This window comes from Cuculus canorus, chromosome 2, assembly GCF_017976375.1.
Source record: "Cuculus canorus isolate bCucCan1 chromosome 2, bCucCan1.pri, whole genome shotgun sequence".
NCBI lineage: Eukaryota > Metazoa > Chordata > Aves > Cuculiformes > Cuculidae > Cuculus > Cuculus canorus.
In genome coordinates this window covers 12,679,459-12,823,637 of record NC_071402.1, presented here as the reverse complement: position 1 = coordinate 12,823,637, position 144,179 = coordinate 12,679,459, and the positions used below count along the sequence as shown (strand labels likewise).

At 40.1% G+C, this 144,179-nt stretch overlaps 1 long non-coding RNA gene across 1 annotated transcript; it reads right to left on the bottom strand.

The window, feature by feature from the left end:
* Positions 1-39,830: 39,830 nt before the first annotated feature.
* LOC128851424 (uncharacterized) lies at positions 39,831-125,697 on the bottom strand. The gene is made up of 3 exons (XR_008448802.1): positions 125,596-125,697; positions 124,181-124,219; positions 39,831-39,924 (listed from the first exon to the last, which is right to left on the bottom strand). It is a non-coding gene; the product is annotated as an uncharacterized LOC128851424 (long non-coding RNA).
* Between the last annotated feature and the right edge of the window lie 18,482 nt (positions 125,698-144,179).

The following is a 144,179-nucleotide window of genomic DNA, read 5'->3' as shown; positions in this document are numbered from 1 at the left end:
TTTCTCTGTAAGGTCCTTAGCTTCTTGAATGAAGAATGAAGAGAAAATGCTGAGATTTGGTTTTATATTAATGTGTTGTCAAACCTTTCCTTAATGTAAATCTCAGAATAAAATAATTCTGTGCTATGCTTTGACACAATGACTCAGTGTTAATCTGGAGAATATGATAGCGATCTACAGTTGGAAACATTATGGAAAATAGCTCTCAGAAGAGGTCTGCTTACACCTTGACATACATTGCTTTTTCTTGGCTTTCTCTCTTCAGCTGATTTATTCTTTCTTTGAATTTTAATCTGTTGTTTCAGTGACTTTTCTTTCATACTGAATTAAATCTGTGAAACTGTTGAGCAAGTGGTGCAGAAACTGGCAACACCATGGATGATGAAATCTGAATCCAGCACTGCCTGCGGAACAGTCTGTTTGCTTTGTGCTTGATTCCCACTGATGTCCAGATGATGGTGCTACTTGTCTTGCTAAGAAATTCTTGTCCGAGTAAGAACTGCAGAAACTCTGTAGAATCATGGCATTGTAGCCTCAGTGTAGTCTTTTTGTCAAAACCAGCCAGCATGGTAATTCCCAGAAATTTAAAGTGAATCATGGCAAATATTTACATGTGACTCTTCTGATTGGTTATAGATGAATTTTAGGGGTTTTGGTGGGGAAATTTGCTTTAGGAATAAAAATCAAATGGAAACATGTCATTATAGTGGAAATTTTGATTCAATATAATTTTCTCTTTCCAGCAGGCCAACACCCTCATGAGAATTTGTTTCCTATAATATTCTACATCTCTTCTTGTGGCAAGGAATAGCACCATCACAGGGCAGCCTGGTCCAGATGAACCTGGTCTTGACAACAATGTGGTCTTGAAATCTGCTATTTTTTAGTGTAGGATGGGGCAATGTCAAATTAGCTAATACGTGTTATAGGAGTTTTAGGGTTTTGTTTTCAATGGAAACTTATTTCTTTCAAAAAAAAAAATTGGTAAAAACTGAAATTGTAACAGCTTTGACAACTTATTTAGATTCTCCTTCACATTGATTGCATCTGTGGAGTGAGGAAACAAGCAAGCCAGCTTTGACATCCCCCTGGAGTCTATCGGCAAATGATGTTAAGAAGAAAAATGGAAAAGATATTTTCCTGACTCCCCTTGAAATTGGGACATCAACTGTTGTTAAACATAAACAAAATCCATGACTAAAAAGCAGTCTGGACACACAAGTTGCTTAAAATCTTCGTGTTTACAAGGGATAGCTCAAACCTAACCTTCTGTCTGCTCCACCAGACTTGTGAATATGCTGCATTTGGAAGTGATGTAAAATGGAATGGATGGATATTTCAACACGTCCATTGCTACTGAGAAACCTCTCCATGCCAGAAGTGCCTTTACCAGAGGAAGCTTTTTGCCCATGGGATCTATCGGAACAGGATCCCTACAGCTGCTGAGCTGCTGTGGAGAGCAGGAGTGTGGGATGCCAGTGGTTTTCCCCTCCCTCTTGCCTGACTTGAAAGCCTTGTGTTTCAGCAGGGTAACTTTGGACTCAGTAATTAACCTTAGAATTCTTGTGCCTTAAATGCTATTAGCTGGAAACTTGGTGACTGCATTTTGTATTCCTTTCTTTCACCCTCATATTGTTTTCCTGGAAAGCAGTAGGAACAACTGAGCTTTACTTGAGCTGTGATGAGATCAGAGGTGAACACAGCTGTGGTGTCCCCTTAACTCCTCCACACCTGCTCTGTCCCTGCACATAGTTATCTCTTTTCCTCCAATTTCAGGAACATGTGTAAATAATTAACTTACAATTTATACAAGCTTATCACACCATATCCCAACAGATGGAGAAACCCATTAAGTTGATTTGTTCAGGCAGCCACATGCGAGAAACAGACACAGAAAAAACCAAGGAAATGAGAAGTTACTACTCTTAACAGTATTCAGCTGATCTCATAGCTGCTATTGTTGCATGTGACATTACAGCCCACTTACTGTAATCTTAACTTTGATCCACCCAGCCCTTGCACCATACTCTTTCCCCTATCAAATACCTGTTGTGAAAGTTCATTTCAACTGCAACAGCGTGATGCAGTTGCAGCAGGTATCCGAATCGCACATCTAGTCTTGCTCTCAGTAGGTGTTTTGGAAGCACTTCTAGGGATCATGGCTGATCTGCTTGACATCTGACCTTGTGAACTCACACACAAACCTTGCCCCTAATAGTAGTGATAGGCATGAGACAAAGGTATTTTAATAGTGGGAAATGCTCTAGCATTGTGGAGTGAAAAGAAAAGGTTATGTAAAATATGGGTGTCACTTAGGTTAGGAAGAGCCACCAACAAGAATAGAAAAAAAGTATGTTTAATTTTTTCAAGCCAACCTGCAAACAGAAGCTCTTGCAGGAGTAACAGAGATATTGAAGCTGGGACTTTGATGAAAGCAAACTGATTTTTTATTGTGTGTGACAGAAGCAATGGCCAGATGATTTGTGTGCTGTGCTAGGCACAGTTCTTATGCAGTATTAACATTTCCCTTCATTTCATTTGCTGAGGGAAATAGGTGCCTCACTCAGGTAGTCTAGTCAATGACACGTAAATCTGAAACCTGTCTCCTTTGCTTGACAGTGAATGGAAGAATAATGCAACACTCCGAAACTGAGAAATTCTTGCTTTTCAGCAAAAGAATACTATGGAACTGGGCATCTACTACTTTTCTGTGGAAATTGTACCAGGACTTCACAGCAGTAATATGTAGAGATGCCCAATAGCTTTTCACTTGCTGACTTCGGTATCAGTTACAAATTAGCCACAGCAGATTGCAGCTCCCATGAATTTCTTCTGCCTTTCAGAGTGGGCTGCATAAGCTGCTTTGACTCTCAGTTATTGCAGCTAAGCTGCTCTATAATGTTTCTGGGTATCCAGCACGCACATAAGTGCTGAGGGGAACGGTGTTGTTTGCCTTCACTCTGGCCTTTGAATCAAACCTGGGGATCTTATAAATGACCAGTGTCACTGCCCTGTGATTGCATCAAGTTCTGAGATGCTTATTTTGCATAACGAGCTTTGTATCTCTGTTTCTTGGGGAAAGCTGAATTTGTGAATATCTGTCTTACAGGGAAATCTGTGTTTCTATACTCAGCAATTTTCTGGGTTTGAGTGTTTATTACTAGGACTGGCTTTTCTGAGCTCTGTTTCCTAGTAGGCCATGTAGTTGGACTCCCCCCTAGAAGGCCTAAATATCCTGGCAGGAGATCCAATGAGACTCTGAAAGCACTTTCAGTGTGTACATGTGGGCAGTATGTGAAGGCTGTGGTTGTTTTCTGACACAGGAAAGCTGCTTGTCAAAGTCTTTGCTTTGTTCAGTGGTGCTGTTGCTAACTAAAAGTCAAGTTAGTGAGTGCGTTTCACTGCTTCAGTGATACCTTATGTATTCATAAACAGTCTTTTGTTGGGATTTTGAAGCTCTCCACAATTTTATCCTCTAGACTACACTCTCTTTTGGTCTCTCCAGGGTTTTTCCTGAGGGTTTTCACTCTGACCACCTATGAGAAACACTTATGCACTCTTTACTTCTTTTCTTTCTGGCATCACTTTGAGGGATATGTAAATCTTAAGCATTTGTAGCTAGATGATCATCTGATACCTCAATCCTAATTCACCCAAAGATTTGCTGGTTCCAGTACCTGTTTCTACTTCCATAATTCCACAGCTTTTGTGCTTGCTTGGCCTAGATTTGCTTACATGTCCTCCACACTACATTGCTGATATGAAAGCTTCCCTCCAGTAGTTTCTATTCTGCTGCTGAAACTCTACTTTGACATTCAAAGGCCATATGAAGGGAAGTGAAAATATTTTTTGCCCCATTCTCTGCTGCTTCTCAGCCGCAGCTGTTCAGTTTTCACTCCTCCATCCCAGCACACAGCTCTTCAGGTGGCATAGAATCATAGAATAGTTAGGGCTGGAAGGGACCTTAAAGATCATCTAGTTCCAACCTTCCTGCCATGGGCAGGGACATCCCACTAGATCAGGCATCCTTGAAACCTCAAAAATCCCTTTTCCCCCCTCCTCTGCCTTTGAAAATAGTAGTCTGGAGTTTTCTGGCTTGCCTTTTGCTGAATCCTGTGCCACAGTGCAAATGTTAGACAAGTGTCTGAGGGACAACTCTTAGTGGGCAACTCTCCATGGGATAACTCTCTGCAGGGACAAAACTCCGTGGGGAGACATTAGAGTTAGGCTTAGGTTTAGGGTAAGGTTTAGAGTTAGGATTAGTTTTACGGTCAGGCTTGGGGTTAGAGATGGGATGAGAGGTAACCCCACATAGAGGTGTCCAGTTGGAGAGTTAACCCAGTGGAGAGTGGGCCATAGAGAGTTGTCCTAGACTGTCCTCCCCAGCAGAGCCATGTCTGCCTGCAGTGCTGCCTGCAACCCTGTCTGCAGGGGTGAAAGCACCATTGATGCCCGGGTACATGTTTAATACCAGAACAGTGTGAGAATGGGCTTGGCCTGGTTGGAGTGCAATAGCCTTGATTTAGCTTTACGAGGAAGAGCTGTGTTATTTGCTAGTAATTAGTTTGCTAAGTGCCGTGCTGAAACACCACTGAAATACCAGTTGCTGCTGGGCATCTCTGCTCTGATTTTGTCTGTCAGGATTGTAATGAGGTGATTCACTGTGTGCTGGACCGTGCTCAGCCTTCCTTCCCAGTGAGACCTGCCTTAGTGGCTCATTTGTTCCATGCCTGTTTTTTGCTGCTAGTGTTTGAGTGACTTTGTCATTACTCTGTGCAACTGGGACAGTCACTTTATTGAGATGTATTCCAGGCAATATTTTCAATATAAATATTTATGGGTAGAATCCTCAAATATTATCTAGGAGTAAAAATCTTGCTGAATATCAGTGTGATGCATATTCCTGCAAGAATATTGGGAAACGCAGCTCCTTACATTAACAATGATGAAAACCTGGCTATTGCTGTGGTTTGAGTAGATGGCAGGTTAGTATGACTTTCCTGTAGAAAAACCTTTAGCCTCAACTCAAGCTGTATGCTCGTATGCTGTATTTAGCTGAGAATAAAGTAGATTTTTGAATTCTAAATTGTGAAGTTGCAAAGTAGCATTTAGAAAGGAAAAATGTATTATTATTCTTGGCTTTTATTCAGTGCAAAACCCTACTGCTTTTGAGATTTTTCCAAAGCTTTCTTTTTAGTGCAAGATATTACTACTTTTTTAAGCCTTTAAGCTTTCTTTTCAAATGGTCTCATGATTGTCGTTCTAACTAAGTATTATAAAGAAGTGATGGTTGCTCATGGGTCTGCATCTACAGCAGAAGTCTGGGAAGTTTGGAAAAGGAGAAGAGAGAGAGAGGAAAATTATTTTTCCTCGTTTAAATGATAAAATGTCCATTAATAAGAATGTATTGTAGAATGGTCATTTATAGAATTATAATTCTAATCTTTCAAAGGATTCCCATCATTGCTGATGTTGCAGCTGGTGCAATTATAGTTGTCATAAACATCTTGCTGGAGAGTTTGATTTAATTATATGAAGACTATTTGTAAGGTCAATGCTGTGGTACAGAACTTAGGTTCTTCAGACACTCATTCAGATCATAGTTTTGTTTATGAAGACTGGCCCTGACCAGTCTTCATATCTTATATGGACTGACTTCTGTGCTGCATCAGTGTTAGAGAGAGCACTCACTGATTAGAAATAATAAATCTCAGATCCATTTTTTTTTTCTCTGAAACAGTGGCTTGCTTGCATTTTGGCATGTTTTTTTGTTTACCCAATGGGTAAAACCTCCTGTCATGCAATGGGGATGCTGGGCTGGAGGTGGGAGCATCATGTTGTAGAGTTGTCACGTGTGATAATACTCAAGTAGTTGGCATATCCCCAGTGCTGCCTCCTTCCTGCACTGTGACCCTGTTGTGCTCATTGCAGTTGCTTATTGGATCTAGGTCACAAGCTGAATTTCGTGGGGAAAAGTTGCTATGGCACTGTTTTGTTCATGCATAAAGCAAAGGTAAAGCATTTGGTAGATGTGAGCTCTGTGTATCTTAAATCCTAGTGGATGAGATTTTAGCAGAACTCAGTAGGCCTGGGCACAATTTTGTTCTTTGAGATTTTCCCTATGTCCTGTAACTCCTTTACAACACAACACATTCCCCTGTTAGTGTTGGTTTTGATTAACCGCTTCTAGATACTAACAAAGACATTGCATCAGACTGACCTCACATACCTGGAAATTCTAACCCCTTTTCAGTTATCTTTCTCTTTGTAGGGGCTTCCTGTGACAGAACTCGTTACTTAGGCCAATCTAGAATAATTCTTTCCAGAATGATTTTGCATTACACCAAAATGCAGGAACCAGAGTGAAAGGTTTGCAAGGAACAAGTTGTACTAGACAAGCTCAATTTTCTTTTCTTTTCTTTTCTTTTCCAATATAATTATAAAATTTGGTGGTACTTGGAGAAGAACAGGCAGGATTGCTGATGTGTCAATACGGTGTATATGTCTTAGAGACAAACTGAAGCAGAGTGCAGAGGAAAGAAAGGGATCTTGTGAAGGGACACAAGACATGTGGACACTGAAGGGAAGGACATACTGTGGTGAATTTGCTTTGTGTCATATCTCAACCACATGCACTGTGCAGTGTTAATGGAGGGATTCAAACATCTCCTTTTGCATCTCATCTGTTCTCCATTTCTCCAGCAGAAAATCCCTGTGAAAGCCACCTAGTCCCTCTAACAACGAACATTTTTGTATATCTAGGTGTAACAATTACTCTTGCTAGGTAAGGACTGTTATCTGCAAGGTATTTCCCACTTACTCCTGCATAAAATGACATCTTGTTTTAGATGTTTCAATCACCTGGACTTCTGGCACTTCCCTCAGGAAACAATTCCAATCTTGGACTAAAGAAAGCATCTGTAGTATTTCTTCAATAATCAGAAAAAAATTGCCTTCTCTAAGCCAGGTAATGGTGCTGTAGGAAAGGGCTTGGAATGGAGAAGAATAAAGGGTGAGATGAGAGAAATAAAAAGAGTATGAGGGAAGAACTATTGACAACTAGACATAAGGAGGAATTTCTCTAGATATAAGGAGGAATTTCTTCATAATGAGGGTGGCAAGGCACTGGAATAGGTTGCCCAGGGAGGTTGTGAATGCCCCAACCCTGGAGGTGTTCAAGGCCAGGTTGGATGTGGCCTTGGGCAGCCTAATCTAGTGGGATGTTTCCCTGCCCATGACAGAAGGATTGGAACTCGGTGATCTTTAAGGTCCTTTCTGAACCAAACTGTTCTATGATTGGATGATTCTATGATTCTGAGATTCTATGATTCTGTGACAGCTGGCTGGACATCTGACTCTGGTGAAACAAAACATTTAATCTTTGTTGCTCTTGTCCTCTCTCTACTTTTCACAGCAGTTGGAGGGAACAAGACAGTCTACATTTAAAAATAAGAAATCAAAACTTTACTAATGTTTTTTCCTGGTGCTGAAGAACTTTAAATTGTGAGGGTAGAAAAGGGAAACGCCTTAATACCCAGGGCTGGCATTTTTGAAGATACTTAAAGAACCTTGGTGCTGAGCCTAAAGCCCTGGCAGAGTGAAGTGATAAGCTACATAAGCTCATTTTCAAAATTTTCTCCTTGAAGAGCATATTAAAGCAGAGGTGGAAAGCAAAAGGCAGACAGAAAGGTACAGATATTCCTATACTGATTAGAACTGAATTTGGCAGAAGCAATAGTGACTTGTTTGTTCAGCAGCTTTCTCTGTGACCTGCATGGTTTTGCCAGGGCCCCACTGGGCAAGCACACAAGGAAAAGAAAGTCTCAAGAGGCTTGCTTAAATATCTTATACATTGTATTAAATTTTGCCTGAAAAGCTTTTTTTTTTTTTTTTTTTTCCTCCCCTGGGGTTGGAGGGCTTAAGATATGGTTCAAAAGAACATGTGGGACTTAGCCAAGAAGCTGTCGCTGAAATTAATGGCAGAGTTCGGCTAAACCCTTTGTACCATTTGGAAAATAGCCATGAATACTGTTAGGCTTGCCCCATGGTAAGAACCTCTTGCTTTCCAATGAGTTTTCCTTCCCAATGGACTTTTAGATTTACCCTAAAGGATAAACATACCCCATAGTGCTATTCAGTATTGCCTGCATATGACAGGCAGGAAAGAGAATGAAACAGCCTCAAGAAATAAGAAGTACTACGACCTTCTGCATAAAATGAAACTGGAGCAGTGTATGTCTCATAAATGCTGGTCCTGCTCTTCAATTTAGACACATCAGTGTCTAAACTTAGATTTCAGAATGGTGATGGTGATTGATTTGTAGCTCAGGACTGGGAGCTGCTGCTGTTTCTATTCAGGGAGCGTAGAAATTTTCAGAGATGTTTAAAAGATCAGCCAGGAAAATAGCTGTTTGAAAACAATATAATGTGGCTCTAAAATCCAGGTAATACTGTTGCTTTGCTCTGCTTTTGCTGGCATGCCCAGAACAGCTGTGTTTGATAGCTCCCCACAGGCAGGATGGCTTTGAAAGTCAAGTAGTGTGGTTAAATAGTGTTAGCCCTCCTGGCTGTGGCTGCTTTGTCTGGGATTGTGGGGAATATGAGAGTTCCTCGGGGAGCTGGGGAACTATGGGCATAGACTAGACTTGGGGAGGAGGACTTGGGAGCACTCTCGAATGTGTCTGCTAGCTTTTGTGGCACTGCTTTGGTATATGTTTCTGATTTTGAACTAAAGTCCTACTACTGTGTAATGAAAAGTCTCTGTGTGTGGGTGTAGTATCTATGCATACATTGCTCTGGAAACCAAGTATCTTGAACAGAAGCAACCGATTCTTGATCCATGGCCCTGTAGCTATGGGTTCTTCATCGGTATGCATTCCCCAGATTGTAGGACTGTGAGTCAGGACAATCGGGAGGGCCCACGCTTGGCCTTGACCCAAAGCATGAGACATTTGTCACTGTACTTGCACTGGGAAAGAGGAATGGATCTAGAGCTGGAGCTGGGCAGTTGTAGGTGGCAGGAACTTCTCTGTGGTCGAGCACAGGGACCTCACTCCTCTTTCTTGCTTTCACACTCCAGACATTGTTAGTTAGCAGAGAACACGAGGACTTGATGGGCTACATGCTGTCGTTTGGGCCAAGGAGCAAGACTGCATCCAGGTCCTACAAACAGTTGAGAGAAGACATATACACTGGAAAGGGGTGTGAGCCTGGAGGTTGTTGTAAGTCTAACTTGTTAATAGATATATTGTGTACAATCTATCCAGGCTTCAGGCTCTGTTGCAGAAAAGGCTACAGTCTCCTTCCTGGATTCTTGAGGGATGATTGCCTGCATGGTCCAAAATCTACCTACTTTCTTAGAATGCTCTGAAATTTGATAGGACTTACATGGGGCAGCACAGGGTTATTCTTCCACTTAAGAAGAATACTTAAGCAACAAGCAAGGACACCCTCAGACATAGCCTTCTTCTCCCCATGCTTGTCCCTTCTTTTTTTTTTTTTGTCTTCAACTTAATCATTCGACTCGGTGATCCAGTGGGTCCTTTCCAACCTAGTGATTCTATGATTCTTTCTCCATATCCTCATTCCCTACCCCAAAAGACAAATGAAGGGAACCTGCTGCAGTTTTTAGATTCTTTCCTCTTTATGTATAGCCAGACTTTTGGCTTAAATGTCTGTCCTGAAGGAAAACAACAAGGAGTTTCTAGCCTGGCTGCTCTTGCATGAACTGAGAGGACTCTGCCTGTGTTAGCATTGCTGTTGTCGACTTAAAGCCAGTGTGGGCAGAAGTCTAGGAGGAGGAAATAAGAATCCTGTTGTGCTTCTCTCTCACTAAGACTATTTTTTCATGTTTGTCTTTTTTGATTGCATTCTGTGGGAAGTCCAGAAAGCCTGAAAGTTGTTTTCAAAAAGAAAGAGGCTAAAGGCTCCTGACAAAGGAAGGATGAAAATTTGGATGGATCAAGAAAGCAAAACAGTGGAGGTGATTACAGTGAGGGAGCTCTGGTTAGTCTCTTAGGCATTTTTCTCTAGCTGTAAGCTAAAGGGGAGGAGATGGGAAGAGGACGAATGACAAAGAAAGGCCCTGAAAAAGTTTGAACCTGTTTCCTTTTCTTTCCTTTGGATAAAATAAAATTCAGACTTTTTAAAGACTGCCTCTACCACCCTCCTTGTTTCTCTTATAAACAGGAGTCTAGGGGTCTGATCGGAGTTGTGTGAGACAGGGTTCACCTCCATGTGGTACCTGAGAAGAGAAAAGGGTGATGGTGGGTAAGATTTCCTTTTTCCTCCATAACGTGCCAGGAGGTAGGTGATGCCAGAGAGTTTCTGACCCTTTGTGCCAGAGAAGGGCTGCTCTTCTTTGGGGACAGCTGATGGTAGCAGATCTGCCAAGTACCTGCAAGGCTCCCAGCCTGGTATGAGAGTTGGAGTGATGTAGCCTTAGACTGATATCTGGCTGTATTCTTCTTGTGGGGCATTCTTTAATGGGCCACTTCTCATTCACCACTGCAACCAAACTGTTAGCTAAAGCAGCTGTTAGTTGAAGGACAAAACCATTCTTCCCTAAACGGTGGGGTCATCTGGTCCAATCTCACGCCTTTTTTACAAAGCCAGTGCCACAATAACTCTAACTTGGTCATGAGAAAACAAAGCCCAAAGGGCCACACCATGGAGATCTTAATGTTTTTGGGGCTTTGGGCAACCTGCTTTAGTGGGATGTCGCTGTCCATGGCAGGGAGTTGGAACTAGATGACCTTTGGAGTCCCTTCCAACCCTAACTAGTCTATGATTCTATGATTCTGTGATTTTTATTTTTATGTGTTATGTCCATGTATCCTGTACTTAGCAGAATATGTTGCCACCTACTACAGAAATGATGGGCTGCTGCTTTTTCTCCAAAGAACTGGCTTTCGCCACAGAAGAAAGCCATCCACTGAAGATTTGCAATCTCTTGGTCTGGGTAAATATGGGGCCACTGGATGCTCTCTCCCTTTCCTATTGTTAGATCCCTTTTAGATCCCTGCTCTGTATTTCTGCCACAGATGCTGGTATCTCTTAAAAGATTTCTCAACGTACTTGGAGATTAAACAAAAGGATGTGACCAGCTTAGATCTTCCTGGCTCTGACAACCTGGACTTTTTGCTTGTCTTGTTTGCATCCTAATTCTTGATGGTTTCACCCTTTGCATGGGCAGGTGGGAACATCCACTGACCCTTACTGGTGGAAGTCTTTTCTAACTCAATATACATTTCCCACAGTATCCTGATGATTCAGACTTCTTTCAGGTCAGGGCTGTGCTTGCAAAACTTCACACATTGTTCCATGCAGCAGGACAGCCTCTCCCTCTGGATATTATGCTTCAGTGTTTTACAGTGTATATTATTCTACAGCAAATGCGTGTGGGCTGTGTCACAGTATTAACAACGTCAGTGTTTGTTTTTAACCAGGCAGACCAAGTGCCACCTTCAGAACCAGCCCCGTGTCAAGGCAAAGTGTGGGGCTGAATGTTTATTTTCTTTATCGATTAGCTCCATTCTTTTTGCATTCCAGACAAACAGCATCCTCACTGTTCTCTGACTCAAAGCAATATATCCTCTTAGCATGTAGCATGCCAAAATTAACCCCTGGGCAACAAAGTGACACAAAACAAAGGGTTTCTTGTTAAACAAAAATCTATTTATGCAGGATCAAACATCCAGACATGGAAAAATAAATTTCTGTGTATGTCAATGATTGTGTAATCCTCCTTTGAAGCTACCATAATGAACCTATAAAGATGAATACATTTTTTTGTGTAAAAAAATTATCTATCCTTGAAACAGATGATTATGTAATCAAGAGAAGAGGTACAAGTAGAGCCAGTTGTTCAGCAGATGAAAGTCAGTGTAATTCCTTTCAAAAGTTCTGGTTATGAAAAGTTCTTGTGAACTTCATGAGGGGCCAACAAGGCCAAGTGCAAAGTTGGGGCAATTTACAGTTTCAATATAGGCTAGGGGATGATGATATGATTGAGATCAGCTCTGCAGAGAAGGACTTGAGGGGGGGATCATTAATGAGAAGCTCGGCATGAGCTGGCAATGTGTGCTTGAAGCCCAGAAGGCCAACCGTATCCTGGGCTGCATCAAAAGAACTGTGGCCAGCAGGTTGAGGGAGGTGATTCTGACCATCTACTGCACTCTTGTGAGACCTCACCTGGAGTATTGTGTCCAGTTCTGGAATTGTAAACATAAGAAGGATATGGAGCTGTTGGAGCAGGTCCAGAGGAGGGCACAAGGATGATTGGAGGGCACAAGGATGATTGGAGGGCTAGAGTGTCTCCCATGTAAGGACAGGCTGAGAGAGTTTGGGTTGTTCAGCCTGGAGAAGGCTCTGAGACCTTATAGTGACCTCTAAGTAAAGTACCTGAAGGGGGCCTACAAGAAAGCAGGGGAGGGTCTTTTTACAAAAGTATGCAGTGAAAGGACTAGGGGCAATGGGTATGAACTGGAGAGGGACAGATTTAAACTAGACATAAGGAGGAATTTCTTCATGATGAGAGTGGTGACACTGGAACAGGTTGTCCAGGGAAGCTGTGGATGCCCCATCCCTGGAGGTGTTCAAGGCCAGGTTGGATGGGGCGTTGGGCAGCCTGGTCTAGTGGGAGGTGTCCCTGCCCATGGCAGGGTGATCGGAACTGGATGATCTTTAAGGTCCCTTGCAACTCAAACCATTCAATGATTCTATGATTCTATGATTCTATGATTCTATGGCTGCACGCACTGTGAATCTAGCTTAGAGTTCTGTAAACTTTACACACTGTTCCAGTTTGAAGAATGCGATTCTTTACAACCAGGCCTGACTTTCTTCATTTTATTAGAAGGTTGTCTGTCTTGGAAATAATGGGGTGAACTTTGATACACTTAGGTGTTGCCTCATACACAGACTTTTAATCTGCAAACTGAAAGGAGATTATTTTTATGTTTTTCTCCTGTTAAAATGCTGGCAGAGCATCAGTGATCAGTAGAACCAGCAGAATTTGCTCTCCCTGCCTTTCTCATTGCCTCAAGCTGAAAAGTCCTGCTGTGTTACGTTTTATACACTGCTCAATAAGACCTTGAAGTGCAGCTCCTCACCACAATGTTAAGAAAGTTTCTCTCTCCACTTGTTTTTTGTTTTCCTGTGCCTTGTTCTGCTCATGAGGTCTGCTTTTTTTAAATCAAACTGCCATTCTGGAATGGCATTTCCATTCTGGAAAAGGATCTGTCTTTCTAATCTGCCTGTTGGCAGGTCATGTCTCCTGCCCATTGCATTAGTTAGGTGTTCTCTGAGTGTTCAGAACTCTTTAAGAATTACATGAACACAATCATAAGTCTGAAGAGAAGAAGTCCTGTCTTGGAAAAGAAGCAGTAATTTGTATATTGCTATTTTGTACCAGAAAATGGAAAGAAAGTGTATATGTGACCCTGTCTTGGTGGATTAAATCCTTTTCATCTCTAGTTTCACTTAGTCTGTGACAAACACATGTGGTGACATATGAGCACAGTATGGGTATATTACCTCTGTGTTCTTCTGCAAGGCCTCTCCTTTAAGCTCTCTCTCTGGACCATGTTCTCTTGAGCACAGAGAGTGTGGGAGAAAAGGAAGAAGGCCTGTTCAAGTCCGTCCTGTGTGTCAGTACTGTCTCATCTCCTCTCTCACTAATTGAACTTGAAATGGCGGGTGAGAAAAGGCTGAGGGTATTAGATTAGGGTGTCTCACACTTCAGTGAGCTGCCTTGATCTGAAAGGGAGTGAAAAGGCAGTGGGACTTATGTACAGAGATGATGAACCTGATATGGAAGTATCTTTTTGGTGTTTTGCAGGTCACGCCACAGACAAGTCTAAAAAATGAGTTGATCTTCATGATGAGTTTTCTTCATGGTGAAGGAACCTTTAAGAAAGAGTTTTTGAGAGATGTGTTGAGAGGCCCAGGAACATGCTCAGTAAATTAAATATTGACAGCTCTGTTCATTTCTTGACTTGACTTATTCTGTGCAGCGCTTAGTGATGTGCCAAGTTAGGATCTGCTGTGCTTAGTGCTGTATAGGTCATGGAAAATGGAAAATTTAAAATTGCCTTTGTAAATACCTTGAAATTGTAATGAGTAAGGAGCAAATGTGCCTATAGTTTTGGGGGCAAGGAGTTTTGCTCTGAGGGAATAAAGAAGAAGGAAGAACAGCTTTAACTGTAAAAATGAATTGATAAGATATGCCAATGGGGTGAATGGTGGGAATTAATTTCAAAAGACAGAAGGTGTGCTGGGACAGAGGTTTATGAAGTGGTAAAAATTCAGCAGGATGCACTCACTACTGCTAATTTGACGCTAGTGGCAAACAGCTTTTGGTTATAGAAGTTAAGCATCTTCTCCAGTCCCAGAGGTGGAGGGGTTATTTAGGAGTTGTAGGCTGGAGTGAGATGTGCAGATAACACTGCACTCAGTGGCATATCTGGCATTTATGAGATTTTCACACTGGAGGAAGCAGTTCTTCAGTGATGCTTGGTGAGAATTTCAGCTCTTGGGGTTGCTGCAGAGCTTAAAGCATCTTGTGAAAGATAATTGCACAGTGTGAAGGGAAGGAAGAAGTTCTGAGCAGATGGAGAGACCAAAGCACAATGGGGGGGAAGATATTTCCCTGGAAAAAGAAGGGTGACGTGTGAGAAATCTTTGTAGTTATCTTGTGAGAACTGGAATAGGAAGAAGCTATGTGATCAGGGAGGGAAATTAGCCTGTGACAAGGCCTCTGAATGTATAGCAAGAAAAGGCTCTAAAGAAGAAAAGACAAGGCTATAAAGAAGAAAAGACAATGGGGATCTTTGGAAGACAACAGGCTGATGTCTTGTTGGAAGAGAGAAGTTCCTATGTATAGTCTCTGAATAGGTAAGAGCCATTGCTTAGGGGGATGTGAAATGGAAAGCCAGATAATTTGAGTTTCATCACTGGTTCCACTACAGTCCTGGTGCGAGCCTCTGGGGATTTTGGAACACAGGCTCTCTGTGGTTTGAGTGAACTATAAAAGGGTCACATTTGAAGGAGTTAGCAATACTGATACATGACCTCGCAGTCTCCTTACTGTGAGGAAGAAGAGTCTAATGAGTTCACGTATCTGTTTGACATGCTGCTATTGGTTTGTCCAGTGTAATTCCTCTTGCTCTTGTATTACCTCTGTTGGTTTTGCCTGGTCATTTAGATTTGTTTTGTTCCCCCAGGCTTCAGTACTGTTGTATGCATTGTTTTCTGTCAGCAGCTGGTTTTGCCAGAAAGCTGATCCTAAAATTGAACACCATTATCCTTTCAGGAAAGGGTCAGGAGTGGTAAGTCAGATACAATATGTGCATTTAAAGGCTATGGTAGTATGTGACAAAACTTCTTGACTAAGTTGAATCAGAAGAAACAAAGGTGAGAGGCTAGAATCTGGCATTTCTCCCATGCCAAGAGACAAGCTAACAAGTTGCAGGTGGTCACAGCAGGAGCATAGGAAGAACATGATTATGATGGGATGTGGAGACAGCTTGTGTGCACTTGCACGTTTCACCTGCTTATTTTTCCCAGCAGTTCTTAAAATATTTTACGCAGCTTGCTGTATTTGTTCAGGTAGAGTGCAAATTGGGAATTATCAGAGTGCAAAGTCCATTTTGATCGCTTGACTGAGCTTTACCCTCCTACTGTCCTTTTTCTTACAACTTGGTCTAATAATCCTAGGGGATGCTGGCCTTGCTGCAGTAATCCTTTCTCAGGACAGACAAACTGAGGTTACTCATGAGGGTATTCAGTGAAGATCATTGACTCGGAGAGTGGTCCCTTTGAATTGCAATTGCTCCTAACCTCTGGCTTGCTTCTGCTCAGCAGAGAAAAAAAGAGTTTTTCAAATGAGAAACGACCTGGCAACTAAGTCTTTTATATTAGAGGGCACTTGTTGCCCATTGGAGCTAGTCACCGGAGGAAGAGGGATGGGTCTCCGCATTGGGCAGAATCTTTTCTGTATGGTCTGTTGGATATTCTAAGAGGGGAGGGAGACATCTCCTTCAGCCCACATACAGATATCCAGAAGCGTGAAATGGAGGAAAGAAATTATGTCTTGAATGAAAATGGATCCTTGAGGGCTTAACAGAGCTTAAGCCTCAAAGTACTTGTTCTGCCAAGGAAAGTGCAACAACATGCATGTAATTCCTGCGCAAAGTCTTCTGGTTTGCTTATGCAGAACAAGAAGCAGCTTGTATCACATATTCCTGCTTATAAAACTGATGACATTTCATCTTAAAATGTTGTTTGCTGGTTTTGGGTGGGAGAAGGGAGTGTTACTCCAGTGTTACTCCTGTAAGTAACACAGGAGTTACTGCCAGTGTTACTCCTGTGAGTTCTGCGCTTCTAGAGCGATTGCATTCCCAGACTGATGTGAAGTTGGAAATTAATTAAATTGTGGAGGAGCCTGAGAGAGACTGCTGGACTACAGTTCCTGACTTGGAGGGAAGGGTCCTCATCAAGGTGCAATGAGCAGACAGGAGGAGGGAGAAGACATTCATGGCACTAACTCTCTGCATCCACTCTCAGTTGCTCATACTTCATACCCAAGAAATGGATTGACTGTGCCACAGAGTAAGAATTTGCTTGGATCTGGCAGGGCTCAGCACTTTACCAGTCCGGAAATGCTATTTGTCGTAGAATCATAGAATCATTAGGTTGGAAAAGACCTTAGAGATCATCACCTCCAACCTTACCTGTCTACTACTAATTCATGTCCCCAAGCACCTCATCTACCCCCTTTTTAAAAACCTCCAGGGATGGTGACTGAACCACTGCCCTGGGCAGCCTGTTGCAGTCCTTGATAACCCTTTTAAGGGTTATGTGATGAAAGTTTTCCTAATATCCAATCTAAACTTCTCCTGATGCAGCTTGACACCATTCCCTGTTGTCCTGTCCCCTGTCACTTGCAAGAAGAGACCAAGACCACGTCTCTGCAACCTTCTTTTAGGTAGCTGTAGAGAGCAATAAGGTCTTCCTCAGAATCCTCCAGGCTAAACAACCCCAGCTCCCTCAGTCGTTCCTCGTAAGACTTGTTCTCCAGACCCTTCACCAGCTTCGTTGCTCTTCTTTGGACACACTCCAGGACCTCAATGTCCTTCTTGTACTTAGGGGCCCAAAACTGAGCATAGTATTTGAGGTGTGGCTTCACCAGTGCAGAGTACAGGGTGAGAATCACTTCCCTAGTCCTGCTGGTCACGCTGTTTCTGATACAAACCAAGATGCTGTTGGCCTTCTTGGCCACCTGAGCACATTGCTGGCTCATGTTCAGTCAGCTGTCGACCAACACCCCCAGGTCCTTCTCTGCCAGGCAGCTTTCAAGCCACACTTCCCAAGCCTGTAGCGCTGCATGAGGTTGTTGTGTCGCAAGTGCAGGATGCTGCACTTGGCCTTGTTAAACCTCATCCCACTGGCCTCAACCCACGGATCCAGCCTGTCCAGATCTCTTTGCAGAGCCTCCTTACCCTCCAGCAGATTGACACTTCCGCCCAGTTTAGTGTCATCCACAAACATGCTAAGGGTGCATTCGATCCTCTCATCCAGGTTGTTGATAAAGATATTCAACAGGACTGGACCCAGCACTGAGCACTGGCAAACACCACTTGTGACCACCCTCCAGCTGGAGTTAACTGCATTTACCACAACTCTTTGGGCCTGGCCATCAAGACAGTTTTTAACTCAGCAGAGAATACTTCTGTCCAAGCTGGTGGCAGCCTGTTTCTCAAGTAGGATACTGTGAGATACTGTGTCAAAGGCTTTACTTAAGTCCAAGTACACTATATCTATAGCCTTCCTTCACCCACAGCCTTTCCCCCAGCTCAGCTTCCAACACATCACCAAGACTAATAAACACATCTTTCTGGCTTCAGTTCAGTTTTTTCTGCATCATATTCCTAGAAGAGGAGTGCAGCTACAGCCACTCTTCATGTAATAATGATTTTAGCTGGATTTTATCATTACTAGCATTGCAGAATCTGAAGTGATTTGCCCCACAAGCTGTGCCTTTGCACCTGCTCCCCAGCTCTTGTCTTGGAAAGCCTCTTGGTTGCTGTGTGCTGCTGCACAGGCAAGGAGTGAGCTTTCAGGTTGGCCTGCAGCATATTCCTCACAGCTGAACACCAGGGGTGTTCTGTAGAGAGGCTCTATCCACTCAGCTGCAACCAGCAGGACCAAATGAATTGATGAAGCCTAGTAAAACTGATCCTTTGTGGGAATGTTACTAGATTTCCTAACTTCTTTTAAAATACCCAATATTCGCACTATCTAGGATACTCCAGCACACTCCATGACCATGAATTACAAAATGATGTTCTGCAGGTCTGAACTGCAACACCAGCTTAGTCAGGGTATCAGCCTAGACAAAACTTCAGCCCTGTAAAAGTGACTAAGATACAAAGCATCCATAATTTCCACCACTCAGGTTTGTGGCTGACCTGCACTTCAGAAAATGAAACCAGCTTGTGTTAAAGAAGCAAAACAAAAAAATCTTGAACAGCTTTCAAAATATCTTCACATTAATCTCTTTGCATGCAGTTTCTTCAGAAGCTAATGAGATTAATATCCTGAAGGAGTGTTGTGATAATTCATAGTGGAAATACTCTGAGATTTGTATGTGGAAAATGCCAGAGAAATGGCCAGTTGTGTAATTTTTCTAAAACAAAGAAAGGGGGAAGGAAATTGCGTGCAACTGTGCCTGAATAAGGTTGGGAAATAATCATTCAATATGTAACGATTGAGCTGTCTGCAAGATATGGTGTAAAAAAGCTTATTAGGAACACATTTCAAAAGACCTCTCGTCTGAATTACTTTGCAATATAAAGAACATGATAAGTTGTTAAAGAAAAGAATATTCTGCACAGGCTTCTCTAATTATGCTTGACTGTAAGTTTTAACTGAGAAAGGAGCTCCATCTGCTTCAACAATGAGATTTATGATACAGTGGATTGGCATCCTCTTAGTGCCTCAGAACAGTGAAATGCAGTAGCATATGTAAATACTTCCTAATTATACACAGCAATGGGAATTCACAGATGAGTAACACCACCATGTTCCAAAGACCTGCTACCTAAACATTCTCCTTGAAACAGTGTTGTATTATCGTGGATTCTGGTAGTTTTTAGGATGGATTGTTAAGATTTTATTACCTATATTGGGTTTCAGGCATGGGTAGGCTCGAGCTTGCTCTTACAGGAGGATATATTGCAGATGATGGCATGAAGTACTGAACTGCACTGCAGAATACGGCTGCTGCTCTATTGCTTCAAAAGCAATGTTTGCGTTGTGGTGATGGAAATAAGAATTTACACAGATGCAATAGTGCTCTGCTTAGAAAAAGACTCCAGTTTAATGGGACCATTTCTTTTTCCTATAAGAGGATGAAATACCAATGAGTTTTGCACTCAGTTGACTGTTAGATACTATGGAGATAATTAGGGGTGAGTGCACAATTTGAGTTAATATCAGTGAGTCTGCGCAGCCAGTTCATCCTGCAGTGAATAGGAAAGAGTGGAACTGGAATTCAGAAGGTAAATCCTTCTGAATAAAAGCCATCTCAGCAACCTCAGCTTCAGGGACTGTTATCATTTAGTCTGATTAAATCTATCATTTGAGTAATTGTGCTGTAAAAGTATAGTTGAATGTAAAGCATTTGAATTGTTGAAAATCTATAAATCTGAAGGATTTGGGAAATCCTGGACATTAGAAGAGTTATAAAAGGTCAGCGTTATTTTTCAGCAACAACACAGCAGTGACTTTGTCAGACCAACTTGTTAATTCTTGTTTTGCAAAGAGATGGCCCTGTTGGCTAAGTAGAGAGGAGGCAAACTCCATTCCCTCTCCCTGTCCCCCACCCTTTATCTTTTGAAGAAAAGTAAAGTAAGGGGATGAGTTTAGGACTTCAGTGATCTGGAAATACTGAAAAAAATCTTTAATAAACTTACCTAAAATAACAACCAATAGAGGATTCTTTGTTCTTAAGTGCAATAAGAAAGCTTTGGCATGATGATATGACATAGCACTGCAGTGGACTTGCTAGAGGACGTGTGGTCATCTAGGAGTATTTTAGGAATAGGTTTGCATAATCAGGGCCTTGATCCACTGGCTGAGAGGAAGGTGTTTTCAAAACTGAAAACACCTTCCTGACAATCTTGTTGGTGACAACAATAAATACCATCAGTTCTCATTGTTAAGTCCTGAGGATGTGAGAAAGACAAACTAGGAGAACCATAAGCACAACTACACAGATACAAATCCTGCCTCATGTCATTGTCATTGGCTGGTAACAAATGCTTAGAGCAAGTAAAACAACTTTATTCAAGGAGTTTCTGCCTCTGGCTTGTTTGATGGATTCTCTCTGAATTTTTCTCATCCCTACTTGAAATTGATTTTGAACCACTGTATCCTGTAGTAATGAGTTGTATAATTTAATTATTGCTTTGTTGTGTTTCTAGGGGTGGACAACTTCTTTTCATTTGTGTTCAGCTTATCAACTGGTAACTTCATTAGCTGGTTCTAAATTTTGCGTTGTATGAAACAGTGGATAGTCATTCCTCCTTTCTCCTCCTCAGAGCAGCTGTGATGGTACAGATGTGTATTCTACTTTCTTCACAGTTGTTTCTTTCCTAAGTTGAGGAATTTGAGTCTAATTGATCTTCGCATGGAGCAGCATACTGAGAGTAAGTCAGATTCTATGGCTGCTGAGAGGAAACTCAGGCTATTTGCTTCATTTGTTCTCTCAAAGTGGGAAGGCAATTCATTGTTATCAAATATTGCTACCCCATGAGCAATTCAAGTTATTTCATAATGCATTGTGTGTTTACAGATTTTTAATTAGCACAGCTTGTATTTTCAGGAGTTAATTCACCTACTTACAGTGAAGTGCCCTGAGTCTTACCTGGGAAAAATCATCCCTGGCCCAACGTTGAACATGAGCTTATCTCCAAAACTTGCACTAGCAACAGTGACTACTGCAATATAAGTAAGAAGGGTTATGCAGTCCTAATATATCTTTCCCAGAGGTTACTATATTGTTCCCATAGTGTTCAGAGGATGCATTATAGTGCTTCCTTTTTACTGTCTTGGAAGCTACTGTTGAATATAAGTAAACCAAGGATAAATGTTGAATCTCAATGCTAGTCAGCAAATCAATAGCATAAGAAAGAAAAGGCCTGTATTTTAGATAGTGCCTTCAGTTCAGGGGGATCTGCTTCTGCTTCTCAAGTTTATTATTTTCCTGAAATGAGAAGTGATTGGTTTGGTACTTTGTTGTTGGATAAAAGTGACCTTTGATTTACAATGTTGGCACAACAAGACCAGGCAGAAAATCACAGTCATATCTGAAGTCACTTCACTGAAACAGGGCAACATAAAAAGAGGCAAGTCTTTCAGTATTACCTTGTTTTCTTCCTTTCAGAACAGAAAGGACAGTCTCAGGTATTTCTTTCTTCTTGGATTTCATGGGTGTTATTAAACACAGTGTAGCATCCCTCTGTGGAGATCAGATTTTGTTAAAGCTGATTTGCCTTTGGCCATTTAACACAACATTGTTGCTTGGCTTTCACTTGTTAAAGATATTCTTTTTAGTCTCTCTTATCTAATAGAAGTGACATGCTAATGGAGAAGTTTCTTCTTGAAGTTTGATTATGAAATGCAAAGCATTTGATTTAGGTTAATAAATGATCAAAGATTAACTATATCTTAAAATATTCCGAGGAATTCAAGTGTGATTGGAGGCATCTGAAGTTAGCCCCTCTTAGGAGGCTCACTTTGCCCTGGTTCTTTTTATATAGAGGGTCCTGAATTGCCCTCTACTGCAGTTGAATTTCAGAAATCCATTTGAATTACATTCTGGAGGAACCTGCATCTCTGCATTGACTAGATAAGGAGCTTAATAAGTAATTACCTCTCCTTAAATACCCAAACAACTGTGAATGCTCTCTGTCTCTGATTGACTCCAGTGACAAGGTAATTTTTTTCCCCGGGCAAGGAAATGAACACTAAGTTGGTCAAAGTCAGAGAACATATAGCCTTGGAGGATGAAGTAGCCTTCTCAGGCTCCTGTGAAGTCCCTTCAGTTCAGGTTTGATCAATATCAATGTGAGAAAGTTCTGTGAAATATAGATGGAGACCAGCAACCAGACATCATGGATGAGTGAACCTGTTGCTCTGCATGATCAAGAACACGTGGGTTTTAGATTAAACCTTCTACCTCAGGGGCCATTTTCATACTAACAAATAATACTTGTATCTGGTTTTTGGTACTAATATCCTGTGTCCATGCTACTAAATGCCTGTGGTCTCCAAAATAGAATAGGAACATCCAAACTGTGCTTTGGGGAAGGTCCTGGGTCTCCGTCAGATCATGAGCTATGCATGGGAATTGTTTGGAAGAGTGTTAGCTGGCTCTGGCAGAACCATCCTGAGGACATACCTCAAAATTTAACACTGCTATGATTGAGTCCTGGTTCCATACCCAGAAGTTCTGGTCCAAGCCTTGCTTGTTGCCATTCACTTGGGATTTCTTGCACTAACATTACCTTTCTGTACTCAGCTGTTGGTATGAGAGAGAGAAGTATTAGAGCTGAAAGGCTTTAGGTTGAAAGGCTTTAGGTTCAACAGCCTTAGCTTGTCACTGTTCTGATACTTCCACACCATGTTTTATTTGCGGGTGATACTTTTTCAGCTGGGGAAAAAGGGTGTGAAATGGTCTCTGAATGTATGTCTGAATGCATCTCTGATTTTAGTGGACTAAATGATAAACGTGAACCTTTAGGCATTAATCAGAGAATTTGATAAAACAGTACAAACATGATTAGAGATTTAGCAGTTCACTAATCCAATAGGGTACTTCCAAATCTTGGGAACATGCTTTTACTTGGAGGTTTAATTCGGATTTTCCTTTGGCACATAGCTGTAGTGGTTATGTACAGCAATAGGAAGAAGGATAAAGGCTCAGAGTTCATTCCTCCTTGTTTCCTGTCCTGTGTATTCCTGTTTCCATGAGCCATCACTGTGTACCCAACAGAGATATTGATCTTTTGTAATGTCAGTGGCAGAACTTCTCTGCTTTCCCTCTCACTTCTGGGAATGGTACCTCCTCTTAACATGAAATGTAACCCCTCACATTCGATTACAGCAGTGGTAGGAAGTGTGTGATCAAACATTTACATGACTCTACCTCTTGGTTACATAAAAGAAAATGAATGTAATTTTCGCCTACCTACTTTCATCTTTTTATGAGTGGAACTGCTTATAAGCCAAATAAGCCAGAAGGCAAACTGTAACATATTAAGGTGAGAGAGAAAAAGGAAAACAACCTCAATATTTTCAGAGTAATGTGTTAAATTTGAATATATTTAAAACTTAGTGATACATATAATTAGTGCTGGTTTCCATGGTTACGAAGTCAAAGATACAGAAGTTGCAGCTCCGTTTCTTGTCACTGAAAACTCTACTTAAATCAGAAATGGAATGGATCCAGGTGGCAAATATTCATATGCTGGAATTGGCTTCACCCATCTTGTGTCCAATCTGTTAGTTAAACTCAAGTAAGTTAAAATTACTCAAGATTTGTGGTTTCTGAATAGTGTATTTGTTAAGTAAGAGCATCGCCACCACTGAAGGGGAGCAAGGAACCATTTTGTGTCTCTAAAATGGCCCCAATGAGAGAGATCCTTGAGTTCAGATTTAGCACCAGTATATTTGGCTGTTTCTTCATCTTTATATCATTGTATCATTATATCATTATTCAAGGCCAGGTTGGATGGGGCCTTGGGCAGCCTGATTTAACGGGATGTCCCTGCCCATGGCAAGGGAGTTGGAGCTGGATGATCTTTAAGGTCCCTTCCAACCCTAACTATTCTATGATTCTATGATTGTCAAATAACTTGAAATAACCAGCGACAGGAAGGTTCCCAGAGAGAGATAGGACCCCTTGGGCCTGTGGCTCATTTAGGGCAGGGCCATGTCTTATTGGGGGATTCCTCTTTCAGTTGTTGTTACTTATCTCTTGCTGATCTGTTGGGACCTTCTTAATTTCAGGAGTAAATATTTCTCATTGCTTGTGACCAGCAAATATGAAAGGATTATGGGGCTGGGCACTGGTCCACAACCACCCATTTTGTTTGATTGTTTGTGTGTTCTTTGGATGTTTTGGGTGGCATCAACCAGCACTTCTCCAGACAGATGTCAGGCACAGTTCAGGGAATAACATATCTGGGAGAATATATGGAGTATGCTCACCCACGCTCTGAGTTTGAGAAGCTCATGTAGATGGTAGGGGAAGTCTTCCTGGACAGGCACACAGCCCAGCCACTAGTAAAATGCTCACTCTTGGATAATTCATCTGCTATGAGTTTCTCCCAACACACAATTCTGTTCTGGTGTTAAAGGTGGACTGATGTTTTGCAGGCTGTAGTTCCTGGTCACTTCCCTGCCTCCTTTGCTCTGCCTCCTTTCAACATATTTTTCTCTGTTTTCCGCTTTCCAGTGCCTCATCCAACTTTTTATCCTCAACACTTATGTTTCAAAAATGTTCAAACTCTCCTGGCACAAATGGGAAGGATCATCTATTTCTTCAAAAGATTCTTCCTTTAGGTAGCCTGTTGTTAACTCATAGTCTAATTTTCTTTTTTACCTTTCTCTTACTCTCTGTATTTGGAGCAACCAAGCTACTCAATTGTATGCCATCATCAACACATATTCCCTTTCTGCTTGTTTTACTCTGCTGATATGTCTTTTCTTAAATTGGCAGATGGCTCTTCAGGGACAGGCATGGTTGTTCCCCCTGTATTTGTAATGCATCAAGCACAGTGGAGATCGGTTGGAGTCTGGAGTTTTGAACACAATTATGGTACCTGCAAAACAAATGTCTTAATTTTGATCTTCCAGCCATGTTAATTTGTTGTATGAAAGGGGCATGTGTGTAAATTTCTTATTTATTTCAAGGACAAGATTGCAAATCTGAGCAAAAATAGAAATTTCTGTATTATGGGAAAGGGTGCAGGTTCACAGCTTTTTACAAACTGGTGTAAAACTCACGTACTCTGACATTTCTATTAGATTGGAAATTTTGTATATATTTCATACTTGCAAGATTCTGTTTCAACAAAATAAATGCCTTTTAATTCTTACTGGAATGTTATTACTGGATTTACTTTATAATAGAAAGATCCAAAGAAGAAAATTCAGTTAAAAGTAGGCATTACAATTTGAAGTTTAACAGGATTATTTCACCTTCTCAAAATGTTTTTTTTTTTTTTAAATCAGCACTCCCCCACAGAAATCTCAGGATTATAGAAAATAGTATGTTCCAGTACGAGAGTGTCCTGTGGAGAAATCTTCAACCTGCTCTGTTAGGTTCTAAGTCCAGCACACTTCATGTACCCTTACTGCTCTGTTTGTGGGAGAGGACAGCAGCATGTTATCGTCACTAGAAGGATGACAGCAATGGACCATCTCAGAAAGGTGCAGTTTGTTCCACCCCCTGCTAATAGCTACCCACCAAGAATGCCATCACCCATGAATATTTTATTTTAACTTAGATTGTGGATTAATTGTACCAAATCCCAATATTTTATATCTGTTTGATCAGAAACCTGACCAGCTAGAGGACCTCTAAAGTCCCTGTTTGCTCTGCAGACTTGGTAGATGAATCCGTTCTTGACCAAAGAATCCCTAGTCCTGGCAAGTCACAAAGAATCTGGGAAGATGCAGAGAGAGCTTGTTGAATGGAGGATATTTCAAACAAAACAGAATTTTTCAGTACAACTTAAAAAAGCAGAAAAGTTTCTGTCACATCGCAGCCTGCTTCAGTGTGGGACAGACACCTGTCACTAAGGATTTAGTTCTTCATCTTAGAATGGAAAGTAGTTCCTTAGAGTACTCACATAAAAAAAAAAAAAAAAAAAGAAATAAGCAGTTGCAACTTGGCACCAAGAAAATGCAAGTACCCAACTTATTACATGAATATGGGCTCTTTATTTATAACATCTGTTCACGTTTTCTTCTTTAATGTCAGCATGAAAAAGAGAACATACAGTCTTCAGGGAATATGACAAAATGCACAACGACCAGAATTTTTCTTACTTTACATAATGGGCAGAGGTTAAAGAAAAATAGCTTTGAACTTGCATAATTCCAGTTTTTTTTTTGCATAATTATTAAATAAGTTAGTTCACAAATAACACTTATAATCATACACTGGGCTGGTGTTGCAATTAAAAGTAAACCTTGATTTTCATAATATTTAATTTTGTGATGAATGATCTGTTAGTCCGGTCCCTTGTTTTTGTCCTACTTTCTCTTCATGTAGTTACTTGGATAAAACAAGCACTATATTGTACCATAAGAACTGATAGCAATAGATTTATTGAGATTTATAGACTAAACTCTTTGAAGTCTCAGCAGGCTCCGTGTGTCTTACTTCACAAAACACTTCTGATAAATGTACTGATAATAGTTTAAAGTAAAATGTATATTTGTATTCAGATGAATACTTAATACATATCATGTTATTTTAGCTTACAGAGACCTTTAGTAATGTTTTTTAATCCAGGTGCTCTCTTTGCAAAGAACACCAGCTCATTTGGTGGAGGCAGCTAGGGGAATGCTTTCATGTTGTGTCATTGCTGGGATTAATAGATATCTGAATTTCAGGAACAGGCCGACTGATGGTGCAAATGAGTATTCTTTGGGGGAGTAAATTTTAGGTTTTGCATAGGAAAGGAGCAATCTGGTGTAAAGTACAACACAAGAACAACAAGTAAAATATCTACATTTACTATTTTATTTTTAGAAAAGTCAGAAGTTGTGAACTGGTGAACCTCCATTTTACAACACATCTCCTTCAAAGACAAAATCTTGCTAAAAAATAGTCCTGTGTTGTTTTCTTGAATTGCAAATCAGAAATACGTTAGTGCTTGATGCCTTGCAGAAATAATTACAAGCATTAATTTAGAGCTCATCAATAAGATAAATGAATTTCAAGTCAAGGTGAAACATACAATGGATGAGGGAGAGCTGAGCTTACGTATGTTCCCTGTTGCTTGTTCATGACAAAGAAAAGAGGGGGCAAATCCAGTAAGGGAGCATCCGACAGATAATCTCCCTTTACAAAAGGCAGGTGTGTTCCTCACTGCATTTCTCAGAGCCTGAGCTTTGCTGTTGAGAAGGTGCTGCATCAGCATATATTTAGGTAATGATGCTTTAGAGTTTTGCTTTTTGACTTCAGCAAAATTATACCAATATTGGAAGGCACAGCCAGATAGGGGTTTTTATCATATTTGTATTACACTTCCTTGAAGAAACTAGTTGTAAATATGCTGGGAATAACACTTAGGGAGATATTTTCAAATGGTCCGAATGCAAAATCTGAAAAATAACAGTGGATGCCTTAGAGGCCCATTGTGTAAGCTTTAACATTTTTTTAAATATGATCTCTTTACATCTTCTGGAATGAATTGTGTTTTGTTTGCTGGTTTGTTTTTCCCCAGCTATTATATTCAAGCATCTTAAAACGCATTCATTTCCTTGTATTGAAATGCGAATATTTAGTTTATGTAGCAAAAAATATAACAAAGATATTAAATAGAAATTCATCGGAGGAGACGTTTTGTAGCTAATTATTACTTTTTAAATAGTGAAATCAAAATTATTAGCTGCATTATTTTTTTATTCCTGTCCCATAAAATAAAGTTTCTATATCTGCAAAATCATGCAAGCATTTTTCAAACTTGTAAGTTTTAGCCCAAAGCAGGGATTTTTTTTCACTGATGAGTTCTAAAAATTAGATTTATAATGGAAAACCTGTCACTTGCTTAACTACAGAGGTTCAGAAAACACTATAATTAGCCCAATGACAGCAGCAGATGAGATGAGCCTGGCATCTCAGCCCCTATCTGGGTATTTTGCATCAGTTCTTTTATAACAATGAAATAAAAGGTTTTTTTTTTTTTTTTTTTACCACTGGGTGTTAATTTTCTATTAGAATATTTTTTTTGTCTTCTTTAAAAACATTTTCTGGTTCTTCACCATGTAAGCCTAAGCTATGTAACTCAGATTCCTCTAAGGATTTGAATTTAACCTGCTAAATGCAATGGTGATAAAATGACAGAATAATGACATGTGGAGACTGGCTGGACCCACACTCTCTCAAGTGACAGAAGAGTCTTCCTTTTTGGGTCTGTTTCAGAGCAGCTGCTTTGAAGATGGTTTATACCTTCCTGCTCCCCCCTCCTTGTCCCCGTCTTCTCTTATTCATAGTAGTGGAAAAACGTAAATAATCTTTCAGTTGTTCCTGTATGGAGGTTCCTTAAAAAAATAAATAAATTGAAACGTGGATGCTATTTTTTTCCAGTGGAAATGCTTCAGAACCATTGGAAATGAAAAATACAACTGCAATGTTGAAGTCTTTATGAGGGAGCTGAAGATATTTCATATCTTCATAGTCATAGATACAAGTGCAGTTTTGCCTTGCTGCAATAATTTTTATAGCGTGAGTAGAAGTACAACCTGCTGCCTGAATGGCATTGTTGAAACAAATGGGTACCTGGAGTGATTCAGAATCCACAGGCAAGAAAAAGCAGGAACTGTGAGGGCCTTGGTCTTAGTCGTTAACAGCCAGAACTTAATAAAAGCAAAGATGATTTTTGAATTTACTTGCTCTGATTATTACTTAAAAAAGAACATTGTTTTTCTTGAAGTAGGATTTCTGAGAAAGTTTGTCTTACCTAGACTGGACTTTCTAGCATCCATATGAGCAAGAAAGAACTGCTGTTCATACCAGAGAATGTCTACTACTAGGAGCAGTATCCTTGTTTTGATGGTAGCTCAGATAACCCTTTTGATTGTGGCCTTTGCAAACAAGGAAGTCAGCATCTTGCTCCTTTTACAGTGATCATGGAAAATTAAAGAAAAAAAAAGGAAAATAGCAGCAGAGGGCCTAAAACACTTGCTTGATTTGACATTTTAAATATACTTCTGTAGGAATGATGACAAACTGGGTGATGTTTTCAGAGGACTATGTGGTGCATTTCAAGGTGCATTGGGGTTGGGTTGAAAAGAGAACTGAACCTTTCTACTGTTATCTTCCATATGTTCTGGCAGGGTTGTCACTGAAAGTATGTTCTCAGATCATCTCCAAAACCTATGCACATGCAGTGCTACATGGGAGCTTCCACAGGCCAAACTTTCCTTTCAATTTTGCAGAAAATTAGAGAAAATAGGACTGATGCAAGTCCCTAGCATAAAGATAACTTGGACTGAATGTATATAATCTGAGATTTATGCAGGCAAAGTAGAAAGAGAAGCAGGTTCCCCCAGCATGGAATTTGTCCCTAGGTGAAATAAGAAGTAGGTAAGTCAGAAACTTCAGACTGAATGTGGAGGGTGGAATTGAGTTTTTCTTATTTGTAATTTGAAGATTTGCCACAACACAAAGATGCTTTTAAAAAAATATACTGACTCAAATCCTGTGTGAAGGTCTGTGGTAATTAATCCAATACCTGCTGCGGTGGGACCACAATGAGACTGCCAAAGCAGTCTAGCAATTAAGGCTCTTTGAACAGTGGGAACTCAAATCCAAATGAAATGCTAACGGCCACGTGGAAAAAAAATAACCAGTTGTTCTTAAACTGAGTTAGTCCCCTGTAGCTTGAGGCTGTAAACAGGGAGAGCAGAGAGAGGTCTGGAAGTTTTCTCTGAAGAGGTGGGCAAGGTGACTTTGAAGAAAAGTAGCACTGCTAACATCAATGATAGTGCCTTAATGGGAAGAGATAGCCCCTACTTTGTTTTAGGAAGAAATGGAAGCTGTTTTAGTTTTAGGGATCAAGGTGAGATGCATTGTCTCCTCAACCCACTGCATGCATACTAAAGGCAGAGGAAATGTCCCCTACTTTGTTACAGATTAATGAAAAGGAGGAGTTAAAATAAAGAATTAGAACAGCAAATCATTGTCTCTAAAACCAAGACGACAACTTTTTTTTTCTGTTTAGCCTGAAGGCAGACCATGGACTGCAGCATTTGCTACCACCTTCTGATAACAGAATGAACAGGGGTAAAATAAAAGCTTGGGTTTTTTTTTGATGTGGATTGAAAACTCTACTAGATTTGGTGCTCTAAACTTTCTAAGAATGTCTAGGGAGGTGCATGTTGTCAACAGAGTGGCCAGAGAGCTATTTATTGCCAGGAATACAGTAAAGCTGAAAGATTCCACTTCACCGGGGGCTGGTCTTTTCCACAAACATCTTCTATTTTGTCATGGGACCCAGAGAACTATAGGTCAGCCTGTGACTCAGAAGATTTTGGGTTTGGGTCTGCCCCAAAAAAGGAAGGTTGGTCTAGTCATCAGGTGACTTGTCACCTGAGTATGTTGTTGTTCATCTTAATTTCCTCTCCCAAATTCCTGGTGTTATACAACCAAGCAACCCCAATGCCATGCAGTTTGATGGGGCTGGAAGGCCTTTATCTGAAAAGTGACACTCTAAACTTCAGCTCCCTAAGTTTATAAGCTCCGTCCTTATGACTGATTGAACACTTAATCAATCCATTCATACATCCATCTCTGTCTATCCACCCATCCATCCAATCAACCATCCAACCATCCACCTAAAAGTCTTGTCCAGGAATGTCTTGATCTCATCAAAACTGAGAAGTTCACTGTTTATCTCCCATCTTGGTGCCGTGGGAAGCCATAGACCATTTCCTTATTTCTCAATGTTAGCTGGAAGGCTTCACACTGAAAGTGTTTTCTCAAAAATTGCCCATCGCAGAACACAGACGGTCAAATAGTTAAATGGGGTTAAAATCATTCCTACTGTTGTTTGCTAGAGAAAAGTCAGAGCACTCTTATCTGGCAGGGTAACTCCCTGAGGGGATCCAAACCCACTTATCCTGAGGATGAGGACAGTGCCTAAACAAAGAAGTTATAGGGAACAGATTGAGATGCTCAGATAATGACTCTGGCCAAGGCCAAGGTGCAAAACTGTAACGACATGAATTTTACTGGTTCGTAGTTCTTAACAGGAATGGGGATTACTTGCTACAAAGGCTGTTCTCATGTTTTATCCAGTGATCCTTTAATGCATTGTCCTTAGAGCAAGGTTCTGAAGCCATGTTCCCTCCAGAAAGTAACAGCTCTGGCTGCACTAAACACATGTTGGGAAAAATACTGACTTCCATGAGCAATTTCTAGGCACCTGCTGCCAGCGCTGATGGGAGCTGAAGCATTGGAATGCTTGAGAAAGACTAGTGCTTTGTACCTAGTGTCTCTTAGATACACTGGGTTGTCTTTCTGCTCAGCATATAAGGATTATGCTCCCTTCTAATTGAGCTTGCCTCCCTCTGTGGCCTATGCTAGAAGTCTGAGCTCCTCAGACTTTTGCTTGGGGCAGTGCCTGAAGTGCAAATATTTCCTAGCAGGGCAGTAGCATGTAAGTTGCTTATTTTAACGTAAAAATTCTGACATTTCCTTGGGTGTCTTCTATGGAACAAGTAGTCTGTCGACTACTGTGTTCTATCTTGCTTCTTAGAGCTCAAACTCTCCATTAAGGAAGGGCAACTAACTGCACTCAGCCATTATTGATCCCCATGCAGTGCACGATTATAGTCTGGAGTCCTTAGAGAGCTGTTAAACCCCAAACAGCCCACACCTATGTCTACGACTTGATCTCTCCCCCCCCCCCCCCAAGTCTTGGTGAATTGTGATTAAAATGTCTCTACAGTGAACTTGAAGGATTTCTGCTCTGAAGTTCTATTTAAAGCGCTTTTGCTGTTCACATTTGCTTCAGAGAGAAATAGAAACATTGTCAGCCAGTTCCTTAGACCTGCACCTGTTGCCCTTTCTTTTAAAAGCTGGGGTGTAGTTAAGGAGGCATCAGGATATGCAGCAGATATGACATCTTACCCAAAAGGGGAGGAGCAGAAATACAGCATTTTAAAGGATTTTTCTTTGTGGGGGGTGCAAGCAGAAGTCACTGTGCAGCTTTATTGCTAATCCCACACCTGTGGGAGAGAGAGAGTGGGAGAGTAGAAGCTCTATGGCAGCTTTGTTCACAGATTTAACAATTCCTGCATAAGGTTCTGCAGAGTCTGGATGTTCTAACACAGAGAGCCATGTTTCCATCTGTTCTAGTAAGGGGTAGCCATTGACTCCTTTTAAGCTATTTCTTACCTCTGTTGGATTGGTACCTGAACTGTTGCAGAAAAAGCAACCCATTTTGTCCAGTGATTAAAAATGTTCTTTAACTACTCTAGAAAGTCTGTTTCTACATGAATGCTGCAGTTATTTTTGTTAGCATTTAACAAAGAAATGAAGTCTACGTATAGTCAAATAAGTCATCTGGATAAACATATTCTAAATTAATAAAGCAGTTTTCACTTGGAAAAGGCCTGTAGTGTCAGATATTTCGTCCGTTTGTTCTAACAGCTTGCTTTTGGCTGGGAACTAAAGGAAAAGGGCCTGGGAGGTATAGGAGTTACAGGATCTCAGGAGAAATTACTTAAAGTTAGGACCATAAATGAGGTTAGCAACTTAAAAGACACCTTGAGTTCCTAAATTGAGTGCTTTGGCATTTTTGAAAGCCCCGAAGATCCTGCAGCTACAAATTGGTCTTTAACATCCCAAGACACCCACAGTCCCACTGTGGGTATCCAGCACCACTGAGCTACGGCCCCTTTGGGCTTTCTGATCGGCTACCTCCCTTGTTTCCCTCCTCTGTGATCTTCTGTAGCCTGATCTAGTAGTTGCTATTGGATTAATCTTTATATCAATCTAATCAATTAAGCTACTGGGAAAGAAACAACTCAGGATCTTTGGAGGATGGAGAGATAAGTTTTGATTGTACAGGCCTTATGAGTTTTAAAAGACCCAGATTTGAAACCCTGCTCAGAAACTCAACCCTGGGTCTTCTGCTGTTGGCAAAGGAGAACTACTGAGGCTTTCATGACAAATATTGCTTGCTGAAGGTATTCTCTTAAATAATTCATTATCCCCCCGGGGCATGGTCTTGAGTCATCTTTTCCTGGCCATTTACTTTTCCTTCCTCTCTGGTCCAGAGAATAAGTTTCTGATAAACTTTAATAGCTTCAGCGGAGCTTTAGAAATCTTTGCTTGCAAATGCTTAATAGACTAGTGATAAGAGACTCCTTTGGGTCCAATGTTGTTTCCAACCTGGGCATAGCAAAGATTTGTTTACAAGTCTCTCATTGCCATAGTACAGGGTTCTAAACTATTAAGGAAATTCGAGTAGGTTTTCGTAGCATGTGTTTCCACAAGGTACATCTGCTTTGAAGGTAATTGGGAGACTGGCCTGCAGGAAAGTTAGGCAAAGATGCTGTCTGGACTACATTCTTGAGATAAATCTCTGAACACATCACATCATTGGTTTAGTCCAGAGGTTCATAAGGGCCTTGAGGTATTTACTGCTAGACAGATCTGAAGATCTGAGTGGCTGTGCTCTGTCAGAGTGAAAAGCAGATCTAGAACAGGGTGTTTCGGGTTCTGAAACTGCTCTGGGTGTTGTGTTTATAAGCCTAAGAAGTAAAGGTGCTTTTCTAAACAATATATTCCTCATATCACGAAGACAAAAGGCCTTTTCTACTACCAGCTTATTATCTGCTCTTGTAAAAAGCTATTGTGTTTTATGATGTCATATTGACAGAGATAAATTTAATTAATAAAATGGAAAGACCTGAAGGAATCCTGATTGCCATATACTGAGGCAAAATCAGGGTGTGATCCCACTCCTTCCTGTACTCATCAGTGCTTTCATGCTGTTACACCTGATTTATGGCTGTATGAATGAGAAGCAAACCAGATCCTCTGCAAGACTCTTCACCTTCTCTGGAGCAAAATCTCAGGAGGTGGTTTTTGTTTTTTTTTTTTTCTTCCCTAAATGTGCACAGAATGGTAGAAATCCCAGAACAAGTCAACTGCACCCTTTGACCCTTTGATCTGTGGCTGGATAGAGCAACCTCTGTGTGTGTGTGAGTGTCAAAGCAGTTATTTACTGGAGGAATACAGTGTGATATCAGGTGGAAAACCACGCCCAAATGCCTGGCATCAGGTTCTGCTCACACGAGCCAATGATGCTATTAAAAAAAAAAAGAAACAGAAAATTATTTATGAATTAATTTTTGAGAAAGTGAGCCCTTGGGATATGAGCCCTTGGGCAAGAATGTATTCCTGCTTTGGCTCTTAGTTGTTATTATCTGGTAGAAATGTAACAGAAATTGCTATGATGGCATCCTTTGGACTCTTTGCCTGAGGCTTGTGGTTTATTGTCTTTTGAAAAAGGTGAGGAGATCAGATAGACTTATTGCTGTAAGTTTATTAAGTTGTTGTTTATCATGATAGAAAGAATATAACTCATCAGCAAGGCAAAATTCTTTCTTAAATGTCTTGAAGACATGCTGCAGATGGTAGTTTCCCCAGTGCACATACAAATTTTAGCCAAGTTTCAATGTTGTCAGTATCCATACTTTGTTTCTTATAGGTACTCATCCTTTTCCTCAGGCTTCTCAGACTCTTCGCTGTTGACGGATTCTTTGAGCATAATCAGATACTGGAAAACTCACAGGGCCTTTTGCAGCTTTTCATTATGTTTTCTTTTGCAGAAGCAAAGCCAAGGATTTGTGGTTTTGTTAGGTCTTGCAATAAGTTTAAAATCATAGAATCTCAGAATCACAGAATAGCTTGGGTTGGAAGAGACCTTAAAGTCACTTAGCTCCAACATCCATGCCATGGACAGGGACACCTCCAACTAGACTGGGTTGCTCAAAACCTCATTCAACCTGGCTTGAATATGTCTGGCGATGGGGCATTCACAGCTTCTCTGGGCAATGCGTTCCTGTTCCTCACCACCCTATTAGCATAGAATTTCTTCTTTCTATCTAATTTAAATCTACCCTCTTTCACTTTAGAGCTATTCCCCCTTGTCCTGTCACTACATGGCCTTGTAAAATGTCACTCTCCAGCTTTCTTGTAGGCCCCCCTTTCTGTACCAGAATGTGGCTATAAGGTCTCTCCAGAGGCTTCATTTCATCAGGTTGAACAACGCCAACTCTTTCAGCCTGTCTTCATAGGAAAGTTTCTTCAGCCCTCTGATCATTTTTATGGCCCTCCTCTGGACTTGCTTGTTAGGAATGGTTGGACTCGATGATCCAGTGGGTCCTTTCCAACCTGGTGATTCTGTGATTCTGTGCTCCAACAGGACTATGTCCTTCTTATGTGGGCACCCCAGAGCTGCACACGGCACCTCAAGTGGGTTTTCACAACAGTGGAGTAGAAGGAAAGAATCTCCTCCCTTGACCTTCTGGCCATGCTTCTTTTGATGCAGCCTAGGATATCACTGGCTGTCTGGTCTGCAAGCACACATTGCCAGGTCATGTTGAACTTCTTATCCACCAGCACCCTAAAGTCTTTCTCCTCAGGCTTGCTCTTAATCTAGTCTTCTCTTAGGCTGCAATTGTGCTTGGGGTGGTCCTCAACCAGGTGCAGGACCCAGCACTTCACCTTGTTGAACATTATGAGGTTCTTACTTAAATTGGGCCCCCCATAAAGCTGGCTCTACTGGCTGGAGTAGCTGGTATTCCTTTGTGCTGCTCCTTAGGTGCTCTCCTGCTGACCTGTGATCCTTCTCTGGGCTTTGGGCACCTATTGCTAGCACTGGCATCAAACTAGTAAGAGTAAAATGGTTTGATGTTCTCCTCCCCCAGCAGCTTTAGTATAAAGCCCTTTTCACCAGCCTGGCAAGCCTATGACTGAAAATGCCCTTCCTCTTCTCCAACAGATAGATCCCATCAGCCCCCAAAAGATGAGGTTCCTTAAAGTGAGTCCCATGATCTAAGTAGTCAAATCCCTGCCTGTGACACCAGTAAAAGTAAATTAGGTTGTTTAAGAAAGCTGTTACAGCTGGCTTCTTATCAAAATATACCAAACATTTTGCACAATATGACTACAGTTTTATATACTAAATTCTTAATATGAAATAGCTTTGCTAGATAGCAATAAAGAATTCATTTTATTGCTTCTTTTTGATTTACTTCCCTACTCAGCAGGAAAAGCATCTATTTCCCTTCTAACTCAGCATATCACAAGCATTCTGAGGATATGGTTATGGAGTTCAACATAAATATGAATCTTTGACTAAGTGCAAGCTCTGGGTATTGAAGAACTGGCTGAACCCTGTTCCTGGCACTGAGAGCAGTCACACCATGTGCAGATACTAGAGAATTAGGCTTAGAGTCTTCTATGTTTTAAATCAGATCTTGGAAAGCTACAACAGAAATGCAGGGGCAATGTTGAGAATTCAGAATTTTTGAAATCAAGTTGATTTTAGTCAGATAGATTAGGGGTCAAGGAATAAAAAAACAATAGTGAAAATTAAGCTTTCCTCCTGTTCACCTACCTGTAGGACATGTCTAAGACCTCTGCTTTTCTGCATCCCTTTTCAAGTGCATGCTGCCCATTTGAACAGTGCATTTGGATTCTATACTATGAAGATCAGGAAATGAGCACAAAAAGAGTTTTTCCTAATCAGGCATAAAAACATGGCCCATTGATATTTCTGGAAAGTGCCTGCAAGTCTGAACAGTTTACAGCTTCTTTCAGCCATTGCTGTTTCAGAGAACACTCTTAGGAAAGCTAATTATTAAATTTTTTAGAATAGTTCCATAAGATACACAGATAGTCCTTCAGACTAGCTTTCCACTGATCTGGGACACGTGGTTTGAAATACAAGGTATTACAAGTTACAGATGGATGGAGTAACTCATAATCTCATATTCTTCCTCTAATTTAGAGAAGAAGGATGTCTCTGTGGTGTGACCCTGGATAGTTGATTGGATTTCAGTTCTCCATTGCAGTACAGAGTCAATATGGTCACTTGGGAAATTTCTGTACAACAGTGGGTATCACACAGCCTTGACATACACCAGATGCTCTATTTGAGACTTACATGCTGCGTTCACAGACTTTAAAGTTCTGTTAATTTATATCATCCAGAACACAGGATTTGCATTTCCCCTCGTCACCTTCTTGCTCATGCATTGTTTCATCTCCTCTGCTTATTCTGATTTTGTTTATAAGCCTGAATGTGCCAGCCCAGCTCATCACACTGAGCCTGGACAAGCAACACTTGCTTGAGTCTGATACTGCAACAATTATGTCAAGTCTCAGTCTGGCCTGTAAAATGGAATGCTGTGCTCAAACTTATTAAAACAGAGTGAGCTACAAGAAAGAGCCATTAACTGAGATAGATGCAGCATCGATCTTTTCTCCCCTGATTTTATGTAGTTTGTCTTGTTTTATCTTCAAGGAAACTGGATCAGATTTTAACAACAAGAACAACAACAAGTCCAGATCTTTACTCTTTTCTCCAAAAAGGACACTGGTTACCATCTTTAGTATAATTTAAAAACTTTCAGGAGTGTACTTACTTTACAAGGCTACTCTTCAGCCAAAGAAAAATGAGTTATCTGTGAATGCTTTACATTCCAAGTGTAGTTAACAAACTCTTTGAGAAATATTGGTAAAGATTTCTAATAATGGCTGTTGCTTTAAAGTCCTTGCACTCTAAATATTGAATCTTGTTCAATTTTTTAGTTCTATAAAGTAACAGGGTCACATTTATATTTTTCAGTCCCTGATAAAAATAGCACAGTACTGTTCAAGCTTGGGATATCACATACTCATCGCATTGGTGGCTGGGCCCTGCTTTGTTGATGTACTTGAACCATACAGATGGGGCTATTCATTTCAGTGAAACAAGCAATGTTTGGCCCTGGTAATGAAATGAACATCAGTTAGGTATATGAGACCTGGTCAAATAGATTTATCTTACTGTTTTACTTCTTATTATTACTACCACATCATATTTAATAGCTTCAAACATTTGAAAAAATAAACAGTAATATACTGGCCGTAAAGGATAAATGGATAATGCTTTAATTATCTGGTGTCATAAAGCCAAGTCTTCAATTATCATGTATGAGCATCTTTGGTTCATTTCTAACTACTGTGAATCTTATCCAATAATCACATATTCTGACAACTTGTCAAGTTTATCTGACATATCCTATGACCTGATGGGTCTTGTGTCTAATCTAAGAGTAATGTTATCATAAATTAATACATTTTTCTGCCAGAGAGTCCCTTCTGATTACCTAGCATGACCCCTTGCATTTCACAGGCTGTGGCTTGTCAAACACTCATAACTGTTTCAAGTCCATCTTTTTGTGGCATCTTCTAAGCCTCCGCTTTTTAAGTCTTCTGTTGAGAATCACAGGATGGATCATCTAAACCTTGTGTTTGTGAGGTAGCTTCATTGCAGTCACTTTCAGTTCACACTTACAATTTAATTACAAAAAAGAGCTCTATGTTAGTTTTGGATACTCTTTATTAACATACTCGTAAGTAACTTTGTTTTTCAAATTCTTCTTCAATTCATGGTGATCTAAATCTCTTCATGAGCTGGTGCAAAGTGACTGCTGTCAGTGTTTTATGGAAACTAATGTCTTCACACAGACGAACGAAAAAAAAAACCCCAGAATTCAGTCTCTGAAAGGTTTTTCTGCTTGATGGTTTCCTTTTTATTTTCCCTGCCATAATAGTGTCTAACTGATAAAATCCAAATCAGAATAAGTGCTAGGAGGAGATGAAGGAGTTTAGCTCTGACCCTTGGTAATTTTTTCAAGCTGCTTCTGAAGGAATATTGCAGACAAGAAAAGCATTTACTTAGAAATTTCAGGGATCGAACTGAGCATCTGCTCAAACTTTGCAGGTGAGGAGATATTTTGCGGTCATCCAGGAAGGAACATGAATAAGACCTGGTTCCAGCTGAGTTTACTTGCCTAAAGTGGTGCCATAGTGTGAGGTGCTGACATGGCCCACCCTTTGCAAAATGACCTGGAAAACAAGATACTCTGGGATGACTCTGTCAACCTAGTCTGCTCCTTAAGCCCAGTTTAAAGCAAACAGCAGCTCCAGCAGCTGTGGTATTGGTAAAACTTGCTGATGCATGAGAGACAAGAGATTTTTGGGGGGAAGGGGGAGATGATCTGCCCAAGGAAAAGGTAAGGAAGAGTCATTTTCTCTTTTTAGTCAGCAATTTATTTTAAAACTTCTCATCTGACACTGGAGCTTCTGATTAGACAGCACCTCATATGTAGTTTTGAAAGAATCCCCAAGGTGGCCCATGGTCTTCAAATGGCCACAATAAACATGAGAACAGAATTGGTTTACCTTCTGCTGTTTATACCACTTGCTTACCAGTCTGGGATGGTACTTTCTGAGCAATCATAGCCAGCTCAAAAAAACAGATGTCTGGTGGGGTTATGTCCCCTCCCTTGGATACCCAACACCCTGTGAGTGTTATTTACTGCCAAATAATTTCATGCGGGGAGGTGGATCTAACCAGGCTCCATGACTTTGAAAGCTGTAAGAGTTAAACAAAGGCAATGCCTAGCTGAATAATCATAGATTGGCTGCTAGCAAATTACCAGAGGAATTACTTTGTACACATGGTATTGCTGTATGTGTTTTCACAGTTCAGGCAGAAGGAGGAGGCACAGGGTGTGGAACAGGGAATCACTCAGACTTCAGAGAAAAGCTGCCACTTAGTGTTCAGGATGAAATTCTGGGGTCAGTTTGCCATCAGCAGAATGGTAGGGGGTAATACATAGCAGGTTGTCTTGGTCACTCATGTGATCGCGCCTGCTGAAAAAAGTATGACAAGGAACATCTTCTATGTGGTGAAGTTTGCTCCAAGGAAAGAGGATCTGGTGCTCATGATGAGCTGTCATGAAACTTTCCAACTCTTTTCTTGCTCTGCTTTCATTCAAACTCATCTTTCAGCTTCTGTGCAGGAGTGAGCTCAGCTGGGGCAGCTGCATCTGCAAAATAAACAAATCTCAGGAAGATATCAGAGAAAAAAAGAGAAAATTACTATGTGCTTTTCAGTTACCAATCAGCTGAGCAGCCACAGAGAGAGATACATCCCTCATCTTGCAAATTGTTGAACACTCCTTGCTCCTGGTGTTCATCCCTTTTTCTAGGAAGAGGACAGGGCTTGCTTGTCTCTGTCTCTGCACTTGGGCCAGGACAGTCTTTTTCTCCCAGCAGTTCTTAGAAGCATAGTAATCTCTGCATCCCCTGCTCCTGTTCTTTCTCTGGGGAAGAATGGAACATTCCTTAGATTTTTGGTTGGGTCCCTTTCTTGCCTCCAACACATCACCAGAGATATTATTTGAAGTTATAGAGAAAAAACAGTTGAATTTCTCCCTTAAAATGTACTGGTTTTCAGCAAGTGTCAAGCAGCTGACAAACTTGTTCCAGGAGAAGAAACACCTTTCTCCAAACTCTGTGAGTGTCCATGTAACCTTCAGGAGACATGTCTGAATGCATGACTCTGTCCTGTATTACTTGGACAGCTGATTCTGTGTGGCAGCACACACATGGCCTTATTTCCTTCCCTTCCTTCAGTTTCAGGAATAAAGGTAACTTCTCACCTTCAACATATGCATTATTTAGATCCTTTGCCAAGCCCTGCTCTGTCTGGTAATTTTTCAATAAATTTTGTTTTTACTGTTTCTGTTCATCTCCTATTGTTGTCGGAAAACTGCTCTGATATTTAAGCTTTCATTGGTTCATTAATCCAGTCATTTGAGGTATTGACTTGGGAGTACTCAGTACTTCTAACCATGCATTTAGTTCCTCTTGGACTGACCAGGACTAACTAGTAAATGGGGAAAGGCAGTGTTTTTTTAGGAGAGCCTGTTGTTGCGATGAATGCGGCATGCTTCTGAGGTTGGGACTATGTTGTTCTCGTATTTCTGGCTTTCATGTTGCTTGCAGAATGACACTCCCAGGGCCATTAATTTCCCTGGAAGAGGCTGTAAGGGTGAGAATTCTTTTCTCTGATTTAGCCCACACAATACTGCATGCTGCTTCTAAATGGAAAGAAGAAAGACATGCACCACCTCCTCCTTTGGATGTATTCACTCCCTCTGGTTTTCACATTTCCAGTTTGCAAGGGATAGTTTTGTGCTAAATGAAGCTTTGCCTCCTCCTTCACCATTGTCACTTTTCATCTACAGGAGCATTGATGAAGGCAGTGTAACTTTTATGGGACAGAGAAAGGAGAAATCTGCAGAGCCTTCATAGATAAATAATGTACTGTGAAAGATGCTACTGTCTTGCAATTTGTCCCAGAGCCAGGAAGAATTTTTTTCACTGCTATTCACAGATTTAGTTTCAGACTTTGGTTTAGCAGCTGGATGTGAGGTGAGATCTTTGCTTCATCATCTGAGTTTTCACCTCTGTGGTCTCATAAGAGATTCTGAACACAGTTGGATGCCACAGTTACACTGTAGACTTCTGAGGACTGTAATGAAGCAGAAGAGTATTCCTTTGTTGGTGGGAGCTTTATCTAATGTAAATATGTGAAAATATGATCTTTAAAGTTAGCTATTTCTTGCTTGCAGCATCCTGTTGATTACAACTTAACTCAGAAGCAAACGTTTTTTGAGTGAAAGTTTATATTAAAACCCAAGAATGAATATCTTCAGGCCAAGTATCTGTAGAACACAGCAAAAAGCAGTACTGTTACAAGTAAATTTTGATTTGTTTTGAAACATTTTGTCCTCCTGTATCAAAGGAGGCATTCGATTATGCTTATGACACCCCTATGGACAGTGAGCTCATTCACAGGGTCTTTCGTTTTCTGCAGCTGTAGAGATCTCAAGAACTGAGATCTCCCTAACGTCCTCCCCACCTCTGGGGATCTGCTTCTTGACATTGCACGCTGAGGAGATGGACCTTGCTGAGTTCTTATCTTCAACCCATCTGCCTCTCTCAGGTGCTTGTACGCTTTCGTGTGTGCATTCTTACAAGCTTCCCCTCTGCATACGGTAAGTACAGTCTCATACCCCTCAGATATAGGTCCCTGGGGACAGGAGAAGCTGAGATGTCCTGTTGAAAATGGAGCAGAAAAGGTCATGACTGAGGCTCCATTCACTCCTTTGTCTCTGTCCACGTGATGCGAGTGATTTAAGACTTGCAAATACTGCAGCTATAGAGAGGACAGCTGAGGCCAAGGTCAGTTAGGGGCTGGGGTTGAGAATGATGTATAGAATCACACTTTATTTTCTGAATCTCCACTGTTCTGTGGGGATTTTGTTTTGTTTTGCCAAAACCCCACTGAAGAGGGCAACATTTCAGTTATCTTGATATTTCCTATAACTCAATTAATATAATACCATGTCTTTCCCAGCACAGACTGTGCTCCTGTAGCTCTGGAACCTCCAGCCTGTCTATAACATCCTCTCTTACATGCCTATATTGCACTACATTTTTTTTTTTTAACCTTGCCTGAAAGCATAGTTCATACTAAACCTCTGTATAGAGAACATGACTTACTCAAGAACACTGGTCCTTTAATACTGATAATGAAGTCTGCTACTTAAAATAGAATGCCATGCCAAGACAATTTGTGATTTCTAATGACTAACTACTCCCGGGCAAGTGCCGTGTGGGGACAGGGAATGGGAGTTTCGGTCAGTTCGTCATACATTGTTTCTGTTGCTCCTTCCTCTGCACATTCTTCCCCTGCTCTAGAGTGGGCTTTCTCTCATGGGAGACAGTTCTCCATGAACTTCTTCAATGAGTCTTTCCCACAGGCTGCAGTTCCTCTAGAACTGCTCCAGCGTGGGTCCCTTCCCCAAGGTGCAGTCCTTCTGGAATGGGCTGCTCCAGCACGGGTCCCACAGGGTCAGAGCCTCCTTTGGGTGCATCCACCTGCTCGGTGTGCAGTCCTCCATGGGCTACAGGTGGATCTCTGCTCCACAGTTAACCTCCATGGGCTGCAGGGGAACAGCCAGCCTCACCGCAGCCTTCACCACAGGCTGCAGGGGAATCTCTGCTCCCATACCTGCAGCAACTCCTTCCCCTCCTTCTTCACTGAACTTGATGTCTGCAGAGTTGTTTCTCTGGCATATTCTTACTCCTCTCTTCAGCTGCACTTGTGCGGGGTTTTCACCCCTATCTTAAACATGTTCTCACAGAGGCACTACCACCACTGCTGATGGGCTCAGCCTTGGCCAGCAGCAGGTTTGTGTTGGAGCTGGCTGGCATTGGCTCTATTTGACATGGGAGAAGCTTCTAGCAGCTTCTCACAGAATCCACCCCTGTAGCCTCCCCGCTACCAAAATATAGTCACACAAACCCAATACACAAGTTTGCTTTCACTTTCTGGCTTTCATTTGTTCTTATAATCTGAAGTGGGATCAGATGTCAGGAATGTTTGGAAGGTAGAAACTTTTGCTGTTGCATAGTTATTTGTATTATGTGACTTCTCCTCGTCTCCTGCATGCAATATTTTGGAAAATTCAAGAAATTGAAAATGACTACATTGAACTTCAGGATAGAAAAGTCCTGCTGTGGATCATTTTGCATGTTGTCTAAATATTCTGACTTTTTTTTTTATGTCACTTTTTATGTCTTTTAATTGCAAACCCCTGCTAATGAGGATTATTAACAGAAACACATCCTAGACTTCAATCTCCAAAAGCAAGGATGATACTGAAGTAATACTGGTCTGTAATTTAGGATTTGTGAGGCATCATCATGAGTAGTATCCTCCAAGTATTTGCATGATGGGATTGGTGCAAGTAAACAGACATATTTAGCTAAGAAACAGATTTGTTTCTGGTTAATTGTAGCAATGAACAGATGTATGTTAGAGAAAGAGGTAGTGGGTAGGTGACTCTTTATAATGCTGGAAATGTGCTTGGCTAATTGTGCAGCCACCTGTGGTTGTGCAGATGGCAATATCTGTACTGCATCTGTAATGTTCACCAAAGTCCTCCTATCCCTGGCAGAAGCAGTTGTAGCTTTCTCGAGCAGAACAGGAACAGCTTGAGCTGGTCTCACTTCTGGATTCAGAATTACCAGTCACCATCACTTTAAACTAGCTCTAACATATCACACCATACTTCAAGTCTTGCAGTGTCTTTGTAGATGTAACAGGCAACAGCAAAGGAACAGCTGAAATATTTAAACCAGAAGAAGCTGCTGAACCCAAATGAACAGAACTGACGCAGTATGGAGTAGTCAGTACTGACTGTGACATGAGACGTTTTGAGTCCTTTGTGTTTTCTCCTATCTTATGTATTTAGAAGAATGTGGAGGTTTATTAGATTTTATTTCAGAGGTAAGGAAAATCTATGTGATTTTATTTTGTAGGTTCCCTATTTTATACTTTTAAAGCCTTGATAGTTTTTGTCTTCTGCCAAAAAGCAGCATCATTCATAGCCATGTGACTGGCATCAGCTGACTCTGAACATACAAGCATATTGGATTACTTGATTTGATCTAGAAATGTGATTTTAATTTCTCTTGAATTCAGTGCTGATCTTTTTTTATTTTCAAAGGAAACAAGCCTATGTGATTAGAGCTTTAACTGAGTGATGCTTAAAATGTGCACCTTTTCCAAGTCCCATGTTTGCCTCCTCAGCTTCATTCTCTGCACTAACCCTTCAGCTGCAATTCTTTGCTTGTTATTTGTTTTCTAGGAAAACACAGGACACAAGCTGTTGGTGTGACAATGTTAGCCTGTTTTGTAATGCAAGGTAATGTTGAAATGCTGAACTGTGAGGAAGGCCACTTGGATGCTGGCAATATGAGCTACAGGGCAATCTCTGGAAGGACAGGACATGTAGTTGGTCCTTCACCCTTTGATGCATGGCAAATATTTGGATGGTGTAGAAATGCAGTTTAGAATTTCTTCTCTTCACCTTATGTGTAAGGGGTACTTCTAGGAGGTGACTATCATGTCCATATTGATCTTCAGAACAACAACACGTCAGAAAAAGGGACATGAAGATAGCTGGGAGATAGCGTGTGTGCCATATGGGGACAAGCTAAGGGACCTGGTGTTGTTCACCATGAAGAAATTAAGTCTTTGAGGGGAGCTAACAGAAGACCCTTGCTACCTGTGTGGACGTTATCGAGAAGATGAAGCCAGACTCTTCACAGTGATTCATGATGGGAAGATGAGAGACAAGAGACGTAGGTTGAAACAGGAAAGGTTGATGCTTGTTATAAAGGAGAAACTGTTTCCCCATGAAGGCAGTCAAGCAGTGGAGCAGGTTGTCCATAGATGATGTGTAGCCTCTCTGCTTGGAGGATTTCAAGAACTAACTGATAAATCCGTGATAACCTCATCTGATCTTAAAGCTAACCCTGGTTTGAGCTAAAACTCGGACTAGGGAACCCCTAAGGTGCCTTTCAGCCTGAATTATTTTATGGTTATGTGGTACTGTGAAATTTTTCCCTGGCACATTTTTTTTGAGTGAATTATGAATTTTGAGGCAGGACAATTTTGAGGTCTTAGCACAGGGAAAAAGGAAGTCACAGAAGAGCCACTATGGCTTCCTATTTTATGTCTGCAGTTTACAGGGCTTGCAGAACATAGACTTTTGATAGGTTCCCAGCCACAATAAAAATCACATGAATATAATTACTGAGGATTTATGAGAACACAGGACTGGAAGGGAGTGTAGGAGTTTCCTACCTTTGACCTCTGTTATTGAAGGCGACCATGACATATCTTGCCTTGTTAGAAAAATATCCTCTTATTTTAAAATCAGTTAACGTTTTACTGTTGATACAGCTGTGGCAAGACTGTTCCAGAATCTCTACTTTCCATTTGTTGGAAAACTTCTAATTTATAGCTTAAATTTATTCATGACCTGCTTTTGCAGGATGCCACTCTCCAGCCTTGTAGTTCCCCTTCTCGCAAGAGCGGTTTCTAATTTTGCTAGATGTTTACCTACAAGGGTGGGTTCCTCTGCTAATCTCTGTTGTCACAAATTTAATATGTAGTGCTTTACAGAAGTCGAGATGGATGAAAACTACTGTGTTTTCTCTAAGAAATCAGTTATTGGAAACCTTAGGCACAATATGCCCTTCCTTATTTTCTGAAACCCCAATGCTGTTGGAGTCAAACCCAGGTGCTGCTGAGTTGTACACAGCACAACAGAGAGAAGAAAAGCAAGAACAAATATTCCTGTAAACAATTAAAACAACGGGAGTGAATTCTCCAGGTACCTTGCACTTTCCTAACTTGGGCTATGTCCAAGATAAACTGTTATTTGCAAGAAAATAATGATCCAGGGATGATGGTACTGGAACTTTAAGCTTTACCATTTTTTCTAAAGTATAACAAAAGAAATAAGGCTTCCAATAAAACAAATCATATCTCCCAAAGGCAGTGGTGTCTATTCTGTGTGGTACTTGTTCCTGTTGTAGCTTCACATTGATCTCTGCCAAGTAGTCCTAAAGTTTGCTTTAATGGTCAGATCAGGTGGAGAAGATGGTCAGCTGTGCAAAGCAACAGTTCCAGGGGCAGAATGGGAAAAGCTTACACAGAAGTTGAGACCTTACTTTATCCTTAGCTCACGTACAAACTGACATGATAATATTGAGCTTATCTGGCTACTGTGGTTAAGTTCCTGTTAGGTACACAATCAGTGATTTCTGAGAAGTGTTAGTGAAGTTTTAGAGATGTCTTTAGCTCTAAAGAATCCTTTGACCTTTGATTTACTTTTTGACTGAATATTTCCCCCATCCACTGCAAATGCCTGAAAGAAGGCTGGATTCTCCCTTTATTGCAAAATACCACTGGAGTTAGTCAGAACCTGTGCCAGTTTGAGACTACATGCATATGCTTAACGCTGCTTTCAGAATTGCTGCAGGTTTTTTTTCCCAGCAAAATCCAACACCACTGAGAGAAGTAAATTTTCCCCTGCATTTGTTGTTGTTGTAGAACAGAGAACCTTGGATATTTTTACTTCCAGGAAAATGTGTTTTTTTGATACAAACCTGGACATATAATTGGAAATATTTTCCTGGAAAACCTAAATTTTCATTTATAAACAAGAAAATTTCAACAAAAAATGCAATAGCAACTCTGCACCCCCTCTATTCTCTGGAATAACCAGCAGTTATGAGGTTATGGAGGGCATGGAAGGCCAGGTTGTATGGGGCTTTAAGCAATCTGATCTGCTGGAAGTTGTCCCCGCACATGGCAGGGGGTTTGGAACGGATGATGTTTAAGGTCCCTTCTAATCCAAACCATTCTATGATTCTGGGGAGGAAGGAAGAGAAGGGCTGGATGGAGGCTTGTCCCTTTGACTGCCTCTGTGTACTGTGCATTGTGCATGTTGTGTGATGTGGTTGTGGCCACACAGCTCAGAGACAAATGCCACCGTTCCCAGGATGTTGAATAGCTTCTACCATGACACAGAGGTGAAGGAGGTGCTGCCTTGCCTGTGTCCTACTACATGTTTGGGTGATGATGTTGTATGGGGTAGTGGGGATAGTAGTGGTGGGTCTGCAACCCCCTGCAAGCCCCAAAGATCCTACCAATGAGGATGCAGTTGATTCAGGACTTTATGCTGGTGACTTCAGAGTAGCTACCATGATGTGACAACCACAACAAAACACTTGTGTGGGCTGTACTCCGTGTTTCTAATAGGAATAGAACTGAAAATTATGATGCCTTAAAATTTTGCTGTTTTTTTTTCTCCGGGAGCCATCTTTAACTAAAGTTTAATGAGCTCCCACCAGTAGGCACAAGTAGGAGTAAAACACTCACACAGCCCACTATACCAATTAGTTTGAACAAGGTGACAATGAGGGCATTTTTCATTAAGATTTTCATGAAAACACTTCAGATATGTTTTCTCACAGATTCTGAGATAAGATAATCAAATTGTGCAATGGAAAATAAATCTGAGAGTCTATAATCTATACAGCATTTGGTGTCCTCTTTGTTTTCTAGCAAAATAATGGGTTTTAGGGTTGTTAATATCAAAATAGTGGCCTTGGTGGATTGGTAACAAAATTATTCTGTGCTTGAAGGGGCAGAAAAAATCCTCTTTAGGAAGGAGTTTCTTTTGCACTTAGCTAAGTAGTGTTACAGAATGTTAAAGTAGTGATTAGTGTTTAAACCTTAAACTGACATTAACAAAAATAAAAAAAAAAAACAAACACATACATGGTGTATATGTTGTAGGAAGCTATTTAAAAACTGAAGTAGAAGATCTAGCCAACAACAATGATGATTTTTTAAATGTCACCCTACATAAATATTTGAATGTGTTTATGAAAACATGCATGTGTCTGTGGGTGTGTGTGACAAAGAGAGAGCACTTCCTAAAAACAAAACTTTTGAATGATGAGGAATCTCTAGGAGTTGTATGTTCTTATGTGTAAACAGCAAGTGTAAACCTGGTTTCTAAAGAAAAAGCCAGGATGCTTGCAGTATGCACAAGTTGCATCCCATTTATATACATTTTGATGGCACATAGATTGTAAATATTCTTTTTCATGCTCTATTACCAGTCTCATTTTATGTCTTAGTCTGGCAGGCTAGTCTTAATATCACAGTATGTATGTACTAGTATCACAGAAGTTATATTATCAGGCAATTTGGTGCAATAGGAGAAGAGCTGTACAATGAAACACTGGATGCCAAAGACCTGCTATTCACCCTATATGTTCTTCAAAGTGCAGAGGTTATTTCGGACTAGTTCCCACCTGTTTCCATGGTCTGCATGTCCATAGGGAGCTGGAGAACATTGGGTGCACTCTTAAAGCACACCTTCCACTTTAGTTTCATCAGTAACCCAGTTTATCTGCTCTATGACAAATCTACGTTGTAGTGAAAACAAAGAAATCGGACTGACCTGGAGATTCATTACATGAACTATCTTCTGATTAAAACTAAAATGTTCACACAAACTCACACTTTGAAGCGTCTATTCAGGTTCATTCAAGCCCCACAGAAATTAATGCCTAGGTCTTTGCAGGATCCAGTGTCTGCCAAAAGAAGACCAGTCCTTTCTACTAATACTCATTTACTTGTTTTTCAGTAGTAAATATGATATCTCCATACCGCATTACTAAAAGTTGCACTGGTAAAATACTTTATGATTAGTAAAAGTGAAGGGCCCATTGCAATCACTTGGATAAAACATGAATGTAAATATTCTGTCTAATTAAGCTCATGATCTTATTCACAATAAGACAGAAATAATTTTTGAGCTGTAGACTACTGAAGCCCAATTTTGGAATGGATTTGCTTCATTCAGGTGAGTGACTTGGTAACTGAGTCATACTAACTTTTTTTTTAATCTTTCATCTGTCTTTGCATCTTTTTAATCTCATCCTTTATGACCATCATTTCTAGGACTCTTGTTGTGGATGCATAACTGACTGCGTTTGATAATAAAAATTAGCTGAGAGGTTTAAGAGCTGTTAGAGTGGATCTGTGAATATTCCTCCTGTTTCTTTTGAGCTTTCTTGTTTTTTAAAACTTTTAGGAACACAGTGTTCAGTGATGAGTCCATTACTTACGTAAGTGTGGTTGAATTTGATTGGTGGGTTTCTAAATCCTCCATGTTATAGAAAAACTGGCTAAACACAGTGTGCCTGTTTCTTCTCATGGCTTTGCTTTATGATTAACCCATGTATAATTGAAAATAGTGTTCACCTGCATTCACCTATTTTTAACTTGTACTGGTATTACTTTGACATCAAGCCTTTGACTCGTAAAAAAAAAAAAGGTAAAACTGCTGGGTTGAGATAAAGACGCTTTAATGGTACAGCAAAAGAGAAAACAAAATCAACAATAATAAAAGAAAATGCAAAGAGCATAATGCACAGTGCAATTGCACCACCTGGAAACCAATGCCTCACCTGCTTCTGAGCAGTAGATCCCTCTGTTCATGTACTGAGCATGACGTCACATGGTATTGAATACTCCTTTGGACAGTTTGGGTCAGCTGTCCTGGGTGTTTTGCCTCCTAACTTTTTGTGCACTCCCTGCCTTCTTGTTGTCAGGCCAATATGAGAAACTAAACAAAACGGACTGTCTCCCAGCTGAACCCAGGACAACAGAGCTTTTGAAACTCTGATTACGTTATGACTCACGTAACCACAGAATGGTTGAGACTGGAAGGCACCTCTGGAGGTTATCTGGTGTAACCCCTCCCGCTCAAGCAGAGCCACACAGAGCTGGTTGCCCAAGGCTATGTTTAGAAGGCTTTTAAATATCTATGAAGAGGAAAACTGCACTATCTCTCTGGGTAACTTGTCCAATGTTCAGTCACCCTCACGGTATAAAGGTGTTTGCTGATGTACAGAGGTAAGCTCCCTTTCCTCCTGAAAACATGTGGGACTTTTCCCATAATTGCATCTTGCATGCACTTCCTTGCTTATGTGCAAATGTTTGAGGCGAACCCTCACTGAAGCCCTGTTTTGTTGATTTTTATCTTCTTTTTTTCACATCACCTCAGGCCCTTTACTTGTCAGCCCTGTCTGTCACTCCCTCACAGGGCTGCTGGGAACTCTTTCTTTCCCCTGTTATTTCTAGTTTAGAGCTGTTCTTACTGGATCAGGCATCCTGCTGGCAAAGAGCTCTATGCCCCAACTAGTGAGGTGGATCCCATCTTTCACAAGCAGATAATGGTCCTCAAACAGAGTTCCAAGGCAGCAGAAGTCAAAACTCTTTGCCAACATCAGCTATGCAAACATTTGTTGACGCGTAATATCAGTCCCTGTTCTTCACACTCTTTCTCTTACTGGCAGGATCAAGGAAAACATCAGGAATCCCATCCCCCTGACTATTGTTCCCACAGCTCTGTAGTCAGGTTAGACTACTGTTAGTGCCTTTGTAGAAGAAAAACAGGGTTGGACAAATTCTGAGAGTCTTTCCACAATATCTCAGATCCCAGTTTTGGCAAGTAGCAAATTGCTCTAGATGACAGGTCAGCTCAGCAGATGGGCCCTCTGTCCCCTACAGCAGAGATTTACCTACAGTATCACTTGCCACTCTCACCTGGTGCTCCTGAATGTCTCTAGATCCGTTGGCCCACATATTTCACCTGAAATCACAGCTGACTCCTCCTTAGTTATGAAGGACATGAACTTTGAGCCTTCAGGTGGTGGAGCAGAAGCCTTCCTCTTGATGTCAGAAGTCACCAGCTTTCAGCCTTCATCTACCTCAGAGTTTGCACTTACTGTCCTGTTAGGGATAGACTCTACCAGTGTCTGCTGCGAATTTTGGGTCTGGGGCTCCTGAAGCCACAAGGTCTCTGAGATGATCCTGTCTACCTCTCTCATAATTTCTGATGCTGACTCTTTCCCCTAGCTCCTCCACTTGGTGGCACAGCTCTGCAACACCACCACACTGGGAAAGACCATTTCTCCTAGCCTTAGGGAGAGGTGTCAGGCACTCCTCGCAGCCAAAAGCTTCCAGGGCTGTGTCCACTACCCAAAGCTCTGTCTAGGTTGGCACCTCCACCATGGTATTTGTCAGCTTTAATACATCTTGGACATATATTTAAAATAAAATAACTTGTGTTCACTAAGTTTGCCTGGTATATACTTCATGCATTTGTTGGCAGAGTATACACTACTGCAAAAGTAATTGTATGCCAGCAACGATTCCAAAAGAAAATATAAATGAAATAAACCAAAATATGGGTAAAATGAGTTAAATATAGTTATTTCACTCCAATCTGTTTTTACAGGCAGTTATTTCCTTCTTTAACTGGCAGAGATCATGAAAGGATTCTCCTTGTTGTGTTAGCATTGTACCTGAATTTTGATGTTTACTTCAGGACCTGTACACCAAAAAAGAGTATTCAGCTGCACAAGCCCAAACCTTTCTGACTTGTTGTGAGAACTCAGTGTCTTGAGTGCTTGGAAACCCTTTCACACAGATATGTTGCTTCCTCTTTGCTTGAACAGCACCAGTAAGAACCAAGGAATACGTAGATTTTAGCAGCCCATTGCATGTTCTTACGTTTTGCCACTAAGTCAATAAGTGGGGTGGTTTTAGTTGTGTCTTGTGTCAAGCTTAGTGCATAAAGAGTCAATTTCACAACTCATGCTGACTAAGCCTTTGCCAAAGTCCGTCTCTGCCTGATCTCACTATTCCAGCAAAGAAAGAAGAATCCTGTCTGTGGTACTGACATCTTCACTGACAATAAAATGAAGCCACAGTTGAGATTTCAGATTCTTATTCAGGTGCTGACTGCATGGTTGACTGCTGTTCTACTATCCATTCCTCTCACTATAACTTGAGACCTAAAAATTACCAGGCTGGGGGTGAAATTTCTCTCTTGCTTTTGTTAGATCGCATAAAAGGCCTAAAATTTGAAATCCAGCTGAGACTGCTTTTAGAGTTCCCTTACAACTCTGGATTTGGAATAGATGAATCTTAGGAGAGGGAAAAATTCTCCAGAGGGCAGCTCTTGCAGGTTGCTACAACTGAGACAAATCTTGAGGGATGCTGATGGTATATTAGAAGACTTCTGAGTATCTAGAGTAACTCCTGCAGAGATGGCCCAATGCTCTCTACAGTCTTCACTTCTCTGGGGCTGTAAAATTCATGTTTTTTACCTCTAAGAGGTCTTTCGCAAGAGATGAAGAGAACTGACAGTGGGTGACATAATTTTTATTTCTGCTGGCATGTGCCTTCCTTCTGCACATGAAAGGACACACGAGCTTGACTGTAGATACACAGTACATCCAAGCACATGTAGAAGCAAGGGGTTTTGCAGAAAGATGTCAGACTGTAAGAGATTCCTTTGGAAGACAAGTACAGAAGATTAAAGAAAGCAAGAACAAGCCTAACTCTGGGCTTCTGCATATGAGGAAATAAGAATTATCTGTTCATACTGCATTTAGGATAATTATGCCATGATCCTTGTTGGAAACTGTCAGTTCTACTGGGGTGTGAACAATGACTCTTCCATATACCTATATACCTGTTGTCTGGCAACAGATTCCAGCTCTTCATTTCAGTAACAGCCTTACCAATATTTTCAGTTCAGGATGATCTTTCAGTGAATACCATGTTCTTTCTCTGACTGATCAAGGACAGGAAGTTGCCTTATCCAGGACATCTTTGGCAGAGCTTCTAATTTTCTCCAGTTACCAGTAAGTACAGTGAAAGTACAGTAAATAAAATGAAATCAAGACGGACCAAATCGACAGACAACAGTGGAGGCTCCTTTCTCTTTTCTTGTGTTACAACATGCTTCAGAAGTAATGACTATGGAAATAGTTAAACAAAAAAGGGACTATGATAAAGAAATCTATTCTAACTGTTTTTCTTTCTTTCAAGAATTCAAGGCAAGATAATTGTTTTATCTTCAGTGTCCAAACATAGGACTGAAGCCAAAAAGATTTGGCAATCAGGAAAGGGTCTTCCAGTTCTGCTATGGTAATTTAAAATCTTATTTTAAATAAAAAGGTGATTTGTCTTTTTCCTGTTTTTTTGATTTGATGGATTTTCCTTTTTCCTTTCATGGTTGTAATTTATGTGATGGCCTGTTCCCTAACTTCACAACTCACTGATACGGATTAGTTGATGTGGTGAAATGAATACCAAGTCATGTTAAAAAAGTTGCATTGGGGATGAAACTATGGGAAATAACTTTTGGGAATAATGCTGTATCACAAAGAGATGAGGAGGAAAGTGTTTTTAACACAGAGAATGACTGTGAGTTGTCCTCTCTGGCATTTCCTTTGCCTTACAGCTCTGCTACTTCAAGCGTCAGCATTTCTGCAGTTAAACACATCTCACCATTTTATGGCATCTTCTAGTTGCACATCTTCAAGCATGTTTACAGATAATGCATGGTTTCAAAGATATGAGGCTCTGGATGATAAATGATAATCACCTGCCTTGGGTGCATTTTCTGTAGAAACGTAAAGGCAGTGAGAATGACTTTGTTCTTTTTCCAACATTGTCGTCAATAACATCGGCCAGATTTGTCCAATGAGAAATTAAGGGGGAGAATCTGCTTTAGAAAAAGTGTTTAAAAGGCAAGAAGAGAAGATTCGTTGGGTGAAAAATAGAGGTGGAGAAATAGACATGTGAACAGCCAAGATTCTGGACACTTTTGTACCATTTGGATTGTGGGTGACGCTTGCTGAGAAAGAAGATAACTGGTGAATTTCTGACCGTAGTATGAACATAAACGGTAGCTTGATGAAAGAGAATGGGAGGGTTTCAGATTAAGTGGCAATAATATAGTGTGTGAACAGACTGTAGAGAGCCTTTGAAGTCTCCACTACCTGCCCATGGCTGCAGATTCCTGCAGATTTCCCAGGCCATGCCCTGTTGTTACCAAAGGAAGGTCCTATGCCAGAGAAAGTAGGAGGGAGAGGAGAGGTTTTGAATGTGTGGTTTAACCCTGGACAACAGACAATTTTTTTATTTTTTAAGTATCACTTAATAAGACCTAAAGATTTTCAGGGAAGCCTTATACTAAATTAACAGTAATATGATAAATGTAACTGTTTATTCTCTAGTCTCACTGTTCCTTGGGTTGGGGCTGGCCCAATGTTTCTGGCTAGTGACACAGTGTTTGTCTTTCATCTGGTCTCCTTAGCAAACAACTGTGCTTTCCCCCTTTGCTTCCTGGAAAGCTGATTGATGCTCCTTTCTGCATGCACTTCAGGATTGCAACCACCTGGAGGTAGGAAGTGAGGAGCTTGCTTCAAAGAGCTTATCAATTCCCTTTTGAATGTCTACAAAAATGAAAACACATTTTCACCAGATCTCTTGGATAGCTTTCTTATTTTTCTCTGGCCCATTAAGTTAGACCAGGGAATGTTCTAAAATCCTAGTAAGTATGCAATAGTTATGCCAGGGTACAGATCCTTCATAATTTTTCTAATATTAGTATATATCACTGTTAATGAGCTATAGGTTCTGTTCAGTGTTCTTCTCCTTTGCCTGCTATTCCATGAAGAGTTGTAAGCAAATGAAAAAACGCAAAACATGTTGGATGTGGTTATTGTTATTTTTTTTCATGGAGTCTGTCCCACTTGACCTTAGAAACTCAAAACCCCAATATACTGGCTGAAGGATACTTGCTTCTTGAACAAATAATGTCTGGAGATACTTATTAAAGAGTTATGATAAATCTTCCCCATCCATTAGAAAATTTTCATAAAAAGCAGAATCAAAATCTCTGAATAAATGCATTTTAAAAGTAATTATTCACTGCTAAATATTTGTGTGCACGTGCACATACATGCTTGCACACACACACACTACAAAAGCAGCTCATTGCATTAAGAAATAAATTACTATTTCTAATTACTTTCTACTAGTGAATTACTTCTAATTATTACATTGAGTAATAAATTACTACTTCTAATTATGCTGTGGGTACAGTCAAAGTAGTTTGAAATGCAATTTGCATGGTTGTTTACATCACAAGCATATTTGAGTAATTGTGCTCCCTTAATTATATAGAATGGTCGATGTTAAATAACATAACACGTTTTGCAGCTTCATCTGCAGTGTCATTTGTTTACCATTTGTTGTGGCTGGGTTTCAGAGAATTGGGGAATAGACACTTTGTGTCACCAGGGAATAGCTATTTTTATTTGAAGCCTACAAGCACTGCTGAGTATCTATGATTTGACAGGCATTTCTGGGATTGTGTACTGTGTTTTTAAACTTAAATTGCAGCTCTAGCTTCTCAGCCTAAGCAAATCTGAACCACTTGGAGACACTGACCAAATCCTGTTGCCCTTAATCAGTCTCATTTCCTACTCCCCAGACTTTCTGACATCATCTGTCAGCACATGGATCTTCAGTAGCTCTGGTGCAGGAAGGGGGTACTCTCACCTCAGCTTAATTTTTTCACCCAATTCACGTGAACATCTTTAATGATCCATACAATTTCTGTCCAGAAAGAAGCCCATTAGGAGCTTACTGCAGGTAGGATTGCAGCCAGGAATTCCCAGCAAAAGCTGTATTAGCTTTCCAGATAGTGTCTGTGGGTTTGGTGCATATCCCTCAGCTCTCCAGGACCTTCTGAACTTGGGTGTTATAGATCTTAATTTCTTCCTCTGTATAAGTTCACAGGAGTGTGCTGGAACTTAGTACTTACAGAACTTCGCCTTTTCCTGTCATGCATACATATTTTCTGTTGTCCCCGATTTTCTGTCTCAATTTATAACAATACTCCACAATATTAGAATTGATTGTAGGGGTACAGAAATGTGTCCCAGCTGAGGTGGACAGTCTACCATCAAGCAAATGCAAAAAAGCCAGGAAAAAATAAACTACACAGACTGAAAAATAATATTGCTTGTTATTTACAATATTTTTATAAATTATTTACAATATATTTATAAATATTGTTATTTACAATATTTTCCCTCTCTGATGTCCTCAGAGAGGGAAAGAATACATGAAATTTTGGACAGTAAGAAAAAAATGCTGTTAAACATACTTTTTCAAAGTTTTATGTGAGGCGCTAGTGGGATGTAAAGTTAAAGAGCTGGGAAGTTCACTTACCAACTACGTACACAATAGATTTGGAAGAGTGAGTTTTGCTAGCTGAGGAATATCCTTGGGGCTGGTAAAAGCAACCCCCAGCTGACACAAGGGTTTATTGTTCCAGGTAGATTCAGTAGTATAATGTGAAATGATTTTGGGGTAAACCACTATGGCTGCTTTGGTGGGAAGGCAGCTTTAAAGCAGAAAACAGCACTGAAGTGAGGATTGCTAGAAAATGAACTATAGATCCCCCACTTCACATGATATAAAAACTGGCATGTGCTGAGGATTGTGAGAGGGCTGACACTGTCAAACATCATGTTTGATAACTTTGGGGAGTGAAACTAAAGCCTTCATCTTAAAGGAATCACCTCAACAGTCAAAGATCAAATTCAAGTATTAAGAAGATTTGTTGTCTTTTCTTGCCTCTGAGAGGAGCTGTTTCTGACTTTCCTAGGGTTGGTGAGCATTCAGAACATGATTTTCCCTGAAAATGGCTCTAATCTTAGAGCCAGACTCTTAGAGCCACAGAGTATGCAAGACTGGGTTCTGCGTGGGCTCTTTGCTTAGTTTGTAGCACTGTAACAGCGCTGTAATGGAGAAAGAAGTGAAATGATATTAACAACCTGCCTTGCTAAATTACTGTTTTGTTCTGCCTTTTATACCCCATGGGACTCAAATTCTAATCAAGGTGTTTGACTCTGTTTCCCAGGAAGCCAGGATGGAGAGTAAAGTAGTTGGTTATAAGATTGTGACGATTGTACTCCCAAGTGGGGAATGGAGAGCTGTAATTCTGCTAATTATCATAACTAATTAGCTGCATTCAGAAATGAAAAATCAGAAGGGCTAGATCATCAACTCCAATTGTTAATAATGGGTTATTGAATTGCAGTACATGAGACCAGAGGGACTGCTATTACCACCAGTGATGAGCCCAAGATGTGTTCTCAACACCATGAAATAATTCAGCCCTAGATTTTCAGAGTGCTTTTATGGAGTGAAAGTACTCGCCATTCCTGGAGTGCAGAAAGACCATGGACTCAGCCATCAAACCTGGACCTCAGAAAAGAGTACAGGCACTCGTGCATGGAGAGAGTTCTCTCTGCCCCCAGCATGAGCTCTGCTGGCTCCAGGGGATTCAGACAAGCTATGCATCTGGCCCTGTCTCCTAGCATCTTCCTGGGAGTGAGGATATGTTTCTGCAGGACAGAGCTGTGCTGTGAGTTAGGAATGGGCAAACTGGAAGTGATCTTGGTGTAAATCTGGGCCTGAATTAATTAGCCCAGCTGATTAGCTTCTTTGGATCATTATGCTGCACTGGCTGTTACCAAATCTGGTGTATGAACTGTGCAGGTATGCCCATTAGGCCAAATTCTTAGAGTCATTTTAAGTACCTCCTGTTGTTGAGCAGCATGAGATGAATGCCTAAAAAGGGAAAATCAGGAGATACAAAAAAAGCAGGACACAGTCCCATCTGTGAGCTCCCCGAAATCTGAAACAGTAGAAAAGTATACATGCTATATTTTGATAGAATAACCACTTGGATTCAAGTGGCAATCTGAGCTGAGACAATCCCATTTTGGCTTGAATAATTTTAGTATGGCTCTACTTGAGATAAACTAAAATCTTATTAGCCCAGCTGTGAATGCTAATGTGGCCATTTCAAGAGAAATTCCAGCTCAAGGGAAAGGTCTTTTAATGAGATCCACACAACACAGCTGGACTTGATGGTGAGAGGGGTTTGAGAATAGGAACTTCTGACTGATATATCCAGTATTTGTCTCGGTTATTGACAGGACATCTCTAATTATGTCATGTTATATGTGGATTTCAGAAGAGTACTGGAAGATTTTAAGGTATCACAGATGTCATGATTGAGAGGTAGCTTAGCAAACTACATACCTTTTACATCTACCTGTTCAAGAGCAAGAAAGTTCCACTGTCACAGGGATGCACTTCAATGGGAGAACATAGAGAATGGTAAGAGGCTGTAGCACTCTGAAAACCTTTTTTGCTGAGGTTGGCCATAATTCTGATTTCACATTAATAATTTGTTATAAGGTAGAACAGAGGTTCACACAACAGTTATTTTAAAAATCCAAATATATGCTTTTTCCGTGGTTTTATTTGTGGAATATTTGACTACTGTTGATGATGGATCACTCATTAATCAAAACAATATGGCTATGAACCGCCCCCGGACTAAGGTTTAATCTCTGGAACATTAGGAAAAATGAGTAGTCATTGTAATTAAGTAAATGGAGTTTCATAAGTTATTATGTTGACCTGAGATTATAATGAGGCATACTTAGATCCCTCAGAGCTTTATCCTAAAATTTCTCACTGGCTGGTGTGTCTGCACTCACTGCTGTTAAGATCTACTCTGTTTTCTCTTTCTGCCATTCTCATCCTTACTCTACCATTGCCTAGAATTGAATTATGGTGTTGCATAATTCCTAGCCTCATGGTGTGCTGAAATAGGGGCCATATGTGTAACTATACTTTTACATAAAAAGACAGTGTTAGAAGTGTCAGCCAGGCCTTTAATGTCATTTCCTTAATCCTGAGCAGCTGTTGTTGGAGATACAGGGTTAGAGAACAAAAATGATGCACTTCAAACACAGTCCCGTGCTCTGTGCCAGAATAGCCCTTGGTTGTCACTACAGAGTGATCAGACCCATGCTGCAGGAATCATTCAAGCTTCAGACTGGTAATCACTGGGCATTCCGTGATTTCTCAGTAGAGCGCAGCAGGTGTAACTGAGTAGGAGGATGCTCCAGGGTTGTGCCGTACTGGCATTTGTGAATTGAGTGTGAGATTTGAGCACCTTCAGTCTCACAATGAATTTACTGGTGGCCCAAGGCCTGGTCCAAGACACCTGATTTTGGTTGGAAAAAGAGGTAAAGAGAATAAAAGCAGGAAGCGTAAGGATTTAGAAATCTGTGCTTGGATCTATGCGGCAGTTACCATTGCTACCACTGCAGCAGGAATCTCGCACTGGGCTGTGCTGTGCTTGTTTATTACTGCACCCTGTTAATGTGGCACCTGCTGTGCTTGTTTATTACTGCACCCTGTTAATGTGGCACCTTTCAGCAGTGACTTTTGAAAAAAAGATGCACAGGTAATATTCATCTTATTTGGGCCACAGGAAATGATGAAAAGGGCGAAATTCAACAATTACCATAAGCATGAGCACAACCTATATTCAGTATCAAATACTTGGAATTATTGGAATTTACTAAGTTGTTTAAGTTTGCAAAAATATTACATAGGTCATGTTTGCCTGAGGTCTCTTGGCCATACAGGGACTCTGCTTTTCCACCCTGGAAATGCTTCTGCCAGCCATTCCACATTAAAAACAGAGACATTAAGAACTAATTTAACATATGTAGCCTGACAACCTCCATGTCTTACCTACGGATGTGTCTGGATGAGAAATCTTTCTTCCTGACTGATAGAAAATCATAGGATCATGGAATCATAGAATCACTAGGTTGTGAGGGACCCACTGGGTCATCGATTCCAACCATTCCTAACACTCCCTAAACCATGCCCCTCAGCACCTCATCCACCTGTCCCTTGAATACCTCCAGGGAAGGTGACTCAACCACCTCCCTGGGCAGCCTGCTCCAATGCCCAGTGACCCTTTCCGTGAAATTTTTTTTCCTGATGTCCAGCCTGAACCTCCCCTGGCAGAGCTTGAGGCCATTCCCTCTTGTCCTGTCTGTCCCCTGTCACTTGGGAGAAAAGGCCAGCTCCCTCCTCTCTACAACCTCCTTTCAGGTAGTTGTAGAGAGCAATAAGGTCTCCCCTCAGCCTCCTCCAGGCTAAACAACCCCAGCTCTCTCAGCCGCTTCTCATAAGACTTGTTCTCCAGCCCCCTCACCAGCTTTGTTGCTCTTCTCTGGACACGCTCCAGAGCCTCAACATCCTTCTTGTGGTGAGGGGCCCAGAACTGAACACAGTACTCAAGGTGCGGTCTCACCAGTGCCAAGTACAGAGAGAGAATAACCTCCCTGGACCTGCTGGTCACACTGTTTCTGATACAAGCCAAGATGCCATGGGCCTTCTTGGCCACCTGGGCACGTTGCTGGCTCATGTTCAGTCAACTGCCAACCAACACCCCCAGGTCCTTCTCCTCTAGGCAGCTTTCTAGCCAGACTTTCCTTAGTCTGTAGCACTGCATAGGGTTATTGTGCCCCAAGTGGAGGACCCGGCATTTGGCCTTGTTAAACCTCATGCCATTGGTCTCGGCCCAGCCGTACAGCCTGTTCAGGTCCCTTTGCAGAGCCTCCCTACCCTCAGCTTAGTGTCATTTGCAAACTTGCTAAGGGTGCACTCAATGCCTTCATCCAGGTCATTGATAAAGACATTGAACAGGGCTGGAACCAGTACCGAGCCCCGGGGAGCCCCACTTGTAACTGGCCTCCAGCTGGAGTTAACTCCATTGACCACCACTCTCTGGGCCCAGCTCCTTCAACTCAGGAGAGTGTGTGCCTGTCCAGGCCAGAGGCTGACAGTTTCTGAAGCAGAATGCTGTGAGAAACTGTGTCAAAGGCTTTAGTGAAGTCCGAGAAGACTGCATCCACAGCCTTTCCCTCACCCAGTAGTTGAGTCACTTTGTCATAGAAGGTGAAAATATCCTAGTGTGTCACACTATACTGTGCTCATATACGTCTTTGGTGTTTTACAGAGATGTGAGGCTCTATAGAGGGTGAAGCTGTTGTTATAGAGTTGAATTCTACTTAGAATCCCTTCTAAGTTCAAAAGATCAATGAAGTTCACCCTCTTGATCCTTAGAGTTGCCAGGTTTTGGTCCCTACAGGGGAACTGCAATGGTTCAGTAAGATACCTCTGTTAGGTTTTGTAAAGGTGAAATCCTGACCCTCTGGATCCAAAGGCAGTGAGAGAGCTCTGATGCTACCCATGATGCCTGCAGGCCACCTGCAAATAGGAACCCTTCTGACAGCCTCAAGTCTATTTCACCTTGAACCCAAAACTGTGCCAGCCTGGGGCCCTGCAATGGGACAAGTGTGCTGAGAAAAGAGATAAGGTGCTCTGTGGGATCTGGGGAGAAGTAAAGCAGGAATTCTTGGATGATGGGACTATGAGGCACTTCCTCAGCTGAGCCTACTCTCTGCCATCTTGCTCTCCCCCACTCACCCTACAAGCCCAACATGTTTGGTCAGGATTTGCAACTAAATGCAAGAGGGGTGACTGTGAGGGTCCGGCTAAGTGTATTCCTCGCTGAGGGGATTGCCTGGCCTTCCACAAAACACGCCCATACTGTCCTCCGTGATGCAGATGTGAAGCTGGCTGGAATATTTCTTTCATGGCACACAGGAAAGGTCACATCGCTCCTGTTTTGTTTCATCCTGTCCAGCTGCATATTGCATTGTGGTATGTGTTGAACAGTGTGGTGCTGTGACCTGTGTTGGTCTTCTTAAGCAAGTATCCCTGCATGGAATGCAAGCATGTGCTAGGAAGAGAGAAACCAGGGTCATGGCTCTAGCAGACAGCAGTAGAAGTAAGAGCAAAGAAGTGTTAAAGATTTGAGGATGTCACTGTTAAAATACAGAAGAAAAAGCTGATGCCTGCACAGGAAAGCAAAATCAGCCAGCAACTGGGAGGAAGCTGGCAAAGTTGTGTTTCTGCTGGTGGTGTTTGTGCTAGTCCTGGGTAACCATCTGCTGAGCTGTCAGACCTGACTTGTTTTTTTTTTTTTTGTTTGAATTTTATATTATTTGTTTTTCTGTTCTTTTGAAATTACTTTACAGAAGGAAATAAAATCATCTTGCTGCTTCAAAAGAAAAACATCTGAAAAATAATTTGGGCTGCACATGGCTATCATCCTTCCAGGGGTCCTGGCTGCCCAGCATGAATGCGGCTGCAGCACAACCCCTTGACCTCCCTCCCTATCTATGACTGTCTGCCAAGCTCAAATTAAAGGATCCAGGGACCAACAAGCTGTGTCTATTCTTGTATTTCCCTGGATCCTGGTATGTTTTGGATCTTCTCTATGTGGATCAGCAAGCTTCTGTTACTCTGACTTCATTACTTTTGCATGGACTGCTATTGTTTCTTTTTAAAGGTGTTTCTGTCTTGCTGTTTGCAAGGATATAATCAAACCCTCATATTTAATGTGAAGCATCCTACTGTTTACTTTGGTTGATATGAATGTGCCACCACATCACAAGCATGGAAAGACAGAAGCAACTTAGTGAGCCAGTTTTGAACTTAAAAAGCTGCATCTGATAAAAGTAGGAGGGCAGAGGCAGAAAGGTTGGTGTGGAAAAATCCTGTAAATAGATCAGGTAGTACGGATAGCCCACAGAGATCCTATTGCTTTCATGGGGTGATGAAACTGGCAGGTACACAAGATGTAGAAGAATCAAACACTGCGTCGTCTCGAAGAGCAGAAACCTTTCCTAAGCAATTTCTCTCTGGATGCTGTTAACAAGTTTTGTCATATTTGTTAGCTCAATACGATTTTAGCAGGTATCTGTCAGTCACCACCCCGTGCCTTGGAAATACAGCTGTATTGCAACTGCTGTGGTGCTTTGCAGGTTAGCAGCTGGGCATTAATCACACACAGAGAATTAATGCAACAAAATAGAAGTCAATTTTGTCCAATGTGAAAAGAAAGAATGCAAGATTAAATAATATAATTCAAAAGCACAGCCCACACGTTCCCTACTTGAGCTGCTAATAATGGTTCAAATGACTGAAACTGAAGTAATTATTAAAATGTAATTAGTTTACACTGTTGGCACATTGTGTTTGTTTTTGGCACCTCTCTTGGCTTGAAGCATTTTCAGCACACCAGTCATACAAAAGCCTGGCGTTATTAAGACATGGAGCTGATACTCTGGGAACCTGGGTTCGTCTCTGCCTATATGATAAAATTCCTGTGTGACTTTGATCGGTCTTATCAATTCTCTGTACCTCACTTCCTTGTCAGTAGAAGAGATATGAGACAGAAATACATCCTTTGTCTGGCTGCTTGCTTTATCTAAACTAAAAGCCCTCTAGGTTACGGATTGTTTTTTAATGTGTTCATACAGTGCAAGATAATGAGGCCTTGATCTTGTTTGGACAACAGAGTGCAAACTGCTAGACCACTGTGTTGATATATCAATCCAGAGAGAATTTTTTTCATGCTGCTCCTTGCATGATAGAGGAAGAATTTTGAAATAGTTTTTAACTATTAACACTGATATTATGATGTGAGGTATTCCTTAGAAGAGGAATAAAAGAGTGGGAGGAGGCTTTTAGATGCCTACCAGAAAATTTCTTAATGATCTTTGTGAGGAAATAGTGCCTTGGAATACAATAACAAAAAGCTCATTGTTTTCCCACTGCATTACATTTGTATTACATTAAGATCCAGAACTGAAGGAAAGGAGTTGAAAACATCTCCCCTGAAGACTGTGATTGATGCATGCAGCTGTTTTGACACAGATACCATTTGCAGTTCACTTGGGCACATTTTGGTCCCTGTGCAAAGACAGTGCACAGCCATTCCACCTACAGCAGTCACCCAGCAGCCTTGCTTTAGGGAAAGGGCTTACAGTGCGTGCTTCAGTGTCCTGGATTTCAGCAGGGCTTTAAGCACATGCCCGAAGTTAGCAGTGTGGTTAAGCTTCCTTCCTGGACAAAGGCAGTTTCACTGTCCTGAGTTTTATATAGTGTTTGGCTTCCCTTTTAATGAGAGGCACAGCGATGCTCTGCTGGTCCAGTTATGGCAAAGGCCTTGCTCTATGTCTACACAGTCAGCTGCAACCCTGGCAGCACTTATAATAGTTAAGAAAGTGGGGTTGGAGTGGCACTTTGAGCAAAAACCTTGTCTATGCCCAGTTTGCTTAATTACTAAATCCCTCTCCAGCATAATTTTAATATGCACCAGCTAGCAGTTCCCAGACAGTACCTGTGCACACTTTGGGGAGTTGCCGATACCAGGAAGATTTCCAAAAGACAGCTGTGACAAGGCTGCAACACATTTGGCTCCCTCTATGCTGTGTCATCTTCCAGTTTTATCCTACCAGTGTTTCGCATCCTCAACACACTTCCATATGCCCTAACACCACACTGGCATGTCCATAGCTGCATGACATGTAAGCATTGCTTTGGGCGGTAACACAGCTGCCTGATATTTCAGAAACTCAGGAAAAAATGAGAACAGAGCACAAATGTTATGAAATCTTAAAAGCTTTTCATTTTAAGATACAATATCTACACAGATAGCATAAAATTATCCTTCACTGTATTTTCCTTGTGGTGTAGAGAGAACATATAACCTGCATGACCATTTGATGTGCATCTTTCCAAACTGTGGGTTTCCAGCCTTATAGTTCTTCTTGTGTATTCTAGTACTGAAGTGGTATGAAATCTGGTGCAAATTAGCAGTCATCTGTTACTTTTATTGTAGATGGAACTACTTCAAACTTTTAGAATGCTTTTTTTTTTTTTAAAGAAAATTTGCTTTAAGAAAAATGAGGGTGCTTGCACGAGAAATCTCATTTTTTGCTGTATTATTTTTGACAAAGGCCAAACATAAAAACTTTCATTTAATTACAATTCCATCCTATTGGAAGGAAGTCAGCTTTCTGAAATAGAACTTAATTTATTTCTTGAAAATCAGTCATGCTACATTTTAAACACAAATGTTTTATTTGAAGTTTCCCATGAAATTTAAATAGGATTTTGGTTGTTCTACTAAGCATTGCTCAGACTGTTTTACTTTGTTATGAATATTTACTCAGCATTGTACATATAAAGCTACTTAAAATTATCACCTGCCTGAAACAAAATCTAATAATTCGTTCAACACTGAGAAAATCTAATGATTAAATAGTGATGATGAATTAATGACATAATAGTAGTAGTAATTTGACAATAATTTAATCTTTAACAGAGCCATGAAAAAATATAGTTATGTTAAAAAAAGAATTGTTGATTTGTTTCCCTCAAGGAGCATAAAAAATATCATCACTAGTTGAAATACACAGCTGACACCAGCCCTACTACTACAACTTGTCTTGAATTTGCAGAGCAAAGTTTTATTGCAAGCCAGGACGCTAAGACTTGAAGACAGGATACCTCCTCAGTATGTATAGTGGGGGAGAGGGGAAATATGTGGTCTTTAGTGTCTGTTGAAGAATATCCACCAAGAAGCATACTGGGGAGGATGAATATGTACCCTAGAGAGGTGCCCCTCTTCTGACCAATTCCATTAGCTGGTTGAGGCCTCTCTCTACCTGCATCCCTGCCAGTCCCTATGCCAAGTCCCTGCTTTTCCACACTGTGTCCTTAATTCAGGGCTGAAAAAAAGTGTCCATGAGTCAGACTTAAGTGCTGGAGTGCACTGAATCCTTTACACAAAAACCTGACTGACTGCAGAAATGGATGTACCTTTTCCATGTTCCTTCCCGAAATGTGTCTTGGGAATGAGGCACATACCCTTCCTCCCAAACAGGGACACCAGTAAGCTTTAATGGAACTCCAGAATTCAGAGTCCAGGAATTTAGAATTTAGCAGGGAAGCAAAAGTACCTTGAATGTGAATGTGGAGCAAGTGACAAATTTCAGTCAGTTTTGCTACAAAGAATGAGCAATTTAGAGTCTATGATGCAGTGTCATCTACATCTTAATACAGGTAATACCAAAGGAGATATTTAGGGCTAATCTAATTTACCTTATTTCTACTGAAATGCTATATAATAATTTCACCTGCTTTTAGCTACAGCTTGCATATAGATGGCCTTGTTTTTAACGCAGTACAATGAGTGTTCCAATAGTGTTTCTAATGAATCAAAATTTGCATGCTAGCATGATCTATAAATAAGAGGCACAGTCCAACAGCAGAACCCTGAAATGATTAGTAATTCTGGAGAGTAAACAGTTGCTGAATGCTAACATAAAACTAAATGCTCTTTAAGCCATAACATTTAGTGAAGAATCCAAGTCACAAAATAAATATTCCACCTCCAATGTTTGTAAAAGGTTTTTTTTTTGGATGTAGGATCTTGGCCGGAGACAACATAAAAGAAAAAAAAGCAGTTTAAAAAGATTGATTTCAGCTTCAGTTCTGGGCAGCCTTTTGAATTCAGAGACATTAAGTACAATTGTTCCATAAAGTACATAATTTTCACAATCAAGCCTATTTTCTTCCAGAGAGTAAAATGGCACTCTGGTAGTGGACTAGTAGAAAGTGCAAGAGAGGGAATCTTTGCCTGACAAGTGGCTGGAAGATATAGTCTCAGGATTCAAATAAACATGTGAACCTGTTTCTCCTGTGCCTTTTTTTTCATAAGGTCACTCTTCCACAAACACTAGAAGATCATCAGCCACTTCTGAATTTCAGCTGTATATCAAAGCTATGCCTGAGGTCATTCATGAAATCCACAAAAGAAGACTAAGGAAAAAATATAAAAAACAAACCCAGGCTCATATTTTATCAGGCCACTGATGGCTGCACTCTACCTTTGGTTGTACTTTCACCTGATACAATCTCATCTCACCTATGTCTTAACTCAAGCAGAGGAAGAGTCCTATTTTTTCAACTGCACTCTTTTCAGATGGAAGTTAGGCTATTTAATTAGTGTTCACTTAAAAAATCAGGTTTCTTAAATTATTCATTGGCCTGGGCGATACAGGGCAAGGTTAGCAGAGCCTCAGGTATTCTCTAACTTTTGTTGGAGAAGTTCTTCTAAAAAGCAGCAGAAAAATAGCAGCTCTACTCTTTATGAAAACATAAAGGTGGCTAACAGAGAAAGCTTTGCTAAATTCAGATTTATGTAATATATATAAAAGTTTAGGATACTCTGATACTCTATCACAGTGGAAGGTGGCTGCATTGCTCTTTTATATAACACCAAGACAGAGCAGATCTGCTTTGACTTACTGTGAGTGGTCAGGTAGGATTCCCTCTGCCTCCTGTTTACAAAATTTCTGCCTTCCTCAGATTGTCACATGAAATCTTAACAATATTCACTCAGGGTTTGCCTCTGGGACACAGAGAAGCTGAAGTGTTAATTGTGAAGATCTGTTCCCCCCCAGTTTGCTTAAGGTTGGATTTGGGAAAAGAGAAGAAATAATGGAAAACTGTTCACTACCAATGCCATTTTTTAGATTCTTATGGGCACTTTAAAATTAAATGTTAGATGTCAGAAAGTTATCAGACACTAGGGTGATGTGGGCTGGTGGATATTCTTCCTGTGTCTTCAGCTATGTCTGCTAGGTAAAAATGTCTCTAAAGTAGCTGCTTATTTTGCATTTATTGCAAAGTGTTAATCCAAGATTTTAGATAGCAGAAGCTCATTGCCTTTATCTATTAGTGAGCCAGAGGATGAGACAAAATGAATAAGACTATATTTGTATTTTGCTCTGCACCACTCCTATGTCAATATAAGATTATTTTCCTAAACTTCAGTTTTGTGTGCAATCGATTACTCTTGTCCTTGTAGCTAAATTGTAACTATGTAAAAATCATCTAAACTTTTAATGTTCCCTGAATTAGGGAAGGAGCACACAGATAGAAATTATGAATATATGCAAAACCACAAGTTAGTGGAGATGAACTTCCTGTGAGTTATTCAGAATTTGTGAATCTGTCATGGGACACAGAAGACAGAAGAAGCAAGCTAAATCTTATATTGAAGAACTAGATGTCTATTGAATGAATAGTCATATTGGCAGTTAGGGAAATTGAGGCAAAGGACTTCAAGGGATGACAGTTTAGTTAATGTTTTTTTAGCACCTAGATACCGTGACATGTTCCACAAAAAATAATGCCTTTATTTTCTTTCTTTAAGCTGCCCCGGGTAAAGAAAAATGGACTAAAGAACACAAAGAGTTTGAGGATAGATGTGAGATAGTGCAATTCTTCAAAATCTATTCCCTAGGAGGGGTGTGTCCTTAAAAACCTGCGGAGGCAGAAGCCAACTACACAGTCTAGAGGGGAAAGAAGAAACCAGGAAGTTGGTTGAGGAGTGGGATGTATCTCTCTCTCTGACCTGAAACACCTTCTCTGTTACAGACCCTTAGATGTGATCTTTCGCTTGATGTGAGAGGCCATGATTCTTCCTGCTCATGAGAAAAAACAAAGGATGCTTGTCTTAGACTGCACTGTAACACATCTGAGAATAACTTATACTCTTACATTTGATTTATCTGCTTTGAAGCAGGAAAGCTCTTATTGTGGAAGTCAGATCTAGATAAGACACCTGTATTGAGATAGCTACCTGTAGGTCTCTAAGGTCCTAGATCACCCAGCAGAGACTGACTCAATGCAGTCAGCAAAAATTAAAAGGGGTTGACCTTCAGTCTGTAGAAAATCAGGTGACAGATGCAGATGGCAATTGCAAGTGAAACTTTTTTCCCTAATGGCTGCCTTAAATCCTATGACATAGGGGTGGTTGTGGCCTGTCATAAGGCACCAGCTCTGGCTTAGGCTGGGCAACTATTGGATAGTTTGCCTGGAGGAACAGGGGGCAGAGGAAGAATTTGTCATCTCTAGTGATTAAAGGACATTGGTTGAGAAAGTTAAACATTATGAATTATTGTAGTCAAAGTGACAGGCATTTGTTAACCTTTGTTCTGTTTTATGCTACTGTCAATACCTAGTACTGTAATGGTTTGAAAAGGACTAAGTGTTGTTCTAAATCCCAGTTGAAGGAATAATCAGAGAAGGATTAGTCTCATTTAAGATGGAATACAAAAAAACTCCGCTGTGGTGAGTAGTGTGTAGTAGTTAGTGAATGAAAGAATATGCAAAAGAAGTTCTTGCATGCTGCACTTCAGGCATGAATCATATCACTATAGCACATACTCAGAAGGTTGATTTTCCAGGAATACAAAGATTTTTTTTTCTTTCACTAGATGATTTTGAGAAGGGACAGGATGACTCGGGGATCTGTAATTTTTGTAAGGTAACATTTTGTTGTAATGCCGTATAATGAATAAAACACTGGATTTAGCTTGATGAATATAAATGAAAAGATATAATTTCTTTATGCTTGAGATTAAATGATTATATGTGACAGTTCCCCACCTTTTGCCCCTTCTTGTTTTCACAACTGTTCTTCTGTATTACAGCATGCTAAATTGAATTTCAGCAATGGGCAAACTACGATTCATTCAATCCACAGCCTTCTGTGCCTCTCTGGCTTTTTTATCTGAGAGCTTTATCAGCCAAACAATCAGTGCTTTTTATATCTCACAGCTGAACCAGGTGAGATCTATTCTAAGTGACTGAGAGAGAATTTTATCAATCAAGATGTACAAAAGCCAGTGGTGCAATCAATAAAGGGACAATTTTCCCTTGGATAACAACTGCTCCTACTCATCTTTCAGTATGGTTAGCCTTAAAAGGCTGAAAGGATTATCTCTAAATGGGTTGGTATGAACAAAAATTATTATGAAGGAGACTGTAAGGCATGTCCTGTGCTTTGCCTCCCTTGTGTTACAACATTCTCTTTATGCCAAAGGAACACTCACTGAGCATTGAGGATTTGTGGCGTTTCCCCAGGCTGCCATCTCCAATCCCAGTAAAATCTTGCTGTCTGCCTGAGTCCACTGGAGTCAAATGGCAAGAGAAAACCTAGGAGACATGCTGTTAGCGAGCAGTTAGGTAACACAGAAATTGTCATAAATGCCAAATCTCAAATAATCAAAACATTTCAGTTACTTATTCTCCATGTCCTAGTGCTCAGAAGCTTTTGAGACTGTGCAGTAAAGTTCCCTCATGGAAGATCCTGTACCTTTGATGGTTCCTTTGGGAGCTGCAGGTGTAAATTTCATGTTGCAGGGAAAACTCAGCATGTGGAAGGACCAGGACATTTTCTGGTTTTACTGTTTTCTGTGTTGTAAGGACCACAAGTCTTGGAAATATGTAATTTCGAAACAGCTCAGGAAATTTTCAGAGATGTCCTTCCACAGCTAACATTCAAACCAGTCACTTTAAGTTTCCTTGAAAGTCATTGCCTTAAGCTTTCTAAAACATATGATGTACTTTTCTATCTGTCCCTGGACTGAGCTGAATTAAAACTCCAAGAGGTGTTCCAAAACCTTCTCTTCGAGTTATTGCTGTCACCCAGATAATTGTTCCTCTGCTCAGGTCCACTTGCAAATATCACTCCTGGAACAGTGATGGGGATGGTCATCCCACTGAAACAGTGAAATAACTGACTCCTGAGATGATAAATAGGTACATCCAACCCAGGACCACAAAACCTTCTCTTGTGTGAGATGAACGGATCTGTCAACAAAAGCCTCATAATCTCAGGTAATGACTGTGTCGCAGGCAGCTCTTGGCAAGTTCAGTCATAGTGCAGCACTTGCACTTGAGGCAGTGGGACACAGTAGAATGGGGCTAATGTTGTGCCTCCTGGGACATTTATCCCTCAGCAGAAGGAAGAAATGAACAAATATAAGCACCAAAAAAAGGCTATGATGAATCTAACCTCAGGCTTAACAGGAGCAGAGGGACTACTGCTGAATTCCCCAAGAGCCTCTTAATTATCTTTTATTTCTAAGATACATGGTTTATGCCTTATGGCTTTTAGCAGTGCTTTTGGTATGTGATTCATGGATACAGTACAGTCTGATACCCCATCAGTACAGCTGGCATCACCCACATGTTTATGAAGAACATGGAGCCCACTTTGTTCCTCAGTGAATTTGGCTCATCAGGCTTGTTAGAAAGAAGGTATCAAGTCATTCCTCTCGGCACCAGCTATCAAGGCTAAGAGAGATAGCACAGAGCAGGCAAGTAAACTTAAATCCACGTACCTAATAATGGCAGCAGACCATAAGCTGATGTAACAGATTTTTAGGTTCATTTTCAAGCTAGACTAAAGAGGCTCACTGGCACCTGACAGCAGCAGTAGCGAAATACCTAGACCTCTTGTCCTTGAAGACATCAACATGCAAGACAGTATGCAGGAACACAACTGGCTCAAGCTGCACAATTACCAGTATCCTGGGTCTGTGTTTTGCCTGGAGTGCCAGGTCTGAGGGAGAGCCTAGAGACATCACACTCGGCTGTCTTGCTGTGTACAGTGTAACACTATGGAACAAGCTGCAGACCAATACTAAAGATGTTTTTGAACCTACATTGTCAGTCTAGATGCCATGACAATGTTCATCTGCATTGCTTCTTTTAAAGCTGGAAGAACTCCATCACTCTGGATGAGCAGAAAGAGAAACTTCTGCTCAAGAGTAATTCCCACATCTCCAAGGATAACAAATACTCTAGCCAAATATTTCCACTCGGCCTTTCCCATATATGTTCAATCAAATGCTCTTCTTGAAGCCACTCTGTCAAAGACATTCAGGTCTGATTTTGCTGAGCACAGAAACATGTAGCTGGTTTGGGCAGGTTCAGGTCTCTGCCCAGTGGTAGCTCTAGAACATTTTAGCTGCAATATGTCTTTGCCAGCCATGTGATCATTAATTATAGGGCAGTTATAAAGATATTAATCTATACCCTGTTGTGGTTGCGAGGCTGTTTCATGAAGCTGCTGCTGTGCTTGGGCTTCTTAGTAGAAAGTACACAAGGGTGTTATACATCCTATTTCCAAACCCCTATCCATCATCTTCCAGAGGTCCTGGCTGACTGGGGAAGTTCCACTAGACTGGAGGCTGGCTGATGTTGTGCCCATATATAAGAAGGGTTGCAGAGAGGATCCGGGGAACTACAGGCCTGTCAGTCTCACCTCAGTGCCAGGGAAAGTCATGGAACAGGTAATCTTGAGTGCTATCATGAAGCACATGCAAGAGAACCGGGTGATCAGGCCCAGTCAACATGGGTTTACAAAAGGCAGATCTTGCCAAACTAACCTGATCACCTTCTATGACAAAATCACTCGACTACTGGATGGGGGAAAGGCTGTGGATGTAGTCTTCTTGGACTTCAGTAAAGCCTTCGACACAGTTTCTCACAGCATTCTGCTGCAGAAACTGTCAGCCTCTGGCCTGGACAGGCGCACACTCTCCTGGTTTGAAAACTGGTTGCATGGCCGGGCCCAGAGTGTGGTGGTAAATGGAGTTAACTCCAGCTGGAGGCCAGTCACAAGTGGGGTTCCTCAGGGCTCGGTACTGGGTCCAGCTCTGTTCAATGTCTTTATCAATGACCTGGATGGAGGCATTGAGTGCACCCTCAGCAAGTTTGCAGATGACACTAAGCTGGGAGGAAGTGTCGATCTGCTGGAGGGTAGGGAGGCTCTGCAAAGGGATCTGAACAGGCTGTACAGCTGGGCCGAGACCAATGGCATGAGGTTTAACAAGGCCAAATGCCGGGTCCTGCACTTGGGGCACAACAACCCTATGCAGCGCTACAGACTGGGAGAAGAATGGCTGGAGAGCTGCACGGAAGAGAAGGACCTGGGGGTGCTGGTTGACAGCCGACTGAATATGAGCCAGCAGTGTGCCCAGGTGGCCAAGAAGGCCAATGGCATCTTGGCTTGTATCAGAAATGGGGTCACCAGCAGGTCCAGGGAGGTGATTCTCCCTCTGTACTCAGCACTGGTGAGACCGCACCTTGAATACTGTGTTCAGTTCTGGACCCCTCACCACAAGAAGGATGTTGAGGCTCTGGAGCGTGTCCAGAGAAGAGCAACAAAGCTGGTGAGGGGGCTGGAGAACAAGTCTTACAAGGAGCGGCTGAGAGAGCTGGGGTTGTTTAGCCTGGAGAAGAGAAGGCTGAGGGGAGACCTTATTACTCTCTACAACTACCTGAAAGAAGGTTGTGGAGAGGAGGGAGCTGGCCTCTTCTCCCAAGTGACAGAGGACAGGACAAGCAGGAATGGCCTGAAGCTCCGTCAGGGGAGGTTCAGGTTGGATATCAGAAAAAAATTCTTCACAGTAAGAGTCATTGGCTCCTGGAACAGGCTGCCCAGGGAGGTGGTCGAGTCACCTTCCCTGGAGGTGTTTAAGGAACGGGTGGATGAAGTGCTTAGGGACATGGTTTAGGGAGTGTTAGGAATGGTTGGACTCGATGATCCAATGGGTCCTTTCCAACCTTGTGATTCTGTGATTCTGTGATCCTACAACACAGAGACAACCATGCACAGTGGCTAACATGTTGTGCTTGGTCTGCTTTCTCAGTGGCCCAGTTTGGAAATGCTGCAGGCCTGCAAAATTTGTACAGGTCCACCTCTCAAGCCTGTCAAGGTCTCTGTGGTGGCATCCCTTCCCTGCACCGTGTCAACCACACCACACAGTTTGGTGTCGTCAGCAAACTTGCTGAGGGTGCACTTAATCCCACTGTCCAAGTCTGCAACAAAGATGTTAAACAACACCAGTCTCAGTGCCCCTGAGGAATGCCACTAGTCACCAGTTTCCACTTGGACATTGAGCTGTTGGCCAGAATACAGCCAATTCCTTATGCACTGAGTGTTCCGTCCATCAAATCCATATCTCTTCAATTTAAAGGCCAGAATGTCATGCGGGACAGTGTTAAATGTTTTGCACAAGTCTAAGTATATGATATGAGTTACTATGCAGTTCCTCTTTTAGTTTAGGTACCACTTGAGTAGTGTAAATAAGTTCTAAAAGTCTCTTTAAGATTGATGCTACATCAGTAATTTAACATCTGTTTTTATAGTGGTGCTAAGGACAGTCTCCCAGTATGTATAATTTACTGCAGTTTTGAAGAGAAAATCTGGGAGACCAATTTTGCACGTGTTGTAAGCTGCAATAGAGTTCCTGATTATTATTTATGTTAAAAATGTATGTCATTATTTCCATTCCAGTGAATATTTCAAATGTTTTATGAATACTAAAACATTCCATTTGATTTGAAATCTTTTTGTTGAAACAGAAAAATAATCTATTTAACTTGGATTTGAAACCAAAACAAGATGTTTTCTGAACAGAGGTGAAGCAGAAGGGTAAAGGACATGTATAAGAGGGTCACAAGTTTGACTTTAGATAGTCACAACTGTGAAATATGGGCCCTGGCTGAAATTTAAAATTCCTCTAAAAGGATGAGGTTTCCCTAAAGGAAATATTAAAGGACTTAATTTTTACTAGTTATTCTTTTAATTGGAAATAGTTTGGTCAACAGAAACAGACTGGTCAATGTTTATTTTTTGTACTGGTAGCTAATGAATTCCTCTTAATTTCCAGCATGCCCCAAAGGGAATATACTTTTGCTTAATTTTTTTTTTTTTTTTGTTTTGCTTTTAGAGTTAGAGAAAACTGATGTAGAATTAGCTTTTGTTAATATTTAGTTGAATTTATAGAATATTTTGAACTCATCTTAGCCTGCCACCGTGAAAAAATGAAACTTTTAATAAATTACTGTGCAATTTATGCTCTCATTATGACTGCTTAGTCTTTCTTAGAAGACAGAAATAATATCGAGTATCATGACTTTAGGTTATACAGAGAGGCTTTAAGAATATGCTAGACAGCTAGGGGGACTAATGAATTTTTATCCAAACAGTGACTTTCATAAGGAAGAAAAGGAGGAAAATGGCCAGTGGGGGAGAGCAAGTCAAAGGAAGCCTTAGCATCCCTCTCAGAGTGTGTGCATCATACCACACAAGGGTAAGCAGCTGCTTGACTGCATGGGTACTCCTTTCTATTCACATTATGGATGTATCTGGCCCTTTTTTCCCTTCAAAATCCAGAGCAAAGCAACTCAATTAGAATTAATTACAGTTAACTAGCCTCACTGCAATGAAAGACATTGTCCACACTGTTCACAGGCTTAATCTACAGTGTTCCAAATGCCACAGAGAGACCATGTCTCTGGTATATTCAAAGACTCGTTTGCCTTCTTGCCATTTTCTGCCCTCAGACTGACTATGGACAGATTTCATGTATATTCACTGATGCAGTTGGGGTCATGGCTTTCAAGTATACGTGCAATATATTATGTTATAAAAGATAGGTCCCGTTTATAGCTTAATCCTCTGTACAAAATAGTGAATTAGTAAGAATTGCCCCAAAGAAATGAAGTTGAAATAAATGGATGTGTGTGAAAATCCTTTATCTTTATTCATCATAGAGATATCATTTGAGGTGATATCTGCTTGTATTGCTTTCCTTCATCACAGGCAGGGGTTCTTTTAACATAGAGTGGGAAGATTTTTTGTGATTAGTCAGCATTTGACAGAGTAATGAACTTGATAGAAGCTTTTACAGGCTTCTCATGCGGAAGATGAGCATACTCCATGAATACTGTTTTCCAAGATAATGAGACCATGTGTAGTATAAACGTTTTCTCCTTTTAAAGATCAAAGTCAGGACCTACATTTCAGCTACTTTAATCTTCTTCTGTTGTATTTTTATCATGACTTTATGCTTTTTTTTTTTCTCCTTGCAGTGTGGATGTTCTCTCTCATTTGTTTGGAGGAAAACATTGAAGTATTATTCTATTATTATATTATTGAGGTTATTATTCTATTACAGCTGAAGATGTTATTTGCCACAGCCATGAGCTCTATTCTGTAGTAGCGGTGATCCTCACAGTGTATCTTGTCCCTGGTTCATAGCCTCATTTGGTGATGCTTGATTATTTTCTTAATAGACTTCACGTGGTAGATTTTTTGACTTGATATTTCTCAGGTTCTAATAGTGATGTGCTTTTATGGAGAAGTCCTGGTTATGTAGCAAGACTCTTAAATCTTTGTCCATCAAAAGGTCAGAACTCTCTGTTTTCATTATTTGAGGAATTCCACAAAATAACTTATTCAATAGAGGGACCTTATAAAGCACACTCTTTTTCATTGTAGTAATTGGGCGTTCACTGCAATCCATAATCTATCCTTGGCCTCTCAGATTTCCTCATTCTCATTTTGATGGGCAAACTAATTGAGTTCAGTCTTTATTCTTATTGTGCAAAAGGGTGCTGGGCCACTTGAACTGAAACATAAGCAGAGGTACAGGCAGACACCTGAGCTTCACTGTTAGGAGTTGTGTTTGTTCTTGCAGTTGTTTTTTTCTTGCCATCATTGAAAGAAAAAAAAGGGTAGAAAATCTTGGTGCTTTGATTGTGCTCAAGTCAAGGGCCTGCTTTCCAGCTGATGAGTGGAAGGTGGACATTAGAACTGCAAGATCCTGAATAATCAATTGTTTTAGGATGTTTATGTTACATTTTATCTTGGTATAGTTGATTCAGCAGATTATTCAAATGTGGCCTACTGAAGCTCCTGTATCAACTGAACTCATCTATGAACTGTCCTTCTACAGGTAATTTGCTCTGGCAAACTCTTATATGGGAAACCTCAGGCTGATCATCCACAAATCTCATTGAAAAAGATAAATGAGGCAGATTCTTACATATTGAAAGGAAAAACCATTGGAGTTTCCTATGCTTGCAGGACATAACTTACACTTCCAGACGTCTTGCCTTAGGCATGAAACAGCCTGACAAGGAGACAGAATGCTTTAACCAATATGGCAGGGTAAAATGCTGTCACGTATGAGATAACCTATCTGACGGCTTTGTTATGCTTCCTGTGATGTTGAAGCATGCTTAGGAAAAGTTGGAGCACATGTCTTGTGACCTGATGACTTCTAGATGTTGAGACATAATGCTCTGAGTTTCCTGAGCACTCCCATGATGCTACTCTGGGATGCAACACCAGTAGGACTACTTTCCCCTTAAATCCCCCAGCTCAGGATGCCCCATCAGACTTGCATATTAAATGTTGTTTGTTCCCTGTGAGAAATCCCTGCAAAATAAAAATCTTTTTGTATATTTTCCCCTTCTGGTAACTGAAGATGAGAAAGATGTAATTTAGCTCTGACAATATAAAAAAGGAAACAGGCAACATCTTCACACAATTCAGTTAATCCTGTGCAGACTTGCAGGGGGCATCACAACTCTGAGGCATACCTACAAAGCCCTGCAAGGTGTAAATGGATCAGCACAGTCTGTATGAACGAAATGGAGTTTGTGCACACCTCCTCTGAGCATGTGTCTTTTGACATCGAACAAGCACACAACAAGGGTTAGAGTGTGTGTCCTTTATGTGATGTGAAACACCCACCCAAACTGGAACAGAAGATGCTGTCTTTATGTGGTTCTCTATACTTTTTAAAAAAAAGATGTGGTTATGAGGTTTAGCCCTGGACAACTATTTGTCCATGTGGCTTGTTTCTTTGTTCTCTAGCTCTGTCGGAGGCTGCTCTAGGATTCTCTTTCCAAGACAAAGCCTGGTTTACTTCAGAGACCTCTCCTGAACGGCAGTAGTAGATGAGAATGGATGAGGTTTGGGTCCTTCCATCATACAAACACTGCAGTGGTGTTGCAGCATCTTCAGTCCTTTGCATCCTCAGTCAGCTGGCTGTGCCCTCACAGGTATCATGGGTCCTGCAACATATCTCCTGTTTTGCGTCCTACATCTGCTATGCAGATGATCTCATCATAGCCTTCAAAGTACTTAGGTGCTTTGAACAAACAAGTGAAACTGTTCAGGGCAGAGAAAGCTCGTGGCCAAAAGCTGTGTGGTGTGGCCCTGGCAGATTTCCTCTACAAAGACCTAGCTCTAAACAATGTAGACATGAACAGGCCCACACCTCTTGGCATCCCTGGCCCTCATTTATTTAGCGGTATAGGATTAGTGGACCATACTCCTCTTAGGCAGAGAAAAAGTCAAGACCAATATAGAGAAAACCAGTAACCCAATATGCTAACATGCACGGGGGCTAACAAGGAGAAGAGAGAGTATCACAGTGGGCTGCAGTTAGTAACGGCACTCAGCCCTCTGAAATGAGTGTAGCACCACTCATAGTAGCCTAAAGAGAGTGAAGCGTTGAACTGAGAGTTGCTGGTGAAGCAGCTGATAGCTCCAATGTGGACTCCAAGCCCAACACAGCAGGTGGTGGATACTAAAAATTAATGTTCCATTGACAATGAGCCCAAGGCCAAAGAGAAATGTGTTTGAGTGCAATCCATCCAAGCCTGGTGGATGGAGAAATATAGTCCCATGCACCAGTGGCCTCACAGTGTGTGAACACATGCTTGGCTCACATTAGGAGAGCCATCACTCAGTAGTCCTGGTCTTGGCATGGTGGCATGGTTAATACTGCTTCTCTCTGGGAGTAAGAAAGGTACCATCAGAGTCACTAGGAAGTAGAAGTGAAGCATGATGCTGGACCAATGGTTTTGTCTCCTGAATGAAAATCAAGTGCAAGCTCATTTAATCACCCTCAGACTGTGGATGCCGTTGCCTCTAGGCTTAGGCCCATTGCAATGCCCCCATGGTGCAGTTCTGTGCACTTACGAGTCTGCGCCTATAGGGAAAATCAGAGCCATGGTCGTTGTCATGGCTTAGACCTTTGTTGTGTGTACCTTTAAGCTCCTACCACAGTCCTAACACAGGATGTAACTAGTTCAGAGTCCAGAAAAGGCACATACCGGGACTACTTTCTGGGGAAATTTAATTTTGTTCTGCCCTGGTCTCTTAGTCTATTAATATAAAAATAATATTTCAGCTATAAGTATCTGCTTTGCTCCTTAAAATTGTAATGGTAATCCAGATTGAAAAGGAATTATTTCAGATATTTCTTAAAATGTATTGATGTTCCTGTAATAGTTCTGAATCTTTAATTCCCCACTGATATTCAGAACGTCTACCAGTGCATGTCAATAAAGCTGGATTTAGTATGCCCTTAGGCAAAACGTAACCTTTCTCTCACTGCATTAGCAACCATGTGTACATGTCAGGAGCATCTTTTTAAGATCCAATAACTCAGCAGAATTGTTCCATAGATTAGTTAGCGAAAAGAAAAAAAAAAAAAGAAAAAAAAGAGCAGATTGTATTTGTCAAATGATTTATTGTCTACATGCAATCTGGCTTGTCAGGCTCTGGTTACTTTACTGTCAGGTCATTTTCTTACAACAGATGGTTATACCGAATGATATCATTAAATTATGATTAACTCTAATATTGCTTTACTTTCCTCAGTATCTTCATGTGCTATGCTATAAAAAAACACCCACAATTTCCTTTTCTTTTCCTTAGGCCTAACATTTTAAATTGAATGATAACAGAAATTATTGGGTGATGATTATTGCACAAAATAGTGAGCTGTTTAAATTGGTATTGCTTCATGCAGTAAACAATTTGACTTAGTAATGAACAGATAAAATGTGAATAGAATTTGTAGTCCTTTGTCCTAAGCATGCCCAAGTTTGGAATTAAAATTCCACTAAGAAAGCTCCTCATCTATAAGAGAGCTTTTCAGCTCTCTAGCTCCTCCCCATCTCCAGTAATAAAGATTCTGTTATCTCTTCTGTAAATGGCTATGTAATGTTTTCTCTTGACGGCACAAAGCTTACAAGTCCTACAGGCTTTCTGCTGATGCCTGCTCAGCACAATTTAATGTATTTAACATGACAGTAGAAGAACACGTTGCATGATTTGACTGCTACTCTTTCTCTAAAGAGAAGTACAGGCTTATTCATGCCTTGCATATACACTGCAGTTAACAAAATTGTTGCCTTCTTGAAAAAGATAATTATTGGATAATTGTTATTTTTAGACTAGCACTTTCTAATCCATGTTTTTGTCCATTGACTAATTTCTGTTCTAAACTATAGAATCATAGAATTTGTGTTGGAAAACATGTTTATGATCGAGTTTAACCATTAATCTAGGAATGTCAACTCCACAAATAAATCATGTCCCTAAGCACCACACTTGCATGTCTCCTAAATACCTCCAGGGATGGTGACTCCACCACTTCCCTGGGCAGCATGTTCCAATGCTTGACAACCCTTTTGGTGAAGAATTTTTTCTTCATATCCATAGCCAATCTAAACAACCCTGTGTGTAACTTGAGGCCACTTCCTCTTGTCCTATGACTTGTTACTTGGGAAAAAAGACCAACATCCACCTCACTACAACCTCCTTTCAGGTAGTTGTAAAGAGCAATAAGATCTCCTCTCAGCCTCCTTTTCTCCAGCCCAAACAACACCAAATCCATCAGCCACTCTTGATAGCACTTGTTCTCCAGGCCATTCATCAGTTTCGTTGAATCAGCCAAGACCCATATAGGACATGGTATAGACACAGGACTCTCTATTTCTGCCAGTGTGGTAAACACAGTTCCAGCTGTCTTTAATAGGATTACTATTTCCACTTTGCTTATTCAGAAACAATGAGACAAAGTACAACTGAGCGTTCCCACCAACACTAACACTGCATGACTGAAATGTGTTTAAGTGTTGCTACCAAAAATCCAGTCACTGCTTTGATAAGTCTTCAGAAATGTTACTTTAACATCAAACTAAGCTCTTGTTTATACTTCTGTATCTTTCATAGAATCATAGAAATGTAGAATCATTTGGTTTGAAAACAGCTTTGAGATAATTGAGTCCAATTGTACCTACCCACTAACAAACTAAATCCCTGAGTACCTCATCTACCTGTCATCATGCCTCAAGGGATGGTCACTCAACCACTTCCCTGGGCAGCCTCTTCCAGTGCCTGATAGCCCTTTAGTTGGAGAAATTTGAGGTAACTCTACCGCAATCCGTTGCGTTAATGACTGTGAGCATTAGATATGTTGTAGCCTAGTGAATTGACATTTGACATCTAATTCTCCTCTACCTTTTATTTAAGTCTGTTTAAGGATAATTAATGAATAACTGTGCTAATCTAGCTAATACTTCAATGGTTAAAGACCAGAGCATGAGTGAAGAAAAAAAACTTAGTTTGCTTCAGTGTTTCACATTCTTCCGAATATATCAGAATATGGTCTTTTAAAATGAAGTAAAAAGCTGCAACAAAACCCAGGCATCGAAAGCAATATCCCTACTTATGCTGAAAGTGACAGCCCCAAGCCAAATCATTTATGGCATTATTATTTGTTGTAATCTGTTTGACAGCCTAGAGGTCCTTGTGAGGGATCAAGACCTTAAGATGCTGGTCAAAGAACAGAAAAAACAGCCCCTTCAGCCAAGGAATTTGCTGTTACACTTGCTCACAATGGCACACATACTACACACTATGAATAGTTTGACTATAGCAGACAAAGACAGATCAAGAGTGGAAAAGAATATCATATCAAAACATCATGTTCAATATGAGAGGCAGCAGAGAGAGTAGACTAGTGTCCTTATTTATGACTGGTCTGCTTTACAAGCACTCCGTCTGAAGAGCCAGTCTCCAGATGAAAATATTAAAGCTTTGCAGATCTTTAGAGGGAGTTCCTCTCTGGATAATGGGCAGCTTGGAAGGAAGGTGATGGGACTTAAACATAAATTGGATTAATGGGCAGTGAAGGCAGGCCTTTTAGGCACTGCAGAGAGGATCTTGAGAGCAGAAGGGTTAAATTAAGACAAGTTTAAATTAAATAATTGTTTACAGCAGCAGCAGAGGAGCTTGCTCACTCACAAGTGCTGGTAGATATGCTGTGCCTCTACCCTCCAAGTTTTCTGAGCTGCTTTATGCACAGTAATAAATAGTTACTGAAGAAAATAGTTACTGTTGCACCCACTGTATACCTGATTGCAGGTGTATTCCATCTGGCTCCACGGATGCTAGGCATGAGGGACAGAAGGGATGCATTTCCCTGCTCTCTATTACTTTCTCCTGCTCTCTCTGTATCATTTTCTCCTGCTCTAGATGATATGGGGTTTATGCTTGCTATCAGAAGTGTTTTTTCACCCAACTCAGTCACATCTCTACATGACTCCTCCTCTTATCTCCCTGCCTATGTTAACTCTTCCCAGCAATCTGCCAAGGAAATGACTGTAAAGAAGAGTTTGAACATTTTTCTGTTTCATACAGTTTCATGGCAGAGCTCCGAGGTCACTTGGCCTCAGGAGCTGCTGGTGGTCTGTCAGCCACAAGATTTCCTCAAAGCACATTTTCCAGAGGTTTCTGCTTCTCAAAAGTGGAAACAAAAAATGTCAGAGCTTTGAGAAGGCTCTTCTAACCGTTTTGAGACCTATGTCCCAGTAATCCATCTCCACCATCCTTTCCCTGTTGCTGCAAGGCCTTTCCATCTGCCAGATGCTTTCACCACACATCACAGTGCAGATGGGGAACTGAGGAGCTGGTTGACAATGCATGGTGACGCAGGGAGATTTGCAGAACAAAGCTGTGCCTTGCTTTATGAAGTGCAAAACCTGTGACCATTTTTCTTTCTCTGTCTTTTCAAGGTACTTCCCCACAGCACTTGTCACAGCTCCTGCTCTGCTCTCATGAATATGCATTGACTTGCTCCTAGCCTTGCTCAAGGCAGTCTCTTCCAAATGCCAGACAGCCCTGTATTGTAAGTAACCAGAAGTATGCCTGGAATACGTGTAGACACACCTACACTAACTGTCCTCAACAAGGAGGTAGCTCTGGCTGCATGGTCTGTACAAGTCATCATCTGGGAATGCACTGAAGAGGTTAGTCTGAGCTGAAGGGAGATTGAAGCTAGCCTGAGTATGCCTGCACATCCTGAACTCTTCTCTCTCTAATTTTGAAGCTAGCCAGAGCCATCTGTACTACTGAAGTAAAACAACGGGGGCCATCAGAGCTGCCTTCAAGAGACAATTCACATCACATTCTTCAGGGAGAATCGGTGTGGTGGGCTGTCGACTGATTATATGAGCGAAATAGGTGTGTTTCAACATAACCATAAATTTCACCCTACAAAAGACTCACTGCACAGTGTGTGGGTGGTTGCAGCTGGTGTTGAGCGGGGCTTCAGTTGATTTGCCTCCAATAGGGGTTAACGGCAGGATAGAAAGGATTAGTCACACATGTACAGTCTGAATGGTAAGGCTCCTAATTTGTCATGACTCTTCTTTCAGTCCCAAAACTGGAGCCATATAGCATGAAGAATTTATGAGACAAACTTATACTCTAACAAAATTACCCTACAGCACCCATACATTTTTCACATTTAAAAGCTGGTTTTGGTACTCTGTGTTTATTGATAGAGGGCACAGGAGAGTTCACAGAAGAGTGCCAGGCAGGTTAAATGGGGCCCAAGTTAATAATATGATCATTGTTTTTCCTGCCTCCGTGTTGTATGTCAGACTTTGAATGGTTAACATAATCTTTGTTTGAATAAAACTATTTGCAGCAAAAAAACCGTGATCTATCTAATCAGCCTCAATGAAAGTGCTTTCAGCAGTGACCGTCTTTCCAAACACAATGAAATTGCTCAGAGACCTCGTTATTTTCAAATGAACTCCTCTTGTTTGTTATTATTTTTGATGCAAACAACCCCGGTTTCTAGGGATAGTGTTGCAGGCAGCAGGAAATGCTTTCATAAATAAAAATGAAATCTGTGAAATGCTTCCATAAATACACAAACAAAAGTGCTAATTAGTGTAAAAATGCTATTCTCCAAAATGATTTGGAATAAAAGATGATCCTCACAAAAAAAAGCTCATAAAAAATCTCTGTTGCAGCTGTGCACCACTACCGCTCTCTGGGCCAGACAATCCCCAACGGGAGAAAAAATTTAATCTCTGTCCCAGCTCTTGAAAAGTCATGGAAATGTGCACACATCACTTTGGGACACTATTACATTTGTTTAAATTACTATGGAATGTAAAGTTTCCATGAGAGAGGTTCATTCTATCGGAGTTTGTTTTGGTATATCTCTAAGTGACCTAGTCACTGCTCCTTTCCAACCAACAGAAAGATAAGTAAATTTAGGGAGCACTTTGTCTGACATTCTGGAGATCTACTTTGGGATAACAAGAGCTGTGTGAATGAGCCCTAGGTGACTGACTTAAATGCAAACACAGGTTAAAGATATCTATATTTGATCAGATGAATCTTAATCTCTATGTCAGCCACTTGGTGGTTGTCTCCCACTTGCCTTTCTCATATGGCCTTCAATAAGTGCAAGGTAGCTCAAGGCTTTTTTCTTTAAGGGTTAAAATTCCTCATATTACCCTTTGTTTACTATAGGTTACCACTGAGGAAGAAAATCTATAGTGACAATTACTACAAAGCAACTGATTTACAGTTATCTTTGATCCTGAAGTAACTTGCTTGTGAATCATACCCCAAACGTGGCTGATCATGTATGATATTTTTGTGCCGTTTGAGGTCAGGATGAGATTTGGGGCATAGATTTAATCATTGCTCTGAGCCTATCGGAAAGGAAATCGGAATACAGATTTCCTGCATATGAATAATTTCTGGATATGACTTTCAGTCTCTGTTGCTGATTTGGGTGGTCAAGACATGTACCTGGGAGGGGGATACATCTGGGAAGTTATGGCTGTGAGCAATGCACCTGCACATCTGAGCAAGTCATGCTGGAGTCACCTTATGAGTGAATGGACAGCTAGCTGATATTGCCAATAGAGTCTGGATTATGAGTCATGGCATGCCAGAGTAAATGCCTACCTTTTACAGTAGTATTTCTGTTGACTGTAATGGGAGCTGAACAGCCTGGACACTGGTATTTGCGTTGGAGACACAGTTAGATGAGAGGAACAGAATCCTAGCATCTTTTTTCTAACCACTAAAAACATTATGAGATTAATCTATCCAAGAATGGGAATTTGGCATGAATAATATGAACATCATTCACCTCCTGCCTCCCACCATAAGGTCTCCCCACACAAAGCTACTTCAGGTGCTCTCTGTGGTTTGTAGAGAAAGGTATTCTACCTGCTGAAGAAAAAGCAGTCACAATCCAAATTCCAAATGAATCTGTTATTCCTGCATAATTTTTTAAAATATCCCCTTCCCACTGCAATATGTCTTAGGGACATTTGTCCCTTCCTTTGAGTGGATGACAAGTATATCAGAGACAAATTCAGACTAGTTTAGAATGATTGCTACATTATGACCCCTGCCCTATTCTTGTATTTTCTTGTGATCATTACAGTGTCATACATCTCTCTTCTCCTGTGCAATCATATCTACTTCATATCATTCATAACTCATACATATCATTCAGACTTTTGAGTAGAAATCTGAAGAAGAGCTGGAAGCATTAGCAAGATATTGAGAGTGGTTGATGTGGTGCAAGGAGTACTGAGTTTTTTGCACTCTGTTTCGTAAGGACTCTTGGGGACAGACATTTAAGCAGGGCCTGTAGCAATAGGACAAGGGATAATGGTTTTAAACTAGAAAAGGATAGATTCAGACTAGATATAAGGAAAAAAAATTTTACGATGAAGGTGGTAAACAGTGGAACAGGTTGCCCAGAGGCAGTAAATGCCCCATCTCTGGAAATATTAAAGGCCAGGCTAAATGGGGCCCTAAGCACCCGGATCTAGTTGAAGATGTCCCTGGTCATTGCAGGGGAAGTTGGACTAGATGACCTTTTAAGGTCTCTTCCAGCACAACCCATTCTGTGATTCAAGAATTCTATGATTACCAGGTCTGGGTAAACACAGGCAAAGTGAGTTAAGTTGCAGATACTGAAGCATAATTTCCAGAAAATAACAGTCTCCAATTAATAGGGTCATGAGGAGCCAATCTGCAACACGATGAAGAGATATTCCATCTTGACAGAAAAGCAACACTATCAGTTTCAAGGGAGTGTTCTATAAAATGATGGAAATAGCAAAGGAGCGTTTAGAAATGTTCAGAGTTTTGCTAGTGCTGTAGCTGCAAACAAGAAAAAAAAAATATTGATGGCCTCAAGAATGAGGTTCTGTGTGTGATAAAACCAGCTTCAGCAGGAATAAATAATCCTTTTCAATAGCACACCAAGATTTAATACATGGGAACACTCTTTTTTTTCTTGTTGTTGTTGTTGCAAAATGAACAGAAGAATGTTTGCCTGACCTTCTGAAAGGCATTGATCCTTTACAATACTCTTATATTCTTAATGACACTTTGCCCTCAGGGCATGAATGTACCACAGGGACTCCTTTGAACTGTTTCAGGGACAGTCTGAGATGAAGACATATTTTCTCCAATTGGAGTGGTTTAAAAAAGAGCTGACCAAGCAAAAGAAATCTCCTGTTTAAAATTGTCTCAGAACTTATATTTCAATATGATCTGTGACTAAGTAGTGTTGTCAGCAGATCATAAAACCTCTTTAATTGAAAATGAGGATGCTGGGATTTGATTAAAGTGCCTGCACAGATCCAGCTAATGAGTGAATATCTGCAAGTGAGATGCCAACCCAATAAAACCAGCATCACCTCCAAAACCAATATTTCTAAAGACTTCCTGCCTAAATAAGTGCTTCTGCCAAGCAGCTTAGCTATAATATCCAGCATGGATCTATATGCTATGGAAATAAAGGAGACCCTTAAAGTCATTAACTGGTGGCATACCATCCACAGCTTTTAAAACAGAACATTCTGGGCTTGCTAATTTTTCTCTTTCCTCACTGTTGAAATTCAGATTGCTCACCAGATATTTGGTAAGATATTACAACTCCTTGAAGGCAGTTTGTCAAGCCTAAATTAAGAAAGAACTTAATGGGGGACACTGTTAAATGTTGGGAAATACATGGAGCTGCTCACCTGCTCTCAATGAAACTGGTGAGTCCTTACCCTTGACAGACACAACAGTCTTCCCAATCAAAACTGCAATTGTTTGCAGTCCTTCTAGATAACCCCAGCTTGAAGGGGCAGCTCCTGAATTTAATTACAAAGGGTCTGAATTGTGAATATAATACGGAGACAGTCACATGGACATATTTTCAGTGTTACAGCTGCAAAAAAGATATAGAAAATGTGCAGCAGTTATGGTCAAAAAGGCTTCTGATAGGGCAAATCAGACAAATTAGGAACATTCTGTAGGAAGGTGCTGATCTAGGTACAGATTTCAGAGGAGAAACCATTTTCCTCAAAATAGGTGATATTTCACTGTGGTTGTCTTGTTCTGATTGTTATTTGGACACCTAATTAAAAATCTAAACATATATTCATTATTTATCTTTGGCATAATGTAGTATTTTAGTGTAGCAAACCAAAACATTTTAACACAGTCATTCCAGTACAGAAAGAAACAAGAGGCATTCATTTTATCACATAATCTGGTTTGCTGCCTTTCTGGAAAGCACTTCTGAAATGCTGGTATTCTGATTGACAGGATTTATTTCTTCATGCTACTCCAAAATATAACACTAAAGAGGACACCAGAACTATGGGAGAGTCACAAAATGATGGTGAATCTCACCTGGTTGTCCAGCACCCTGGTTTGCCTCTGTTTGTTTTTGGAAGATTTTTCCACAGCTGCAGCCTTAGTGTGATTTAACAGTCATGTGCAGTTGACAGAGTCTAGGTCTTAAATACATAGAGTTAAGATTTGTTATCTATGTTGCGTGGGTTCTTCTTGAAACTGGAGGTTTTCAGCTAGACCTCTTTTAAAGCAGATTTAGAGTAATTAGTAATAGCCGGAGTTCTCTATGATCTGCATATAGACTGTGTCCATGTCTTACCAAGATGACAAAATTTTTGGACAGAATAAATCACTGCTTCTTGCAGCAACTGGACTTAGTGAACTCAAGAAAAGATGCCGTTTTAAATTTGGTCTTGAAGGACTGAATTTAAGACATAGAAAGGAAGAAATAGAGTGTAAGAGTGATCACAATATGATTAGATATACCGCTGCAGAGATAGAGAGTTTAAACACAGCATATATGGAACTACAGAAAAATTAGGCCATTAGTAAAAAAATAAAATAAAATAAAAGTGAACCGAGTAATAAGCCTCCAAGCAGTGTATCTGATCAAAAATACTTTTGGAAGCTCAGGTTAACTCTCTGCTGCAAATCAAAACCAAAGCACTCTGACTAAAGTGCTGAGCATCTTCATAGGAAATGTAAGGAGATTGTCCCATGAAAAAGGTTGGTATTTGACAATTCTAAATCTAATCCAAGGAAAAGAAAATTCATGGTAGGTTAAAAGTTATCGGGAAATCAAGAGAGTTAAAAATGAATTTGAAGACTACCTTGCAAATGATGCTTCATCTGAAAGCAAAATTTTATTTAAATATAAGAACAAAAGGAAAACAGCTGGGAAATTGGTGGTCTTGTTTGCTGACCATGGTGTCAAAGGGGAAGAGAGAGGTGACAAGCTAGGGCAGGGAAGCTGAATAAATTCATTGTATTGGTCTTAACTGTGAAAGATGCTGAGGAAGTTCCTATGCACAATATATTCTTCGTAGCAGATCAGGCGGAAGAACTAAAATATACATGGAGTATTAGACCTAAAAGGTATGTCAAAAATTCCAGCATGACTCTTATTTACAAGGAGTACTGCTATTAACAATAAGATGTAAGAGTTTGAAATAAAGAAGATGATCATGGATTTCACAGCCTGTTGGGAAGGGATCAGTAAGTCTCTGTTAATAAGAAATTATTCCTCACCATCCTGCTGCTGCTCTACCATGGTTTCAGCAAGTATATGTGTGAAGGAGACACAGTGGACACAAGAAATGTGAGTTTTCAGAAGAACTTTGATAAGGTTCTGCAGTAAAAGTTTATTAAAGTTACAAAGCTATAAGTTTGCAAGGAATGAGGAATGTCCTCCCATGAGTTTGAAGTTAGTTAAAGGTCAAGAAGAGGGGAGTATGAGTTAGTAGCTTTCTGGCTGGATAAGACTCAGCAGTTGGGCCTACTATGGGTCAGTGTTGAGACTAGTTTTAGTCAATATTTAATCAATGACCCAAAAATAGGAGCATGTGATGAAATCTCAAAAAGTGAGGATGGTATTAAAACCTTTCAGGTAGCCAAAAGCTGTATCAGCAACAAAGGATTACGTTAGGACTTCAGAAAACTGAGTTGTCGAAAAGGTTATGAGCTTTGGTGTGGATAAACATATGGTGATGTATGCAGAGAAAAATAATCTAAAGCAAGCTTGCATAATGTGAACTCTAAAAAATTAGGGAGGCAGAGGGAAGAGTAAATGCAGAACTGCTAACTCCCAAATCCTGCAACACTAGAAATAGAAAGTACTTGCTGGAACTATCAGGGAATTAACTTAAAACGGGCTTAAAAAAAGAAGTCCAACTTCTGCTATTTGCTGCTACAGGAGGCTTTGGAAGCAAACTATACCAGAATATTAAAAAAATGCAAATAAATGGACAACTGATCCAAATCAAATACTAAATAAAAGAGACTGAGACAAGATCCTAACATGCCAGCAGAACCATTCTAAATGTTCTAATGTTCTAATGAAAGAAAACACGGAGAGAAGCCAGGCTTTGGTCTTCTCAAACAGTACCTCTTTCTGTCAGTGTCGTAGACAGATCTAGAATTGACTTGTACATTTTTAGTTCTCATAATCCAGTATCTTAAGGATTTATTAACCCCAAGAAGAGCAGTTAAAAAAACAGGTAGGTGCGTAAAGGAACAGAGATGATAAGTGTTCTTTAAGCATCGGGGGGGCAACCTTGAATGTAGAAAATGTAAAATGCCAATGAGTACTTTACATATACTGATTTAATTACACATTATTTCTAAAATTTATCCACTAAGGCCCTACTTGAAGGGCAGAAAATGTGTTATGTGATGTCTCTTCACGTTCTCTCTTTCTTTTATCTGGGAGTTAAGTTATGTAATTAGTTACCACTTCAAAAGCTAAACTTTCTGAATAATTCATACAACATGGCAACATGAAGCAAGGTTAGGGGAGCCTGTGGATATCTCTACATATCAAAAACCAGGCGTGGTATTCTGATAAATAAAGGGATAGCATTGTGTCTCAAAGAACACCAGAAGAAGATAAAATACACAGCTGGAAAGAAAAAAATAATCCATGAACAACTGGCATTGCCCAGAAATCGCTATTCTCTCAAGGATTTGACAACATAGTAATTGGTAAAAAAAGTAGCAAGTGCAATTATTTCCAACTCACATATTTTTTAATTGGTTGACATGGCTAATCCTTGACGGAATAATGAATTAAAGCCAAAAGCAATCTTTATCTGTCAGTTTGATTGCAAGGTGATCCCATTGCCACAGTTCTAGAAATACATCAAAAATTGTGCTCAAAGTAAAAGCTTAAGCTTTCCTCCCCCACCCTTTCAAAATGTAAAGCACTGCTAAATACCAAGTGTATTGAGCTGCTGCGGTTCTAGTGCTTTTGCTATCAAAATGCAAGGTGCTTAGCAACAACTGAATATTCTGGACAGAGAACTGGGAGATGGGAAACTCATTTGACTCTTTATTTCCATCTGATATCATTCTGGTCTTAAAAGTCACTCAGAACCTTACTTCTGCTGGAAGCAATGGCAGAACCTCACAGTAGCAGAAGTAAGAAATACAGGTCTTAACGATTTTGCACAAGTAATGTAGAAATAAAATATGCACCATCACAAATGACTCAACAAGAAGAATTAGAAAATACTTGGTCACAACTTTTATATTTAAATATTAAGAAATTATAATATTGTTGACATTAGTAGGGGGTATGATTCTTTCATTACCACTAGAGAAGTACACAATCAGTAGCGAACTACTGAACCAAATATTAAGAGAATTCACATGTTTTAAAGCTACTGCACACAGGGAATACTGGGTTGCTTTGCCTTTAATTTGTTGCCATGTTCATGAGCTCAACAGTTCAATGATCCTACAAACAGATGAGTCGATTTTTTACCCTGTGTAGTTGGGCTGAGGGAGACTTCCAGATTTATCCCAAAGATACATGTGCTTATTGCACCCAATACTGAGTACCAGAAAAAGAAATGCAAATCCATGAATTTTGTTAGGTTAAGTTTTCTTCATGAGTGAGGAAATATCTAGCTGATTTTGCAGGGACATGGACTTGAAGCCTCTGCAAACTGGTTACTATTTCTCAATAATGGAAATGGATGCTTACAGTTGAGGAAGGAAAATAAAGCTCATCTGCTTCTGCAATGGGACTTATTATGTGCAAAACTACATGGAAAATGAAGTTCTCTTATTTGCCTCTTGCTCTGCAAGCTTTTCAGAGACATTACAGGCAAGCAAAGAAGCACCACTGCTGTTATTTCTCTTTTAAAAGTCTTCCATGATGCTCAGAAGCCTTGTACACGGAGGACTGTGTAAAATGACCCAGACGGACTTCTGTTTTGGTATGGTTTGTGCCATTTTACTGGTAAAACAGGGGTTTGACTGCGGTGACCAAATGCTATTATGATACCTATCAGTGATATTGCCTATGAATTCTGCATTTGATCAAAGTTTGATATTTTAAAGAAAGAGGAATAAAGAAACACCAGCCAGAAGCATGATCTCAAAACATAGTTTTGGACCATAGATCTTTCTCATCTTGATAAATGTCTGCTAGAGATGTTGGCTGTGAAGAGGCAACTCATCAGATCTCAGTTCAGATTCTGACCTTTCTTCCCTTACATCTCTTTAAAAGCATTGTTTAGGGCTTCTCCAGGGAAAAGATGATTGCTTTCTTAAGCTAAAAATTTCTGGATGAAAGTTAAGCTGATGGGCCTAAGAGCTATGTCATTAGAAGGATTATTATAGAATTTAACACTGGTGCTAGCTTAAAATTCCCTTCCTTCTTTTCACTAGACAGTGAAATAGCACAGTATTAATCACATGACAGGCTTAGAGATGAAGAAAATGTAAACTATGCCAGTATTCCTACAGGATTCGCAGATAAACTTTGGTCAAGTCTATCATAAATACTCTGAAGTGAAGGTTGTTCATACACTGCTGTAACATATCTGCAAGACTAAATGGAAAAACAAAGCAGTGTTCTTGAGAGTTGTTTTTTAAAAAAAATTCATGATCTGATAAAACATGGGCTTCCAGCTGCAAATTTTCGTTGATTTTAATTAGGTTGTACAGGTAACAATCAGCTAAGTACTTGCATCAGCACTGCATATCTGAGTACTGCATTATATTGCAGTTGGAGGTCAGCTTTATCAATGTTTATGTGCAAAATATTGGCCTGGGGAAAATTCAGACTATAATGTAAAACATACAAGGAAAATGAAAATTCTCTTTTGTCGTGCCTTTGCCTGTCACTTACACAAAAATGATATTTCCTTTCCCTTCTCCTGTCTATGTTGAAGATCACGGAGGACAGGCTTGTTTTCCTTTCCTGCTTTGTTTGAGCTGAAGTATAATTTTCTTGGCCACAAGTGGAGTGGGACAGGACCATGGACCCAGACTGGTCCAAGTAGAGATGACCCAGTGCAGGGATCAGCAGTAGGCAAGAAGAAGCCAAGTCATGTGTTTAAGTTTCTGTAATTCCTTTCACCATACTCTTGTCTTGACAGCAAAAGCCTTTGCTGCTCTAGCTGTTCTTCAGGATGCTTTCCACCTCCATCTATTCTCTTTTAGTTTTCCCTGTTTTAGGAGCTCCAGAGACACCACATACTGAGTGCCAACCGGCTGCTACAGTACCCAAGGAAATTTAAACAGAGCTGAGGCGTGAGCATCCTGTACAGCCCAAACAGTTTCCCAGTCAGACTTTCTAAAACTACCAGCACAACAGCTGCTAACATTTCTTTTCTTCTCTGATATCTTCCCTGCCTCGAAAAAAGGGGTACAATTCTGTGCAGGCTCATCACAACTGTGTCTGAACACAGGAAAAATTTGCCCTGAAAGGCTTGGCTGTGTTAGGGCAGAGCAGGATGGGTGCTGGCAATACAATCTGCAGAGCTACATGGGTGGGATTTCTTCTGTGGAAAGTCCTACAAACTGTCATTTAGGGCTATTTGCTTCTTTTAGACTATTGGGAGGTGTTTTGTAGCTCTACAAACTACATTTAGCAGCTTACCGGGATTTTACTCATGATTTTTTTTCTTTTTTTTTTTTTTATCCCCCCCTCCAATCTTCTAATAGCTAGATTTCTTCACCGATGTTATTCGGATGTTATAGTCTGTCTTGAACCATGTGCTAGAGAGGCCCTTCCCAGAGATTATCCTGGCCTATCATTCAAACCTTTGGAACTAGCTGCCTGTTCCGCTTCCATATCCCTCTCTATCCAACATATACAACTTTAGCAGACTCTGGGTTTGTCTGGGTATGCAGCTCCCCTATAATTTTTAGGTTTGATTGTGGATGAAAACTGAAAGGCATTGTCTCCCTAAACACCCTGTAAATAAGTGTCTATATGGATTAAATTATGCAAATTAAACCTGATTAGTCTTATTCATGCCAATGACAGACTACTTTTCTAGACGTCTTGTGATGCTTCTTTGAGAAATACATGAACCTCTGAAATTTTCTGGGCATGTGTATGCAAATTAAAAAATAAAACCCCCCCTTGCTTTCCTTTATAACATATGTCAAAACTTATGCCTGCTTTAGTAAAACTGTCCTGTACTTATCACTGAAATAGATTGTGACCAATCATTTTGTCCCAGAAAGGTGAGTCCTTGTCAGTCCCTGGAGAGAGATTATATTGTGGAAATTACTGAAAAGAGAAAAAACGTTGTTGCTTGCATTGACAAGTATGTCACGTAATCCTTATGGAGTAGCTTTTGCTCAAATCTAGCAGACTAGATTCTGCACTGGCAAAGGCTCTTTTAGTAAGGTTAAGCAGACCCCTCATTTAAGTTCTTACACGCACAAAAAAAGTTTTCCTCAGGTCTCAAAACATGTTTATATTGACTGAAATAGCATTGTATTGGCTAGAATAGCTGTATTTCTCCATTTCATGTCATTTCTCCATTTTCTGTGGAGAACAAATACATCTTTCTACAAATACATTAACAAGAAAAGGACTAGGGAGAATATTCAGTCCCTATTGGATGCAGAAGGAACAACAGTGACAGGGGATAAGGACAAGGCTGAGGTACTTAATGCCTTCTTTGCCTCAGTCTTTAATAGCAAGGAAAGTTGTTCCCTCTGTGTACAAACCCAGGAGTTAGAGGAGCAGAATGAGGCTCCCATGATCCAAGAGGAGGTGGTTAGAGACTTGCTTGCCCAGCTAGACACCCACAAGTCTATAGGGCCGGATGGGGTCCACCCAAGAGTATTGAAGGAGCTGGTGGTTGTCCTTTCCAAACCCCTTTCCATCATCTTCCAGCAGTCCTGGCTGACTGGGGATGTTCCACTAAACTGGAGGCTGGCTGATGTTGTGCCCATCTACAAGAAGGGTTGCAGGGAGGATCCAGGGAACTACAGGCCTGTCAGTCTGACCTCAGTGCCGGGGAAAGTCATGGAACAGGTAATCTTGAGTTTTATCATGAAGCACATGCAAGAGAACCGGGTGATCAGGCCTAGTCAACATGGGTTTACAAAAGGCAGGTCTTGCCAAACTAACCTGATCACCTTCTATGACAAAATGACTCCACTACTGGATGGGGGAAAGGCTGTGGATTTAGTCTTCTTGGACGTCACTAAAGCATTTGACACAGTTTCTCACAGCATTCTGCTTCAGAAACTGTCTGCCTCTGGCCTGGACAGGTGCACACCCTCCTGGTTTGAAAACTGGTTGCATGGCCGGGCCCAGAGAGTGGTGGTCAATGGAGTTAACTCCAGCTGGAGGCCAGTTACAAGTGGGGTTCCTCAGGGCTCAGTACTGGTCCCAGCCCTGTTCAATGTCTTTATCAATGACCTGGATGAAGGCATTGAGTGCACCCTCAGCAAGTCTGCAGATGACACTAAGCTGGGAGGAAGTGTCGATCTGCTGGAGGGTAGGGAGGTTCTGCAAAGGGATCTGAACAGGCTCTACCAATGGGCTGAGACCAATGGGTTCAACAGGGCCAAATGCCGGGTCCTGCACTTGGGGCACAACAGCCCTATGCAGTGCTACAGACTGGGGGAAGAATAGCTGGAGAGCTGCACAGAGGAGAAGGACCTGGGGGTGTTGGTTGACAGCCAACTGAACATGAGCCAGCAGTGTGCCCAGGTGTCCAAGAAGGCCCACGGCATCTTGGCTTGTATCAGAAACAGTGTGACCAGCAGGTCCAGGGAGGTTATTCTCCCTTTGTACTCAGCACTGGTGAGACCACACCTTGAGTACTGTGTTCAGTTCCGGGCCTCTCACCACAAGAAGGATGTTGAGGCTCTGGAGTGTGTCCAGAGAAGAGCAACAAAGCTGGTGAGGGGGCTGGAGAACAAGTCTTATGAGAAGCGGCTGAAAGAGCTGGGGTTGTTTAGCCTGGAGAAGAGGAGGCTGAGGGGAGACCTTATTACTCTCTACAACTACCTGAAAGGAGGTTGTGGAGAGGAGGGAGCTGGCCTCTTCTCCCAAGTGACAGGGGACAGGACAAGGGGGAATGGCCCAAAGCTCCGCCAGGGGAGGTTCAGGCTGAATATCAGAAAAAAAAATTTCACGGAAAGAGTCATCGGGCACTGGAACAGACTGCCCAGGGAGGCGGTTGAGTTGCCTTCCCTGGAGGTGTTTAAGGAAAGGGTGGATGAAGTGCTTGGGGACATAGTTTAAGGGAGTGTTAGGAATGGTTGGACTCGATGATCCAGTGGGTCCTTTCCAACCTCGTGATTCTGTAATTTTGTGATTCTATGAACAAATCTTGGGATCAGTTGGTAGAAACCAGTGTTTCCAAATATATTATGCTTATAATTCAGGAAGAAACTGACCTCATTCTGAAACAAACTTCCTCTTTTTAAGAGGTTAGTTTTACCCTAACATAAGAAGGATATAGAAGGGTTGGAATGGGTCAGAGGAGGGCCACAAAGATGATCAGATGGCTGGAGCACTTCCCACATGAAGACAGGCTGAAAGAGTTTGGGTTGTTTAATCTGGAGAAGGCTCTGGGTAGACCTTATAGAGGCCTTGCAATACCTTTATGGGGGCCTACAAGAAAACTGGGGAGGGACTTCTTATAAGGGCATGTAGTGATAGGACAAGGGGGAATGGCTATACATTGGAGGGGGAAGATTTAGATTAGACGTTAGGAATTCTTCACAATGGGGTTGGTGAGGCAGTGGAACAGGTTGCCCAGGGAGGTTGTTGATGCCCCATCCCTGGAGGCGTTCAAGGCCAGGTTGGATGGGGCTTTGAGCAGCCTGATCTAGTGGGAGGTGTCCCCGCCCATGGCAGGGGGGTTGGAACTAGATGGTGTTTAAGGTCCCTTCCAACCCAAACCATCCTATAATTCTATGATTCTACAGTTGCTGTAATGAGAACCTGGATAACTCGGATAACAGCTACAGAGCAGATGTCTAAACTAAGTGAACTGAATCTAATCCCTACTTTCATGCCATGTTTTCTCCAATGAACCAGCAATGTTTTCCCAGACGGGATATTGCTGAAGTAGCAGGGCCTACACTTCAGGCATCTTTTTTTTGTGTTTTATCTCTAGTGCTGATTCAGACTATGATTGTTCCCCCCCCCCCCCAGATGTCTCTTTTCAACATCACAACTGAATGAGGCTACAATGTAGATTGAATCATTATGCCTTCTTAACCCATCAATAGTTACCCACGAGCAAGTGAAAGGCAATGTACAACGCAGAGGAACAACAGAGGAACGAAGCCTTAAGGATGCTAAGGGTTGAGGACAGAAAGAAGACACTTCTTGACAGAATCACCTCTGGTAAATTAATAATTTCTATTACTTGGTGCACTTTACATCAGTATTATGAAGACTTTTTGAGGTCAATATGCCTGTACGTGTATTTAAAACTGTACCTTGAAATCAGTGACAATAATATCTCAGTGAATAGCTTCCTGTAGAATAGTACTACTTAATAGTGCAATATGCTTGCCTTCATGATCAGGAAGTTTAGTGACCAGGATCAACAAATCTTATCACATCTGACCTTTGGATTGTCTTCTTTAAATACTAAAATTAGTGTTAAATAGAATAATCTTTATTCTTCAGCTAGGCATTGTTAAGAATGGCCATACCGAGGGATTTGTTTTATTTAATTGAAATCTGAAGGAAACAAGCTATTTTTGGACTTGACTGACAGTAAGTTTGGGTCACTTTTTAGCCATCAAAGACATTTGTCCACTTTCACTTTGTTTCATGGAGGATCATTTTACTTCTTGAATTTATTTAAACTTATTGTATTCTTTGGCTGATCTTATTCCTCTCAAGTACAAAGACACTCAAGTCTTCATGACACTGACTGCTCCCACTACTTTCTTTTCTACAGTGGATTTTCTTTAATAATATTTCTTTTTCACTTTACTACATGTTTATTTTCCCAGTGACTCATACATTAGACTACACATAAAATATCTTCCCACACTGCATATATAGCCTGTCAAAAGGTATTTGTGTCTCCGCTTGAACACGCAGTACGCTTTTGATGATCTCTAATTTTAAAGGGCCTTGTGAAATTTTGTGACAACAGAAATATAAGCATATTTTTTAATGCTGTTTTTTCTGGTTGCTTGAGCTTTGCTTCCCTATCCTAATAGAGCTTTTTACGGATATTGAGTCAGCAGCTTATCTCTGGGGAGGAAATAATAGCTAAATTAGAGTTCACTCCTAGATAAATTAATTGCATTTTATGTTGAACAGCAAACCTACTTCAGTTATCAATTATCATTGTCTGAATTTAAGTATACTTTAGAAAGGCTTGAATGACTTCTAGTTCTCTTGTAAGATTAAAGTTCCCTCCATTTTATACAACACCTAGATTCATCTTTTCCCTCTCTTAAACACCTCCTTTAAAATTGTGCTTAAAAGAGTTCCCAAGAAAGAGAAAGTAGTCATCATGGAAGGAAATATACCCTCACCTTTGAATGACTACATAATGCAAAGTTTGTCCAGTGCACATAAATCAAAAGATATTATTACAGTAACTGTTTCTGCAATTCCTTACCGGGAGCTCGGTGACTCTACCATATTTATACTTATACTTTTAGTCTTTGGCCTAAGAATAAAACCCAGTTATCCTGCACTGTAGCAGAAAAAAACAAGATATATTGAGAAGAATCTTATATTCTGCCCTTTTTAATTACAACAGTGATAACATCATTCACATCCTGAGCCAGCTATGGGAGCTGCATCTTTTTGTGGTGGATACTAGGATGCTCGGATCCCACCTGCTTCCCAGACTTACTATTTGGTCTCTGTCATCTCCATTAGTTGTCAGATGGCTTATAGCTGCAGATATGCCAAGGCCTGTGGCTGTTTCAAGTGCTGCACAGCCACCCACCTAACACTGGGACCCCTACATGAGCTAACCAAAGGTTCAGAGGTTGCATCTGGTCACACTGCTTTGCAGGACTGAGTGCCTTGAACTGTGGGAAAAGTAATGGGAGAAAATGTCATTTAGGTTTGCATCTCTTTTCATCATTCCTTCACAAATAAAAAAGGAGATGTAATGATTCTTTTCATGAACAGCCATGTGGCATTCTGAATCATACCAGCAGACTAAGAAAGTGATATGAAAAATAGTTATGTTTCAACAGATGACTTCTGATGTGTGGTTATCAATATATGTAGTGTGCAGTTTCTGTGCAAGGCCTGGTTATCTGGCTTGCCCTACCTTTTTATGTGTATCATACATCTCCCAGGTGCCTGTAACTACTGTGACTCAAAAGGCAGAGAACAATAAAAATGTCTGTTTAAGAGCACAGCCACTCCAGACACTAATGGGCCTATGAGAGCCTTTGGCACTCACATCCATCCCGCACTGAAAACACTAAAAACGAGCATGGATGACAAGAATGGATTTAGCTGCCAGCTACATTTTACAAGGCCATTCATTCTTGCAAACACCTAAGACTTGTAACATGGTTTCCAGCTGTGCAAAGTAATTAATTATAATAGAACACAAATAATAATCTGTCGTTTCTCACTCACGGTAATTTTCACTTTCTAAAACCCATGTGTGCCCAGTTTGTGTGTAACTGCAAATGATGTTTAATATCCAACAGCGAGATTTAGATGAACAAACAAACCAAACAAACAAGCAGTTTAATTGAAGGGGTGGTAAGTGCTGATATGTCATGCAGAGTAAGAATTTCAGGACAGCCTACACCCAGCCTGCTAGTACAAATATTAAAGTGCCTCTGCACAAGCTGCTTTGCGGGAAGGAACAAGGTAAGGGAGCCTAGCCAAGTGGTATATGCTCCGTAGTATTGCAGGAAGCAATAACAAAAACTGCATAGTCCTTAGGTGCTTCAAATAAAAATTCTCTGAGACCTAGGGCATTGAATGAGTTTTAGAGGTGCCCTCTAGTATGTGGGGCTGGAACAACAGAAGACTTTACTGCAAGAGAGTTAAAAAATCCCTTTGCAGGGATAGGGAGTCATCAGAGACACGAAGAGCTCACCTCTGCCAGCCATAGCCACTGGCCCTTGGTAATTATCCATCCAGTTTCTTCACAATAGCAGCAGAACCAAGAAGCCCACAACTCATTATAGCACTAGAGAGGGGAAAAAGCTCAACAAAAATCTCACCCCCATCCAAACCTGCTGGAGGTGAGAAAGTAAAGAGAACATGACACAAAAGACAACTTAAAGCTGAGAAAAGGCAACTAAAGGCAAGATTTATGACTGCACCGAGAGAGGTCACACAGTTACAAGCCTCAGGCATTATGGTTTTGTATAAAGAATACGGATCTGTCTGAGGAATATCATGAAAGTATAATACAATAAAGCAAAGAAAACGAAAAGAAGTAAGCACCAATTTGATCATCAAACATTGCGGTCTGGATCTGTGCTCACTTCACAGCGGCTGAGCAACTCGGCATCTCACAGCAGGCTTATTGCCGTGTTTCCTCCATAAGGAAGCTGCAGCAAATCTTCTGATTTCAGAAATGTATTTTTGCTCTGTTTTGTTTTCACAAACAGAAGAAGATTATATGTTTCACTGAGCCAGGATGCAGACTTTCCCTTACTGATGAGGTCCCTACTGCTTCAGTTCTTCCTTTCACACTGATATCTTATCCAACAGTGTCTGGGAGACCTGCTGTGAACCTGCAAATTCTTCTTTTTTTGGGCTCTTCCCTGTGTAATTTTTGATACTGTAAGTTTAGAAAAATTGAACTCAAACACCTCTTTGCTCTGTTAGTGGCACATGTTCCTTCAACACACACATGCTGTTGCAGAAAATGTAGTCCTTAGGGGTTGCACCAAGCTTTGAAGCACTACTGAATTAAAAAATCAGTCTGTTTGTAACAAAAATGTGGACAAAGTAAAAGTGATCATTCTGAATGGCATTGTGATTAGGAATTGATCAAGAGAAACAAAAAGATTGTGTATGTGAAATAATCTATAGAAAAATGATAGTATAACAGTTGTTAGCCAAACTTTTCAGAATGTTGAATTTAAAAGTCGTGACTACTATTCTCTTTTCTCTCAAAGCAGGCCTTTACTGAGACTTTCTAAATATACATAGTTAACTCCTGCTATAGGCTGATGTCTTCACTGGCAGCTTCCCCAGGCAACATCACATGAAGCGTCATTAGGAGTTTACCTGGCTTCACTTTACAGTCCTTCATGTTTTCAGATTAAACTTTGAAGTTCTTTTTGATGAAAACCTTTGGAAATTACTATATTTGTCCTTAGCACTGATTTTCAGTTCCATTTCATGCAATGAACCACCTTCATTGACCATGATTTCTAGGGGTAGATAAAGCTTTGCAGTGGGCAGAGGGATGGAGATCACTGATGTTCAAGGCCAGGTTGGATGGGGCTCTGAGCAAACTGATCTAGTTGAAGATGTTCCTGTTCACCGCAGCAGATTGGACTTGATGACCTTCGTGGTCCCTTCCAACCCATACTGTTCTATGATTCTGTGATTCCCAAGTCACGGAATATTTTCTTTCTGGTGTACTTCCTACTGTCTCGGTTTTGGCATAACAAGGGAATGTGATCCACAGAAGATTTGCCTCCACTTTCTTTTTGAATGAGACTCATACACAGCTGCAATAGGCTCATTTGCAGCTTTATTAAGGATTTCTAACCTTCCTGCTCTGCATTTGACTTCTGGTTGGACTGTGAACCTCATTTACTTATTCATTACATATTTTTATGGAATGAATAGTTATTCCAATCGACAGACAGTTTGCCTCTGTATTTTTTAAATGTCAGGAAGGTGATGGTATTTGTCACATACTTTACTCTTGCCACTATACCATATATCCGGTGCATTTTCCTCCTTTTCTTTTTACTTATATTACTTATGAATATATCTGGTCCTTTAAAAAATATATATTACTAGTACTTTACGGATTAATTATCCCTTTGCCTTTGCTTCAGATTTTAAACTCCTCTCCTGAATTCATGACAGGATATCAGGAAAATGTGGATGTCAGACTATTTCAATGACTACACAGCGCATATGTTGTAGTGTGCACATGGCACTGCCCTGCAAACCCCTTTTTGGAGGCCGCCTTTCTCTTGCTTCTTAACTGAGGATAAATCGTTTTCTGTTTCTTCAGGCTAAGTAGTGTCTTTCGATGCTGCTCAGCACATTAATCGTAGGTTTTAGGATCTTGACACTGGACTAGCGAAAGGTTATTTATTTTCTTCTGATACAGCCAAAACAGAAATGCCTTTCCCTGCAGAAAACAGGAATACACTCTAAAACTAAGTTTCTCTGGCACATTGACAGAGTGGCAACCACTGGATAGGAGCTTGCAGATCTGATTCACTCCTGGTTCTCCTCCCACAGCAGCCGAGAAGCAGACAAAGCAACCTGGAGCACTGTTCCTTATTTGCAGCACGTCCATTGCCTCGAGGGAACAGAACATGCTCTGCAGGTCTTTTAACACTACCACCACACAAAACCAAACCTAGAAAATGTTCCCGCTGAAAACATAGATTCCCTTACTTGCCATACTTTGTGCACTTCTGTTTATTAATGACACTTGTGATTACTTCTTTATTTCTATGCTTAGTTAGAACTGTTTCTTGTGCACAATACTGTGGACTCTAGTAGCAGTTTTAGTGTCCATGGCAACATTTCTGCGCTACCCAGGCTTGTATCGGTGAAAGTTGGCTGGCTCAAGTGGTCTGTGCACATAAGATCATTGCAGAGTTCCTCTGTTCTGCTCTGTGAATATTCCAAAATATACCTATTTTTTTTGAGCCTTCTGAGATGGTAGCCATCAAAGACTCAGTATAACATATATGAAAAAATGATTTTAGTATATTTATACTCTCATTAACTGTAAAAAAATAGGTAAAATCAATCCATTGTACTTGTTTTCCTTCTCCCATATCATGCTGCAGCTCTTTTCCTTCCTTTTTCACCTTACAGAAGCCAATTAGAGACTTCAATATCAAGGTCAGGTGGTGTAAGCTGAAGATTAGTTTGATTTTAGGTACTGCACTTAATCCCTGATTGTAAGCTACTAATTTCCAGAATGCAATTGTTCCAGTAGAACTCTGTCTGTCCATATCATGTCAAAAGATGATGGAAGACTTCAGAGGATCTGTCACTGATGTGAGCTCTAGTGTGTGAGACGCAGGTTTCTTGGTCACCAGCATTTCGGATTTTTCTCCACTGCATAAAGCCTCCACAGTGCTTAAGAGCTGACCCTTTCTTTGCTGTGGCAGCAGATTCTTACAGATACCCAAATCACTGCTCAACTGGGCAAAACTATGTAGTTTTTCTTTGTAGCTCAAGTTGCTAGTTTATATAAAACTATGGCCTCATTTATTCTGTAAAATGCAGCACTGAACCAGACCAGGATGATATTTGTTGGTAGGAATACTGCTTCCATGTGTTCCAACATCGATTTAACCTGGCTACCACCTGGATCTTTGGCACAGTTTTCTTAAAAAAGCTTTTCATAAAGCACAGCAATATACAGAGAAGGTATTTTTCTCTATGTTATTATTAGCCTGGATCATATTTTTGTGAATCATGAAAGAAAGTAGAAACACAGCTGGCTAAGCACTGCCCTTTAAATGTCAGGAGTGTGTGTGTGTGTGCGCGCGGGCGCATGTTTATGTGTATTTATCGAGATTTACATTTTCATTCGCTGGTGTTTTCTTCACACTGGATTTCAGGTGAGGTTATTTATAATATGCCAAACCCTTGATTAGTTGTCAGGAATTATTGCAGAAAAACTAGCTGTGCAATTAACTGTTTTGGGTCCTGTGAAGTATTTTTCTGGGTTTCACTGTTTGCCTACTGTATTAGGTCCATTTATAGATACCAGGGTGAGAAGACAGGACCATTAAATCACAGTTAAATCAAATATGCTTTATTGTTCAAACACACTATTGTACCTTAACCTATTACACCTACATTAAAACTTATTAACTCACCAACCTGCCAGATGGTGCTGTCTCACCAAGAAGGAGAAGGAGCATGGTGCTGGGACGGTCAGAGTTGATAGGTACTGCAATCTAAGGGTGTCCTCTGGTTCGAAGATTTGCATGTATTCCTTCTCGACGTGACCCATCCAGCCCAGCTCCTTTTGTCCTCTTCTCAGGGACTGCAAAAAGGGTTAGCAGCATCACCTGTCCCTTGCATGGCCAGCACGTGAGCAGACTGAGTGCCAGTTTTTTATTTGTCCCATGTTAACTGTGATTTTGACACCAGGAGCTGTTCTCATAACACCTTTCCTGGCTGCTCGTGGTCCTTGGGCTCTGCTTCAAGGTCTTGTCAATACCAGGCAGTTCCAATCTCTTTTCTCATTTTTTTATCCGATTCCCTGCTTGTTATCTGCCTAGTTAAGTACAAACAGTCACATACTTTCTCACCACAAACTGGCTAAGAGTTATTACTTGAGCTAATTTACTGCTTTACTTATCTAAAGCAGTTACATACTTTCTCAGGGCAATCTGGCTAAAAATTGGTTCTTAAGCTAATTCACCACTCTAAAATTCAAGTGTACAATACTTTAACAATATATATATCATTTGTCTATATACATATATGTGCTATGTGCAACAAGGGACCATTATTTATCATCCCTGATACACCTACCTCATGTGTAAAATTAGTTATTTCATATTTTATATTTTATATTTTATATTTTATATATTCATCTCTGACCTTTGTGAGTTGTTGAAACACTCTTGCCTGCTTAAGTACTTAATCTGAACGTTTTTGAGAACTTCCCTAAGAGCTTGAAATCTGTTACAGCTTCATAAGTTTAGGTTAGGATGGGTGACCATTTACCTTAAAGCTTTCATAACTTCTAGTTGTAAAAGCTTCCATCTCACTATGCAACAGAAGCTTTCTGTGATAACCTTAGGAGACCTTAGGAGACGTGATGCCCTCAGTGAGACTGCTGAGGTCTCTGGCACAGTACGATTTCCAGGTCTGCAATACAGTTGAAAAACAATGCTGCACATAGGAAAACTTTGCTATCCCAGTCACCAGACCAAGGATTTAAAGCATTGCAGACTCTGCATTCCCTACCAGCTACCATTATTAGCTGGTTACATTGCCAGACCTGCAGCTGAGCTTTTTCTTAGTTTTCCTTGGAGGAAAAAATTCCATTGCCTTGTACTAAAGAAAATTCTTTCCTTCAAGGCTGAGTTTTTGATATCACTGGAAAAATATTTCCTTGGTCCTAAATCTGATGCAGTTTGAAACTCTTACTGGAGTTCTCCCAATGATCAAGAGTAAATAGGCAGACAGGTATTTTATGATGAAATTGTATGATCGCTTCCATGTACCATCAAGAAATTTTTCCTTCTGCTATACAGGAATATCACAGATTCATCGAGTTTGAAAGGGACATCCTCAGGTCATCTAGTCCAACGTGTTGGCTCAGGCAGCATCAACTAGAGCAGGTGGCCCAGGATCATGTCCACTTGGGTTTTGTATATCAAATGCTTCAGGTGGAGACTTCACAACAAATAAAGAATTAAAACTAGAAGAAGCAAGTTAGACCAGAATCTAGCTCCTTCCTTTTCTGTCAGACCTGCCACACAGCAACACAATAAGGAAACGGAGAAGATTTCATACATGGATTCATTTAGATTAACTATTTTTCTGACTTACATGCTGCTTTTTATGAAAGTTATCTTTTTCAGCAGTGAAAGAAATTTCTTTCTGTGTATAAATATGGGTGGATGTTTAAACTTGTCAAGTGTTTCAGAATTCTTTGGGATGAAAGGTACTATATAAATGTAAAGTACTCTGTTAGTATTTCTTATTTTTTACACAGAGTAAGTACCGTTCTCATTTTGTGAGGCACGGGGAACTACATTGTCAGAGAAAATAATGTCTCTTCTATGTTTTCCCTCAGCTTTTCTCAGTGTCATGATTTAAAATCTGGCTCGTATTTCCAAATATTACACTTTTGCTGTGTTTTTCTTGGGGATCCACATTGATGCACTAGTTTCTTGCAGACAGGAGGAATGAAAGAAACAATAAACGTTTTCACCTGGGAAGGAGTAAACACTTTGAGACAGCTTCTGAGTTTTGTTGTCCTTGGCACATATTATGTCATTCCCTATGCCTGAATGCATGTGCTACAGAGGAAACCTCAGCATTAATGACTTCTATTCTTACCCCACCTGTAGACTACTTCATCCATGTAAGGTGTTTAATAGGATAAATTATCAATATGTATATTTTTTTTTTGCCATAACCTTCCCCTCTGTCTGAAGCACATTTTCAATGTTTAACCTGTTATTTTTAAAATGTTCCAAGAATTACTGTTTCTACGCAATCGCACCCTCCTACTGCCTCCTGCAGCAGACGTATCATACCTGGAAGCCCAGAGGATTAAACAGCTAGTCTGCTGGGACTTGCTCTGACTGAAATTTTGTGCCAGCATCTATAGAAAGCTGTGAGGTACTTTTTTTTCCTCATCCCTATCCAGGGGCAGAATACCTAAGAACACCAAGGCTTTAAAAGATATTGCCATAAATGAGTTGCAAGGTTAGATTACAGTCTTTTTGTTTGAAAACTAGAATTTTTGATTCCCAGAAGTACAGAAAAAAAGCTGTTTCCTGATTTTTCCTTCCTTCAATGACTTTCACACTTCTGCTTATTTTAAAAACACTACAAAACTCCATTTCCTTAGAGATTTTTCTCCTGCAATTTTCAAAGAAATCAGATAAGGTAGAAAATTGATTTTCTTCCAAGCAGTTAGAGATGTTCAGATTTTACAGTAGTATTAATACCAGGATGGAACAGGTTTGTATTTGGTGGACTGGTAACTTTTATAAAAAAAACAATAATGCAAGAAGGGATTGTAGGTGAAGTGTTACTATCTCACAGTGTATGCATAGGGGTTGTGGTAGGCTTTTTATTTCTTTTTTAAACACCATTGTTACTCCAGTTTGGAGCTGGACTTGGAAATCTGGGAAGAAATTAGTTCACAAGAGATTCCTCCATATGGGTATGAGTTCTACTGACATAGAAAAAGACAAAGCTATACTAGAAAGAAATAAATCTTTGGAGGAAGGAATATTATGTGCAGAGCATTTAAGAACCTCGTGTAAAATTCTAAAATAGAAATTTATGGATAGATGCTTTTTAATAGGCTGCAGTTCATGAAAGTTGTTCGAAGTTACTGCAGAAAATGCTTGTTTGCTGTGTATTGAGAACATTCCTTGACAATTTATTTTTTTAAAAGATTTGATTTCATAATCAGGGGAATAATTCAGAAATTGCAACACTGACCTTTTATTTTAGAAAGGAACACCATATTTTTATTTTTAAAATGAGTTTTTAATTATATTATTATTATTGTTCAAGTGTAAAATGATTTTATTTGTTCAGACCTTGTTCAGAGAGTTCAGACTTACAATAAAACAGGAAATATAATTCATATATAAGTCAGGAGCATCCTAACTGTTTTTATCTTTTGGAGATACTTCTAAGAAGGAGGAATATTTTTATGCCCTAGATATGACATTTGATTTGACAATATTAAATACATCAATCTCATTTAAAAATTAAATGTAAATCTATCATTTTTAAACACTATGTTTTGGATCATGCAGGCATATTATCCATCTGTTGGGGAGAGCTTTAAAATATTTAAGAAGTCTTCCCATCAGGTAACGGGCATTAATTACAAATATTAATTTGTCTCTATGTGAATATAGTCTTACTTCAGGAAAATTTAGGTTCCGAAATTAAATTTTCCATAACTGAGCCCTTAGCAAATACGTGGATGAAATTTTCTGAATCTGCATTTTCCAGACAAAGAAGATGCCTGTATTTCCTCTTCTAAAGAACATCCTAGGAATGGTATTCAGCTGAAGTATTACCATTTGAATTTTCATATCACACAGGTGTCATTACTTCTACAGGAGATTCTGCATCTCTAATTTACATGCATATCTGATAGTTATGGTTCTACTGGAAAAAAACCCAAACCCAAAACACAAAAATAGGGCCTGAAAACTGTGAACTGGAAACTGGTGTGTGTATGTGCATTGCAGCAAGTCTTATATCATAGAAATATAGAATGATATATTCTATATATATAATGATAAATGTAATGATATCTTCTCTCCTCCCCATCCCTTCTCGAGGCTGAACAACCCTAGCTCTTTCAACCTGTCCTCATATGGGAGGTGCTCCAGCCCTCTGATCATCTTTGTGGCTGCCTCTGGACTCACTCTAACAGGTTCATGTCCTTCCTGTGCTGGGGACTCCAGAACCGAAATCAGTACTCCAGGTGAAGTCTAGTGAGAACAGAGTAGAGGAGGAGAATCATCTCCCTCAACATGCTGGCCACAGTTCTTTTGATGCAGCCCAGGATGCAGTTGGCTTTCTGGGCTCTGAGCATATTGTGCCAGGTCATATTGAGCTTCTCATTCACCAGCACCTCCAAGTCCTTCTCTTCAGGGCTGCTTTCAACCCATTCTCTGCCCAGCTTGCATTTGTGCTTAGAATTGCCTTGACCTATGTGCAGGACCTGTGACAATGTTATGACTCATATCACATGCACTCCAGTGGAGCTGCTTTACTTGGACTGATGGAAACAATAGGGAGAAATGTGTGACAAGAATAAGGTTATTGTAGATCTGTGTAAGGGCAGAATTTGCTCCTTATGCATAAAATAAGGGAAGAAGGAAAATTCATAGAGGAAGGATCTTCCCTGTGAGGTGTGAACCATGATATCACCCTAGCCACAGTTTGGAATAGGCAACTTGGGCTCTTTGAAGGAATTTTAAGTCCTGGAAATCACCAAGTACAGGAATTAGTGAGGATGCAGATCAGATGCTGCATTCCTAATTCCTTCTACGAATTCTGCTTGAGGCACTACCCTTTATATCATGCATGTTATAAAAAATAAGCATGTGCATGTGTATCTTTGCCCCCTCCATGCTCTGAGAAGGAACATGGTGGAGAACGTATTATCAAATTGAAAGAGTACTTAATGCTGGGTGTTTACTTAAATTATACTTTTGAAGGGTGCTTTTCTTGTCATTCTCTTTACACTTGCTGACATAGGGACTTAAAATTCGAAGAGAGACATAATTATTTGAGTGCTAGAGCTGTTTGTGAGTATTGAGAGGATTTATTTTTGGTTGAACTTACCTAAAAAGGAGCACAGTGCTGTGTTGCGCCAAATCAGTCTGTTCCAGTCCAATCTGAGCTTGCATTCAAGGGGAATCCTCCAATACTGGATGTAAACAACATCTGCCACTTTGCTATGATTACTACACAAAAATTCGGGTCAGTGAGTCTGTAGCTGCTCGAGGCCGCTGCCCTCCTGATTACCAGCTAATGAACTACATAAGCCTTATTAACGTGTTTGGATTGGTTGTTAAAGTCCTTCTGATTTGCCCTCTGTGCAAATTAGCCCAGGACCTGTGAAGTCTGATCTCTTTGAGTGAAGACTGCAATAGAAACACAATCTACCTACTCATGTGTAAAGCTTGAAAAATGTGGTGATCTGGATTTACTTTTGTAAGGCATTATGTATACTAAATAATCTGAGGTTTTGTGGGTGAGAAGTACTCTGTCACTCTCCATCAGCTTCATGCTTTATTAAAAAGTTTGAGATGGATAAAAAACAGGAGAACCATGTATTCTTTTTATCTTGATTACAAAAACCTCTGAAGACTGAAAATCCATCCCTTGTTCTTCATCCTAAACCATCTTATTCTGCTTTTAAAATTTCATACTCTCTTTCAGAGTGGAAATCAATTGTATTGAAAATTTGTAAGGAAATTCTCTTTAAAATGAAAGACATGCATAGTCATCTATCTGGAATCATTGCTGAACAGATTATTACACGTTCTTCTTAGAAGGGCTTGGGTGCAGAAATATTTAAAGTGAATTAGCATTTTAAACACAGTTTTATTCTGACTTTTATACTACAAACTATCAAGGAATTTCAGATAAATATTGAGAGGGAAGATAACTATGCAAATTGCTTTATAATCTAAATAACTGGTAACAATATTTATTGAAAATACGCTGCTGATGCTGTTGGTGTAACAGTACTTCCAGTTCCTATTGCACCTCAAAGCTGAACTCATGCTAAATAGATATGCAAAATGCCACAAATGTCTTAATGGCAAGACATAATGCAAGATTGGAAACAACCACCAATGCAGGGGTGTTCTGAAAAAATATTTAAAACTGAAAAATCCATCCTCCTGCAATTTTTTTGTCCTGGTTTTCCCCTTCTCTTGTGTGACAATGCCTACCCCTGTTTTGTCTCTAAGCAGTGATAACATATTCTGGACCCTGTTCCAGTTTCTGACTGTGGCACCTAGGACCTTTTCATAAGTGATCAAGAAGGCCCTGCTATGTCTGCAGCATTTTCTTTTGCTTACTTGTGTTGAATTATTCAATCTACATGATGATAACCAAAAGCATCACATTCTTTGGGTCTTGGTGAGATGATAATTTGACTGTCTTCCTGTTGTATTAAGATCTCAGTCTAGAGCATCATTAACTTTTTGAAGCTGAGTGCTGCCTGATATTTTCTTCTTTATTCAAAATTACTCTTAGGACCCTCTTAGTTTCTCCATTGTCAGTTGCAGTGAGAACAACTTTGTTCCAGTTATGAAAGCCCAGTTATGAAAGCCCAAATAGAAATCTCAGTGCTCTCTTAGTCTGAGAACTCTACTAGAGGAACCCACTAATTGCACAACCGAAAGGCAGAACTTACTGGTTAAACAATTGTTTTAGTTGTTTTTCTTGCTTCCATCATGTGATAATGCTGAAAATAGTACACTATAATAATTATTTTTACTTTCTGTTTTCTTGACAGTTCCACAAAGTAGAAAGTTTTCATCCTTAGCACATTTATTAATGAAGACTTGAAACTTTGTGCAACTGGTCTACCATTGGCTGTTTGCCTTTTGTCTAAAAAATCATCTTTCCACTTTTTTCTATGAAATCAAATCTTCGCGTTGATCTGACACAGACTTTTAGATGCTAACACCCATTTAGAATTCTCTGATTCACAAACTGCAGGAGCACATGTGGTCAGCATGGATTTGGGGTGACACACAGAGTTCCTATCTGAGGTGAGGAAGAGCAAAGATAGAGGGGCAGAAAAGTGAAACTACTAAATGAAGTCTTAACCAAGCAAAGAAATAAAGTTGATGAAGTCTCTTAGGGTTTTGATTGCTATTTTCTGGAAGATGACTATCAAGGTTTTAGCACAGAAAAACCTGCTACATCATGCTTTTCCTACTTTATGTGCATGGCTATATAAAATGACATAAAGATCAGTGCATGAGTGTAATGATGTATTGGGAGTTCAGGATTATCACATTGGTGATACCAGATGACTGAGGAGGGACAGAAAATCTACTATCATCTGCCTCTTTCTTTTTTGCAGATCGCTTTTGATAATTATGTTTGTAGCTTTATTTGGCCTCCCTGGAGCATCACAAAGACTAGATTAGGAGAGGATGAAAATGATTTCTTATGCTTCCCCGTGTTCAGATTTATTGTTAATATTGCAAGTTTGCAAGTGGCTGGAGCTTTTCATTCTTAGCAGTGGACACAGATGATCTAGGGTAGCCTCCGGCAATGGTAGACCCAGTTTCCTTCCCAAATTGCTCACAACTTAAATAGATTACAGAAAGGAAGAACTGCTATTCTAATTTTACATACAGAATGTTAAGGCACATTGCAATCATAATTTACCAAAGCAGCTCTATGGTAGAGACAGGAATGTTAAAAGTCCCAGTCACAAGAATTTCATTAGTAGGTTAATTACAGAGATGTGTAAATACACACAAAAATCCCTTCACAGGTTCATCAGTTGACTTAGGACTTCCTGAATTTGAGAGTATTTTTTTCAAGAGTTACTGATTTACAACTGCCTGTTTAAGAAGAAAACCTGTGCCTCAGGAACTCTCTGATTTTGAATTCTCTCCCTTATTTCCAGCTCCTACTTTCTTCTTTTCTTCTTCCAGATCCTCACTTACTTACACTCTGTATTTGCCTCACAGCAATTCTGGGGATGGGAAGAGGGAAAAATGTCATAGAAGTTACTCATGCTAATATGCTTTCTACCATATGTTTAAGAAAAAAATCTCCTATGCAATGTTCTCTGTGGAGAGCTCTTCTTGAATATTTTGCAGTGGATTTTTAAAATACAAATATGGTGCTACAGTCAGTCTAATGCTGCCAGCAAGTCTGGGGAAGTAAATAGTTTTTCTTCCTACAGGAAGACATTTACAATCTTTAAAGTTGTACTCAATTTGGTTACACATCTCAACACTGAGACCTAGGAAAACTTAATTGCACATGCATGACTAATGGCCTGGAATGCAAAGGAAGATGACAGAAATTCAGTTTATGAGACAGTTAAACCTTCTTCCTTGATTTCCCCCCAGTAAACATGATGTCAGAATTTCTAAGCAGTGTGCAATGGTTTTAAACTAAATCTCTTTGCAAGCACAACATAGTCCAAGTGCTTGTCCAGTCACAGCATTTGAGGAGCATATCAGAATTTATGCTGGATTAGTTTGGAAGCTTTTCCCAAACTGGCAGTCTTTGTAGAATTCCTTTACAGATACGCTCCTAATCAGCCTCTTTCTAGCAAATGCAGAATAAATCCTGAGCATCTGTCAGTTTTACCTTTACATCTGTCAGTTTTACCTATCAAGTAAAAATTGATATTAGTATTTGTGTCTCTCGACACACAACAAACTCCAGCTGCTTTCACTGTATTAAGGATAAAACTCGCTATCCACAGTCCATTCCAGTCAAATGAAAGGAAGTAACAAAGAAAGTGGGAATGGGAAAGTAAGTTGAGTTTCATCATCACCATTCTTTCAAAAAAATAAATATATTTTGCATAGCTGACAGCAGTTTCTATGCAACTCTCCATTGAAAATGTATTATTATTATTATAATCATCACCTATAACTCCTTCCCAGTTTCATGTGTATCCAGTCACATCCTCCCATTCAATGCCTTAAATGTGGGATTTAGGGTATACAAACACATGGATAAGTAGTGAATTTATTTGGCTGTTTTAAGTCCTGTTCAACCGCTGCAATTTTGCCCTTATACCGTTTTCCTATTACATACTGAATCTTGGCCAGTAACTGCTAGTTGAGGGTGAGAAGAGATATCAAGCTAAAGTTTAACTGGCTTTATTCATAACATCTAGTCTTTCTTCCTTTCCAAAACTCAGCCTCTAACCCTGAGCTATGCCCTGTTGCATGCCATTTGACAATGGCAAATGTGTCCTAAAATTATTACAAGTCATCCCAGCCTCGCCTCTGCATCTTCTCTTGTCTCCATTTTCCCACAGCTGGTTTATGTTCAAAGCTATGGTCCATACATCTCAGCTCTCTCGAGACATTCCTCCTTCTTGCAGTTGATCTGTACCCAAGCTTCTCATCACTCCATTTTCACTGTAAACTCTTGGTGTCCACAGACTTTACTAGAGAGGGATGAATAGGTTGATGCTTGGATAAAAAAAAAAAAACGGCAGAAGTTTTCAAATACGATCTATTGACAAAAGTTTAAGGATATAGTGAATGCTGATATTCATGCAAATATCTTTTTTAGGTTTTATGTTCCTAAGATCCACGGATTTTTTTTCCAAAAGATATGTTTATGTTTAGCATTGGGTTACAGCTTCTGAAAGAGAAGAAGCAAAAAGATTTAAAGAGTAGAGTCCCTAGGAAAGGAAAATGAGCACCTTTTTGTTTGGATGCTATTTCTTGCAGAGAGATAAGGAGGAGACCTGAGGAGCCAAGAAGCAAGAACTAAAGTTATAGAGCGAAATGCATTGAGGGGAAGGATCTTGGGTAGGGTACTGCAAACCAGTCAGTATTTAGCACTACATAGCATGACAGAATGAGTTCTAGGGGCAGCTAGATGATTGACGATTTTCCTTTCAGAGCCTTTGGCACTCTTTGATGCTTCAAAACTTGTATATTTAAGGGTTGGAGAGGGAAGGGACAAATTTCTTGTGCAGCATGAGAAATAAAACTATTGCTGAGATTGCTGTGATGGGATCACCTAAGGTTTTTTGCAAACTTTTCAATGAAAGAGAGCTTTAAGAAAAGAGTGTAAGAAAGGTCTGCTGTATTATAAGTAGACCCTCACAATAAAATGACTGATGGCATAGACTAATGACCAAACATGACTATTAACTTTAGGAACAGGCTTTTAAGTCAGTCTGGAGATCACAAGAGGGAGGAAGTTTTGATTAAGTCACTTTTGGGAAAAGGGTGAGTTGAAACTTATCTGTGGTGGTGCAGTGTGTGTGTGGCACAATCCAGAAAGAGAAGTGCACTAGAAAGAGCATTGACATTTACATTCTTTTATTTTTCTCTGATTGCTCCAGGGTGACTGTGCAGCTTTTTAAATATCACAGTTCAGAGGTTAAATAAGGGTTAATGTTTCAATAGGAAGGACTAGAGCTGGATTGGAGAAAATGTCAATAGTCTTTTGTGGTAGCATTGAGCATTACCCAGGAGTTATAAATGTAGATGTTAATGAGAACATGGCGTGGGGGAATGTCTGTTGTTTTGGTTTGTTTTTTTTTTTTTTTTTTTTTTTTGTGACAATTTCCATGGGTTCATGAAAATTCTTTGACATTTTATTGAATAAGAAAAGGAGTAGGAAAATTATATCATATAGGTATACACTACATAAGAAAAGTAATACTCATGTCTGTGTCTTTTGGAGATAATGAATTATCTTTCCTTCCTTTTAGCTGTGACTGAGAAGCACAGTAGGGTTAAGGTTAGAGTTATGGGAATGAGGGAGATAAGTGCTGGAATTATGATTGTATACTGTAGAAAGTGCTTTCATAAGAACCACAATTTTATAATTATATTTTTCTTTCAACTTATGCCTAGTGATAGCAAAATAGCCACAGCAAAGTTAGTGTCACTTTCTCAGAAAGTGAGAATAGTTGCTATTTTACTTACTTCAGATCTTCAAAATTAAATAATTTTAATTGTGAAGCCAACGGATCAGAGTTATCATTCTTATCAATGACTGAGGAATATGGAAGCTTAGAGCTAAGATTAAGTTTAGTATTAGGAATCAGAAAATGAGGAACAGATATAACTTTTGTGGTACTTTTTCTAGACTATAGAAATAAAACATGTACGTGATCCAAGTAGCTCACTATTTTTTCTCTAACCTTATGGTATGGCTGGAAAGTAAGTAGTGAACAGGGTCAGAATTAGGACTATAGTTAGCATAAAACAAATGAGCATGGAAATATTTAAAATTTGTGTACTGGGCTGTAAATAGATGAAAAGGAAACCAGCTCTGCTTTTAAATGAAGCCTAGAATATTGTTATACCTTTGGTTTCAGAGTTTGACTGTCAACTTTTAATAGTGTCACCTGCAACAGTCAGCTTTACCAGTGTTAGGAATAGTTTTAAATTTGAGAAAATAGTGGAGATGTAATTATCCTTGTGTTGTGTGTAGACCACTGATGTAAATTATAGGCACGAATTGTACAGGTGAAAGTTATAGGTTTCTGTCTCAGATCTCTTTATCATTTCATCTATAAGAAGCGCTTGTTTTACTGTTAGATTTTTAGTCAGTTTTAGGGATGATCTAGCTTTAGGGATTCCTTGGATAAGCGAATGAAATGTTGCAAGATTTTTAAGAGGGGACCATGGTCCCTTGTGGTACTTCTTTCAGTCCCTGAGTGGCTGACAGAACAGAGTTGCAGAGCAGAAAAGGGAGAAGAAAGAATTATTTATGGTACAGAAATGCAAAATTATTCTTAAGATGCTTGTACCAATAATTTCTGCTTTTATGCATGACCAAGCATAGGGTTAAAAAAAGATGGCAGGAAGAGTGTTATTTGTTATATTATTTTTAATAAATTGCCAAAATAAAATTAGTTCTGCACAGTGACGTATGGTTATTTTTGTTACTTCTAGAAGAGTTTGTCAACAGTGACCAGAGTAAGGTTAGTCTAAAGGCTAGGTTTAATGCCAAGCACATGAGAAAAATACATGGGAACCAGCTTCCTCCATTTTCCTGTCCATTCAGATCAGTAGAGATATGATACTTTTACAGATCTGTTTATAAAGGACTATGAGCAGGATTCTTACTCCCCCCACTTATGCCTTAATTGCAACTTAATTATGCCTCCTCATACCCATCTACAGGCCTCTCTAAAAAAATTACTTTGTAGATCTTGATTCTTGAGCTGAAGTTCACTGGACTCTTGTAGGCTTAAAGAGGTTTCTGGAGCAAGGTGACATTGCAATAAATTGTTTAAACTGTCTTATAAATATTGTTATGATATCTGTAAATAACATCAAGATGTTCATTGATCCTACTGTTTTTAAGGGCAACTGTTACACTCTACATGCATCATAGTATGAAAATATACAAGTAAGGTACCCACTTTAGTTATCATACTTCTATCTTATTTTCGGTAAAACTTCTGAATTTTCCCATTAGTTGGCAAAGCACCTCTGAAAAATCATCGTATCAAACCGTACTATTTGCAAGAGACCTCTGGAGGTCGTCTACTTCCAACCCCATGCTCAAAAACCGCTAACTTCAAAAAAGCAAAGTGGACAGACTGAGAGAGTTCACCTTGTTCAGCTTGGAGAAGGCTCAGACGAGATCTTGTAACGACCTTCCAGTACCTGAAAGGGGCCTACAGGAAAGCTGGAGAGGGACTATTCGTAAAGGCTTGTGGGGACAGGACTAGGAGGAATGGGTATAAACTGGAGAGGGGCAGATTTAGACTGGACATTAGGAAGAATTTCTTCATGATGAGGGTGGTGAGGCACTGGCACAGGTTGCCCAGGGAAGCTGTGGCTGCCCCAACCCTGGAGGTGTTCAAGGCCAGGTTGGATGGGACCTTGGGCAGCCTGATCTAGTGGGATATTCCTGCCCATGGCAGAGGGGTTGGAACTAGATGATCTTTAAGGTCCCCTCCAACCCAAACTATTCTATGATTCTATGATACTATGATTCTATGATTCTATGACTTAAAATGTGGTGATCAGGTTCAGAGATGTAAGAGAGGACTCGGAAGGGACTATCAGGGATTTTCTCTGTACAAAAAAGTCCATTCCTTTCTCTTTGATGGGTGTAATAAGACAGACAGATAGCACAAGCAGAAAGCTCAACACGTACAGGGCCCACATTTGCAGAGACAAATCCTGAATCACTGAAGCCCTGGCAAGCTTTAACACTGAATTAATTACAAGCAGTGTTGACCCTTAGGTAAATATTGCTCTCTCAGGATTAGGCAGCTCAGGAGCTGCTGGGGTATTTAAGGTTGCAATTGACAGCTGTGACCTTACCATTACTTTTGAAATAAAATACATGTTATTGGAACTTTTTTCGTATCCCTCTGGCCTGAACTACCAACAAAAATATGTGAGAGTATTTCTAGCTGTACTTTTTTCCTGCACCAGAGGATATTGATGGCTTCAGCAAGATAGAATAAAACAATTTATTTAGTACTCTGATGTTATCCAGCATTTGCTTGAGCCTCTTGATATAGAAATAAAAGATTCCCATAAACATGAACTCTCTGAAAGCTTAAGCCACTAACCACATCCACCCAAATATGCACACACTTAGATTATTTTCAAAGATATTTTTTCTCCTAGCTGCCATTATGCTAGATTGTATGTATCTGTGGAGAACGACAAGAATGTATTGTGATTCTCCCATGTAATGTCTATTTCTATATCTCTCTGCCAGCCTAGGAATAAAAGAAGTAGACAAACCTTTTTTTACTCTGTGTTTTTCATTCTGTCTGCAAAGAAGGAAACAGAAATGGCTTTTTCAGAAAAGAAAAAAGATTCTTTAATTTTCTACTGACCTGTTGTGTTTCTAGTTTAAATATTTGCCAACAGGGAAATCACTGAAACTAAACGTTGGAAAAGCAGTTGCTTGTGTATTATTCCTCTTTATGAAAATGTTAATTTGCCATCCTAAACAAATAATTTCATTTTAAAATTTTAATACCAGGTGGAGGTCAAAATTAATATTAGATTATCAAAGGATTAATCACCAACTCAAGAAATGGGTTTTCAACATTCACACAAACAAATAAATGCACATAATGCAATCTTTACTTTTATAGACACCAGAAGTCCAGTTTTGGAATAATATATTATTCTGTATAAACAAGAATACTGCAGCTCTGTCTCTAATATCTACCTAGCAAATGGTCATCATCTTATCATGGTCTAACATTAATAAAGGTTTTCTGGATCTGCGTTTGACATGGGTACATTCAGTACAGGATGAGCACAGGACTTCTGAGCTTTCAGATATATGACAATAGGATAAGGGTGGTGAGACACAGGAACAGGTTGCCCAGAGAAGCTGTGGATGCCCCATCCCTGGAAGTGTTCAAGGCCAGGTTGGATGGGGCCTTGGGCAGCCTGATCTACTGGGAGGTATCTCTGCTGATGGCAGGGCTGTTGGAACTAGATGATCTTTACGGTCACTTCCAACCGAAGCCATTTTACGATTCTATGATTTACACAAAGTTTTAGCATGACATAGCATGTAACTTCCATGCCAATCACAAGTCATTGAAAACCTATTAAGGAGAGTGAATTATAGTCCTAATAGAGAGTAACCTGAGATAGTGACAACCTGAGATCTGTTCAGTACCTCGTTAAAGTTCTCTGTCCCATTTTAATGGACATAATTTTGTAGTGCCGGAACCGCAATGTTTTTGCTGGCATTTTCTGTGAAGACTGAAGAGACTGGTATTTAATCTATACTCCCTGGGTTTAGCATGAAGTACATTTCAACCAAGGTGTGTAGTAATATTCCGTTAAAAAATCCTAGAAATCTGCACAGGAAACACAAATAAGCCATGAGTTGCATCAGAAAAAGCATCTTTCTGTATCAGGAAATGAAGGGTAGTGGTGCCTAAATTTGCAGAGGACATCTCTGTGTAGATATCTAAACCATGCACTCAATGACTTGCATTCTCCCTCATTTATTATTCTTCATTTCTAGCTAAAGAACATTATATCTATGAAGCCTAAAAAGGAATTTTTGAGCTTTGCCTGCTCACCAGTTTTCAACTAACCCTCTATTTTCTATTGCATTGTGCAGAAATGATGAACCATTTCACAGGTTTGCATGACCTTTCACCTTCAGACTGTACGAGTTATCAGGGGAATGACTGACATTATTCACTAAACTTCAAAACTGCTTGTTTTCTGCAGGAGCTGGTTTTCAACTCACTGTGAGCTCACCTTACTCTATAGAAACAGGACAGCTCACGATGTTACTCTAACTCAGTATCTCTATCTGAGCTTGAATAATTCTGCAGGTCGCACAATAACAGCTGCTGTGGAAATCAAACAGAATCAAGCTTTTTCAGAAGCTAGACAAGGTGAGTCCATGCCACGCAACAATACATTCATCTTGGCTCCAGCCTGCTCAACCGAAATAAAATGGTGGTTTGGAGCACGTTAACACAACTGTGCTTTAGTATATGTTAATAGTTTTTCCTCCTACTCTTCTCCTTCCCATTTTCTTGGCACAGAGCAGCATCTGTAGGAGGGTAAGGAGCAGAGGTGAGAAAACATAAATGAGCCAAAACTAATGGTCTTCAAAGCATCTTTTACCTTCAGATTAGCTGAAGAAAAGGAGTGCCGTGGGAAAGAAATTCAAGCAGTGAAAATGGAATAGCAGGGGACATGAGAGGAAATAATCTTAAGGAATCGGGAGTCAAGGAGCTGCAAAAGGGTTATACATCGTGTTGCAGAGGGGAAAGGTAATCTGGAAAGTGATTAGGGCTTGGTGATGTAAACCATGAATTTCAGCACTGCCTTCACTGGGCAGATTGACGCATCTCCCTTGAAAATCTCCTCTTAGCTATCACTTAGACTCACTGATCAAATTTAATACAACAATACAGAACAGCATGTCATGAAATCAAAACACAGGCCAGGAACCAGGAGACAGTCTTTTAAGGGAAAATAAATGGCTGAATAGACATACCTAAGTCACAAAAACATGTAACAGTAAATTAATAACTCTAAACTCCAGCCAAGACAGCAGTTATTCTTTCTAAACTGGGCTAGTTAACTCATGGCAAACTCCATGCAAACCAGGGCACGCTACTTCTGGTACTTAATTGAGACAATCTCTACACAGCACTTCTGCCACGTAGAGTCTAAGGTTGTCCTTATTCTGGCGAAATAAGGCAGAATTATAGATATGGAGTCAAGAGCATCTAAATATGGATGTTGGTGTGCAGGAGTCTCTGTGGGCTGCCAGTGCTTCAACTTCCACTACAGGTAGTGGAGATACAGAGCGGCATGCAGATTCTTAAACCCTGTCATCTCTGTCATTTGCAAGTTCGCAAAGTATCTGAATAACAAAGATCTGTCAGTGCTCTACAGGATTTGCAGCTATGGCAGGAGACTTAAGGAAGAGCTGTATTCTTCAGGAGAACAGGAGGAGGCCAGGTGGCATATCCTGATAGTACTAGATGCTAATATTTAGATAACAGAACCGAGCGTTCCTCCATTGACTGATGTCATCAACAAAGTTGGCTAGTCAGCAGGTATTTAGTTTAGAGTGAAGTTTTTGGGTTCTCCTGACTAGAATGATTTGAGACTTGAATCACTTGGCCACACATGGATTTCTGGTGCAATTTGTGAGGTCCAAAAAATATTTGGCCAGAAGATTAAGGCCAGAAATCTTTCTGGCTAGATATCTTTCTTTCTGATCATCTTTAAGTGTAAAAATTGTCTAAGGATTATACCTGCTGAGGAAAGATAAGCATTATATAGGGTCAAACCAGCAGAGTCATGATTGTATTGGATTCTTCCGATAAAGGTCATGAATAACTTTTAAGAGAGGTTCAGCCCATAACCTGGTGGAAAAGATAACTAAGTCCATTTTGTTTGATTATATTTATGTGAGTATAAAACTGTAGAGGAATTTAATGTGGTCCTAAACCATGAAGTTCAAATAGAGTCCCCTGTAATAAACTGAAAAATAGAGATATAGTTTTCTTCCCCCTTTCCAATCAGAGCCAGATCTCCAAATAGTCTGATTCCAAACTTTCACATGTGACAAATTGCTTTAGGAGGACAAAGAGATATTTGAGATGGTTCTTGTTGCCATAAATATTTACAGATAAATCAAGCACAGCTGTTACCCCTTAAGGGAAAAGGATCATTGGCACTAATTCTACATGTTTATCCAAAACAAGCTCGGTGGTGCAGATTCAACAATCCCACCCCTTACCTTCTGCTTTGAAGTATTTCCAAATGATTTTGCTTGTCTTTTTCCTTTCCTATGCATTTTGGTTTATATCGACATGGATTTTAAGACTTGTGAAAAAAAATTCTGTCATGGTAGTCCTGTGGCAGATTTCCCTCTCCCTTGCTCATTTAAGAGTTGATCTGCGTGGTCAGGAATGAAGTAAATAAAAAAAGGCATGCTGCATTTATCTGATAGCATTTCAAGGCAAAATCTCAGAGCAGTAGGGAGAGCAAAGATTGGGAAGATAAGCTTCCTCCTTATGCGCTCTCTGCAGCTCCATGATCCACAGTCTTGTTCCCATTCTCTGCCCCTTCCTTTGCGCACCTTCCCATGAATGTAAGCTGGGATGTCTTTTCCCTCTTTCCTTCATAAAGACATTTGCAAAGGGTAGGAGGTACAGTGATTCAAAAGACGATTTGGTCAAAAAAGCACTTTAGGCTATCATACTAAAAATTGATTACCATCTCCCAGCTCTCCTCTTCCTTTCTTTATTCTGGTTACCTTTTTTCAGTGGAAGAGCCTGCAGTTACTGGATTTCACACTGAGATCAAGGAAGAAAGGTAGGACGCTCAAGAGGTTTTTGGCAAGGGGGTTACAGATTGATGGGGAGGGGTGAACAGATGCTAAGACTTTCTGTGCTACCAGGATGCTGTGCAAGGTAGCAGAAAGTATTTATTTTCTATTTTGGTGAAGCATCAGTTCGAGGAAACATTTTGATGCATTAGAGTTTCATCAAGCTTCTCTGAGATAGATACCCAAACATCCTCTAAGTTGACCTACAAGTACTGATGGCTTTCTCTTTACTATTTGTTTCTGGCAGTGTAATTTGAGTGATTTTCATTTCTCTTTTGAATAATTTTGAAAACTCATAGAAATTTTTGATTGTTCTTGAGATAAATTATTTATCAGTTCAGACAGGTTGAATGTTCAGTTTCAGAAAGATTAGTTAAGCCTTGAAAGCTTAAAGATCATAAGTAACTCAGGTACTTTTAAAGATGTTATTATATGTACCATTACAAGCCATCTGTAAAACTGACTTCTGGTCCTAAAATATTAGGAAAGGAAAAAGATGTCAGTCTCATTCTCTGCTATCTGTGCTACATGCTCAATAAATACACAGTTTTAAAAAGAATCTGGGGTGTTAATCAAAGCTCTGTACACATGTCCATCTGTCATGATCTGTGATAGTAAAACCCTTGCCACTAACAGTGTACAGAGAGGTGCAATTACTTGTCCTATAACTAAAATGATTAGTAAACAGTACTATATGCAAAAACAAATAAAAGAACAAGCCACAAATAATTATGCAGATGACCTTCTGTTTACAATTAAAATCTAACATTCAAAGCACTAAAATCATCCAACCTATCAGAACATCAGATGTCTATTTTCTGATATTACCCCAAAATTTACCAGGCCTTTGTACTTAGGCCTAGGAAGTCAAACACAATTTACATTCCAATCAAAATGGTCTATGCGACATAATCGAAGACAAGATGAAACTGGTCATCTCAAGCATCTGATCTGAACCAGAACTGTGAAAACCATTAGTATTTGACAAATCCACTTTATTTTATTGTTATTTTTGCTGAGAAGGGAGGAGAGGAAGAGAGGGCTCTTAAACGCTGCCAGATGACAAAGCCATAACCTACAGAAAATTGTTCAGATAATATAGTAAAACTTTGATATTAAACCCTCCTGGAAAATCTACAAAAATAGCTGAGTACCACACCTAAAACTGTCAGCCAAGATGCAGCAACACCTAAAGATCTGGGAGACAGGGTTGGCTTGTGAAAGATATTAAACATCCCTGGTTTTGAGATCTGCAAGAACCAGTTACAAAATCCTGTTAAGGAAGAGAAGGGTGCTTTATAAATCATCCTGTGACAGTAGAAAAAGGAGAAAAGACTGGAGAATACATAGCTGGCATGCTCCTATGGTAGTTTTAAAAGACTAGATTCAATAATATCCCTTCTGACAAAGGACAATCCTGTAGGGTGATCTGCTCATCAGCTTTGCTTCTTCCCCAAGATTTCACAAAAAAAGAGAGATACCTGCATGGCCCAAGCCAGACCTCAGGCTGGTGGTTGAATTGTTGTGATATGGCAGTACAAATATGATGGATCTCATTGTAGATGACATAATAATAATAATGATAGCTAGATAGATAAATAGACAGACAGATAGACAGAGAGACACATATATATAAAGGAAAAGGGATTTCAGACATTGAAGAAAGTTCCTGAATATCTTGTCATTTATTCCAGTAAGCTTTTCAGAATCAGTTTACTAACAGTAAACCAAGCAAAACTCAAAGTCTAAAAAGTTTTAATCTCACTTTTTTTAAGTCTTTTTTATTTCTATCTTAATTAAAGAAACAAGATTTTATTGGTTTGCTTTTAACTTTCTGAAGCAATCGCTCATTCAGACCAATTAAGATCCAAGCCTTTTGCTTTATGTGTGTTTGAAATTACTGTGGCACAAGAAGTGTAAATAACAAAGAAATCCAAATCAATAATTCGTTTGAGAAAATAACCATATTTGTACACAGGTTAATATTTAAAACAGTACTATGTACTCCTTAGACTTAAAGCATGACAGTATTTTTCTCAATCTGTTAATTTTTTTTTCTTCCTTCAATTTATAGCAGCTCCATCAACTTCAATAAATTGTTCTTGGTTTGCACCAAAGTAATACAGAAAATTTTGACCCAGGGATTTCAACATTTCTTTTAAATCTAAATGTATAATAAAGGACAAAAAATTCTTAATGATGAATTGTTTTGTTGCTAGGCAGTCTGGCCCTGATGGGCTGTTAAAGTCTGATTTACTCTGCTGATCCATGACCTTTTTCCCTGACAACTCATTTTTTATGATTATTTATTTATATTATAGAAGCCTGTAGAGGCTTCTGAGGTGAACAGGGCTTTATTGTGCTATTAGGCACTGTCCAAATATGCATAAAGAAAAATCTTCTTATTCTGAAGTGTTCATTATTTATGTAGTGAGTACAGTTTTTTTAGGGAACAGAGTAAAGTGGAAGACTGAGCTATATCTCCCCTGAATTGCATTTCCCAGCTTGCTGCACTCTCTGCCTGGTGTAGGAGGGATGCAGGTGCTCAGTACCCATCCGTCACACAACTGCCTGCACAATGAGTTAGAAGGGGGTAAAATCAAAGCTTTTATCTTATCTTTCTGAGAAAGACAGGAATGTTGGTAAGAAGACTCTCGTCTCTCCAATGTCCTCTACACAAGTAGTTGTTTTACAGTAGAATTAGTTAAACCTGACAAAATTCATTTACGTAGGCTAAATAGTACAGAAGTTATTGGAGAGAGGGAACAAAGACACACACAACCACACACACTTAGTGTGAGGGAGTATAGAACCGAAAACACATTGACATCAATGTTCAACACAGGAGCCCATAATCATTGAGGTTCTCACCTTGTGTGCTCTCCAGCCTGAGAGCTGCTTACTGCAGAGCTGCTTGTGAGTACGGGGCATCAGGCACGGGTATATATAAAAAAAAAAGAAATAAAGAAAACAGCTGTGCAATATTTATTTCGAGAACAGAACAAGCACACAAGTATTGATTTCCCCAAACAGTACAAGACAAAAAGGTCATATTTTCAGTCCTCGGAACTTTGGTGCCTCTCTAAGCTTCTGTGAAGTTATTTCACTCAAGGTATTAGTGTTTTCTTAGCTGGATGCCATTGCCTCATATCCCAAAGAGGCCATGCAGCAAATGGCATATGAAAATTGATTGCTGAATTTCTACCTAGTTCACAAGGCTCTGTGGGCAGTGCTGTGCTTTTCTGTCAGCTGCACTGTGATGAGTACCTTTAAGGAGGTGTAAAAGTGGTGAGCCATTGCATGGGCAACACCAGTTCGTTGCAAAATAAGCTTGAGCTGAAGATGTGGCAGAGAGGGAGCTCTCCATCCACCCCTGCTTAGCACAGATACAGTGATTATAAGAGGGGAAAAATCTGAGAGACTAATTCACTACAAATTTATGTACAGCAAATCTCACTCCCTTCATCACTCTGCCTTTTTACACAATGTGTCTTCCTTTTAGACCAACTTTTCAGGTGTTAAATAACACTACTTTGGCAGAGGCCAGTGAATCCAGACCTGTCAAAACTTTTCCCTGTTTTCCACTTTTTTGTCTTACTTTTCAAAGCAGACTTGCTGTTCACAGCAAAGCATGACAATCCAAAACCACACAAGCCCCTGGAAGTGTGAATCTCAGCTATGAGGCTTAGCTTTGCCTCACCCGGTGCACCACTTGAGGCATTAAAAATCCAAGAGTTTGCTCTTAAGCAAATCTTACTTAAGATGGTATAAATCAGGATTTATTCCAGTGAGGACAACTTAAACTTGTTGTATAGCTGATCTGAGTGATAAATATCTAGTCCCCGAAGTTGAACAAAATAAGCTGGACTAGTAACCGAATATGCTAGTGCTCTGAGTGATGTGCTGCAAAAAACACAGAATAAACCTGTGGCTTTCATCTAAGAATGATGATTTTTCCCTCCCATCTTTGCCTACTGCTGCCCTTCTGGCAGCCCTGTCTCCTACACCAGTTACTTGCTTTCTTTTTTTTTTTTTCTGTTGCATTCTCACCTTTGTTCAGGGGGCGGTTTAGCTGTCTTATGTACAGATAATAAGTATTTCAGACTTGATTTAGAGCCACACAAATACTTGACCACACTAGGCCAGATGCTGAGTTAATGTAGCTCAGCTTGCGTAGTGCTGACTTATTCCTGCAGAGGAGTCAGCCTGGCATTAGAGACACACAAAGACTTATTACATCTCCTATGTTTCTGCCAAAATAAGTTTGCATTTTTTTCCCCACTCACCTTGTCGCTGCGTGTTCATTTGCCAGCCTGTACAACTGCTTTTCTCAATTCCAGGTAGGTCTGTCTTTGCAAGAAAAGGGAGCAATGAATGGCTAAATGTTCTGAAAGACTTTTTCTGCCAACTGAGTCTGCCCCTCCCATCCTCCTCCTATTTTCCGACTCCTCTCTGCAACCTTGTCTCCTCTCTTGTTCGATAGCCACAAGACTCATACTTAAAAGCTACTCCCATTGTTGTGCAGTACCTCCATGTCTTATTTATCCCTCCCCCTCTTTGTATCTGAGCAAGTGTACAGTACACAAAGTCCCTGCTGTTGCCTCCTCTCTGCCAGTCGTGCCACGTGATTCCTGCTTAATGATTTTGACCGTGGGATCAGTATTCTTATTTCCGTGGTTTCACCTTCTAGGCACGCCCAGCAACTCCTTTCTCAAGTGGAACATTTAATGACAGCAAAGCAAGATGTGTCAAAGACTACAGAAAAGAATGGTCTGACAAAGATGACACGAAAGGAGGTTTTGAGGTGGGAAAGAAAGTAATTAAGGTTGGAGGTAAAATTACTTCTTGGCAGAGATATTAAGACTGGGCATCACCTTCATCCTACATACAAAACCTCTTAATATACACAGAGAGAGTAACGTATATTTATCTGCCTGCTTTCTGTGCCAGAAGGGAAAAGGCAGCTCTGTGAGCAGGAAGGGACTCGTGCAGGACAAGTTACAGTGAGGCATTGCCCATTCTAATGAATCCACTGTGAGCTGATCTTATGAGTGTTTGCACATGTAAATATACCCTGGAAGTTTCCTTCTAGTAGCCTAGGCTTGGATTTTTCCCCCTTACTACTGAGTATCCTAATGTAGGAATTGTACATACTTTTATCTCTTCCTCTCAAATGGAATCCACATTTTTTTTCCATCTCCCTCACAGGGAAAAAGAGCACTTCCATACCTTCCACAGAGACTTGTGTCTGCATTCATTCCTGCTCTTTTGATTATGAGAAATGCTTGTGCAACCTGTATGATTTCATTTTCCCTTACTATCCTGAACACCCCAGATGATCCTCACTCTGGGATACGTTATCTGAAAGGATACCTGAGACGATCCTCATTCTGGTATACTTTCTCTGAAGACTGTAAGACTTGCAGACTTAAGCAGATGCATAAGAATATGCAGGATTCGAGCCAAGGCTGTGTGCCACTATGCTGATCCCTACAGGAGATCCTACAGGAGGAAAATGTTATATGAAGTCTGATACAGAAAATCACAAAAAAAAATATAGCTCAAGAACCAACAGTGGGAGGGGAGAGACAAAGGCATGATTAGAGAACATGTTCTAAACTGTCACAGTGAGACAAGACTTGACTCAATCGCTTCACTCAGTGCAAGTGGACGTGTGTTTAAATATAGATGTTTTCTCACCCTTGGCTGGAAAATGTCAGTGTGCAAGAGTGAACAAGCTAACATTAAGTTTCTTGTGAAGCTGAAGAAACCCATGATAGAAACTTTTCAGTTATTGACTGAAAGTTACAATGAAGAGATCCCAAAGATCAAGTTGATTTTCAAAGGAACCCATTTTTTTATTGGTTGAGATGTGAAAGCAAAAACAGTGGAGACCTTCAACAGCCATTCAGAAAATGATCTACAGAATTTCTTTGAACATTGGCAACATCATATGCAACTGTGTGTCAACTCACAAAGGACTTATTTTGAAGATGATCTTAGTGTTTGTCTTAATTTGTTAAATAAAAAGAGTTACGGTCACAGGTTTTTGGTTTTTTTTGTTCAACCTTGTATTTAACTTCTAAGAATGTATGACATTCTAAACTTATACATAATATGAATTGGAATAGAGAGTAACTGTGACTGTGTAAAATATGAAGTTCTCTGGAGAGTACACTTCCAAAGTTGTGAACACCACCTCATTGCTTCATTATCTCAATTGCTCATGAGTAGGGGCATTGACGATATCCTCTGGATTTTGCACTTTTGGAGTCAAGCATAATTTAACTCACTGTTGGGACACTGCTGCTCTCCTTGAAAATAATGGGGAAACTCTTAGCATGCTGGAGGAAGAGCATGGCTCGTATTAGTGATGGCTAAGCATGAAAATGTTTCATTGCCACCATTCATCAGCAGAAAAGGGAGTCCAGAAATATGGGTTTCAGTATAGTCTGAAGATGCCTAAGGAATTTTTGTTTCAATCAAGCACTTCACCTTTCCCCACAAGCTGCAAGTATTTTGAATGACATTTTTGTGAATGTTATATTTGTAATACTTGCATTGCATAAGCTTTGATGTCAGTATCCCATTTTGAAACCCTTGGCTTGCCTATTAATACAAAGAAAAACGATTAAAAGACTTTTGACCAAAACTTTGCTAACATATGATGTTAAAAGATTTCAATCCTTACCTTTACCAGTAACGGTGTGAGAAAGACAGGGATAAGGCTTACAAAAAAATCCATTTTGATAGTGTGACTGTACTTGAAGTCCTGATGTGCCAGTATTGATATTTCAACATGAAGAAGTAATACAGAATATCTGTTCCATACTTTCATCTCTTGAGCTTCTCCTGAAAGGAAGAAGCTACAAAAATGTGTATTGTGAACAGGACTGTATGAAGAACCTCAGAAAAGAAGAATGAAAGTCAAGTGTTGACAGCCTGGTGATGTTACTTTAATTTTCTTCTTGCATGAGTCATGCAAACTTCAGTGGTTTCCTTTTCCTCCCTATATTGATTTATTGCTTAATGATATTCATGAAATTCTGAACACCTCTAGATGCTACTTTAGCATTCTTTTTCTCAAATCCGCTTTCTTAACTTCAAACTAAACAACTTGTCTTCTTCTTCCACCAAAGTTTAAAATTTTAATTGATAAATTACTAATGAAGATTTTAAAAGAAAAAAAATCAAGAAAAAAGTGCATAAAAAAAGGAATTCTGCTCTCTCCTGCCCAAATACAGGATGCAAGTGGAGTCTGTAGGAGTAAGGAGCAGCTGCAGTGCAGCGGATGTCCTCTGTATTTTGTCACATCTTTTTGCTACCATTCAACATAACTGCATGAGCCAAATGTATCTGATAGATTGGTTTTCTCCTTAACTTCACTGGCAGTGACTGTGCTGAAGATTAAATCTGCATCGTAGAGAGAGACAGATGCAAGCAAGCTCTGCTTGCTCACTCAGCTCACCAAGGACAGTGTGATTACATCAGTGCAATGCAAAACTCAGGTTAATACGTGCTGTTAAAAGAAAAGGATATATTAGCCAGGGCTTGGATCCAGGCTGATAACCAGTTTTGGAGTGAGGGCTGGCCTATATCTCCTGCTGTGACCTAGGAGACAGAGCAAAATCAAACCAGCTTGTAAGAAATCATGTGGACTTACTCCATGCTGCCTTTCTGTTGAGCTGGTACAGCCACCAGTAATGCAGCCATTCCTGAGGGATTTGGAGTTGAAGGGGAACAGGCAGTGCTTGGCAGGCTCGAAGGTTGAGGTATTGGTTAATTAAATTCCTTGTAGGTTTTCCCTTCATGATAATGCTAAATCCAGGGATAAGTTGTCCTGGCAACAGCTTTGGCTACTATTCTTTCCACCCTTGCTTTTACACTTGTGATTAAAGGTGCTTGAGTATGTAAATCACCAGCTGAGGCTGGTGGATTTATTTATTTCACAAAATGTATTGTCCATAGTAATTGATAGATAATACAGTGCACTTCCATTTGTGTTTGAATAACAGAACAATATACTCACTCTTCAGAGCTCAGTCTTTAGCCAACAACATATATTATTCATTGCTTCAAAATGTAATAAAGACACATACTTAATATCCACTTTCCAATTAAACTTTATGAGTGGAGGTTGACTATGGTTATATTTTTTTTAATTTTCTTCTAATGCCTTCTTGGGAATTCAAGACACAGTTTCAAGCATTAACATATTGAGTGTTAAAATACTGTGTATATTTTATGGTCAAATCACTATTAGACAGATTGATGGTACTATCAGATGTGGTGACTGAAAGTAAGCATTGAACATGCTTCACTTGATTTCACCAGTAGGTTTCAACATTTGCAATTTCAGACAAAGCCAATGGCACCGTAGATAAGTGGCCTGCACTTAAGTTCTTTGAGGAGTGGTGTCAATTGACTGGTTGAAAACTGTGTATCCTTTGTGTTCTGGCAGATTCAGTCACATTTATTACTATTGTTATTATTGTTGTTGTTAACCACATTGCAAGTGAGGTGTGCTGCCATAGATTTATGTCCCTTGCTTTAGTTTGTTCAATTAATAGGTTGAGTTCTTTATAAAAATGATAACTTTAGTCAGAGGCACTTCTTCTGGGAGAGGAGCATTGTAAGAGATTAAAATGGTTCCCCAGTGGAGGCTTGTACAGGTGATTTTACTCTCTTCATTTTGTTCTTCCCCTGGCAAGGCTTATGGCAGACAAGACACTTTTGCACGTCTATGAGTCTGTGTGGCTGAGACCTTGGAGACAGAGTTCATCCTCTGCACTGGAGGGGACAATCCCCTCCTGACAACAGACTGGTAGTGTAGGGCAGCAGGGGAGGCAAATGACTGATTTCTTGGGATGTTTAAGTTATTTAGAAAATAATTAAGATTGCATATATGCTTTCCTTCAAAAGACACACATACACTTCTGTATGCAACAACTTGAGATGGAGCAATACCTGTGTCTACAACTGTTTTTTTTTTTCCTGCCTGAAGTCAGCAAGGACTTTATCCAGAGCAGAAGTTGGTAGCTGCACTGGGAGGAAAGATCAGAAGGAAAAAGGCACATACCACTTGTTATAATGACTGAAGAGTTACTGAATAAAAAAGTGAGGATGTACCAGTTTTGCAATGGCAAAACTCAAATAAGGCAAATTTCTACTGCTACGTAGCTCGTAGTACATGATAGTGGTTGTGAAACAGATATCAAGATGTGTCAATGCTAAGCACTCTGTGTAGCTGTGTGTGTTGTGAAGACAACTTCCTTTGGTCTGTTTGTAACCAATGTAGGTGGAAAGGGCTGCTCCTAAGAATCACCCTCCTAAGGATCACTACTTAGGTGCCTGAATCATTCCCTGAAGGCATTTTTCTTTTTCCTATAGCTACATAGGAATTCTAAGGCAATTTGCGTCAAAACTCAACCAATAAAATTATGTGGTGTACAGCTCTCATTTATAATAACTCCTTCAGTTAACCAAAAGAGGAAGAAGAAGGAACACAATTTTAAGTAGCCCTGCTATTTTCATATCTCTAATATGAAAACAGCAGAAAACATTTTTGAAGACACAGCTGGTTGACTGAATTAGACAGCTACGGGATGACACACCTGTGGCTGGCTGGCAGCCCAGACTGCAGCGCTATTGAGTGTGTCTAAGTGGAGACCTCCAGTGGGCTAGAGAGAAGATAGGAATTCTGTGCCAAAAAGAGTAGGAAAATATTTTCAAGGAACAAGAAAACAGGATTGTGCACTTTCCAGAATGGTAACATGGAAAGGGAATCAAGAATTACATAGACTTATGGCTATGGGAGGCCATGGATCTGATGGCAATGATGGATATTGACATTGGTGTACGGAGATATAACTAAGAGAGCTCAGGAAGATTCTGAGGGGAGGGAGAGAAAGCAAAATAAAGACAGGCCATACTGGAAATGAGCAGCTCACTTGGAAAGAGGAGTCTGATTTTGTTGTTGTGGATCACTGATTCTCTTACTAAGGAGACAGAGGAATAATAAACTTCTAGTCCTCAACTCTAGAAAAGCAGCCAGTTTCCTGGGGAAGGAGACTGTTACAAGTGGAGGTGAAATTAAAACCAAAATGGATTAGAAGGAGAACTCAACATAATATCGAAAGACATTGAGAATAAAATCAAGAGACACAGAGACACTCCCTTTGATTAGCTTTATATCAATAACTGAGACATGAAGTGAGAAATAGTCAGGATTTGAAACTATTTCTTTGTAAGAATTAATTAACCATCTGGGCACTTATAAAGCCTGTTAAGAAGGTGTATGTGACTGAAAATAAAAAAAAAAATGGAGTGGCTTTGATGAGTGGACTATGTAAAGAATACAGGTACTCTTCCAAAGTTCACCTATGCTTTGCCAGACTAGTCATGACATGGTAGGATCTGCAACACACCTCCAAGCGAGGACAGAGTGCAGGATCACTGACCTCTCCTCTTACAGTGGGGGGAAAGATGCATTAACAGGTAGAGTGGGAGACAGCATGAGATATGTTTGAGTTCTTTTGTTGAAAGAAAGTAGGAGTTCTTTAGTTGCAGCATCTAAGCTTGGGAAACTCAAACATTTTGAAAGAATAAGAGTTCACAAACCTGAAAGATAGGGTTGCTTAGGTACAAATGATTTTTACTTTATTATATTTGCAAGGAAAATAACAGAACTAAGATCAATGGACTAAAATAAATATTTGATGTTTAAAAACATATTTATTCACAAAAACAATGAAACAATTAGGAGATAAATCAGCTGTGGAAAAGCTTATCAACAAACTGATGAATTATGATTGAGAGCAGTTGCAGAACATTTCACTGCATGCATTGAAAGCCACATTCTGACAGTGGGAACAGAAGGCTTTGTCAGCTATAAAAATAAACCAAAACACTTTGAGGCCTGAATCAGAGCAAAAGGACTTTATAAAAGCAGTATAAAACTGTGGGGTACTGGTAAGGGAGGAAGTTCATACATATGGATCCAAGTAGGTCTCATGCACTTGAGTGCACCTACAGGTAGTCTATTGTAATATTTCTGTAGGTTTTACTACAGCTCTAAAACAGTAAGAGTAATCAGTGACAGTTATAATACAGTAAAAGCCATGATAATTTTTCCACTGCAGAAATCTCTAAGATTAAGATTTCACCTGCTTTCTAATGCTCTAGTTCAGACAGAGTTAATTAAACAAAAAGTTATGGTTCTTTCATGTAGTTGGTAAATTAAACATTTCAATGTTTTTTTTTTTATTTTTGGGCTTCATAATTTGTGAATTCAGTGTCAAAACTTTGCTTAGTAACTCCATAGGGCAAATGTATTTCCTATGTAATGTTATTAAGAAAATCTATGCTACTCTTGCAAAAAAAAGTTCTTAAATGAAATCTTCTGAAATGTTGCTATTTGCCTCATGTGTTGCTGCCTTAGAGAAACAGTGATTTAATATGCCCACAGAACATTCAGTATTACACAAACTGGAACATGGGAAGTTCCACCTGAGCAGGAGGAAAAACTTTACTGTGAGGGGGACAGAGCACTGGAACAGGCTGTCCAGAGAGCCTCTGGAATCTTGTTCTCTGGAGATATTCAAAACCCACCTGGATGCACTCCTGTGCAACCTGCTGTTGGTGAACCTGCTTTAGTAGTGTGGGTGGTCCAGAAGTCCTTTCCAACACTGACCATTCTGTGATTCTGTGGTACCCTTAATTCTCCTTCTTGACAACGAGTAAGCCACATGATGAGTAGCTGAATTACCAGCTTTTAGGAATTGCTTTTCTTCTCTGTCACTTTTACTCAGTGGAGATTCTTGAGGAACCAGGGAGGTAGGTGGCCAGCAGAAGACTTGCAGAGGATATGCAGTAGAATAGGTTCAAATGGCAAGTGACAATAAGAAAAGAGGGAAGAGGTGGCTGATGTGGGACATGTGGAGAAGGGGAAAAGAATAAACATTTTCATCTTGTGCATATACGCAGAGCTGTTCCACATCTTTTTTTTTTTTTAAGGAATCAAAGACATTGGAGAGCCCCTTGTAGCATTATAGTCTGGCATTGAGTTCATAATTCATTACAGAGGGAAAAAAGGCATAAAAAAACACTAAGTAGAAGAAGTAGAAGGTTTTTTCAGAATGGTTGGTGCTGTTTCCTGGGATGAGTGCATATATTGCATTTGTAGACTTTGCCACCCAGCCAACTCTGAGCTTGATTCAGAATCCACTGCTGAAAACATATGTACTTTAAAGCCTTCAGAGCAGAAATTAATTTCTAGAAACCTGAAATATGTGCAGAGTCTGTGCTACTACAGGAAAATTGACTTGTTGGAGGCATCTATAGGACAGAACAAACATAAAAATGATCTCTTCTTGTAAATACAGTTTTATTTTAGCTATATCTTATGTGCCCTGAATCTTATGTACCTCCCTCTCTTTCTCCTCACAGCAGTTTTTCTGTGTAAGATTCTTAGCTGAGGTTGTTCGCTGAGGAGTTTAGTGCAAAAGTCAGCATCTAATAACTTGCTAAGACTTAGCTGGAAAAACTGAGTGATGCTACTTCTTCTCCAAGCAGCCACACAGAGAAAAATACATGCTGCTTTCTTGGAACTGCAGCTCCTCTGTTTCAGTTGCATTTGGATGCTTAAAGAGATGGTTACAAAGACAGAGAAACCTGGCTGGGGTCTAAGGGAACCTCTCCCTGTTTGCAGCCTGGGCTAATCTGGGATACCAAAGCTACAAGGTGCTTTTTCCAGCTGCAAACCAGCTGTTCTGTCAGCAATACCAGGGATGGAGACATTACAAAGCTTTTGCAGACACTTTCATATTTCTACTGTGCAATGAGCACATCTTATATGCTGTATCCACAGGGATATAAGCTTCTTTTAGGAATGCTGAGCCTCTGCAACATACTCCACTTTTCCTCTTTGTCTGAGAGTTGAAATCAGTCCTTTAGGAGCTATTAGTTCTACTGATGACATCTGCCCAGCAAAGCAGATACCATTGAACTCTCAGTGTCTCAATAAAGATATCTCAAATAAAATTTAAGACTGTGAAGTGTGGTATCTGGCATTATGCTTCTTGTTCAACTTTCTTTGTCCTCCTTCCCTTTTAGTATTGAAAACTTTCAGTTAGAGAAAAAGGAAACATCTATGAAAATCCTTGTAGCCCATAGAGTAACTGCAGCTACACAAACTTGTGGCTACACTCTGTCGAAGGCAGCCACACTGCCCTGACGCTGGCTGAAGGTATGGGATGTACTGTGCCAATACAAATGGTACCTGCTCCATGCATGTTCGCTGGGGTGAGGGTGGCTGGGCCACCTCCAGCCCAGGCAATTAATTGCTGGTTCACTCTCATCTTCACTGATTCACTCCCATCTTCCCCAAATGCCCTTTTGGCATCATCTCCCACCTCAGAGGAGCAGATGCCTAACTCTACCAGCAGCACCCTGGGCTGCTCTGCTCCCAGGGATTGGTTACATTTTCCCTTTTATATAGCTATTCCTGGCTGCCTTTTTCTTTTGCAAAACTTCTTACATTTGCGTTATTAGGCCTTTAATGACCTTCTTCAGGAAGTTTTGGATCTTATTGTTTTATTAGCACTCTCAAATCCCAAGTTTAATCTCAGAGATAGTTAATTTCATTTGCAAGAACAGTCATGCCTTTTGTTTTTCTTTTCAGCCAGATCCTCATGCTTTTCACTCTTCTTTCCCTCTTTGTAGTTATATTCCCCAATGAGCTCTTTCTCAGGTGCTTATTGTTTTCAAAAAAATCACTGTTTGGATGAAATCTGTCCCATCTGGATAGGGTTTTTGTACCTCAAAATGACATTTGCACATCACAAAAGGAAAAGCTTCCTTCTTTTTTTCTTCCTATTAACTTTCCAGCCATTTTGTGACGTCCCTATTCTGTTCTCTCCTTGTTGCTCTGAAAGAGTAGTGTGTAATACTGCAGAGGCTGTTTTTAAAAAAGTTATCCTCACCCTTTTCCTACAGTTTGTATTAGTTCCTCTAATTTTTTGCCTGACTGTAGTCTGGATTTGGTGACCTTGGGGCCTTAAATTGTAATAGATGTTTTTCATGCTCATTTCTTATGTAGCAACTCTGGTGGTATTAACGCTGCATTTGCTTCACTGGACCTTACTTTCTTTAACTCTGAGACACATTTGTATGGTCATGGCAGGTTCCTTGCATTAACCATCAAATACAAACATGAACAAAACATTTGGTAACCAGTGTGCACTCAGATGGGAACCTCAGCTCATTAGTTGCACTGGCCAGGACAAAAAAGACAATAAATCAAAATGAAAAGCAGTGACTAAGATGAGGGTATTCAGCTAATAAAAGGGGTTTCTTTTAATGTAAAGAAAACTTATGGCATGTAATGCACTACTACAAAAATACTGTGGTGCCAAAGTGATTAATTTAATTTAATATGGGGAGGTGGATATGAAGCATATGGATTTTTAAATAAGAAATGAAAAAAAGAGCAAGATACTCAAGTCAGCCTCGTAGTCAGAGGCACTGATCACCTTCTATGTCCAAGTCCACCTCTTCCCACCAGGATCCAGCAATGGCTATGTTCTTACCTGACCTAGCCAGAAGGGGAGAGCAGCTGTCACCTACCAAAGTCCCTCGGTGACTTGCCCAGGTGACAATCTTAAGGCCAGGAGGAAAATTTCTTAAGTGAACAGCTCTGAGCACTGGAGGGAGATCCTCATGGGGCTCTGGTCTTGCTGAGTTTCTGGTCTCACATTGTCACTTTGATGTTCCTCTGTGTCAAAAATATTAGCCAAGAAGATTTGGAAAGAGCCATAGACTAGAACTCTTTCTTTGTGGCGGTGTCTGCTAGGGAGTGTTTGGGAACACTCCTAACCTGGAGAGAGGCTTCCTGATATGGACTTTATAGCTGAACCTTTATGTTTCATTTCTTATGGTAAGTTTGTTTTTCTTGCATGGACATGTAAGTGAATGTTTTTTATCTGTTCTGTCTTTCTCATTCTGTAAAATCATTTCATTAAATGTCTCTACTGCAGCTTCAGGTGGCAAATCCCTTCATATCATCAGTAGGTGCTCTTCTTCCACTATCCAAAAGCTCTGTATTGTTTTTCCACTACCCTTAGGTAGATGTCTAATGCTTATTTAATCCATGAAGAAAGTTCAGGAGTGAGTGCAGCAAAACCAGGGAAAGGTTGACAGTTATAGTCCCTATAACAACCACAGAGGGAATGAGGCATATCTAACTGACTGATTGTTACATATAAAAAAATCTTCAGCTATCATAGATTATTTCTCTGCAGTTTCACTCTCATTTTTCACTAGTAATTGTTAGTGTTATTTGACATTCCATCTTCCAATTTTCTGTGGTAATGGACTCAAGGCTGACATAAAATGATGAAATACTGCTTATCTCAGTTTTATTTCTTCTCTGAATAAAACCCTGGTGAACAAAAATATCTTGTACAGAAAACTACTCTCAGTAGTGATGCACTTCATGATCATTTAGCATTTCAGCTCTTCAGAGCTGATCCTAGGGCCCACTTTTTTTCAATAGTTCAGCAATATCAAATTTACTAATACATTTACTACTTGGTTGTACGCATTGTTCACTGCACTGAGTGTTTCCTGCTCTTCCAAGTGTAGGAAAACATTAGATGTGTTCACGTCTGAAAACTTGTAAGTTTCAAAGATTACTGAGATGTTTATCTATTCATTCATTAAAGTTTTTTGTTCTGGGAATTGAGATAGGATCACCTGGTATTCTGGGCCAGGTCAGTGTTTGCACCCAAGTTAAGCCAAGAGGTTCTCTATGTTACTGGATGAGGGTTGCATAGCTACTAAGTTCAGCTGCATGGATTACTCATGGAGATCCTGACTTTTCTGCTGCTTTATTGGAGGGGGAGCAGAAACTGCAATTTTGACTGAAAGCTTGAGTAATATAGTCCAAATGCAGCAAGATTTCATAGTATTGTACAGTCTGGGAAGCTTTCTGGTCTGTCATCAGTCAGAAGATTCCTCCAGAAGAGGTTTCCCTTGTAAAAGAAAAGCTGACAAGGTAGACTATATATTCATTTAGCTTTCTTGTAATTAAACTGCCTTGCATTATGAGTGATAGGCTTTTATTCTCTTTATATCTGGAATGTAACTAGCTGGGTTATGTTCTGCCATAATCCATCCAAAGTGGCTAAGCACAGAATAGTGTTTCACATACAATCTATATTGACATGTCTTGAGCTTCACTTTTGCACCAGGTGGTTAGGCTACAAGAAGCTGAATGCTTACAAACTTTCTGTAAAAAGAGAATATCTAGCAGAGAAAAAGCCCGTCCAGACATTTTGGTTTTTATTTCTGAATTCTGTTTCTGAGGGATTGTTTTTCAGGGTTTTGACCTTTTTGAGGATTCTTGGCCAATGTCACATGCCCTGTTTTGTTACTCCTTTACTACACATAGATCTGAGGAGATCTGTGGATTGTGAGAACACACTTTTTGTCAAGCAGAGAACCTGTGCTATATTGTAATTTCTGCATTTCGATGAGATACAGAAAAGGAGTGAATCACTGTACTTTGTCATCTTTCTACCCGTATTTCTCAGAAATATGTTATAATTTGTTTTTATGTGGACCAGAAAAATTAAAGAATTACGATCAGTTCTATGAGACTGACATAACTTCAGACAAGTTGGTCAAGGAGAGTGGAAAGAATTAATAAAGAAAGGAGAGGTTATCTTTAATAGCTGAAGAGATTAGAATTTTTCTGTAATACTGTGAATTGATGTCTTATATAGCAGAGTTAGAAATGTAATAGAAATATCTTCATTTAGAGGATGACTGCATATTTTTTACTACTGTGTTTGATTGCAAATTTTTTGAACTGTTGAAAGTTGGAAATTGCACAATGCTCAGCCACAAACCCAACCATATGCAGTTTGGAGAGGTTTCTGGAGAGTTTTTTATGCTTTTGATGACTAGCATAGAACTTGCTCCCAGCTGCTTTAACTCAATTTTAGTTGACACAATGTGTACATTTACACCAGGCAGTCTCTGCACTCCCTAAATTTAAGAGATTTAATCTGCTTTTTTTAATCCGGAGTGATATATGCAGTGCATTCACTCCCTTTTAAATCAAATTATCATCTGCTATCACCAACATATATAAAATTTGCCTTAACATATAGATAATTGACCTTACATATTCTTAAAGTCTGCTTTGTTTGTTCATTTTTACTTATAAATACATGTTAATTCTGGCTGCTCATTAAGATTCCATTTCTTCTCTTCTTCATTAAACATGTGCCAAAACCTCTCATGAAAGCCTTCTGCAAGTATACTTAGATGGCCATATTGGGCATCTTCTGTTGGCAAAAACTCTTATGAGGCCAAGGCGAATATTAGCTGCTTGAGGACACTAAATTCAGCCATTGCATCACCATAAGGGAAAAATGTTCAGAGCTTTTAGACATTCATTGCTGAAATGAATCCTCAATGTAAGAAGGATATGGAGCTGTTGGAGCGGGTCCAGAGGAGGGCTACAAAGATGATCAGAGGGCTGGAGCACTTTCCCTATGAGAACAGGCTGAGAGAGTTGGGCTTGTTCAGCCTGGAGAAAAGAAGGCTCAGAGGAGAATTTATAGCAACCTTCCAGTATCTGAAGTGGGCTTACAGGAAAGCTGGAGAGGGGCTATTCATAAAGGCTTGTGGGAACAGGACCAGGGGGAACAGGTCTAAACTGGACAGGGGCAGATTTAGACTGGACATTAGGAAGAATTTCTTCACTATGAGAGTGGTGAGGCACTGGAACAGGTTGGCCAGGGAAGTTGTGGCTGCCCCATCCCTGGAGGTGTTCAGGGCCAGGTTGGATGGGGCGTTGGGCAGCCTGATTTAGTGGGATGTCCCTACCTATGGCAGGGGAATTGGAACTAGATGATCTTTAAGGTTCCTTCCAACCCTAACTATTCTATGATTCTATGAAATATTTCCTTAGGATGGAAATTAAGTCTCTGCAGACTCCCCATCTCTTACCAAGACATAATCTTCATGGTAACTAATGGAGGTTGTCTACTTAAGGGTTGTTCTGAGTTTGACAGGAAGGAAGCAGCTGAGATACATAGCATCCTGCTCCAATATTTCTGATATTGTAATCCCCACAGCAGCTCCTGTCCCAGGGTGGAGCAGTAACTGAAGAACTGTGGGCGGGGAGGCAAAAGGCTTATTCACCAATGGAGACAAGGCTGGAGACAAGCACTGCATTGGCACTGGAGGAGTTTCTGATCTAATTGATACTGTCTACTATTTATTATGGAAAACTTTCCAATTCTTATGGAATGACAGAAGTTAATTGAGAAGGCTGTGTGGGGAGTTGGCAGAAAAGGGATGCCTTGGTGCAGAATTGGTTTCAAAATTATGCTTGCAAAAATGTCTGTGTGAAAAAAGATGAGAGTGGTGCAAAAGTCCATTGGAAAAATAAAATATAGGTGCATTTAAGGGAACAAAGAGGACTTTTTTCAGGTTGAAAAGTTCCACAAGAGGAAAACAAATACCAGAATAAGAATAATATATAGAAGATTGCAAAATATTTCAGCCACAATAAATGCTCAAAAACACCTTGTCATCTGTCATGGGCAACACTTGGAAAAAAAGGATGAAAGGAGTTTTCCTTAGTTCTTTGCACCCTTAGGCATGTGTCAAACACTCTCTTAGCCCTTTTGTTCTCCCTGAACTTGGAGCTTGTGAGTTTGCTACGTACAGACAATCCAGTGTTGGTGAGCTCTGCAGCCTTATTTTCAGTGAAAACTGTTCTTGCTCTGATTCCAAAGGCACTGTGCCTATTTGAAGCAAAATGCTGTTAGAGGCTGAAAAGGGAGGTGTTATACCAGCTGCTCAATCCCATGATACAAAATATGCCTTAAAGGATGCTATGAAAAAGTTAATTCTTCACTAACTTTTCAAATCAAGAGCTGAAAGCTGACTATGTGAATGGCTGTAATTTTCCACTGCAAATCTATGTTTGCTTTTCAGTTTTATCCACACAGGTAACGGTTTTGGAGCTGTTTCAGTCACTTGATTTTATATTTGTAATGTAAGACCCCAAATCTTTAAAAAGAAAGCATTAGTTTGGAAGTAAAACTTTATTTTGTTTGTAAAACTTTAGTCTGTTTCTTCTAGACTTAGGAATTTGTAACCCTTGGTATGTAGCTTTAATAAAGAACAGCTAATCTCCATGAGCATTGCTTCATCTGGAAAGGAGACTTTAATTAAAGATTGAGAAGAAGTTGAAGGGAAAATCTAAGGCTCCAACTTGGGACAGTTTACCTTGAATCACACATGATCTTTCTCAGTTATAGACCTGAACTCTTCCAGTTTAGACAGATTCTGATCAAGATTTGAGCCTTGTCTATGTATCAGCCAAAATCCTTAAAAATCAGGATACAGTAGGAGCAGTGCCCTATTCTCCTTTTCTGAAAAGCGTTCATGGTTTTCTTAGGCTTTAGCTGCAAGGAAGTTTCTCCCAGTTCTAGCTACTGATGATTAAATCCCGCTTTTTCTCAATTCCTGCAAAATTACAGGTGTGCAAAAATCATGAGGCTGGTTCTGATTGATCCTGAGATTCTTAAACTAAAATGTTTCAGTTTTTCATGTTGATTTCGATCCCTTCCATTAAATGGAATTCATTGCATTTTGCTAGGGTGCAGCTTGGAAAAGCTAATTGCAAGTTCCAAAACGAGAAGAGGCAAAAATAGGAGTGATGTAGAAAGATGAGGATTTTTAAAGTTGTATCTCTCAGAGTGAAAAAGGAAAGAGAACATAAGCAATGGGAGGACAAGAGAACATAGTTTTCATCATAGGTTTATCTTATGTTATTTTGGTGGAAAAATGAGGCCTTGCTCACTGTTCTGAAAGCAAAAGACTGGAACAGAAGCTGTTTTGGTTTTGTTTTTTTAAATTTATATATGATATTATGAAAATTCAAACAATACAAAATGGCCAGAGATCTGTGGAATGGAGATTTACCAATCCCATTTCTTACTCAGTGTTTTTTCACTTGCAGGGAAGGATTTTGCCTAATAAAGTTGGAGCTAGTCCAAAATAAAAGAGGTTCTTTCTTGTGCTCATATTTAAGACCTATAATATTTTGGCTGCTCATACCTGGTAGAAATCAGGGTACAACTATCACATATCTTGCATGCATAATTTACTTTAGGAAAGATAAGAATGGATGGAAGTAATTTTTATCTGGTCATGGCAACAAAAACCCTTGCACTCACCCTGCCAATGCAACTTACAAAGTGATAATAGAATTTTGCTTCTTTGGTGAGAGAGAGGAGTCAGCAAAGCAGAGATGGTTGAGAGTTGAAGTGATCCTCACTTTTAATCAGAGGAATTTACACTCTCCTGACCTTAGCACAGAGCCAACCAGAGAATTTGATGCTATCTGTGAAGAACACTAGAAAAATGTTATGGACTTGGAATGTGCACTGAGGAATCTTAAAACTACTTTTTCACTGTGTGGTATAGGGTGTAGCTTCTGACATATAGCAGGGAAATCTTAGGGCTTCTTTAAATGCCACTGCCTAACATTTGCTCTGGAATGGATGTTATGACTAACACTTGCCACAGTGTGAGTTATTGTGACTGTGCCTGATGTTGACTTCATCTAGGAGGAGGAGAAAGGAAAAGTAGGTCAGTGAAAGACAGCTCAGATGGATATCACATACTTGAAAGGTGATAGTATCCCTCTGAGAGTACCCTTTGCACAGTTATTAGGACATCTGATATGCTTTTTGTGGACTCAGAATAATTTAGGTTGCAAGGGCTGTCTGCAGGTTCTCTAGCCTAACATCTTGCTCAAAGCAAGACCAACTAGATCAGGCTGCTTGATGGAAATCTAAAAGGTCATTTCCAACACAGAGTACTGCAAGTACTGCTGAGAGTCTGAGTTGGTTGGTTTGTTTTGCAGTATTAATGCAGCTCCTTGGATTTTTGCTAGAGGTGTTGTTAGTATGATAGATGTTCAGCATTTAGGCACTTTGGGCATGGACTTGTTCTCCTAAAATACCTGCATAGAACTTTTATGAAAGCCTCTGTTTTGTCCAAGCTGGTACGTGGCAATAGAGGTGTAAAGGTAAGGGTAATAGCACAATCTTCACTTTCCTAGCAAGTTAAAGAAGCGTGTACTGACTGTTTTTTGAAATATCAGCTTTTCCTAGACTCCATGGTTTTTATGAGGTCAAATGCACAGCATGAACTCCATGGTGGGATTCCCATTTAATACTCAGGTCTCCGGCAATGTATGGGACCTGTCTGGATGGGACAGACTTCTGGCCCGTGTGGTCGATGACTGTTGTGTCCCAGCAAAGAACCAGGACGCTGACCTCCAGATTTGAATGATCCATGTGGCTGAATATTTTGTGTGAAGAAACTCCGTAACTCCAGCTGATGTAATCCCACATAGTTTTCTTTATGAGGACATAAAAGTCATGGACAGAATTACTTACCAAAAGGCATTAGTCTATTTCTCCTTCTACTACAAATGCATCACTAAGATGCCTTAGAAGAATCTAGAAGTGTTTGCTGGGGAACACACTCACTTAGGCACATCTATTTCATATGTTTCTGCTTAGCATGTTGTGAGAGAAAGTTAATGAAATTTCCTGAAAAAAAAGACTCTTCCACTTGCATGCATGCCTTCATTCAGAAATCTAAAACCAGAGAGCAAACGTAATAGCAACAGCAGTTTTTATACTGACTTGCACAATATATAGTAGAACTCTAATTTGCTTAACAAGAAGGATTAGATTTTTATTCTACTGTCATCCTTGCTTTCTGAATTGTAGCTCCAATACACAGGATGAATAATTTTATTCTGCAAATAATTGCGTGAAGATTTACCATCCAAACATCTATTGTCTCCACAAAACAGAATTGAGTCAAACAGGAGCTCAAGCCTTCCATGATTCTTTACCGTAAATGTGGCACTAGTTTGCCCTTCATTTGCCCTCAGTGTTGAGGGCCTTTCTGCTGATTGTATGAGGAAGCATGTGCCATTTTTTTCTGCAGTTAGTCATGAATATATTGAGTAATGGCAAAGACTGCATCACTTGGTGGGGAAGAAGAATGGGCAGACACTGAGACACCTGTAGGACATTCCTAATGCTGTGCATGGGCCAGACGCTAAGGCCCACAGAGCAAGATGGGTGATGGGCAGACTATTTGTTCTCTGCTGCTTTATTCACACGTTGGGGGAAACAGAAATTTTGGCTGGTGACAAAATGTTTCCAAAGCTGGGAGATCTTGGAAAGGCAGAGGTGTGTGGTTTCCATAGGCATACTGGTGCTCTTTGTGTAATTCTATTTCCATTTTTCTTCGCATCTCGCTCTGTACTGTCTTTCTACATAAACATCTACATATGTCAGAGACCTTTTAAAGGTTAAGTCAGTCTATGTTGAGTTTATTCCACCTGTCAGTGATAACTGAAATGTGAGGTTTACTGCTTCTGGCCCTTGGAATCATCCTTCCTCCAAATAACCCAGGGAACAAAGGGACTCAACGAATCTGAGCAAGGGGACACACAAAAGTCTTTGTCTAAAAACTTTGAAACTATCAAGGCAGAACAATATAATCAGGAGCTCCCCTATAAGAAGGAAACCACCACAGCTTCATATAAGCTGTAACTACTATTACTTATTTCATTTTACTTCTATTTTAATCCTGCAACCTTTTCAAGGTCTGATTTAATTGCTGGAAAGCAAGCATAAGAGAAGTTATTTTTTCACAACATTAGAAAAGAAATACCTAAATGCTGTTTTAAAAGCATAACAGAAAACCACAGCTGGACACATTGTAAAGAATATTAAAAGTATGTCTCTCTTAGGAA